General features: G+C 35.9%; 3 protein-coding genes across 8 annotated transcripts; 2 read left to right on the forward strand and 1 right to left on the reverse strand.

Annotated features, from left to right (window-relative positions):
* The first annotated feature begins 26481 nt into the window (after positions 1–26481).
* On the forward strand, positions 26482–30529 carry LOC121294438 (GDP-fucose transporter 1-like). 3 transcript variants are annotated; one of them, XM_041218122.1, is made up of 4 exons: positions 26482–26935; positions 27139–27169; positions 28354–29034; positions 29747–30529. In XM_041218122.1, the coding sequence occupies exons 3-4, from the start codon at positions 28509–28511 to the stop codon at positions 30307–30309; spliced, it is 1089 nt and encodes a 362-aa protein (XP_041074056.1). In that variant the 5' UTR covers positions 26482–26935; positions 27139–27169; positions 28354–28508; the 3' UTR covers positions 30310–30529. The 3 variants fall into 3 exon arrangements, with proteins under 3 accessions (XP_041074056.1, XP_041074054.1, XP_041074055.1); XM_041218120.1 differs by lacking the exon at positions 26482–26935 and having other exon boundaries at positions 26942–27169; XM_041218121.1 differs by lacking the exons at positions 26482–26935; positions 27139–27169 and having other exon boundaries at positions 27898–29034.
* A 13046-nt stretch (positions 30530–43575) lies between these two features.
* LOC121295130 (C-Jun-amino-terminal kinase-interacting protein 1-like) lies at positions 43576–82575 on the forward strand. 4 transcript variants are annotated; one of them, XM_041219547.1, is made up of 13 exons: positions 43576–43690; positions 61242–61356; positions 70264–70506; positions 74339–74420; positions 75501–76352; positions 77631–77706; positions 77960–78132; positions 78345–78454; positions 78836–78955; positions 79300–79353; positions 79711–79781; positions 80374–80472; positions 80876–82575. In XM_041219547.1, the coding sequence occupies exons 1-13, from the start codon at positions 43608–43610 to the stop codon at positions 80946–80948; spliced, it is 2151 nt and encodes a 716-aa protein (XP_041075481.1). In that variant the 5' UTR covers positions 43576–43607; the 3' UTR covers positions 80949–82575. The 4 variants fall into 4 exon arrangements, with proteins under 4 accessions (XP_041075481.1, XP_041075484.1, XP_041075482.1 ...); XM_041219548.1 differs by lacking the exon at positions 43576–43690 and adding an exon at positions 58971–59105; XM_041219550.1 differs by lacking the exon at positions 61242–61356 and having other exon boundaries at positions 43610–43690.
* Positions 82576–84725: 2150 nt separating this feature from the next.
* On the reverse strand, positions 84726–121660 carry c19h11orf49 (chromosome 19 C11orf49 homolog). Its single transcript, XM_041217855.1, has 9 exons — positions 121453–121660; positions 115809–115911; positions 110434–110564; positions 97186–97270; positions 93854–93939; positions 91536–91731; positions 90421–90530; positions 86034–86097; positions 84726–85854 (listed from the first exon to the last, which is right to left on the reverse strand). Exons 1-9 carry the CDS (start codon positions 121493–121495, stop codon positions 85689–85691), a joined length of 984 nt encoding a protein of 327 aa, XP_041073789.1. The 5' UTR covers positions 121496–121660; the 3' UTR covers positions 84726–85688.
* Positions 121661–135294: the final 13634 nt, after the last annotated feature.

Genomic DNA, 135294 nt, shown 5'->3' on the forward strand with positions numbered 1-135294 from the left:
AAGCAAAAAAAAGAAAAAAATGTTAGTCTTATATTGTTTTAAGATTATTAAAAAAAAATCTATGTAGGTAATGTGATTATGTTCAGCCATAACTACCCAAATGAAATTAGCTAAGAGAAAAAAAGAAAACCACCTGATCACATTTAAAGCGATTCAGCTTTAATTCAAATGCTCCTGATAGGAAAATAAAGTAGGTCTTCTATTTTCAGAACCTAATCTTTCTTGAAAAGAAAAAAGAATATCTATGTTGAGTATTTGTTACATTACTGGGCTAATCTTTTTCGAGAGAAGCTTTAAGTACTGTCATGAATCTTACTGTTTCCCATGGGATGGGGGTGTTGGGAGGGGTGTCATAGCACAATGGATTAATGTACTGATTTCTGGCACCAGACCGTCTTCTGTGTGACTTGGGCTTCCATTCAGCCCAGACTAATGTGCCCAAATTAATTTTATTCTGACAGTAATAGAGCATTTGAAATGAGTTTTGGGTATCTTAGCTGTTTCCCAGTTCCCTTACATATTTCTATAACAACTTGTGTAGCAACATTTTGATTATAAAAAAGATTGTCTCCATATTACTCAGTACAGGAGTTCCAACTTTCTTCCCCCTTGGGCATTAGTTACTAGATTAAGCTTCCCTTACCATTTCTTATGATGTTTAAATATCTGAAGGCACGGCCCAGTTTTGGTTTTATAAAAAAAAAATATATATATATATATATATATATATATATATATATATATATATATATATATATATATATATATATATATATATATGCTGGATATGCTGGTGATAATATCAATAAGACCTGCCGCCTCTAGACAAGGCCACAACACCTTCAAGGTCAGGCCAGACTTCCAATCTCAAATTCGAACACTCTGTGAAGAAAAATGTGGCATTATTTGGTGTTGGCTTATTGTAAATTGGTAGATGAGATGGGTGTACAAGAAAAATAATGCCTTTTATTGAGATAATTATATAATACATCATTACTGCTTCTGTTTTTAGGGTTTTATTCATTTCATTTTTCAGTGCTTATTTGCAGCTATTTGCGAGATTATTTTTCTGTCACAATATGTGTAGTAACTCGTCTGTACCTTCTTTCCTTTGCTGTCTTCCTCAATGAAATCCTTACGGTCATGGGCACATTCTTCTGGGTGTTTATGTTTGTCAAGGCATACATTTACATTTTGCCACAATTTGCAGTTTTATTTTAAATTCTCCCTATGTAACTGTAATATAGCTTTAAATCCCAGAACAAGTCTTTGTTCTGAAATGTAATCTCGTTTTAAATCTTGTAAACGGACATTACCTACACAAAGCAGTTTTTTTTTGTTTGTTTTTTTTTAAATGGGAAAGAGGTAAAGTCAATGTGAATTGAGCAACCGTTTCCAGTGTTTTTCCTGAGTTTGTTGGCTATACACCTATTTTATTTTATTTGTATTGGGGGTGTTTTATCGGTTCTTATCGGTTAAAACCGAAAATCAGAAGCCCTAGATATAATGTACTATAATACAATAGTATTCAATGCTGTCAAAATGACTCTGCACAATGCTGATTTTGAAACACGTTTACAAGCAAATAAAGGTAATGCTTTTCCAGACACATACTACACATCTGAAAATATCTCAGTTTTAATCAAGTGTTTATGTGAATATATATGTTAAAAATAATAATCTCTACCCTACCTCAACATTCCCCTGTACAGATAACTTTAAATATCAGTAACAAAGCAATTCTAACACTGAAAATTCCAGTGAAAAGATTTATTAATAAGGTACAAACTTGTTTATGTTATGAATTATAAGGGAACTAATTAAAATTTTCGGATTAATTAAGGGTCATGGTGATTTTTGCAAGTCTAAATACCATACATTCATATTTCCTGAGCATTCTTTGAATTTGTGTTCATTCCCATTCTCATACAAGAACCTTGCACATAACTGGTGTTTACCAAATTGTTTTGTGCACTGCCCTAAATGTAATGGTAAAAAGAGTGCTGTCCTTTCATAGGCAGCAGTGTCTAACAACATTCTAGCCCATTTATTATGGGCTGTGAAATGCAACAGCTGATGCATAAAATTTAACCGAATAGCTGGCTCCAGCTATAATGCCTGATTTCCTTATTCCACATTCTACATTAATTATAATTCCACACAAGTTTCCAGGACATTCATCAATGTGGATATTTTGCTAAGTGTCAGAAAGCTTGTTGCTGTAAGGCAGTATGATGGAAGAAGGCATACTCCAGTATGAATCAGCAATACGACTTATCAGACAGCCCTGCCCTTGCAAAACAGCTTGAGACACTTGGCTCTCATGTATCCCCTTAGTCGTTCACGTAGGAGTTTTGTGAATCAAAGGGCAAGTTCGAGAGATTTGTATAGACGGGCTTCTTTAACAAGCAGTCTGAGGGTCTAGTAACACATTGTTGTGTATTTAGAAAAAGCTTGGGCTGCAGCAGTGTTAAATCATTGCTGGTTTGTTTGTTCGTTTGTTTGCGTCATCCTAAGAAATACATGAACCTCTTACACTAAATGCTGTGCCAAGCATTGTGAAGTGTGGACCTGATTTGTAGGGTAGTTGTTGTTGTCATTCAGACCAGTTGGAATTCTGAAGTGCAACTTCTGAATCCCAGTCACCTATTTGCCATTTCAGATGAGTGATCGTCATGCATGACATGACCCGCTGACTTTAGTCACAATTACTGCAGCTCCTGCAGAGAGAGAGAGAGAGAGAGAGAGAGAGAGAGAGAGAGAGAGAGAGAGAGAGAGAGACATCATACAGCAGAGTTTTAGCCACACCGATGGAATAATTCAGAGTTTAAATAGGAGGCTGTGTGGTTCAAAGTCTGCCCTTCGCTAATCATCTGGGTTCTTTAATCAGACTCCAGGGTCAGGAATAACTTTCTGGGCTCTTTAGTGGCGACCCAGGTCTGCTACATGCTAAAGTATACTGTGTAATTTACTTACAGTTGCTCTGCAGAGTGGTTGTCATAATACCATACAGTGTATTGTCCTGAAGAAGTGTGCAGAGCTATTTCCAGTTACACATTTTTGGGGACTATTGAATTTATCTAACCTGTAGTGGATCTAAACAGCGCTATTGTTGAAATCAATAACAGAAGGTGACATTATGTAAACTAACATCTATAACAGTGTGTGTTTCTTTAGTGCATTTTTCCCTTTGGAAGTTATTAAAATGACAGGTTTGGAACATTTAAACAATAGCTATATGTAGATCTGTTTAGATCAATTGAATAAACTCCCTTATGTCTAAATAATAGTCATCCATTTTATGAAATTAGTTTGCATGCCTGCTTACACTGAGACATTAGCTTTTATAGAGAATATTGTACAAAAGAAAATGCCACAAAAAGGTTTTAATATATTCAATTTGAGAAGGTTAGCTAACAGTTACCGGTATGTGTGTGCAGCATGTGTTTTTGTGGTATTTTACTTATTAATGTGTTCCAGATCAGATAAGGCTGATTTATTATTCTACCAAAAGCATTTTAATCATGTTGTTTTATTTCATAATTTTCTTTTTCATTTTTCTTCAGAAATGACCAACTAAATTAATTTGTTTTCAATTAGCATCAGGATCTTAAAGAGAATTATAGATTACCAAAATACAAAATAAAGTATACCGTGTAGCCAGAACTTTTACCTTAGTTTCTGGTGAAAAAATGATTGATGTTTCATATACTGAAATATTTAACTATGTTCCGCACAGCTAACCACCAGTGTAACATCCCAAAAGCTGGATAAACATACCACTAAGCACACGGTAAAATGCATCGAAAAATCCTCAAATTCATCTTTGTTGCAGAATATCTTTTTAATATCCATCTGGGAAAAAAGAAAAAAAAAAAAAAAAACAACCGCTTGGTATAATACATATAGATAAGCCAGTACCTTCATTCAAACATCAAACAGACTGAGCAGTGCAGATATGGATGGCATAAAGTATTCATTTTAAACAGGCTAGGCTAGCTGTAAGTATTGTTAAAAATAATAATGTATCTGTAACTACTACACACATTTGTAGCAAAATAAAATAGTCTTATTGCATGCAGCTAAGCTTATTCGCCTGCTTTCGGCAGTACAGTAAAACATATTCCACTCACAATTTCATAAACACTGTAGTTTCTAATCTCTTGCATGAGTTAGCACTTGGGACAATCATACAAAGTCAAATAATATGGGCCACTGCTCTTTAAACAAATGTGCTGCATTAGCATTAGAATATGTATTGTGCTCTAATCTCCTTTCACCCTGGCATATTTATATTTGAATATAAACCAATTTCTCTCCTGCTTTTTTATGAGTCACTTTGCATTTCATGAAGGTTTCTTTAATATTTAATGCTGGGTATTTATGTCTTACCAAGCCACCAAGGTTATTTTAGAGAATTACACTATAATACCATTTCACTGAATTAGCAAATAGATTACACTACGGGATTACACAGAATTTCTCTATCTCATCCAAATGCAAATTTAAGAAAATTGAAAGAGTCCCAGAACTCCCAAATTTTGTTTTTAATTTAACCCCTGTACCGCTGGTATCATCCATTTTGTACTGTTTTACAAATCCCTCAACAGCACTCAAAGGCCTATTAATATATTGTTACGAAAGCATCTGATCTTTGGTATGGCATGTTAAAGATATTCTGTAGTTATTTTTCGAACAAGTTTCTAAAAGTTAAAGTGTTAGATAAAAATTCTGCAGGAGACTCCTGGCTGTTAACAGGCACGAAAAGTGAATTAACGTCACAGTTGGGGTGGCCTACAGGGCTGATGTGTATCAGTGGGTAGATCAGTTACTTTTGTATTGGGGCTGCAAAAAACTTGCCTCTGTACACCCTGTGCTCATAAATCATGGAACACCTCCCCATTGTGTGAAATATGAGGCTCAATGTGGGATATGACCTTGCTTGGCAGCAATACTGCCACGTGCCTGGGCGTGCTGTCAATCGAGGTTGTATACAGTAGTTGTAAGAAATTATATTCCTTCCCATTGTTTATACAGCAAGTGAAGTATACACACGTGGCTGTGGATTTTAACTGACAAACATCTCCTGATGCCCAGCAGAATCAAATCCCTTAGTTGTCTATAAGTCCAAGAGGTTGGATGTTGGAGGTGTTGTAGATCCTATTACTGGATGGCATCCATTGAATGACACTCAAGGTCGTACTCTTAGGTTTGCATATGCATATCACAACAAGGGCTGTACATTTACTGACGCATTAACATTCTGTGAATACAACTCTGAGCTGTATCTAGGTGAATCTAGGGATGACCAAACCACATACATGCAGGTTTTTACAGAAAAAAAATGTTGTCTATCTTCCTTTGTTCTATCTTTGTTTTCCTTTCACACCTACTTATAAAGCTGCTGTCAGCAATTGACTGTAGTTTCCTTTTACGGTTAAAAGACTTGATATGCCTGGATCTAGTCATTGGTGGAAATGTACTTATGCATCTCACTTACTTACAATTTTGAACTTGAATGTTACGGTTGGTTGGCAACTTTCCTAGAAGATGTGATAGATATTGACAATGATGAACAAGGTTTTATTAACAATGAAGATATGTCAACTATTAACAAGTAGGAATGTTGCTTATTATTTTCAATAATGTTCTACCTGGAACTCTATGATGCAGTGTAGGGTTTCTGAATTATGAGCAGTGCTTTAGTTCAATCTCATTGCAAAAGCCAAAGACTCAAGAATATACAGACTAATATAGAGCATGTTACTATATATAAAAATATGCTTTTTTTTGGTTTGTTTTTATCTTAAGGCTGAATACCATCTGAGGTTATTGCAACACGACAGTTTTGCGAAATAAATCATTCTTATTTGTTAATATCACCAGAAAATACCCCAATAATTTATCTTTTTCTCCCACATAGAGACACCTGGTACCCCAGACAGCAGTAATTCCAAGTTGCACTGTCACTATAGCTGTAGTTAACACAAACTGTCACTTCAGTGTTAACGCAAGGGCCCTATTTCACGCTGCACTACCATGCTGCTGTGCCGGGACATTCCTGTAATGACCACCAGAACATTGCGTGAAGATAAAAAAAAAAAAGTAATAACACTGCCACTTGAACTTGTATTGTTGAAATACCAGTTATCAAAAAGGGACGATACAACCATTTAAATACTTAAAAGACAGTTCACTTTTGCCTCAGGATCCCACTGGAATTTCCCCAGAGACACCTCAGCCTGAAGGCATTCTGTAAATGTTTTTTTTTTTTTTGCCACACGATTAATATGCAACAAGCAGCAGATTGTGCTAGAAGATGAGCAAGGTTACACTCATTAGCCTGTTGTACCAGCAGAATTAATGACCCTAAACTACTGCATTCTTCCATCTTTGTTTAAATTACTTTGCAAATTGCCTACGCTGATGTGTTCCAGGCAATTCCTCTGTTTGTGAAAACTGCACAGCATACCCATCTGAAATTAAACTACTGGTTTCAATGAACTTTTCCAGGTTTTCTTTTGTGGTCTAATTTACATTTTCCTAACTGCCCTTTACTTGTAATTACTGCATGCTTCTAACAATGATAGTAATGACAATAATTAGAATGTAGAAATAATGCAGTTAATTATAATTGCAGGGCAATATCCAATTTCCAAACTTTTAAAATACTTTGAAAGTTTGTGACAGTGCTCCATGCTCCATATATACATATATATTCTATATATATATATATATATAAATGTACACACATGTTGTATGACTGTAAAAAAGGCAAACCAGGTTGGCTACAACATCTTTCGAGCTCCATTTAAAGATTGAATATATTTTTGGGGGGATTAGGGATTTCATATTTTTAAGATCGCATGTCACAGATTTGATAACTGGCAGTGGTCTGTTGGTTTGCATGAATTATGAATCTATTAAAAAAGATAAACTACACAAATCGCTCATTGATATAATTTGCTTGGAAGGATTCCTGGAAGAAGACATGGCATTTCTAGTACTGATTGGCACCATGGCACGGCAACATATTGTATCATATCATTTTTATTCCATTTATATGAGGAAATAAAGCATTCTTTGTGGCAGTTCAACCAATGGTAATCACTGTGCAATCCCTGTGTATTGTGTATGGTGTTACCTATGCTTATGTATTCTGGTTTGAAAGGCTTTCAGAGATTGTTCACTTTATAATTTGGTATATATTTTGTTCCCGGGAAACAGGTTGTCTGATTAAACTGATAGTTTTACTTTGTTGGAATTTTTTCCTGAGAAATGTTTTTTGGTTTTATTGTTATTAAAAATCGGCTTTGAAATAAAATACCTTTCAAAATGATTCATGCCTGAATCAAACTGCACAAGCAATGCTGTATTTTTTAAGTCTGGACTTCTGGCAAGAATATTATAAAAGTTTTTTTTTTGTTGTTGTTGTTTTTAATCAATTACATAATCTATTGCACTTCCCTGATGTTCAGAACTTATGAATAGATTAGTACTGTCCTGTACTGTATCATAAGAGAATTGCTTTGTGTTACAACTTTGCTGCCTTCTAAATGCTTAAACCTGGTCAACATATTTTAGAAAACAAATAATTTTCTATGGACCTTTTTTGTTTCACTTTCCAAAGCACTATTGACCAGTTTTTATTTTATTTTATTTTTTATTAATGACTTGTTTAGAATCATTACTGATATATTCCCATGCAAATATAGCTAGATTACAGGTCATTCTCTACACAACAGAACAACAAAGAAATAACCAAACAAACAAAAACTCATAAAAAATAAATCCAATCTATAAAGTACTATTACTGTACTATTATTGTATTTAAAGAATAAATAGATAACTAGATACAGGGTTTAATTTTTCACTGCCATTTGATAAACTGTGAGCTTTGTACTCTGCATGCTGTGCCTTTGTTTCACAGGAATCAAAATGAATTCAAAATGAAAAATTACTAGCCTTTTACAAATAGAGACCTTACCGACTTACAGAGAATTTTTCTCAATGAAAAATCTGGACACGGCAGTGAGAGATACAGTTGAATTTAACGTCATGCACACATGTATATTGCCAGCATAATACAGGCTCTGGATCAGAGAAAAGCAATGAAGAACATTTGTTTCAGCAAACCTTTCAAATGCCATTACAGCGAGATTATCTGTTGACACTCAGTGTTTAGATAAAATAGAAAAGAAAAGATCTGAGCCCAATTTATGAAAGCATATTGTCAGGTCACAGAGCCTTCCTTTACAAGGGGATCAAGAGGACACACTGTTGCACTGCTTCAACAGTAATATAATTAGTATTGCTGCAATTTCACACAATAACCACTAGTGACATTTGATGATGTGAATAACTGAAATTATATTACTATTTAATTAATGATTTCCAATTGGATTTATTTTAAATTCAACTGACATAAGCACCTATTAATGTTATAATCCACAACCATATGACACTGGTACATGTTGTCTTGATTAATACTATGTTAAAGTGCAACAAGAAATTGTATTTTAGTTATTGCAATTGAATTTGATTAGCAAATGTATTTTGTAAAGTGACTCCTTTATTTAAATAGGTAAACTTAAATAACACCATGTCGCAGGACAGAAAATGAAAAAATTACCACAAAATATTCTTTGTCTTATCCTTTCTTAATTAAAAATTATATATTTAATAACTGAATAAATTTCCAGTCAACCTGACGCAACATACTTCATTATGATATAAGTTTGAAATGTAATGTTCTAATAATGAAAACAGGTATTTTGTTTCTAATTAGTTATTGTTACAGTGTACAGCTATGGCTAAAAGTTTTGCATCACCCTATAGAATAAACTAATTTTGCTTCATAAAGTCCAGTGAAACCTGCTGAATAATTGTATGTTAACATATTGAATTACATACCGCTTTGTAGTTTTCCATTACTTCAGAAAAAAAAATCTGTAAAAAATTAAAAAATGTGACTGTGACAGATTAAGAATGAATCTTGGTTATAAATCTCCCTCCTGACCTGTGAGGGCGCTGTGTAAAGGGAACAGAGTGCCCTGGAATGGATGGCCTGACAATTCATTCACAGGGTTAGGTGGAAGTTAGCTATCTAGAAAGGGGGCGGAGCTATGGTACACCAAGTCATCGCCGCAGAAGGGAAGCGATGTAGTAACCGCGGACTGGAGGAGAAACGGTTGCACTCGGTAACCAAGGGGGTGTGACTGACGGTATATAAGCGGACGTAGCAAGAAGATCTGTTCCTTTGTTTATGGTTAAGGTGCACTGGAAGGAGTACTGTGAATTACCGTGAGTGTTTTGTTTGTCTTGTCATGTCTAAAAATCTACTTGTTTGTTCTTATTGGATGGCTAACATGATCCGGAGCTGTCACTTAAAGCCAGTACTAAACCAGGACAACACTTCACAACTGTGCACGAATAAATGTTATTTCACCAAGAGCACTTTAGCAGTCATTGTGAACGTATGTCTTTGTGTGTGTTCCACTGTGTTTATTCTCTGGAACTGTGTTTATTACTTGGGACTGTAAACCCTTAGTTTGCAACAGTGCAATACACATTGCTGTGTATTGCCTGAGATTATTCTTTGCGGTCACCAGACCAGGATTATAAAAATAAACGGCATTGGATTTTGAACTTTGTTGTCTGTTGTTTCGTAATCACATCACCTCTACCCCTGTGCATTGCAAACCACTTTGCCTCAGTGACATTTCAAAATCTAACATGAGATACTGTACTACTACCATGGCTTCCAGTAGACTTTTGCAATATCATTTTGTAGTTTATTTGATTACATGGTGTTAAATAAAAGATTCTTTTTTTTTCTTATGTCTCAATCCTAAAATTCTAGGTGATGCTAAACTTTTGTCCATAACTGCAGAGCTTTGTGTTTACCCAGTAGCTCAGATTAACTGATCTTGGGTAATAACTGACTGTGCAGTGTATTAATACAAATTCTAATCATGTCCCTTCCTGCTGGATTTGGTGCTTTTCTTAGAATTAAAGCCTAGTTAAAGTTCTCAAGTGCACATTCCTCATGCACGTAAAGGCAGCATGACTGTTGAGATACAGGGACATAATGAGTGACTTAGGAGGTTATTATTAATGGGAAGGCCTGTGTAAAAGATCTTGAGATGTCATGATATGAATAAAATTAATGATAATTGATATAAATGGGATGATTAGTTAACTGTATGAGTTTTTATACAAAGGCAGCTTAGGCTAGATCCATCTGCAATGTGAAGTACTGTATCCCCAGCGAATGTGAAACATCATTTTGTTTCTTTGAACACGTTACAAGCCTTTATGACTTGCTCTGATAATGATTCACTGCCAGTTTTCAGGGTGGATTAATCAGTTTATACCGTACCTTTAGTATAAACCTAAAAAAAAAACACATGACTTCTAGGAAAGTTGCCAACCAACCTTAACAGTCAAGTTCAAAATCGTAAGTAAGTGAGAAGCATAAGTACTGTATGTTGACATTGATTTAGGATTCTGACCTCTATGCATAAAATGTGTGAGAAATGTGTTCTTAATTTGATACTGAAACTGGGTATTGAGTGGGTTAACAAAGTGTACAGTCTTTCATGCCACCAGTTCTTGTAGCTGCATTTGAATGCTGAGTGGCACAGTAGGAAAGGTTCCACACCTTTTGCCAGTGTATGCAAGGCACATTAACTTTCACTTTCGAGTTCCCTTTATAATCCAAGGACTGTTTAGTTTGGCAACACATCCAGTAATGCACTGATTTCCATATACACTATTAAACATTTTCTTGCACCATCTATTTTCTCCACAGTCTACAGCATCTATCCTCCAAGTTTAGCGGGTAAGCCCTGTCTTGCATATTAAGAGCTAACTATCATTATTCAGTACAGTGCATCCTCTTTGTTTGATGCCTCCTTCTACCAACCAAAAGATGCATTTGCTGTTGCACCACTACCAGTATTTCCATAACCTCATAAACCGCCTCACTGAATGATGGTACTGTATGTTAAAACAGTTCACCAACTGTGGCCTTGAATATTGCCTATAAGCGCATATCCCTGCTGTATCCAGTCATTTGATTTGGATTTTTAATTGCATATTCAATCTACAACTGTTGTTAACTTTGACATAGCAAATGTCCTGCTAAGAATGGGTAGGTGTTCATGTAAAGATTTGCAACTAACATTATTGAATGTTTTTTTTTTTTTTTTTTTTTATGACATATATAGAAAATGGCTGGACGCAGTCTTGATAAATACAGTAGATTTATGTAATTAAAAAGAAAGCTAAAGATTGACAAAGGCAGTTTACAGAAGGACAGTCTGGAGAAAGCAGATGAAAACAAGGCAGGACAGGAGAGAAATATGTCTTCAGCGATCAATTTCCCATGGATTACCTTTTCCTTATGGATTACCTTGCAATAAACTAGCTTGTACTATAACAACACAGCTGCAATGAGGCTTGTAAATTAGGTGTGAATAGTTGAAGCAGGTCTGGATTTCACATCTGCTTCATTTGAGAGGCTGCCTCGTATTCCCTTAATTGATGAAATGGATTGCTGCAGGCAACAAGAACCTTCTGAAAGTTTTAGAGATCAATAGACTTTACAAAGCTTTTGCCTACAAGAAATGTAAGCATGTCTAGACTTCATTTCTATTGAAATCAGATCCAAAATTTAAACAATTCAACAGTCTTTCAGATATAACATTTAGACATTTTTCTAAATGTGTTTTTTTAAATTTCTAAAAAAAATAGATACACTCATGTCTATCTTTATTCCTAAACACAGTTTATTGGTAGTAACAGTAATAGCAATAACAAGGTAGTAACTGGGTAACTAACCATGGTCCCAACTCTTACATGGCAGCTTATGATGGAATAAATGTGTAATTACATAGAAATGGCCTCTACCATGGTGTTATGTAATTATATCAGAGAACACTATGTTGCTTACAAGACCATTTACATATAATTGCACAGTATAATTGCTTGGTTATCGCAATGTAATTAGCTGACTACTTCTGCAGTATTTTTTTTGCAGTATAAACATTATTTTCTTTTTCCTTTGAACTGTGAAAAAAAAAAACATCCTATGTTAATTCAACATGGATTTTAGGACCTTAAAAATCTGAATGCCTGAATCCTCATTAGCCTGGTCAAATAATGCATCAAAAAGAGTGTCCCCTTAACAAGAATGCGTAACTGCAATTACATTGCTCATCCTAAGGGCAGGCCCTTTTTTGTACCAGTAAGCCAAAATTGATAACAACTCATTTCTCCTTCCCTCCTCCTCGGCTGCACTGAACACGCTGGTATGACTTCAAAGTGGGGAGCCATCATTATTTAATATGCCCCGCTTTCAACTTCAAATGTTAAATACGGCTGGGCTGTGAAACCAACCAGGGCCTTTTCCATCTACCGCTGAATGTGCAAATGAATGGGCAGAGGCAGTTTTCAAGAGACTGCTGCAGGACAATCACACTAAGGTTTAGAGTACAAGCAGAACATCTCAAGAGTGTATGAAATTCACACAATAGTATGTGAGATACACACACACATATATATTTTTATATATATATATTCAACATACTTTAATTATACTGTTTATGTCATTACATGTAATTCCATATGCATGCTTTCAAGTTAACCCTAGGTATTAAATGCCTACAATAGCAACCTTACATGTGTTCTGAGAATGCTAACCAATTTTTAACTGTATGATAGCTAATTTAACAGCCACTCTTTTCAATGATTACTCTTGCACATTACTCTTAATGTGCTTTTAATAATGTAACAAGACACTTTAATAATGCAACAAAACATGTTCGTCAATCGTTTCTTAAAGCAATCTTCTTCTTTGCAAAGTCAAGATTAAAATGTCATGTGTCAGAGTATTTTGTATTACAGATGCTGTAGGAGGACGCGTTGGCCAATGTCTACAATTAACAAAACAACACAAAACACGTTGATAAAGACTTCTTTAGTCCTCTTGCATATCTTATATCTTGTTTTTGTCTCTGTAATATTGTGGATAAACATCTACAAGTAGAACTCAAGACCCTAGAAGTGAGATTTGGTCTCTAAATGATGCCAAAGTAAACCAAGTGTAATTGTTTGGGAGATATTTCTTTGTAAGGCATTAATGAATTGGAGACTAATTGTTCTGGGAGAATTTTTTTTTTTTTTAATGTGATCATGGTTTGAAGCACATGAATGTATTCATACACACAAAAAAAGCTATTTATTATAACAATAACCATGCTCATTTATCTAAAGTTGAGGAAACACAAAGACATGTGTGGCTTGGAAGGTGGTTTCAAGAGATTAGGCTTCAGGCCACTGCATGACACACTAGGGGAGACTTGGGGTTTGATACAGCAAAGTTGCCTCAAACTAGGTCTCCCGGTCCTGTGGAAACAGGTTTCAAGTCACCGTTCCTGAAAAAGTGGCTTTGTGTTCCCTCAGCTTAATACTCACTGCGTCAGGTATTATCAATATTTCAGGCACTTGGTAACTTAAAGACTACCATAGGACCACAAATTAAATAGTTACTGTGTTTTACACTAAATAAACAAATAAATAAAAATCTATTGCAAGGTGCTGAAAGAGTGAATTTGCATGTACCATATATATATGGTATATATATATATATATATATATATATATATATATATATATATATATGTGTGTGTGTGTGTGTGTGTGTGTGTGTGTGTGTGTGTGTGTGTGTGTGTGTATGATCATATTACATATTTATGACTTCTGTCACTTGTATTTACCACCAAGCTGTGCTCATTGAAAATTAATTAATCTCATTCTGATTTTTTTTTTTTCATATTTTATATCAGTACCTGGTAGGTGTGCGTTATACCTTATCAGCAGAGCCTGGGAAGACGTGCTGCTCTTCCAGATTCAGTTTTTGTGTGGCCTTGTAGGGTCTGGATCAATCTACAATGCCTCAAATCCAAGACTTTAGCCTGCAAGACAAAAAAACTTGAATTTGATTTCAGTAACAATCAGTTATAGGCAATATATTCATAACATTTCACAAATCCCTTTGCATATGATGTGGTACGGCATGTATTGTTCACTGAACTCTATTATTACAGTTTTATGAATATAATATACCTCACTGTCTTTTACATAATAATTGCAGATACATGACTGGAGAATGTAGCAATAATATTAAATAATCACTTTAAAAAAAGCCTTTAAACATTCTATTTTCAGCCATGTTAATTACATGGTAATTATACATGTAACTAACAGTGTATAACAACATACACTATAAGACTTTTTTATTATTTTGGTAACCAAACAACTATCATTACAATACAGTCAGTCACCTTAAAGAGATAACATTAACTATATAACTTGCGGTAATGTAAACATTATGTATTGGAAATCTCTTTGAGTAATAGAATACTCCGCACAGTTCTAAAGTTCTGAATAATGCACTGTGATGGATGGACACTTAAACTTCGAAGTTCACCCAGACTAAAACCCAGACTGATTGGTTTGAGATAGCCAATAGATGAAATGCCAACACTGATTACACAATTGGTAAGTGAAATTGAGTTCTAGTAGCTATCAGCCCTTCTTCGTACAGGCAGTGAGACAAAACCTCAAATTGGAAACAGGTAGAAAATAAGAGAAGTAAACAACTAATATCACTCTTCAATTGAACTGCATTCCAGGTACTAATAAATGAGCCCTGGCTTTTGAAGGAAGAGATCATTATGAATCCTAGCACACACATTTCACCTTTCTTGTAACTGGAGGCCAGGAGTAGTGGACAATGGACAGTTTCATTCATTCTAAATCATTCTAAACGCAATTTTAAAAGCGCCACCTGTATTCTGTATGTGTATGTTATTATTCCTTTTTGACACGCTGAACATCTCCTCATATACATGCCTTCACATGCAAAAACAAAGGTTCATTATCTCAATGTTTAATTCTGTGGAAGGTTACCTGTTGCTGCTTTCAACTGTCTAATGATTTACAACAGAATGTGTTGTTACTAAATCATTGAATATTATTTCATTTCTATTTTTGCACATAGTAGGATTTAATGATGATTTATGCTGTAGCAGCTAGACTACTTCTTTAAAACTTTGCAATGCCACCCTCGCTCTTTTCAGCAGCTGTGGTGATTCAATAACTGGAAAGGGCTCCTTTAATTGTCTCTCTGTTTTACTAGCAACAGGGTGAAGGCTCTGTGTCTTTTATGCATTCCCCGGTCTAACCAAGAAAGAAAAAAAAGACCCAATAGTTACACTGATCATAACACACCATTTAATTAGGTATGCCATAAAATATATGAAGGAGTGTATTATATTTGCTTTGCTGATAGCAATAAGGTAATGCATGGCTGAAAAAGTCCTTCGAGTAGCTGTTGTTCCCTTTAGGGAAAAGCATTTCAATTACATCTGAGCACCAAGGGGGAAATATCTCAGCAGCTTTCACTGTTGCCAAGTCTCTACAATTTCTGTAGATTCAATACCTGTCCAGGCTGGTAATTTAATCTTCTGAAATGGCCATGCCTCGAACAGCCAGGAACAAAAGAAAATAAAATTTAAAAAAGTATCAATTGATAATTTTAATTTAATTATGTCAGGGGCGATTAATCTAGCAGGTTCTGGAGTCCAATTTCCAGGATCAATCACCAGGGGCTGACTGCAGAAAATTACTTTTTTAATGCTGTCAAAAAAACAGGGTTAATAGAAAGTGATATTGTATTGTGATAAATAGGACATTTGAAATAGCCAAGAGGTCATTTGGATGATTGATCTTATCAAATGAGCTAATATCATAAATATTATATTATGCATACACTGGAAAAGCTGAGAAGCTGTGTACCCTATTACTTTTTTTTTACCTTCCTAAAATGCATTATGTGTTTAAAGCTTGATGTGAAAATTTATTAACACATTTCATTCACTTAAATATGACATGGAGGAAGGTTACAAGAAATAATTATTATACTGACACAGCAATATATTTTTTTTAACCAAAAGCCATACTGAAAATATGGCATTTCATTGAAGTTGAAATCTATACTTTTTTTTCAGGCTTCAGGTCATATATTTACTTTTAAATTAAAGTTAGCTGTTCAGACACTAAGCCAAGGAAACACTGTTTCATAAATGTTTCAGGATTCATGACATTTTAGAATAGATAGGCAGTGATACATCTTTTACCATTGTGCTAGTCTTGTTAATTTGATAAAAACCTGGATTTGTACAATGATGTGTTAGAGAAGATAGGCGGCAGCCATTTTATTGTATTGTTCAGATTTGATGCTTTTTGAAGGTTTGAGTTAAATCATAGCAATAGGTATATAATTGGTTGATTTAGTGACTCCAATACCAATGCTTTTTCTATTTTTAAAAAAAAAGATTTAGGATTTTGAGAAAATGACTTCTCTAACTGAAAAGTGATTTGCTGAGGCAATATGTTCGGTTGAATAATGGCATTGCATCAAAGGTCTTTTTGAAATATTAGTTAAAGGAACTTCTTCAATAAGTAATATTTATTGCTGCCGTAAAAATGAGGTTAGCAGAGATTGTTTTACACTGATGCTTTACATTTTATTCCAATACATTCTGTACTTACTGTTCTGTCTTGAGACCCACTGTCAATCATGCTGTTCTTAAGGAGAATTGACCAGGACTGGACTGTCCTGTTAAAGTCCTAGCACAAGCACCCAGGCGTAAGTTCCACAGCTACAATCAAAGGGTGCCAATCAGGGGGTCAGCAAGCTTGTGTGGGGCTGATAAGACTATAAGTGGTATTCTGTTAATGCAAGCCCCTACGCTATGGGCTCAATCTCTTCATTAAAAGTGAGATAGGTGCAGAATATGACTGCAAAGTCCTGTAAGCCCAATTCTGACGCATGTTAGCAACTGGATGAATTCGCTAAGAATGTGATAGAATTTCGTCACTTCTGAATAATAATAATAAAAAAAGATAGCTTTTTATCAATAACTGTACAAGAGCACAAACAACATGCTTACAAAAAAATAATAATAATGAAATACGATTGCAGTGTGGCCCAGCAGTTCCACTGTCTGATAATTCCCCTTCTCCTAGTTCTGTTTTAGACAATAATCGCTCTTAAACACACTTTTCCAGTCATCTAATGGGTCTGGGGCAGAAAGCTCTGCAAAGCAAGCACAATAAATCAAAAATTTCTCGCTATATTTCAAGCTGTACTGTCTTAACACAATACAATAAGAGAACTGGCACCCTGAGGATGCTGGCAACACACCATCTGCTCTGGTGCAATTTTTTAGCTGGGAGTTTTAACATGTGGACTTGGATCATTTGTCTCTAGAAGAACTACTGTCATCACAGTCATCATATCAGTTAAAATGGATCATATATTGCCTGCTTCTTTGTCAAGACATAAGGGAGAATGTAATACTATTTATTAACCAACTCAAAGCTTAAGAGAATCCGTTTTGAAGCAGCATTGCAATATTTTTACAATAAACTGGTGCCTTTTAGATGTCTAAACTCACTGCAGCTGATGTCTCCCACATCATTTACTAGTCCTGTCCATAGTCAGATCCATATTTTCTAACTAACAGCTTGTTGGGCTCCTTTTCTCTATAACAATTTGTATCCTGCATTTACAAAACAATGGAATTGGACTGAATGGAGAGCTTTTTAAAACAATGATCAGGCGCACTGTGTCCTCATTCACATTATAAAATGCAATGCTATATAAATGTATTTAGCACACCTCATGTCAGACATTCTCGAGCCCTGAAGCGATTCAATCTGAAAACAAGTAGGGTTCTCGAGTGGTGCTAAATTGGGTCACCCCAAATTTGTGGAAGATTAGTATGAACTCACTGTGTAATCCCACTGGCAAAAAACAAGAAGGAATCTGTCATCAGGCTACTGTATATCACCGTCTAACCTCTAGTTTGTAAATAATTAAAATCTTGGCATCTTGCAATATACATAACATCCAGTTTAGATCAAACCAGCCACCTGCTTCAGTCTTTTTGCATGAGGCACATGTAGGACAAGATGATGGGATGAGATCCAAGCTGCATATTGTGGTTGCATCTGACAGCTGGTATTAGGTCAGTGGCCAAGCGTAAGAAAGCAATCTGTCCACATTTATGCATCAGAAAAACACTTTAAAAATTGGGAAAAGGTTGCCTCAAATGGAGGTAGCTAAATTAAGTTAGTCTGCTTATATGCACCACAGTGGTTTAAAGCTAATAAAATGATGATCAAATCTAATAGGTATAAATAATAAATAATGTGCTGTCAGAATTATTGCAAGAAAAATGAATAAGTAAAAAAAAAAAAAAAGGTCAAATTTACCAAAGATTGGTTTGTGTTATAAATACATTCAAATACGGTTTCACAGTCCCTAATTACCAGTAATTTTAGGACTACATTAATTTAGGCGAGGTGGTCCACGGTTAGGTGCCAATCAGTTTCTTTTGAACTAGCCACAATTCACATAGTTTAGTTTTTTTTATTCAAAGATATTAGACTTGATGATATAGTTATATGAAAGGTTCAGAAGAGGCCAGAAGGACATTGAATTTTACAACCAGCTCTGCTTTGAAATAGTGACAAGTGATCCATAATATACACCATAAGCACCGTGCCTCCTAAAACAAATGAATGGGTTTATATATCTTATTAAAAAAAGTAGTTGATTAAGAGAACAAAAATGGCCTATAAAGACAACGATTAAACGCATCATAAGATTTTACTGGTCAGCTACACCTCTTGATTGCAGACAATTGCCATATAACTTTGCATATGTGATAACCCTTTTAATTTCACAGGCTTTAAATCTCATCCACTACCTCAGTGCCTCTCAATTCAACCCAATTTAAATTTCAAAATCCACATGTACTTGTTTTAAGAAACAGGATGATTATTAACAGTAAATAAGAGCAGAAGCCAATAAACAGAGCTTACCAAAACTGGACTTGTTGAATTTGATCCACCGCTGATGATCACACAATTTATATCAGGTTTACCATTGTTATTTACCTTTCAAATTTTAAAAAGCTGTCATGGAAAATACTCACTCCCAACACCTTTCTTGAAACCCAAAACTTGACATGGGGTGAAATTCTCAAAGCTTTATTAAATTCAATTTTTTTTTTTTTTTTTTTTTTTTTTTTTTTAGAAAGGGCATTTTCACCCCAACCAAGTGTAACAGCCTTGTTTTAATTAACTGATCAAAATCCAATTAAATGTTAGAACGTGATTGTAACAAAAGTTGATAAACCAAAAATAAACAACTGAGACTTTTAATTTATAAGTTTGTAAACAGTCTTTAGTTGCTCTCAAACAGAAACAGGAGTAAACAGCTTGCAGAATCTATCATACGATATAGCTATAGCCAAGTGATCAATGAGTGATATTTTGATAAAATACTAGATCATCAATGAGTAAGCATTTGATAAACAATAGCCTTATCCTGTTAAAATAAATGTGTATGAGAAAAGCTTTCGTTATTTCAAAAAAGAAACAGCTTGTCTGATCAATATAATATATGATAGAGGATGTGTTATCACTCAAGATAATGTATATAGGCAGTCAGTATATTAAAACTAATGTTCCGTGGGGCACAAACCTGCTTTCCACACAGTGACTGCTTTAAGTTTGTAGTGGCTGCTTTAAGTTTGTAATTGCTTATAGTGGATAGTTTGGATTATTATACAATGCATAATTAACAAAGCTTTTACAGCCTTCTAATCCCTAAAATTGGCGTTCCATTTATAATCCTGCCGTAGTCCAGAACAACAACAAAAGGATCTTCATTGCTGAGTAAACATCATCCAAGCAGAGTGTGTAAACCGTAGGTGTAAAACCATAACCCATCAAAACACCAGCCTTGTATTTGTGTTGGTTTAAAGAGCAAAAAAGGCACTGCCATAGTTGAAATGTATGAAAATTACAGTGCATTATAATAAATCACAAAGTCCAATTATAGTCATTTTGCCATTGCCATAACTACATACAATTTTTACAGCAGTTGTAACACTACAATACTTATGAAATACAGTAAAATTCATAATTGTAAATGTGTTCCAAATCCCAAGTTTATTTTCCTGCTTGTTTTCTACAGTTCAAATGATTTTTTTTTTTAATTACTTTAAAAAGACACCTGAATGACAAAGTGTATTTTTTCTAATCACTGATAAATTAGCATAACCCCAAGGCTTTCGTGGAGAAGACTTTCATCTGAAAATGTGCAACTTTGGCTCAATCAATCTATTCCTGCAAACTTAAACCATTTACTGTATCTAAAATTCCAATCATTTTACTGAATGTCCTTGTTCGTAGCCTTATGGTACATTAGAGGCACCCTGCCAGATTGCAGTTCTGCTAGTACAAAGCTTGTCGATTGAAAGCACTACAAAACTATTAATAACAATAAAAAGAATAGTAATGCACTTCCTCACTGCAACAATAAATGCATGTCATGGCTTAAAGCAAATCAATAATAAAATTAACAAATGTGCCACACAGTACATGATGCAAATGCTTTACCCGTTTAAGTTAAGACACAGTGCCACCCAAAGGACCAATTATTTCTGTAACTTTTTTTTTTTTTAATTTAATAGACTTTCTAACAGAGCAGATGCCACCTATTAGATAAAAGTTGTAATTGAAGGTTATTTTTCTTTGGAAACGTAGTTATTTTTTTGAAAGGCGAATCCACATCCTAATCAAATATATAATGATCTAACCAGATAGATAGATAGATAGATAGATAGATAGATAGATAGATAGATAGATAGATAGATAGATAGATAGATAGATAGATAGATAGATAGATAGATAGATAGATAGATAGATAGATAGATAGATAGATAGATAGATAGATAGATAGATAGATAGATAGATAGATAGATGCCAACTTTATCTATGGCCTTTATCAACTGTTGTTTGTTTGGTCCCCCTCCTCTCCTGCCTCCAGGAGGAAGTTGCACTTGTCCTGCCCACTGGCTAGTTTTCATCTAATTCATATTGTTAGTTGCTTATAGTTTTACCAGTGTAGGGGTGGCTATCGAGCTCCAGTGTGCAAGGTATTGGGCCAAATCCAAATAATGAATAATTTACGGGCATGTTTATCTGTAATTCAATAAATCATTCAATGTATTGAATGTCTCCTTTCTGAATTATGGATATAAGTATTCACTGAACTACACTAAATAAAAACACAGGTAAAGCTTTTGACTTTAATAACCATGGGACACAAAGGGTCCAATGATAATTATGAGAACAGAGGCTGTAATTAGATTTTTTCATTTTGATATACTAGTACTACTTTCTGTCTGTATTTTTCTTTATTATAGCTTTACAGACAATTGATTTTTCTCTTTGAAGGAGCCAAACACCAACTTACCTTGTATCATTTTTTTTTTAAATGAAAGTACATGCTGCTTGCTTCATTTATTAATAATTGCTAGCAATGTGTACTTTAATCTGTCTGCAGTATGTACAAATTGAGCCACGTTCCTATATATCCTAGTCTATGCTTATGCCCCTGCAGTGCAAAATGAAGAGATTACATGTTGTGTTAAGGCATTAAAATGTTATCCACCACATTTCCATTTCAAAACCTCTTTTTGAATGTTTCACTTTGGAGTTTTGTAAAAATGTACTCAAGGTTATTGAAGTTTTTACTGATGTTCCAGGCTGCAACATGAAAGCCAATAATATCAGAAACAGAATGCCCAGGGGACAGCAAGTGGAAATAATTGTGAGATTTCATTTAACAGCTCCACAGATAAGGGAAGTTTTCTGTTTCTGCTATACTTCTTTGATTTCTGGTTTTTAAGCATTACATTAGCTACAGTACATGACATATCACATTATAATTATGTGCAATAGCTCTGAATGCTTTATATTTCAAACTGAATTTTCAAGATATGACCAACATACCTACAGTATGTGTACAAATAATTACACATCCCTACTTTGAAATGACCAAGTTTAAAAAGTCAACCCAACACTACTTTTAATATAAAATTTTAATTAATGGCTCTGAAGAGATCGAGGAACTCACCTGCATAATTAATTAAAATGAGTTTTCTTTTTAAATCTCATTGAGGAGCTAAATCTCTACTGTTAAACTACTAGGTCTCAGGTTCGTCTGTATCAGATTACAGTTGAAAATGTTAATTTGTGGTTCATTAAAAGCACGACTTGGCTCGGTAAACAAAAATAACCCACCAAGCCCTTTATTGCAAACGTGATGTGTTGGTCAATTGATATGTACATTTTTCCTCAAACAGAATCAGTTAGTTGTCTCCGTAAGTTTATGATTATATTGCTTTCTGAAAACCCCTCATTGTTTAAAGCAAACAAGCAGACATATCTCACACAGGATTGCTATTTTTAAACACAAAAACTGATTTAAAAAATAAATAAATAAAAATAAAAAAATTAGGCCCAATTCAAACCACAACTGCAATGAGAATTATTTTTATGTAAGTAAATATCCCCATGGAAAGAAAAAAAAAAACGAAAACAATTTGTACTGTATACAATACTTTAATTACTGTGAGAGTGATTTATAATTCCTAAATCGGTAAATACTAAATTTTAAAGGTGCTGTTAATTTAAAAAATAAAAAAAAAACATGAGTAGAGTCATTCGCAAAGCACACTTGCTCTCAATTGAAACAAAGCACCTCAGAGCATTCCAGTCAAGATTAAGAATGATTCCACTTGGGCAAAGCCAAGCGGAATGAGCAGGAGAAAATAGAGATGTCATCTAAAGTGCTGTGTCTTCTATTCTGAAATTTGTTAAAATAGAAATTCCTTTAAAGTGAAATGGGCCATACTGTTTTTGTAGTCAGCCCTTTTCAGAGGTTCTGCTTCTGTTATATAGCTTCGTTGTGCAAACATATAAAATTGGATGGTAAAACTCCCTGAAGCAAGGACCAATAGCATACGAGAATGCATTTGCCTTCGCAGTTTGTAGCAATAGTAATTTTTTTTTTGTGTGTGTTTCTTTTATTTGCTGGAAAGGTAAGCCTTCTGACTCATTAAACATCAAAAGCCTGGCAAATTTAATCTCTGGGAAGAGGGCTTTTAATTAGGCCCTAACCACGTAAAAGGTTAAGGTAAACACTATTACATGTTATGTGTTGCTGAAATAAATCTTCATTTTTCATTTCTCTGGTGACACATACATAGAAACTTTAGAAAAATGGGAAATTGTACTAACCCAATAGGAATTATTGTACCGAATGAGAGCAGCGCTGTGGTCGTCACAGCCTGGGTCTCAAGGGCGCTGGAACTAGGGGTGCTGGGGGTGTGGCAGCACCTCCTTGGCTTTGCATGGCTTCCATCATATACAGGGGTTACAGTTTTGTTCAATGGCTTTCAGCAACCCCACTTTAAAAATCGTTCCAGTGCCACTGTTGGGTCTTGCTAAACTTTGTTAATCCCAGTGTTTTTACTGCAGTGTTGTTTTTCAGTTTGCTCCAGTTCTTTTGTTGGGGGAGTCTGGAGGTATTCATGGGTTCTGTGACTTGAAGAGTCACAAAACACAACAGAGCCACTGCCTTCATCGTCATGTGTGATGCTCAGTTATAATATGTCAGTAGTTTTCTTAAACTGTATTGTGCTTTAGGCTGAACATGTAAGCAATTAGCCTTTAAAACAAGGGAAACGAGCAAATATCTCTCACTATATTGTCACCAGAATCTAGATTAATAGAAGACAGTAGTTAGGGATCTGAATTGGTTTGTCCATAAAAAGCATTAGCTTTTTCCATCAGTCATCTCAAAACTGGTATGTCACACACAGGACCCCGTAACACAGTTTAAAATGTATTATTAAAATACACCTAATCATATTTAGATTTTCCGATTAATGCTGTTGTTATTCAATTTAAAATGTGTGTTAATACTGATTGCATTGTGATTTGCACAAAGATGATCTTTGAACTTTAAGTGACCCAAATCGACTTTTCATCACCTAAATCAAAGACAGGCAATTCCAGTCTTGGAATCTCACATATTGTAAGAGGTTTAATTAAACAACAAAGAAAGTGGTTGCCACTCATATCTGGTCCAGAAGAGCAAGAGTTTACCACCCTTGATACACCAGTGTGCAAGTCTGCTTCAGTAGAAAGTGACACACTAAGCCATTATTGAAGGTCTTTGGGATAACCCACAGCCCTCAGTTATCCCAAGACCTCGTTTTCTGAGATACTACATATTTCTTTCATGTAATTTGATAAGTCAGACTGATGTTGAACAAATGGCTTTGCTTTTGTGTTCATTTTTGGAAAGCAAACCAGCCTTTTTTGTGAAGCAACACTGCCGTCCAGTGGACAATTAATATATGACACTCAAATAAACTCAGGTACAGTAACTGGACCTACATAGTTTACAAGAAACACACACATATATGTACTGAAATAAATATACTGTTTTACACCATTCTAAATGCACAGTTTTCATTACCACAACATTAATGTGCTTAAATGTGACTTTCCTCATAATTTACAATTATAAAAAAGAAAACTTGATTCTAAGAAGAACTTCAGAACACTGTAAAATACATCATTAGTGATGATATGCCATTCCCATTGTATACTGAATTACTGGTTTGATTGCAGGATGCAAAGGACTTCAACTTAGAGACGTGACAATATCAAAACAGTTGTCTACTAAACTCAGGTACAAAGGGAACACGTCACCTGCATTTGTAATACCTCTTTGTTTGGTTCCATTAGGAAATATGCTGTCTAATATCTGATTGACTGGATCTTCAGAAAATGTTTTCAAGGTTACAGTAATGGAGTATATATTTTAAAGCTGTAAAAACGTAACATTGAGGACTAGAGGTGCAGCTAAATTATACAAGATACTGGCAAGTGAATGTAATATTAATGCTTATACATGGAAGGACATTATTTAAATGTCTTCAATAGATGGTTTCCCATCTCCCTACCAATTTGACAAACAGAACTTAACAGAAAGGTAACACTAGTCACATTTGCAAATGATTGTAGCAACGTTTAGAACCATAGCTTTTTTGTTTTGTCTGATAATGCAGTGTGTTCTTACCAGTCCACTGGTGTTCATACCACTGAGTTAGCTACATCAGTTCACAGGACAGTCCAGGCCCTTGTACGACACTGAGGTCCATTTTAAGATGTGCCATCTACAACACAAATCAGTACACCATAAAAACAACATAGCAAGGATCCATAGCATAAAGGCAATGCATAGCTTTAAGAAACTTTGCAGTTAAACAGATAATGAATATGGTCTTGAGTATCCAAAGGGTACCAATTGCTCTACCTGGGATTCCCTTGTTCATTTCTGAGGTTGCCTCATTGAGTTAAACTCTGCACTGTTAGACATCTTGAGGTGCAAGTCATTCGTTGTGTGTCCTATGACATTCCTTTTGCTATCCAGCTTGAGGAACCTGGGAACTGGCACACAGAACTGCACATCTTCTGTAAATTCAAAATGGAATGGGTTTTCTAAAGGCTGTGTAAATGGAAGTCACTTAGACACCGACAGCTAAGAGAAAAACACAGCGGCTGGGAGGCAAGCCCTTCCACTTGCATAAACAATACAGATACAGGGACAACAACACATTGCAAAACGTTTGCGCTCCTGAATGAGAAAATGCTTTTGTTTAGTGTTTTGTATGTCAGTTCTAAACTTTTACTGAATGTACTGCACATTTACATCTTTGCCTTGTTCCGTGAAGCAGTTCATTATCTGAGTGATTGAGTAGCTGTTCCAGAGCCTGCTCTGTACGTTGCTGCCTGCTAGCCGTGTATCTCCTCACATCTTCCACGTCTCTCAGTAAGACACATGCATATAAAATCTCTGTAGGTTGTCTTCACTCTTATCCTAGTCAGATGAGAGATTAAATTCCCTCTGCCCAGTTCGGGAATTGAGATGCTTATTGAATAGAATGAGAGTGCTGTGTGAGTCTGACCAGCTCTTCATTTATCGTGATGAACGGACCTGAGGTCAAGCCCTCTCTAAGCAGCGACTGTCCCATTGGGTTGTGGACATGGTTTCAACTACGTATACTAATTCTGGCCTACCCCCACCCGGGAGGGAGGAGGTGCATTCAACCAGAGGTGTGGCTACGTCATGGGCCCTCTTCAGAGGTGCCTCGCTGACAGATATATTTACTGTGGCTAGTTGTACTACCCCACATACATTTACTAGGTTCTACCGACTTAATGTGGTGGATCCCTCTATGCCTTTAATAGGCACCAGGTCCCTGAGGTTGCACACTCACACCACCAACACTAGATGGCGGTAGCGTCCGTCAGATGCTGTCTGCTCATTCTCCCTCACGACGGCTATGGTATGCTTTCCGAAAAGTATAATTGGCGGTCATCTTCGAATTGAAAGAGAACGATAGGTTATGTAACCCAGTTCCCTGAAAGAGAAGATGGCCGTCAACCTTGTGAGGTTCACTCGCGTTCGCAGGTTCAATGCAAACGAGACTGACGTCTCCGCGCAGTGATTTATTACCTCGGTGAGGCGGGACCGAGGATGTCACTCCGCGGAGGGGGTCTATCAGCAGCTTTGACATAAAATGCTCGGGAATACCCGACAACAGGCATATTCCAAAAGTATAATTGGCAGTCATCTTCTCTTTCACTTAACAGGGGTTACATCCGTAACCTATAGTTTTCATCAGATTTGCAAAAACAAACACATAAATCAAATCAATTACCAGTCAAACAGGTCTGTCTGGTGTTTCAGCAAGTAATTTGCAGCCAAGTAAACACATTCTGCAGAACATGCAAAAGTTTGTGGCGCACGCTTAGAGAAAGGCACCGATTGGATATCGGGTCGCCTGGAGACCAGTTGGAGAGCTAACACAATCGAGTGCTTTGTCTGTACATCCTGAAACATAGGATACACAGGTTTCCGTCTCAGGTGGGTGAGTGGGTCACAAGTTTATTTTTCTTAATGTCACGATGAACAAGTAAATAGTGGTAAGTATATTTATTCTAATCACAATAGGTAGCCAAACTACACCATCTGGTGAAAGGTAAGGGCACCAGGTCCATTAATTTTTGTATACTCTGATACTCTGGAATCGAATACTTGGTAACACTTATTCTAATTCCTCATTGCAGGTTCTCTTTGACCCTAGGACCACAACACAAGGTAATTACAAATAGATTTTATTTGGTACACAAGTTTCTTTAAAAGATGGAATTCCATAGGTCACAACGTACAATATCGTTTATTTTGTTTCTCTGGTTAACACGAACAATTTAATCTGGTAAACAGATTGAATATCTTAAGATTATATAGAATCATTTTAAAACACATTATAATACACTTGAAATTTATTATATTAATCATCATATTTATATATATATATATATATATATATATATATATATATATATATATATATATATATATATATATATATATATATATAAATAAAAAGGAAGAAGTAAAATATTCAGTGCACACAATAATTAAAAAAAACGAATTGAAATATGACCCTCGTCCCACCCTCATTATTAACAAACTGGTCATTCATGATATTAGCATTAATCAAAGTGCAGGACTGCCTTGAATTAGGCCACTATGGCGAAATACTCTGAAGTTGCAATGCACATACTAAAGTAATCACACAAAGTGTTTTACAGTATTTAATCACATTAGTACCGCGTTTATCACGATTTAACGTGTTTTAAATGTGTATGATCACGATGCTGATGTGGCTTTTGAATTGATCAGAAACGGCGTCAGGCGCATATGAAATGTTTACTATATTAAATTGTAAACGAGTGCAAAGCAAGCTTTTAAAATGTACAAGCAATATTAGCGCTAGCCCCGCTTTGCTTCCTTGTTCAGTTTAGAATATGCAAATGCAATGACTGAATGCAGCTCTTTATCTTTAGAGTTGTATTACAAATATTTGTATAGCCTGAATTAATGTAAGAGAACAAAGGAAGAACCAGAATATTATAGCTGGTGACAGGTATTGTTTTATTTTGCAAAACATCTTTATTATGTCAGAAAAGTAATTATATTAACATTATCACAGCTTAGTAAATTACAGAAATGCAAACGGATAGACATTACACAAACATTGCATACTGTAGTTCAGTAGAAATTTTATGTATTACACATGTTCTCTAAGAATTAGGAATACAAATGAAATCAGTGACATAACTTTTCCTGTTATGTTTTGATACTTTTGATGTGGGTATTTCTGTAATAGATGTGACATTGGGCATCCTAATGCTAATTTTGCGTTTGTCCCATCAATTACAAAAGGATACTGTCGCTTTAAGAAAACAGAGTCTTGGTGCTACGTCTTTCTCTTGCAGGAAGAGGATCCAGGAAGTGGGATTGGACAAGGTAGCCCTCATTTGTTTACGTACTGTACGCGGGGACGTGTAATTGAAGGAACTCTTTCAAAACTGGTACCCTGAAACTTGCTTATTTCAAGTCTATTCATATTATCTATTATTTCCTTTTAAAAATGAACAGGACTCAGCTCAAACGCTCCAGAATTTTGAAAATGGCCCTTATGGGTTCGGATTCCATGGAGCATGGGGGAAAGTTCGAGTCTTTCTTAATGAAAGCAATCAAAATAACAGTCGTGGTGGCGCTTTATTGGTTTATTTCAATCACCATGGTCTTTCTCAATAAATACCTGCTGGACAGCCCTGCCTTAAAGCTGGATGCACCTCTTTTTGTGACATTTTACCAGTGCTTTGTGACTGTGATTCTGTGCTGGTGCATAAGCGTGTTCGCCAGGTTGTGTCCGGATTATGTGCAATTCCCATCGGTCAGGTTTGACCCCAAGATTTCGAGGGGGGTGCTACCTTTGTCCATTGTTTTCATCGGCATGATCACGTTCAACAACCTCTGCCTGAAATATGTTGGGGTGGCTTTTTACAACGTCGGAAGGTCCCTGACCACTGTCTTTAATGTCTTGATGTCCTACCTGGTTTTAAAGCAGACTACTTCGTTCCACGCCTTGCTGTGCTGTGGGGTGATTGTAGGTAAGTTATTTGTGTGTGTGCCAGTTTATGCAAAATGCTTTCTCTTAACCGTTATCACTGTAGTGGATTGGGCGATGCATATCGTAGTAGTTGGCGACTAAGTGAAAAAATCCCAGCTGAGCGTTGTGTCAAGTTTTAAGAGTTAAAGTTTGCGAGTTTTCACTCTTGTCAGAAAAAAAACAGTTCTTTCAACTAGAATAATAATAATAATAATAAATAATAATATAAATAATATAATAATAAATCAGTAGAAATAAAGATATATCGCGGAAAATATCACCTGGTGGTAGTGTTTCGCGTAAATGTTCTATACTCCCACACACTTGATACGTAGTCAGACGTCTCACCCGAAAGAATGCACGGGTGCCCCCTCGATAAATTTTTTTACAGATAAATTTTGTAAAGCATTCTCGTACATTGTTTTACAAAATTCCAGAAGAACCTTGGTCTCTTTGACTTTTTTTTTTGTGGTGGGGGTGGGGGTGGGGTGGGGGGGGGGGGGGTATTTTTTAGTTTGAGGAAAACATGAAGCAAATGTTAAGACCATAATATAGTTTGAGTTTTATTATTAAACAAACACCTCATTTTGGGCCCGTTCATTGTCACTTTAATAAACTTTAATTTTCCCTAGATGTAGTCATCCCCCATGCATGACTGCAATGGATTGTTGTTCTGTCACTTTATTGTTAATATTTATTTTATTTTCTTACAGGAGGCTTTTGGCTGGGAGTGGATCAAGAAGGGGCTGAGGGATCGCTGTCCTGGTCTGGGATACTGTTTGGTGTACTAGCTAGTCTGTGTGTGTCACTCAATGCTATCTTTACCAAGAAAGTAATACCTGTTGTGGATGGCAGTATATGGAAGCTGACCTACTATAACAACATCAATGCTTGTGTCCTCTTTATCCCTCTCATCGCCATTCTCGGAGAATTCCAAACAGTCTTCTATTTCGACAAGCTGGACAGCTTGCACTTCTGGGGTATGATGACATTGGGAGGGGTCTTTGGGTTCGCTATAGGATACGTCACTGGTCTTCAGATCAAGTTCACAAGCCCTCTGACCCATAACGTTTCAGGCACTGCCAAAGCCTGTGTTCAGACAGTCCTTGCTCTGAGCTACTATGACAGTATCAAGAGCGTTTTGTGGTGGACAAGTAACTTGATGGTGCTGGGCGGCTCTTCCGCTTACACCTGGGTTAAAGGAATGGAGATGAAGAAGTCCCAGGAAGAACCACAGATCAAAACCGTAACAGCTAAAAACGACTCTGGTGTATAGAGGGGGACCCTTGTTAAATACTGGGGACCTCAGATAATGCCATGAGCCTGTAAGCCCCCTCCATTGTCTTTTCAGTGGGGTATTTTAATGACACGGTGTACTGCAAAGAGACATGGCATGATATGTCTGCCGTTCTTATGAGTTGATGCTTTAAGTACGTTTTATTTTTTTCTCATGTCTGAAGTCAATAATGTGGGTAGAGGGTCTGGCAGGGTTTTTTTTTTTTGGGGGGGGGGGGGGGTGCAATACCTGAGACCGAAATTGAATGTGACTTTAACTTACACTGCCTCTTGAATACTTCGGAGAAGATCAGAAGGCTTCCGTGTTTTGGCAAAATATAGCGCTATATATATATATATATATATATATATATATATATATATATATATATATATACACACACACACCACACACACACACACACATACAGAGTGAGAAATTACCTCTCTTAATATCCTCTCATAAACCTGCTTATTGTCATGCTTTGTGCAGCCTGTCACATGCTGCGTGGGCAGGCTTTATGTAACTACAGGATAGAATTAATTTCCAACCCAGCTAACCAATAATCATCTCGTCTGATAAACTGACATTTTGTGCAGCCTGTCAAATGCTGCGTGGGCAGTCTTAACGCAATACAGTTCAGTTACAAAACACCAACTTTGCCAAATTTTAATGAGTCAGTCTTATACAAATGCACACAAAAAAACACCAAGTGCAATGCCTAATTAATAGCTCTCATCAGTTGACAATTATTGTATTCCAGTTAAATGATACAAAACGTGTTTGACCTGTAGTTAAACCATATCCGTTTGTTTAAATGTAAAGAGCGACTAAATTTATAGTATTGAAACACTGCTCTTTAATTCACCGTTAGTTTTCTTTTTTTTCTCGCACACGTAATGTGCCGTCATTGGCCAACATGAAACCTGTTTTATCATGACCCGCTATAAATCATGGATTATGCCTGCAAAGCAGTCATGGTGTAAAGCAGGTTCGTCTGTGTCTGTCTGTCTGTCTATCTATCTATCTATCTGTATTGTTTTTCTTGAATAATAAACAAATGTCCACATCAAAATGTAATTGATTTAGCATTTAGATATTTCGATATTTCTTAAAATGGAAGATCTACAGTACTTGGTAATATATTTATATAATGTATAAATGCATCCATAAACATAATAATACGTCAAAATTAAAGCAGGTCTGAATATTCTGTTAGAATTGAGCTAGGGGAAAAAGAAAAACTGCTACTGCCATCCTAATGGTGATACTAATGAAAAACTTTCAAAATGAAATATATTATATATATATATATATATATATATATATATATATATATATATATATATATATATATATGTAGCATGCATGGGGGAAGGTAGCAGCAGGGCTGGTAGGTGATGTAGTCACATACAAAGACATAAGCCTGATATACACTCCTTGCAAAGGAGCCGGCTCTTTTGTACAGCGGTATCGACGCTATGCTTTTAATGCGAGAGGTCCTAGGTTCGCGCCTGCCTTCCGCCTGTGCATGGATTGCCTCGCCCTGTGTGATGCGGGAGCCGAGATCGCTATATTAGTCCTGGGACGAGTATTTAAACGAATATATTTTTATTTGTATTCAGATATAAACATCATGTTCGTATTCACTAGAAGTGACAAAAATAACTTGCACTTATTTACCGCCTCACCAGAGGTGGCATGACGGTTTCAAAAGCGTCATGTTATTACTTTATGAAAATGTGTCGATGGCCACTGTTTACTGTGAAGCAATGGCAAGGAATGAAAAGAATAACTAAAATGAAAAAATAAACTTCTATTTAGCATCCTTTGTTTTGTATAATCTACTGGGAATAATTGGGACAGTTTATTCATTACTCCTGGGATATTTTTCTACTTTAATGTGTTACATATTGTAACGTCTTGCTGTAAAATAAAGGCACACACACAGGCCCCCTACCCCTGCTGCTATGCTGGCTGCCTGCTTTGTGAGCAATATAATGGCTTTTATTACTTTAAAAAAAAAAAACATGAACATAAAAATCCTGTGTTCATCCCAGTTCAGCTCAGAGCTCCTTCAAAAACGAGAGAGGTGTTCCAATGTTTTGAAGTCTGTAGTCTTATTATTATTATTATTATTATTATTATTATTATTATTATTTTTTTTTTTTTTTTTTTTTTTTTTACAAAAATGGAAGCTGTTGGAAGCTGTAGGGTGGTTTTGTTTATAGTCTGGTTTTCAGTATGTTACTGAAAACAACATATAGTTGTAAGTGTTGAAATTTTAAAAATTCCCATGGTTTGGGGGAAGGAATAAAGATTCATATTTGCTATACTAGAGCACAGCAAATTGAACTAGAATAGATGTTGCTGCATGGGCAGTAATGGCCAGCTGCTCTTGTTTTTGTTGAATTGTTTGCAGTACATCTTGTAGAATTTGGACTCCATTGGGACTTCAATACTTCTTTCTAATCAAAATGTGAATTAAGTAAACCCTGAAACAAAGCAAAGCTACTTTGCCTGAGTAAATACCATTATGCAAAAGTTAGCATGTTCTTGATTGTTTTAAATGCCTTAAAAAGATAAATACATTCCAGGATTTTAATTTGCAGATTCATTTCTCTGTTTAATTTTACTTTACAGAAACGTGGCTAGGGTTCTAATATACTTTTTGGTTTGAATTATAATGTAATAATGGTAATAGGTTTCTGCCATCCTACTTCAGAACCCTAAGTTTGTCTTCAGTAAATTTGTTCTTTATAGCAACCGGTCTGGTCTATATGAATACAGTTATAACGGGAACTTTTCTGTGTACTGCAAATGCTTGGGTTACAAGATATTCAAGTTTTAGGGAATGTCTGTTGGTAAAATTAGTTAGACGGGTTTAAATTCAGTTTTTGTTCCTTGGATCACCTATTCAACTTTGTTCAGTTACATGTCCCAGATTTTGTTTATTGTTATATTTCACAGATTATTTTGCATGAGTGATCATCATAAATAATTTAAAAAATATTTTTTATGGGTGTGTTTTGGAGGTGAGAGGGGTACATGAAGTAACCCAGTTCAACACCTGCATCGTTGGAGGGAATAGTGTGCCATTTCCTTCATTGCTCCCATCCAGCTAAAAGATGTATATTCAAATATTTTGAAGAATTAATATAATTGCATCTAAACAAATGCACGTTAGATTTTAGTAACTGTGAGTTATGTAATTACTTTACAAGTTTTAATAATTTAGTACTGGTCATTTATGAGAATTATGACATCAAATTTGTTTAGGTAACTTATTCCTATTTGTTTATTTATTTACCTAATACCAGTAAAACATTTAATTAAAGTAAATTAAAGTCACATTAATTATTTTTTAAAGTCCTTTTTAAATAACTGTTAGTTAGCAGCACACAGTCACACTGCCAGTTCAATTGGGAGACATTTCATCACAATGCATCTGCAATCCTAATTTGTATTGCACACCGCAAAGTGGTGATACCCAAGTGATAAATTGTATAGAAAAGACAAGTAATTCTGTGAAGTTTTGTTGAAGGAAAATTATGATGTTCCAATAAATGTAAGAATAAGGTAAAGTAAAGGTAACAAGTGTTTTTTCTATCAGAAATAACGTAAATGTAACCTTTTATTTTAATCTGAGGACATTCATTTCTTTACCAATGAAAACAATGACAGTACTGTTGTATATTTTATGCACAGGTGTTTGGAAAACTGTACTATAGTAAAACTTTCAAAACAATGTCCAATTAAATTATGTTTTGCTATTGAACGCTGTGTATTTTGTTTGCTGATCAAGATTGGTGCAGTGCTGTGCACTTTACAGTTCAAGTCCTGTCTACATCTCATGCTTTAAAGGTTTGGCTTCATTGATTCACCAATTTTGATATGATTCCACATTCTCTGTATTCTAAGTGCCTCTCTTTTCTATCTCCTGCTAAGTACAAGTATACAATCTCATTAGTGATAACCACTTATTTGTATTACAGAACTCTTATTTGTGCTTTGCATCCAAGAACAGAAACATTTTGGTTTTATTTGACATTTTAGGAAAGTATACAACTACTGTACATGTGTCTATGTACAGTAAACATGCAGTATATGGTTGTACTGTTTCAAGGACCAACACAAGATTGCTTTCAATGGGGTTTCAGCAAGTACCAATACAACCCACTAGGCGGAGTATTTTACCAATACATTGAAAAGTATACTGCTAAACTATGAATTTGAGCAACAAGGTTAGTCCTTTCATTTAAGAACTACAAAAATTAAGTTTAGAAAGTAAAACACACACACACACACACACACACACACATATATATATATATATATATATATATATATATATATATATATATATATATATATATATACACACATATATACATATATATATATATATATATATATATATATATATACATACATACATACATACATACTACAGAACCCTAAGTTTGTCTTCAGTAAATTTGTTCTTTATAGCAACTGGTCTGGACTATATGAATACAGTTAAAATGGGAACTTTTCTGTGTACTGGAAATGCTTGGGTTTCAAGATATTCAAGTTTTAGGGGTAAAATTAGTTAGACTGGGTCAAATTCAGTTTTTCTTCCTTGTATCACCTATTCAGCTTTGTTCGGTTACACGTCCCAGGTTTTGTTTATTGTCATTACACAGATAGATTTGCATGAGTGATCATAAATTTACATTATCTGTTATAAAAACTTCCTAGCTAGTTATTGAGAGTTATCAGAATCTGTGTCACAATTACTTTTCTTAACTAAAGACCTGCTTGGATGTAAGTCATGTGGTTCTACTAACATGTTACTTTTTATATTTGACGTACTCTGTGCTAGCATACGAATTATTCACTGGCTTCAGTATTTTAAACATACGTTCCTAATATAAGAAGTAGAATGTAGTGGGAGAGCAGATTAACTGACTGTTCTCCTGATTCATTTCTAACCTTATAAAAGCAAACCCTCATCTTCTGTTCCTCTTAAATGTGCCAGAGCTGGTTGCCTAAATACTTTTATTTATTTGTTTCATGTATTTTGTCTTCTAGGCATGGAATGTGACACGTTTGATGTTTTGAGTATGATTCGGAACCCTTTGGAAAAGAAAAAGATGCATCCATCATTAAGAAGGCACAAGAGTTAGGGGTGGAAGTTGGTGTAAAGAACTCACACACACTTTACTTGCAGGCTAGTTTTTGGATTTGTTTTCTTTAGTGTAACGTTCTCAGTTGTTTGTTAGACACTATTTAATGTTTAAAAAAAAAAACTAAAAGAAATAAAGGCGTTATTTTATCAGACTGGACTGGACAGACCTGAACAATCTTATTTTGCAAACCGTTCCACCATCAGTTCCTGTTGCATGTTGCATGTTCCTCTGGTCCGGCTAAACAACCCAGTCTGTAGTTTATAGAGCTGCTAATCTGCCAATCATAACAGAAAGTGATTTGGATTCTGCTGAATGCAAACTCAAGTTCTACAAGCATGCATAATTAGTACAGGCTGTCATAGTGGAAGGAAAATAGGATGGAAGAATATTGTAAGCAGATAGCAAGGCGTTTTATTTTGTTGTAAAATGTACATGTAAAAAAGTATATTTTCATCAACATTCTAGTGTGTAAATGAAAGCTAGATCCATGCTGTTCCTTTTTTGATATACAGGTCATGATGCTGCAGTGAGTGTTTCTCTTGAAAACCGAGGATCCTGCCGTCTAGTGTAGAATGCAGTGATGGTCACACTGTGAAACATGTGCAGACAGTGGGTGGGCGGGAGAGCTTGGCTGTTCAGTCACCATTACCAACATGTGCAATAGCTAGTACACCGTTCCAATAGGCATGTGAGGGCCATCTGATACCAATGGTGTTCCAGCAGGAAATGACCAAATGGGAATGGTTAACTAGATACCGATCTAGACACAGTTGCATATGTTGTTGAAATGAAGGGAAAACGTCAAGAGCGCTATTGATTGGTTGTCTCTGACTTGTTTATTGAGAATTCTGGTTTGGTGAACTAGATTATTTCAGCCTTGTGTGTGTATAATATATATATATATATAAATACAATACATCATAGCACAGATCCAAGCCTAAATCGGTTATAATAGGTGCATCATGTGTGTGACTGGATGTCTGTTACTGATGAATCTCTAATCTTGAAAATAATATATAAAAAATAAAAATAAAAAAAAAAAAATAAAAATAACAAAAGATAATACATTAACACCCCATTAACTGTAATTATATATACATATATATATATATATATATATATATATATATATATATATATATATATATATATATATATATATATATATACACACACACACACACACTGTTTATCTATTGTATGCAGTTAGTGGCTTCCTTAAGCGCATTCAGTTTTAGCCTATTTCTTTTGCACTATTTCCATCAGAAAGCTCTGTGATCGATCTGGGTTCAGGGTTACTTTAGCAAAGAGTTATTGTAATTCAGTACTTTTTTTTTTTCTACAACTTCTCGTTCTAATTTATTGTTTAGATTTTTTTCCTTTTTTTTTTCATAATAATAGAACTAAGCAGCAATAGTCCTCCACTCACATACAAAAGATTTCAAGCAATTATCAATCGCCTGGAGCTTTAAAAAAAAAAACAGTGGGCACAGTCGCAAAAGAGCAGATGGAAAGATGCAGGACCCCGAAAAGCACGATGAGCACTAGGGAGCACCATCTCTAGAGGAGCTAGGTAAGTGACCTGAAACCAGTACATGTTGATTTACTAAGCTTTTATTGCAGTTGATACAAAAATTGCACCATGTTTTCTCGAAGGAAATACAAAACTGATATTATAAAACTAGTCCCCTTTTCTACACATACTGTTGATTCACCTGGGAATCTGGATCAGCTGGGAGAGTGGCACTGTACTTTTACCATCAACATTTGATCAGACGTTCCAAAGTTGAGTGACATCCCCCCCTGTAGTTTATCAGAGTTACTGCGGGAAATATAAACCAGCATGTGCTTTGAGGGCAGCTGTGTAATTGCTGATTTGCATTCTAGTTTCCAAATTTCAAAGTCAGTTTTGTTTTGCTGGCAGTGCTTTTTTTTGTTTGTTTTGTTTTGTTTTTTTGTATTTATTTTTGTGTGGCATTTAAATTTAATAAGTTTCAATTTCAATAAGTTTCATACATTTCACTGTCAAAACAATTGCAACGTAGTGCTGATGTGCCAACAGAATGCATGTTAAAATAAACAAATTAGTCATAGAGAGAGGTTTATGTAAGCTAAGTACTGGGAACCAGGAATGACCCTATGACCCTGAATAAAGTCCATTGACATTCTTAAAATCTTAGTATAGCCCAGTAGTAAGTAGAAGTAAGGCTCAATTAAAAGCAGCAAGCTGCCTCCAAGTTAAGATGCTTTGAGTTTCCCTGTATTTGTATTTTTGAAACACAAACTTTAAGACCCCATTTGTAACACAGTGCTTAGAGTTGCTTGAGTTTGATTTCTTTTATTTCTTTTGATTTATTTTTTTCACTGCTTGTTCTCAGTGCAGGTATTTGAGGATCTGCTGCTGGATGCAGATATCGGTGTGAATGCAGGAAGCTGGGTGTAGTTATCATGTAGTGCCTTTTTCCAGCAGTTCTTTCATTCCTATTGTCCTGTGGGCTTTGGAAAGAGAAAAAGGTCCGAGTGGTGACTACATAAGGTGAAGAGGAATGGAAACACAGTCATTAATAAAAACATCCAAACACATTACTGAAAGATTTAGGAGTTGATAATCTGTATATAATGTTCAAAACCATATCCCTAAAAACCTAATTTTAGTAGCAGTATACTAAAGGGAGGTTGCTTTATTATTTTTGGGCATACAGCCCATTCAATGTAATGGAAAACATGTACCCATATTTAATAATAAAGGGTTTTACAAAATAAGTGATATTTTTATCCTAACTGGGCTGCGTAGTGAAACTTGAGAGCAAAGTTCAGTTTGCATGCAAAATAAACAGGACAAATATGCAAGAGTTTCAGGTAGATTTTGTGTAACTTTGGGTCAGATTCACAATGATGTACAGTATGGATGGCAAAGTACAACTGGAGGGTTTCTTCTTCCATTAGTTCATGTTGATAAAGCCATTGTTTCAAACTAAAAAGAAAGTACTGATATTTTTATTTTGCCTCTAGATCATGGCATAGTGTTAATGTCCTTGGTAGACAAGCAACACTTGTTTTATGTAACCGCTATTGTGAATCTGACCATTTGCAATGAACAAAGTTGTCGCTGACCTTTTTTTTTTTTTTTTTTTTTTGAGTTAGTTAATAAAGTTGTATTGTCAAGTGTCTACATTAAATGTTGAAATGAATCTATTGTACTATACATCTTTGGCTTCTTGGTTTGTTTAATATAATTTGTAAAGTGTAAAATGCATTTTTGTTTTTCAGATTAATTCTATTATGTATGACATTTGTACATGATGGTTCAAGCATCAATTGACCAGTTAACAGATATGTAGGGATATTTGTTACAAGAGCATATTACACGTGCATTACTTTTGCTTGGTACAAGCTGTACCAGTGGAAGACAGGTACAGTGTATTTTGGCCACCATTTGCCCAAAATTGACCAGACTGGTTTGGTTTGATCTAAAAAATGTAACTCATTAGTCAAGCTGTCAAGACTCAAGTGTCGAAAGCCTATGGAAAATAATTGAAAAACTAGGCTTTCATACAAAACACATTATAAAAACCATATCCTGTATTGGAAGGGTATTTTCTTTTATTTCACGCCCGGCTGAATTCAGATACCGATTACGAGAATGGAGACTAGGGTTTAACTGATTTTCTTTTTTAATCTTATTTTTTTCATATACAGTAATAAGGTAAGCAAAGCGAAGTAAGGATAAGCAGGTGAGGCACACAGCAATTGGCAACAATATTTTAGACTTTGCATCTGCTAAATAATTTAGTTGTCATTCATCAGCTATGTCACTGGAGGCCCTTATCCCCTTGAGAACAAATGCTGCTGTATTGCAGTTTTAATAATGTGTTCACTGATTTAGAAAGTCACATTTAAAATCTCAGTTGGAAAACTTGCTGTATAGAGTTGAAGTTAACCGTCAAGATTATCTCACATAAAGTGTTCTGTAGGATTCAATGTACCATTTATAGACTATTCATATTCAATTGGGTTTCTTTCATTTTTGAATCCAAGAGTTCTTAATATTAATATGCATATATAAATTTGGCATAACATTTAGTGTAATAAAGCTTCCAGAATGTGAATGTTGAATTTATATTTCTATGTCATTAGAAAGAGCAGTACCATTGCTCACCCCCCCTTTTTTTGATGTGGCTGTTTGGGGATTGTTATCTGTTTTCTTTTGCTTTCTTTACTCTCACTTTCTATAGTATTTTCACACATGTTAGATGAATGTTGTGAACCCTCCATTTATTATACAGTGTGTATATATATATATATATATATATATATATATATATAGAGAGAGAGAGAGGTAGCAGAAAATGGGTAGCAGGGAGAGAAACAGATTTCTTACAGGTAAACAGCTTAGCTGTCCTGTTTTATAGTTTAGGTTCCTGTTTATGTTTAGTTAGGGCTCTAGAAAGAGCTAGGTGTTTATTTTGTGTTTTGTTTATTTTGTTATTAAAAATAGCACGCCAGCGAATAAACTGCAACTCTGTGTCCTTACAAAATGAGTCAACATGTAATTTTTACTTCGTTACGTCTTAGAATCTTTGTCTTATATGTATAGATATAATATATATATTATATATATATATATAGAATATATTATATATATATTACACACACTGCAGCAATTCCAATGGAGAAATGAGGACATGTGACTGCTTTTTGGTTAAGAAAGTCTTAACTACTGTACAGGGACGGAAAGCTAAAGAGCACCCTTCAGACTTATGAAGAACCGTCGATAATCGATTTCTCGTGATTTTTATATTTCCTGTTTGATGGAAATTTCAATATAAGGAAAACGAATAAAAAAATAAAGCTACATTTTAATATATATATATATATATATATATATATATATATATATATATATATATATATATATATATATATATATATATATATATATATATATATATTGTGATGAGTCAAATATTTCGGTCTGTGATTCAGCCTCCCGACAGTAGGTGGCATCAAACCAACTCGGGACTTCCCTTACCAAGATCTCGTGACCATGGCAAAAGTCATCTTTTGAGGGGCGGCACCTTGGTGAGGGGCGGAAGTACGAGTATGTAACTTCCAGCCACTGGAGTCAAGTGAAGGAGAAGGACACGTGTCGGTTGGGGATTGGTGTTCCACTGACTACAGAGGCGGGACATTACATACTAAAGGGAACGTACTACTGTGTTCGGGGTTGGTCCGAAAGTAAAGTAGGAGGAGTAACGGGTGGAGGGAGAGTCTGGTTTTGTGCAGCGGGATTTTTTGAAACACTAACATTTCTTTTGTCTTTTTTTTGTTTATGTATGGTCACCACGAAGACAAATTAAAGACGAGTCATCACAGTTTGTTTTGGATTCCACCCCTGCACTCCTTCCCTCACACCATTTTGTTTTTCGTTTGTTATTTAATCCTTTTGTTGTGTATAGAAAATAAAAATAAATTATTTTATTTCTGTACACATAAATTACTGTCTGGACATTCCATTTAATACACTCTCGCCTCACATATATATATATATATATATATATATATATATAGTGTTTAATTAAAACCAACAGCTGTGTTGTCTGTGCTGATTTGGGAATAATTAAGTCTCTGTTTTTCTAAATCATTTATCAACAAACGCCAGTGGGAAATTGAATTGATATAGAGGGTGGAGCAGTCTTAATGATTAACTGTTCACCTGAAAAAGAAAGGATTAGAACTGCATCGTCAGATTTATTTTTGGTATATTAATTTGTAACAGTTTAGAAAACAGGATTTATCATCCAAGGCAATCACTGTACTCTTTCACATTATGGTACATGACACAGTGTATTTGAGAACACAACAGGTTGAAAGATGTGATCATTTTACTTTAATCCTAAATGTTAACCTCTTTTTGCCAGGGACTTTATTTGATTCTTACAGTATGCTTGTCTGGAAAAGGCAGACTTTGGACCTGTGCAGAAATGAAGGATTCTGTTCAAAGTTTTAAAAAAGTGCATGGAATGAAACAGTATAATATGCCCCACTCTCCCAATCAACTTGAATTCCAAGACCTTCCATGGTTTCCCAGGAACTCTTATACATTAATTCTGTAGCCTTTACGCTTACCAGAGGGAGGGGCTGGCAATCGTTGGAACAGCATGTGTCTTGCAGAACTGTTTTCAAAGCCTTCATCAAGCAGGTTTCATATATACATAGAATTCAAAACATAGTGAAACAGAATAAATGAAACAATAGCTGAAGCACATGTTATTGTCATGAACAATGTGTTAAGTGAATCGTGCCCAGTGTGCCGTACCCACTGGAACATGTTGGTTTTTTTTTTTTTTCTGAAAATATTATCATTGTGCAACTCCACATTCTTTTAAGAGTATACTATACTGTTGTACACATTCAAATATATCTAGAATGGCATTTGCCAGCACATGTCATTATATTGGTATTCCCCTGAAAACTGAAGGCATATTGTACCACTCATACCAAATGCATTTGCATTACAACAGATTGCAAATTCAGTTTCCGACAGTAAGATCTCATTAACACTTCTATCTCAAGTGATAAAGAAAAGCACATCCTGTCAAATACAGCAGGTCCATTCCCATTCATTGACCACACCTAGACTGATTGTAATATGCTTGTGCATTGGAAAATAGTCAATAATAGATATGCCACTGCTAGTTAGAATCCATGCGGTGTACATCCTATTGTGTGAGCACTACTAGCAGTGCTAAGAGCTCATTTACTACTGAGTGGAATTGATATACAGATATCTGTTAATAATGGGTGATTTTCAGATGCATGATGCCATTATAAACCCTTGGGAAGCAAGTGGATAATTGCTTTTGATAAACGTTGACTGAGCTTGCTCATAGAATACATTATGAAGCTTATTGCATTCAGGGATGAACAAAAAAACAAATCAAGCACAGATAGCAGAGGTCAGCATTACTTCTCCTAAGTTTCATTGTCCCTGTTTTCAACTGGTGACCTGAAATTTGCCTGTGTGTTTTGGGGACATCACTCTTGACATCTGGTATAATAAATTATTATTTGAATGTATATATAGCATTTTGTTTAATTATCCTTATTATTGTCCCATATTCTTATTCAAATTCTGCTGCTCTTTTTTAAAGGAACTCTTAAAATAGTCCACTTGTTTAAACAAACTTGTATTATATATATTATATATCTATATATATAATCTATATATAACAAGGTATATCATTAGTATAATTATAAATGTAGATCCTATTGTAAATCCAGTAATGGTATTTTGAAAAGTAAACGCTGTTGTAATCACATGTTGTGCAGCTTGTTTTAAGGGTCAGCAGTCACACCGGCACAGGGATGTACTAAAGATGCTTAGATGTCTTCATCTTTCTGGTGCTGTTTCCTTGGTTACCAAACAGAGTGGAGAGGTAAATAGTCCAATCAGTGTAGGTAGCTGAGGAAATAGCATTTGAAATTATAACTAGCTGTACAAATGCCTCTAAGATACAATCTTTGCCTGTTTGACCTTAGTGAAATAATTATCAGATTTAAGAGTTTAAGGTCATTTTCAGTAATACAAATAATGTTATAAATATATAGGTTTAATAAATGATAAAAAGCCTAAATAATTTGGTGAACTTTGTTTTACTATTTTGCAGTAGGTTAGAAGTACTTTTTATTAAGTTGACCAACTTTCAAAGGAACTAACATTGAATTGAATGACAAAACGCTTAACGTCAATACAAATTCTCTGAATAAAGTGATGTCAAGAAAGGCACATTAAGGTGGCTCGTCTCCACGAGCCTCACCTTAATTGAGCACCAGTTTAGTATGTGAATAACATTGTGTTAATATTATTGGTAGGGCACAATATATCGGTGAGACACATTTCATTTCCCTGGCTTCTTTTGAATGGGTTGGTATTCATTCTTTTTGTAGGTGAACCATGGTTTTGAAATAAATCTACAATTGACGTCGTCTGCCAGGGATTCCGAATTCAGCAGCGTGCACCTCTTGGCTCTTAGTCTCTCTGTCTCTCCTCCCTCCACCTAGCTGTGCTTCGATCTCAGCATTAGTCTCTCCTGGAGGTAACGCATAGATGTGTAAGGAAAGAGAATGGCGGATAGAGAAAAAATAAACCCTTCTCCATCTGGATCCCCTTTCTTGGGACTGGAGATTGCATCGCCTCTTAATCTCAGGTACCTGGTTCTGGAAATCCCTACGCAGATATTATTGTGACAAAGAGCGTTATCTGGTTGTGAATTGCAGATGACATTAAAACTGATATGCAACAGCAATCTGCTGCTGCAGAAAGAGATGCTGATGGATACTGGTGGCAAGATAGAAATTATAGCATTGTTTTCATTCATTCATTTATTGGGAATGTTTGTGAGTTATTCCAAGGTTGTCATTACAGGAAAACATCCATTATTTGTATTGTATTGTATACGCGTGTAGCAGTAGGAAGTCGTAGTCAGTTTTTTTTTTTTTTTTTTTTTTTTCAGGTAGCTTGAATGGTGCTTTGTTACAGACAGTGTTGTTTTCAATAATTTGCCGTCATTAAAAAAAAAAATAATAATAATAAAAAAAAAAATACCGGGGTTTTTCTGAATGTTTAGGGAGCGAAATCTTCACATTGTTCTCATGACAAAACGAGAATATACCTCGAGGTCAGTATAATTGCGTCATTTATTCTTGGTGAGGAGGAAACGACTTTTACATATAGCTAAATACTATCGATTATTAAATAAATAAAGCCGTGTTTTTTAAAAGACGAAAGTAATCCATCACTTATTTTAAAAAGGCATGTCAAATATATGGTAGAAGAACAATCTATAATGATAAATGTATGCAACTGGTTGTATGAAACAAAACAATGCTCAGGTGTAAAGCAAATGCATTTTAAACAATATACTATTTAGAGTAAAGATATTAACATGATTAGTCCCTATGTTGAATAATGTAATTAAATCATGTTTTTGTTGTTGTTGTTGTTGTTTTAAATTTTGACATTTGCAGAAATGCAGTCTAAAGCTGTAAATATTTTTCCCGCTACTGCTCTGTATCAGCAATCGTTTCTTTCCAGGCAACCAATTACAGCCTTAGAACTCTGATAAGAAACTATTTTTCAGTACAAGACCGCTGTTCAACTTTGGTCCCCAATATAAGCAATGCTTTCATCTGGCTGGCACAGACGCTATTTAAAATATCAGTTTGTTCTTTGATAAGACAACACCATGTATAGAATGCAAAAACAAACAAACAAAAAAAAAAACCTCACTGTTCAAAGGATGGTTTGAGCATTGGAGAGGATGTGAAAGGGAAGGGGTTTCATTGTACTGAACTGGAGGGATACTTTAAATCCTTTCTGTTTTCTCAGGTTTTCAATCTGATTTCAATTTGAATTGTTCATTGCTGTGGTGGCTGGGATATACAGTAGGTATGCAATGTATGTCACACTTTATAGTTTTGGTTCTATCTAGAACTGCTTATATGGGTGGGTTTTTATTGACAGGTGTACGTTTTAGTGGTTGAATTGTAGTAAGAGTACAGCTCTTATTGCACAGTAATTCTGTTCTGTCTTCCATACAGCATGCTTGTTTTCATGTATTTAAAAGTTTCCCTGCTTCTTGTGTTTAAACCCGACTTGTCACCTCACAGATGATTTCCCTGTTGAGGACTGAAGCCATCCCCACGTAGACTCCATTTATAGTACATCTTGGATTTACAAGAGCAAGATTGATTTAGAAGAGTAAGATAGATCAATAACACTACTGAACGGTGTCTTGGCCTTTGTAAGCTATTGAGTTTAGAATCCCAGGCATCTCCACTCTTTTTAGTCATGCATTTGTTTTGTAACACAAGGCAATGAGATCATGTAAATTGCTGCTTAGCTGCTGTAGTAAAGTCTACAGAGCATGCATGTTTTATTTGCTGCTGGGAGAATGGTGCTAAACCAGTGAATTGAGCACACTTTACCAACAAACGATCTGTGAATACAGCAATAGATGAAACAATAAATCCTCCAACAAATAATTAAAAATAAGATATCTTTTTAGGGCCACCAGCTGAATCACTCTTCTTATGTTGATTGGATACTTACAGAAACCTGAGTGATAGAATTGCCTAATAAGCCACATTGATAAATTTCACTGTCTTAAGCCTATTTTTACAAAAAATATTTTAATAACCCTCTTACTGAGAGTTCTACCATTTGTACCACCTAAGTTAATCTCAGTGAATGTTGTGTTGTATTTAATGGGAACATTATACTAAACCTGATGGTGATTTGTATAGGCTTTGGCTAGCTCCCTCAGTCCGAGTCAATATTTCACTAAACCCAGTGGTCATTTTACACATTTGTATGGTTATAGACAAGTGTACAATCTAGTCATGAAGTCTTCATTTGCTTTCCAGGCAGGTACACTGTCCTCAACAATGTAAATGTGAGACTGTTTAATCAGAATCTGTTCATGTGGTCTGATTTACACTTTGGTTTTTAACATTATCATAGTTAACAGCTGGATATTTCTTATCATTTTGGTCACATTAGTAGGTTTTCTTTTCTCTATACTTTGCACTTCAGCACCAGCTTTGTATGTTGGATCCTAAACCCTTTTTGTGGCATCTGGTAGAAATATGGCACCGATCTTGCTGTTTATCATGTTTTAGAGATGAATTAATTAAAAGTTGTCACGTATTTGCCTGTTGAAATAGAAACTTTTAAAGCATGGTTGTAAAAGTCAGTGCATTCACTACCTTTATGAATTGTTGAAAGTTTGTTTCAAATGGGAATCCCTAAAATGGGTACACATGCCTGCTGTATGGGATGCTTAAAAGCATTCAGCCAACACTGATATTGTGTCAGATCATGTGGGCTGGATATTAAATGCGCCAGCAGATTCTCACAGGCAGGGATGATTGAATATCAGTTCAATATGCCCTTTTCAAATAACGTGGAGAGTTGAATCTTAATGCGGATGCTTTCCAGTTTCCAGTTTTATGAAACTGTGATTAATTGGACAATTGATTGTTAAATGGGAACATCAGCCATTAGGAGATTCACATCTGTGCTTAGCTGTAAATCAAGTCTCTGATGTTGACAGCTCTGTACAGCTTATTAAAAGTAATGCTCCTAAAGTCAAACCTTTGCAAAGAACCATATAAGAGATTATGATTCTGACATACTTATAAGGTCTGGTAGAAATAGAGATGGACATTCATTAAAATTAACCTTATATAATAAACTTTCACTTTTTAATATATAAACTTCCTAAGACAATAAAAGCTTCCTAAGACAAAACGATTTATTATCGTGTATAACAAGCCATGTAAGCCTAGCATGAACCTGACTAATGCTTAGCCAGATGTTTTTACTGTACAATTTCTATTTCAGTGATTTATATCATGAGAAAATCCCTGTTATAAAATCAGATGTCATGATTTAGGATGTTAATTTAGAAAGCAGATGACTGTGGGTGAGAACACAAACTGGTATCCTAAATATTGTTTCATAACTATGCCAGACCCCTGACATAATAATTGAAATCCATTTTATTAGTTTATGGTCTTCTCTGAGAAACTGGGAACGCATTAAGCAGCAATGCTTACATTATAATAATAATGTAATAGTAACTATGATGTAAGTACCGTGGTTTGGACACAGTTTATTTCACATAGTGACTATTGACCCTCAGAACATTATATAATGTACTGTCATAAGGACTATTTTTTCCAGCAGCTCTGAATTGTTTACTCTCAGCCATAACACCTCAAAAAGGGAATGACAAATGAAGTGAATTGGTTTAGCAGTATAGAATGGCGACTGTATTTTTATTTTTCATTTTAATATTAATGGGGCTGTGTATTAAAATTAAGTTAATAATATATGAGGCATATTTCATATTCTACTGAGGTGCAAATACCTGCTTTTCTACAGCTGCATTACTGCATCTCAAAATAGAAGAAGTGCAATTTATTCAGTGCCAATTGCACACTTGCAGGTGGGGGTGATACTGATGGTATTGCTTGTTGCCAGTTCCATATGGAAATTGACAGCGTTGTTGTGGAATAGTTTTATTCCGTCAGAGACTGAATTAATATATTTCCAAAAATGTTTTTGAAAAACTAATGCATTCTGGAATTTTCAGCTGGATGTTTTAGCAAGCCAGTAACGCTTACTGTATTATGATTAGATGAAATGACTGTGAAAAGCAGAGGTGAATGCTGAATTAGTAGTATCATTAGAGACAGTTTCACTGCAGCTCAAGCAGAAACAGAGAGGGGAGACAATGCCCACTTATATATAACATACTTGTGCAAAAACAAAATATGTACGAGGCTGTTGTTTAGAAATATGTTCTTGCAGTCTCCAGCTTGATTGAGATAAAAACAATATCTAGCGTCCAGTGGGGGCGTGAGCTAAACTAGCCACATTTCATTTAGGTAATGGTCAGAAAGCAATGCCAGATAATGGACTGCGTGGATAATTGTGCTCTATGCTTCTGGGAGCCATGGTTGTTAACAGTGAATTGTCCTTCTGCTTCGCTGTCTGGAAGAAATGAGCCGAGCACTGGTAAACACTCCTAAAAACAAATGAACCAGGAAAAAAAGTTTTTGGTACATATTCGTACAGTAAGCAAATAGACACCTCATTGTATTAACTTACAACAATTGCCTGTTTACTTGTGACTGTACCATACTAATATTGGTAAAGAAAGAAATGCTTGGATATGTAGATGCAAGAATGAATCCCATGTGAGTTTGTGGGTGTTACCATCAAATATGGCCTGTTCTGGGTAAGTAATTTCTAAATAAAGAAAATCTTATGGGATCCAGCATCCTTGTTAGAAATGCCATTGGTAGACACCCAGAGCCATTCATTATTAGGCAATTAAAAGGTATCTGTAGTCCTTAAGGGGTTATTAAAACCTAGTAGTAAATTTGTAGCCATATTGCATTGCAGTTTTTTTTTTTTATAGAAGAGTTAAAGGAAATCAAACAAGTTTCCTGTTGTCATAAATCAAGATGTTAGAACTATGAAGTAAATTTGCATATGCAGTTTTTACCAATTTACAACAGTGATGTACGTTGAGACTATAGTATTAATAAATGTTAGTTATATAATCATGCATAATCATGCCAATAAGCTGTAGAAGCTGGGAGGGTGCATTACATAGAGATTGTCTCTTCAGGTTACACTGGCAAAGCAATGGTGATTCAACAAGGGCATACAGAGCAGAGTAATCAACATTATAATGGTCAGATAACCAAAATTCGTAGCCACTCCTAACAAAAACAATTTCAAGAAAAACTACTAAGAAACAATTTTCCTTTGAAATGACACTGAAACAATCTAGCCAGTCTTTAGCTGTGCTGAATGATACTTCCGCTGGGATTGCTAATGGCTGCCCTGAGCGTGGTATTGAATTTTCTTTCTGGCAGCAACTGATATTAAGAGTTCTGTGAGGTGTGTAACCATTTACTCTTCTGGTTGCATAGATCTCAGTCAGTGGTGGGCATTAAAAAAGCTAAGAAAAAGAACAAGGCGAGAAATGATGCAGTATTTGGGCACAGTCATTGTGTTCATTCTGAAACTTCTTGGTATTTTACCTTCCCATGTAGGAAGCAGCCTGCCATCTCTCAAAAGATTTTACAAGGGGAGTATATAGAGGTTGGTTTTCCCCCTGGTGGAATCAAAGGGTATAATCACTAAAGCGACTGAAATGATCATGATCTTAACCCTCCATAGGTCATAAATTGGAACAATCACACCAGCCGATGTAAGGCTTAGTTCCAAAAGGAATTTAGTGAAAGTATATTACAGTGAAAGAGGAGCCTGATTGTGACATATGACCGGATTTTACTAATAACCTCTACTGGTTCTCATTATGAAAATAACAGCAGGCAAAAAAAAAGGAAGACTTGATTTCACATGGTGAATTCCGTGGCAGAGAAGAACACTATAGGGGGATTTCAAAACCTTCAGCCATTCTGCCAAGCTGTGTGACACAGAAAAGGCTGTGTGTTTTGTAGTACGAGTCGTTTATTTTCGTGTTGTCTTCCAGTTTTTTTTTTATGCCTCTGCCATTTAGAATTTTTAATGTTTGAATGTTGAAGGTACAAAATGAAGACATGCTTATTGAGTGTCCTTTAAAAGATTGGGAAAGTTCTGTTTCAAATGTCCCTTTAGAGCTCTCAACCTCAGGAGATTATGCAAACAAAATAGCCATGTCCAAAAAGGTAAGTTCATTACTGAGTTATTAATTCTTGAGCTTCATATTGTCATCGATACTATACTTGGTCTAGAAACTTTTTAGAGTGTGAGATGTCATGGCTAGAATGATTAGCTTTCACTTAAAATAATGACACTGGTTGTGGAGATACAATATTCATTTGTGTTGGCTGGCGTACAGTACTGTGAAGGATCGTATTTTATATGAGGAAACTAAGCTTTTGTCCTCTGGTGTTTAAAACCAATTGCAACTTTTAACTCTAGTTAAAGCAAGACAAGATGCCAACACAAAAATGTTACATTTATTCAAGCATAAAGAATGTCTGAATGTGACAAGTGATCTTTTAGACCTAGTGTCTAATTACAATGCCCTAATTAGGGATCATAATCCATGAAAAGTTTCTCCCTTTCACCATCACATAAATCACAACGATGTCCCTCTCATAATTAGGGCAGATGATTTAGCCCCTGTGATCTCCTAGATTACATTTAAAATACATTTTCTGACTGGTCTCAGGGGAGGTTCAAGCTGTTTATCTGCTAATATCTCATGGAGTGGCTAATAGCATATTATTACACTATTAGCAGTAGATGCATGTACGTGCATGCATTGCTTATGAGAATTTATATTTTGTATGCTTAACATTTTAAAAGAAGCACTTTTTTTGACCACCAGGTGGTGCCAAACCCTGGTTCTGCGGACCCCCTGTGTCTGTTGGTTTTCATTCCTAACTGAGCTCTCAATTACTTAACTAAACCCTTAACTGAACTCGTAATTTGCTTAATTAGACCTTTTTAATTATTTTCTCTTAAACAGTTGCAGAGTTCGTTACTTATAAGAGGTTATAGCTAACTTGATTAGCTAGCTAATTAAATCCACCCCTGTTTGTTTCACAGGCAGAAATTGGCTGGTTGAATTGCGTGGTCCATGAGGGGAGTTGAGGGGAGTGCACCTTGTTGCAGAGCAACAGGGAAAAGTGCACGTCATGAATGTTAATTTAGATTAGATGCCTTTGGCATGCCTGATGATCACTTGGTAGCATTTTCATTGTGCATCCTGAGTTAATCTGGGCACTGCCTGAAATGCATGCTGCACACTGGGAAGGGTTTTCCCACTTATAAAACCCATTTTATAGCTGCTGATATTACTGACTATGGACGCTCTTGAAGTTTTTTTAAATAACTTTAGTTTTCCTATTTTGTAATATCTTTAACTTCTTTACCTGCCATCTTCTATTTCTGATACCAGTGTGCCCCTGCATTAGAAATAGACTTGTTTTGAAACTGCTGTAGGCAGTTCATCTGTGCATGTTACTGGTGTTTCTTTGTCTTGCACTGAAAACCCTGTCAAAGAAAACATGAGTCCTGTCCTCAGCTATACTGTGTGACCTTGGGATAGACCACTTTATCTCCCTGTTCTTGAAAAACAAGATGGGAGGAACCTTTCAGTAATGTGATGCTGGGCTGTCCTGGGGAAATTACATTCAAATACAAGAGCTTGCATTTCCACTCAGCCACAGGGGATATGTCATCTGTGTGCCATCTTAATTAATTCTGATAAACTAGGCTAATCCATTTTTTCTGGGGTATGAGATTTAGATAGCTCATTAATTATCTCTGGTAGAAAAACATAAACAGATTTTTTTTTTTTTTTATCAAATCGATTTCAGGCGACACTGCTGTACATTCATAAAGTGGTATCCCTCTGGAAGAAAATATTTTAACAGGCTAAGATGGGGGGGAATACTTGTTATTTTCTGTGGCCTTAAAAAATATTGATTTCTTTTCAGCTTTTTCAAAAAACCCATTGCTGTATTGAGCTGGAGCTTTCTAACCTTAATGCCAAGCCAGTAGAAGTTAACAGCTCAGGAATCTTTCCATTAAGAGTTAGACAGGGAATCTGATAATAAGTTGAATGTATTGCTTTTTGGTATATTTTGATATCTATGTGGCATGACATCACTTTCAGCATTTACTGTCTGTCCTGGAACCACTTTTCTCCTCAGCCTGCCTATCTTCCTTATATAACTGAATGACAAACTCATTCTGTTAATTCTCAACTCAGAAACTGTATACTCATAACCAATTTGCCCTTCAAAAAAAAAAAAAAAAACTGAACTTAGAGGCTTATCAAAACAACAGGTAAAGAGTGGTATTTTATAAGATCGCTAACCTGTGCTCTGTTTTATTATCTTATTAGTTTTATCTTTGTTAACATGAGAATCGTTTGGCCCTTCACGTTTGCTTATGTTAAAATATTTCAGATACAACACAGCTGCATCCTGGAAGCTTTGCAGAAGGTCACATGGTTTGAAAGCAAGTAGGCTAGATTAGGTACTAGAAAGCCACCACAATTTGTATCTGTTTTGTTGTCTTTCAAACGGTAAGGCATATTCCAAGTTGAACTGTAAAATAAAAACACCTTCAACAGAAGGCCCTCTATAACACTGATAGTGCTAGTCATTTTAAGACCTTGGTTGGTAGTGATTTTGGTAACGTCACAGTTGCAAACCCATCTGATAAACCCATTGATTAAATCTGATGCTTTTGATATCAGCCCTTTCTTGTGCAGTGTTACACATGAGAAGGGAACATGGAGAGAGGAAGAACCATCTAACAAATTGTATTGTGGTTTCAGAAATGATTGTAGTGTGAAGGTACTATACTAATGAGGTGTATATTATCTACCTGAAGCTAATTCATTGTGGTACTATTTAATAAATTTAACAGCTAGCTTATTTTTTGCAATACCATATTTAAGAAAATACTACACGGCATACACATGCTTGATTTAAGGTGACATTTGTGATTTATTGGCTGTATTTCAAAGAACATAATTGCATTTTGTGTATTTCTCAAGCAGCTTTATTTGCATTCAACAAAGACATCACATAATACAGCCATAAATCAACTGCAAACAGCCTGCAATAAAGAAATGAAGATGATCATACTTCAACTTTATGTCTGATAAATAGTTTTATACAATGCATATACATATGTGCAACTGTCTCTGCCTTGATTAATGTGCTATGCCTTGTGCTAATTAGTTGTAAAAAAAATAAATAAAACTCCACATTTTGGCCAGTTATTCCTCATTTGTAGATCAAACATTTCCATTTAATTGAAATTGTTAGTAATTTAGAGTCTTCCTAAAACAACTAAGGTAATAAAACATGTTTTTTTTTTTTTTAACATATTTGTCATTTAAAGCTTTATATTACAGTTTGCAGAGCAAACTAAATTAATAAGAAATATGTCCACCATTTTTTTCCCCCTAGATTAAATGGCTGTTGATGAATAAAAATATTCTAAAAGCTGAATCCAAAATACTGTACCTGCCATGAACAGATGTTTTCTGTCTTCAGTTGCATAAAATTATCATATAAAGAAAGGGAAACACATGACAATTATCCATCGCGAAAATGCTGGGAAGTAAAGCATTAGTTGGTAGCACTTATTGTACTTTGTTCTTTAATTACTTTTCCAATTCAGCTGAAAGAATGGATTCATCTAGATATTAAAACAATGTAAACCATGATAATCCATTGTAATTCACGTTCCTGCTATACAAGCTGCACAGTGCAGCCATCAATTATGAGTCTACAGTGTAGAATGGGGCAGTAAAAGAAAATGCACCAGCTGTTTGTGATCAGATCTCTTATTTACAGATCCATATTTTACATCTGTACAAAACACATTTGAACATATTTTGTCCACAAAATATCATTGCAAATATCCAATATCCATTTCTAGCTATTGTTTAAGACATTTAGATTTGTTTAATGACTGACTGGACAGCATTAATTGAGCTCTTGGGCTTTTAATTTATATACAGGTGTATATATTAAAAGCCAGAGAGCTCATTCAGTGCTGTCCAGTATACCATAATGCATATATATTGCTTATATAGCTCAATGAAGAGTCCAAAGTTACACATATGTAAAATATCAGCATCGTGTTTCAGTGGTTAGCAAGCAGAATTATCCATGACCTCTAGATAAGCAGTTTTAATCCAGTTCATGTCTTTCCCAGTGGCCTTATTTTAGTCTTATATCAGCTGAGTCTGTTTCTGCTGGAGATCAGACCCTCGGACCGCGGATCCGGGAGCAGTCATGCTTCCTACAGCACTGTCGTCGTGCCCCTTGGATGGTCACAGCTGGAGCTTCTAGGGTGCAGCAGATATTTTAAAAAATCATCTGTTTTTTAAGCTGGATCCTGGATGAAGTTTTCCTTTTCTGCAACCCGGGACCCAGAAAGAGCTTCTGCTGAGTTTGTTTTTACAAGGATTTCCGGTGCTCAAGGGTATAGAAAGAACATGCTTTGAACGCCACCCCTTCATCACAGGACAGGGACAGGAATTTACCTGGATACCGTGTCAGTGAGATACAGCGGCGAGGTGATCGGAAATAATCTTTTAACGCTGTAATGATCCCCCAAATTAAAGAAAGCCCGTGTAGTAAAGCTGAGTTAGATGTGGCAGGAGACAGAATGAAAGGGGTTGAATTGTGAATTATTTTGTAGCTTGAAGTAGCAGCTTAAAGCAGCCTAGCAAAGAAGGATTTGCAAAACACATAAACCAAACATGGAATGAGAAACAGCAGAAGCACAGCAAGCCAAGTTTTGCACTAGAGCAATTATGCATTGTATACTTCACGCTCCAGCTTTTGATTGGCAATGCTTTCTCAGTATGGTGGCCAAACTGAAGCTGGTCGTCAGTCTTTGTCTGAATCATCTCCTAATGTGCAGTGTCACCCTTGACTACTTCATTATTCGGTGTCAATCAAAGCCTTCTCAATTGGACTGCTTTGAACCAATTGCGGAAGTGAGGCTGTATCAATCAGGTAGTTAAACCACAAGCCATCAACCTGACAGCCTGCTGCCCGATTGCTATTACTAAGAAAGCAATGGAATGTACACCTATTGACGTTATGGTCAGTGAGTTGATGTTGTTCAGTGTGCTTATAGCATATTGATAATATATTTTAAAAGTGATTTTCATTTCATGTAAAAGGTTATAACCATCTGGTCTGGCATGCAGTTATAAGTTACCTTGAGCTAGTTTTGAGGTACTTTGGCACCAAAAATGTAAGAAAAAAACTAGATTTGTATGCAAATTGTTCCAAATAGAAAACTACTATATACTTTAAATGTAATTCTTAAATGGGAGGACCAATGAAAATCTTACTAGTTCCAATAACACCCATTCACTTCTTCAGTGTATCTGTTATTTTATTGATAGTATTGGCAGTGCAGGTCAGAACTGAAGGCCTTTAAACTGAAATAAAAGAGTCTTCTGGTTCCAGTGAGATTCTATTCTATGAGAATTTGTTTCAATTGGGACTCTGTCAGCCAAAGAAACTCAACCCTAAAGTGAACCCTGGCAGTGTAGTGAACATGATCAGTGTCGACACTGAGATAGCGCTCTCTTATCTCAGTAATACTGTAGTATTGAGATTGCATCGAGCAATCATCATTGGATGTTGATTGAAACCTACTTCCTTCTCCACATCACAGAAACAACAAGGTACTGTAATCATGTTGCATGGATGTTTGTTGAAAAATCCTTGTTTCTGTCTCAGGCAAATTCGACCTTGTTTAATCCATTTTAATAAAATGTAATAGCTTGAGCCCTCAAGCAATGCCTATGTTGTATTCTTTAATCTTTAACTCTAAGAGATCAAACATTTTGAAAGTCACGATAGGCAACATACCAGGTATGAATTTTAGATAGGGGTGAAAAAAAGATAGTTGGCACTCAATTGACAAGTGTTTGTGTCCTGTGATAAATGTATCTGGAGAACAGATATTGCTTTAGATTTCCCCTTTCAATTTACCATGTGGTATGCACTGAAGTTCACAATGAACCATTGTTGTCGTGCCTGCCCACGGTGGCTCTGTTTCCTGTTGACAGTATTTTGGCAGGTTTTTTTTAATATGATAAAATGTCTTCGAGGTGATACAGAGGCTGCCCATCATTAGGCTTTCAGAATGCAGAATCCTCAGTAATGAAGTTCTGATGCAACTACAGATTGTGCAGTCCCCCTGGTGACCGTCCAGGTGCCTAATGAGCTAGGCTTCTAGGACAGCTTGGCTTTCGTTAGCCTGTGCAAATTTATTTCGACTGATTCAGCTGAATATTTAGGTGGTATGAGATGAAAGAGTTGGTTGTTAATGTCTTTATAATGAGGACTGAGTTATAAAGGCAGGAAAAGTATATTTATAGCAAGTATTGCAGTCCATTAAGAATTTCATTTACCATTTCCCCCCAGAAAACCTCTTATATAGCAGGCTTATTGTAATTGTGAATGATAATGACTGTAGCTGTATAGGATTATGGTTGGTACATATTGTACTATTATACTCTCAAAATAGCAATTAAGTACTGTCTGAAATGTCTGTGTTAAAAGAGTGCAGGTCTGAAATGCATTATTGAGCTTCTGCTGGAAAACTGACTTGCACTGGAACAGTTATTCATTTAAGCAATCTTACTAACTAGAGAAAAATCTAATATAAATGCTTAATTTATTAATGCACTTCAGTTAGGAGTTCACAAACGATCAGGGAATTGGTACAATTATCACAAAGAAGAAAAAAGTATACTATAGAATGTATTGGTTGCCAGCTATTATAATTAGTTTCATCTGAAAGCGCAAAACTATTTAATTGAGTCCCAGCATTATTATACTACAAGTGATTAATGTAAATATAACGTAACACAAACATGTCTTAGACTGTTGTATTTTGCAAGTGTGAAATGGAGGTTAATGAACTGGGGAAGATCGAGAAGGAGTGATTTGTTGTATGTAGTTCAGCAAGCTGAAATGCTAATGAACCAAGCATTTCTATTTGCTATTTTAACAATGCGTAATGGTGAGGTAGACATTCTTTTTAAGAGAGAATACAAATTTGAATGACAAAATATCAAATACAATAATGTGTGTGCCACTATGAAGAGTCTTATACTTGAACAATTTTTTTTTATTGAGTGGATGTGGCAAATTGGCAATGTTGTGGCTTGTAGGGCAAGTCTTTTTGTAGTCCACTGTATGGAAGGTTGTATTTCTGACATCGACCACTAGAAGGAGATAACTGCACCATTCTCATCATAGCAATCAGTTGACTATATTGACATTCCCGCACCACTTGGTACAGCAAGAGCAACTCATTTGTGATGCAGGTTTGAATTGTGGCCAAAGAGTACAAATGAGTTTGCTTTAGACATACCTCTGCTCACAATAGAAATCTCACAACGTCTGCTATAATTTAAAACTGTTGAAAGTTAGCATCACCAGAAAAGCAAAACCTGCATTATCAATCAGTTGATTCTTTCATAGCTCTCTAAATTATTAGAACTATAAAGTTAACTGTTGTTGGTTCTCCAGTGGTATTAGCTCAACATGAGTATCAAGGATGCAATATTCATAAAGGTGAATGGGCAATGCAGTTGTTTCTCAGTGTTCTCGATTCCACTCACATAGAAAGCACAAGGAATGCTGTCTTGCTTTTCAGTGCTGATTACTGCATGGAATGGCAGGTTAGCTTGGTAGAAAATTCTGCACAGAAGTAGGCAATTATGTGGTCTGATCCACTGTGATGATCTCTACATTTGTAAACAAGCTGATCTGTGGGTTTTTTTCTATGCGTCATAGTATCTGTACTCCACTAGATGAGTGAGAAAGACTATGCATAACCAGAGCTGCAGTCAATCTAGATTGTTACAAATTGTGCCAAATTCCAGGATGGGTTTTGTGATGTAGTCTGGTGTCTGCTTTCTGGGGACAATCTATCAAATTTATTTGGAATGTATCCTAAATCTGAAAGATTAAGGATTAGTACTCATGCCGGTACAGCTCACAGTGTCATCTAGCGACAGAATGAGAAGCAGAGAAACAGGCTCTTAGACGAGTTCCTCCAGCAACAAAATGCATCCTAGTGGAGTGCCTGCTGGCAATGGTTTTCAGCATCTCTACCCACGACTTGAACTGGTGTGGCTTAATGCCAGAAGGGGCCTTGTTCTGTTGCACATCTCTGCCATGGCACTGCAGGAACTGCCGATGGCCCTTAATTTGCACAGCAAGCATTAACTGATCGTTTGGAAACATCACTCCCGCGGGATTCTTAGCATGTTGAATAAGCCTGGAAATCAGTCCTCAGACCAGGAAATGTGACCTGGAATAAATATTCGGAACCAGACACATGAGCAGTAAAAAGCCAGACAGCACAATACTTGAGCTGAACTTGAGATCATTTTTCTTTTTTCATCAAACATATCAATCAAATGTAGCTCATTGAGACCTGTGTAATTCTTAAGGAGGGCTGTGCAAAAAATCTGAATGCAATGGCTGATATATATTTCCATGTAACGTTAAAACCGTGGGACTTTTGCTTGACATCCAGCGCCCCCACTGTGATTTTAACAATGTACAGAGTATGCAGATGACAGAAATGTTGCAGTCTTAGTGGCTAAAGTGGGATTTAAAAAAATGGTTTCGCTTTTGCTTCCAGTTCTGTTTGCACTAACCAATAAGCCACAATGCCTCCAATAAATATGCCTCCAGTAAGTATACAGTTTGGCCAGATGGATTTAAGATATAATTAGTGGTTTTGCAGTAAGTGTTGCTGCTGCTGAACCATTTTCTTTTTAGAGCTTCTATACCCTGGAGCCTGACTACATTAAATCTACTAAAAAATGACCTTCAATAGGCTGCACATCGTTACAAGATGCAAATAGTTTGACTTTCAAGTTCAGTGCTATAAATAGTCTCACAGTCTCCTACTGGTTGGATAAGCATCCCTGCATCAGTACAAAAAAAATTTAATTGAGTAAAAGCTATCGGCTTTGGTTCATGCAGAGCTGAAAAAGTTAAACTGTATTTTGTTTCTGAAATCCTGTGTTCAGCTTCCTTTAGGATGAAGAGGCAGATTTTAGGCAGCGCTTATCCCATTGATCACAGCAACACTATCCCCCTATCTGCAGAAATCAAAAGTGGAGGTGGCAACATGAGCTTTATTGATCGGATCCATTAATTATAGAGGAGCTGTGCTTTTTAGAGAAGCAGCACCGGCCAAAGCCCAGTGCATGCTGTCATATTTCTGTAGAGCACAGCAGATTGCCCTTTGCAACAGTGGATGCTATTTTTGCAAAGAGTAAATAAAAAATAAATTAAAAACACAGCGGCAGCGAGAGATGCAGAGGCTCCTGACTACACAGGCAAAGAGTTGACCAGAGAGAGGAATCTGAATAGGAAGTAGCACCAGGGAAACTGCAGTTGCTTTTCAAATTGATCTTGTAGAAATTATTCTGCCAGGTAAATGGTACTCGCCTTTGCAATGGAGTCTAACGAAGAAGAGAGCTGGATGGAGGATCAGTGGGAAAAATGGTAGGTGAGCTTTTTTTTTATTATTATTATTTTTTTAATTTGTGGGTGCTGCTTTTCTGTTTATCTGGTGCTGGATGAAATGTTCTTACTGTTTGTGGATGCGGACTGTGCTTGAAAATTAGGTGTTGGATTTCAAAGGGCTAAGCTTTTGGTGTAACAGAAATACAAATTAGAAATAGAAAATAAGTAACCACTTAATGTTGTATTAAACCAGAATTATACGTATTTTAAAGCCTGCACAGAAATGCCTGTTAAAGACGAATTAATATTGAAAAAAGGTTATTTTTATACAGGTGAAACGTCTCAGCAATATTTTGCATAATGTTTGCCTAATGTGAATAGGAAATAGTGTGTTTGTTCTTATAATTACATTTGTATAAGCGCATTATTATAATGTTTTTCTGTGATTTGTTCAAGGTGTGGACCATATGGTTTAAGAAATAGTTCTTACATATTTTAGAAGTTTGTTGCTTTTGAATCCCCTGGTGATTTTTTTTTTTTTCACTGTATTATCCTCATGCTTTTGTGGGTATAAGCAGCAGTGTGTCTATTTGGCTTACAAGTTGCTTGACAAAGTTGCAGTAGCATGTTTCAAGGTGCCCCTGCAGCCGAAGCTACCTTTGTGAAACGTTACCTTTGTGGCCTACTTTTTGACAACTATACGGATGAAGAAACGATGGATGTGCATGTTATACTTTCTGCTTCACCTTTTTTAAGATACCAGTAATCAAATTGGTGCACTTATGCAAATGTGTCCCCATAATATTTTAATATTTTAGTCTATTTATAGCAGGGTTATGATCTTATGATAGAGTGTTATTGCAGAACTAATATTTGCTGCATCAGTAATCTGGAAATGGTATAAACCACAGACGTACGACAATACGTTTTTTTTTTGTTTTTTTTTGGAACTTTGAGAGAAATCAGCTAGCTAAGCTGTAACATGAAGTTCAACAAAGACAGTTGCTGTTGTTCTATATAATCAAGGCTGGGTTTTTCATCTCATAAAACCTCGAGTGAGGCATCTGATGGCTGAGTCAACCAACATACAGCAGGAGTGGGAATTGTTCTTGAAACCAAGTCCCTAGCCTCTCCAAACTGTTGGATAACGGCAGTGCCATCCACCGACATGTCCTTAAGGAAAAAAACGATGCATTGCAGAGCTGTACTTGGTACAACTGCAGCAGAACATTGCAGTACATTGGCTGTTAGCTCTGAGAATAGTGACCCCAATCTTCATCCCTGTTACAAAAGACTAACAGTAGTAAATATTAACCTGAGGGGTGCTTAAAATTAGTAAGTATTAGGATGTATCCATGCTGTGTCTTCCGGAATCGTGGGAGAATCATGTGACTTAATAGAGGTCACAGCAAGCAAAAGTCATGACTGCTGTTAAAACAAGAGGTGGACAACAGGATCTTCTTATTATGTGTCATCATGCAGATGTAGGTTCTGTCCTTTATGGACTGCATTTGTTTCCTTTTCATGATGCACGTCACAATATCCACGCCATCACTGTTGGGTTGTCACGTAAATCCCAAAATTACATTAGATATCTGTAGTCTTTTATTATGTTTTTTCACAGGAAAATGCAAATAAACTTCCAAACACAAACTTCCAAATGTCTTCAAGTCCCCTTTTTTGAATGCAAATACTGTAACACTTGTACTTCTTTTGAGTGTAACTTCTGCTGATTGTGGATGAGCCACAATGAAAGCTTTCATACATTAGAACATATTAAACTAAAAGTTGGTTCTTAGTCTAAGTTTTTGTCAGTGAAAGTATGTCTAGTTCTGTATTTTAAAGTAACATTCTTGAGGACAGGAGCATTTTTGGTGCTGGGTTGCAGAATCACCCTGAACCCATCAAACATTATACAAGTATAGTACATGACTTTTCCTAAATATTTTTTTTTAAGGCAGCAGATACATTTGTTTTAATTAAGTTTTTTTGTTTTTTTTTACCGTGAAGCACTTTTGTGTAAAGCAAGGATTTCTCTCTTGAAAAGCATTTACACAAGTGCAGTGCACGAATTTCGAGAATTTGATTGCATTCGTGGGTTTGATTGGCTCAAGAGAAGCATACAGTACATTGTTGGGTACTGGAATTGAAATGCTTTGTGTTCGTTTTCCACAGGCTGACCCATGATATCAGTCTGGAGGAGTTTGAAGATGAGGATCTCTCTGAGATAACAGAGATCACAGATGAATGTGGAATGAGCCTGAATTGCAATGGCAGCCTGGACATTATGGTAAGGGTCGACAGAAGCGATGTGCAGGGAATCTGGATTAGACTGTGTAAAGCCTAGTAACTGAAACATAAAAGCACTGGAAAGGCTAAATTACTATGCAGATTTCCAAGGTAAAAAGGGCAAGCCTTTCTGCCTGGATAAAAGCTTCAATTTCAAGGCTTAATGGCTGTCAGAGCAGCGTATATGCTAGGGATGTGGTTTGCCAGCAATGACCGATACGTCAGTTGGAGATGGAACTGTGTGTGTGCGTGAGGAGGGGGAGAGCACTTGAGACATCAGCTATTGCATTTCCAACCTCTTGTGTAAGTGAGCTGCATGGATTTTCATCAGGGAGAATGCTGTGGTTTACGATAACGGTGGGACACAGATCATTGGCACTCCAGCTCTGTTAATATTGATGATTTTTTAAATAGATACCTCTGTGTCTCCCTCTGCGTCTGTAATCTGTTTCCAGTCCTGCATACAGGTCCCTTTAAAACCGTCTGAACTAATGCTTTGTTATTTGGATGTGCCCAAAGGCAGCCAGAGATGTTGTGTAATCGTGGGGCAAGGCACTCTTTAAAAGTGAATTATTTCAGGGATATCATTTGGTAGTATAATGAGTTTAAAACATGCTATTCAATGTATCTAGGGAGCTAATTAGAAAAACTTGGGATGAAAACTGATTTGAGTAGTACTAGGCTATAACATTGACATAAAACCGAAAATAAAAAAGAAATTTATTCAAATTAAGCTTAATGCTATTCAGTTATCTTCCAAAAAAGCTAATGAAATGTAGTAGGATTTAATCGATTTTAATTGGAAAATATATAATCTGCATTCTCACTGTCATCACTGCTCAGGTTTTGGACTGTAACATGTCTTGAGGTAGTGAGTATTTACAGAACTGTTTCTCAGGGGCACACTGTGAATTACACAGCTTTGAATTCAGACCCTGCCAGACCTCATATAATTTGAAAACTGTATCGGCTTTCACTTGCTGCAAGCATTGTGTAGATGGTTGCTTTATAACTGCACTGTCAGAGGAGGTGAGGAGAGAGCAAGCAGCAGTGGGAATTTCTGAGCTCTCTAACATAATCTTTAAAAAATAATTATGGATTCAAGGAGGTCGGAGCCCAAATATATCTGAACAAAAAGTATTTGGCTTATTGTATGTACTTTCAGGTTCTTATTCCAGTGTGGTTTAGTTCATGGAAATCTGTGGATGGAGGAGGATTCAAAAGAGCTGCTTGTGCAGTAGCTGTCAGCAGCCATTTTGTAAGGTTTAGGAATGCCTTCAAATCAGCAGGTGTGTCCCTGTACCAAAATAATGTAATGGTACAACTGTACACAGTTTGATTGGTTGAAAATGATGTGATTTTACACCTGTGCACAGTCTGATTGGTTGAAAATGGTGTGATTTTACACCTCTAAGCAATTTGATTGGTTGAAAATGATGTAATGATTTCTAATACAGAATCATTCAGAATAAATCACGGTGTCACTGGAAACATAGGATCCTTACCAGATGTAAAAAACGCGATCAGATCACCCCCCCCCCCCCCCCCCCCCCCCCCCCCCCCCCGTCTTGCCCAACTGCACGCTCTCCAACCTGCTGACCCGCTATGTCCCTGCCCGCAAGCTGAGGTCCTCTGACTCTGGCCTGCTTGTTATACCCAAGCAAAAGTGCACCACACTCGGAGAGCGCTCTCTTAGCTTCATGGCTCCGACTCTCTGGAACTCTCTCCCAGCTATAGTGCATGAAGTTCCCACAGTCGCTTGTTTCAAATCAACTCTCAAGACCCACTTGTTCTCTCTTGCTTCCCATGCTCTTTAAGCCTGATATCAGTTATTAGCTGTTGTCTAACTTGCTATTTCAGATTGTTCACTGTATCTTTATGTTATGATTCTGTATGACAAACACATCCACAATGTGTAGAACTCACATCCTAGCCTTGCATTTAATGTACTATGCCTTGTATCTCATTGTATTTAATGTACTGCATTGTTTTCACTGTTTAATGTATTATGTATTGTTTCTCACTATCTTGTAAAGCACTTTGTGATGGTGGTCCACTATGAAAGGCACTATATTGATTGTTTGATTGATTGATATTTAGAATTAAAGGGGAATTATTCGTTCATCTTCATACATGTGTATATAAATAGTGGAATAACATTGTTTACTCCCTTTGTGTAGTTATGTTGCCAAGGAAAATGAGATTAGATGTGTTTGTTCATATCTTTGACAGGTTCAATGGTGTTCGCATGAGAGCGTGACTCATATTTCTGAATGCTAGGAATTGGTAGCCCAGTGTTTCTTAGAGCATAATACAAGGCTATTACCGGATGTTTGTCTGCTGTACTTGTACTGGTATTGTGGTGACTAGCAGAGTTTCTATGGGAATACCATTTAATATCTCATGATAAAAAGCTACCAGTCTCTTATAAAATGTACCATGTCTGTAGTATATAATGAACATTTTACTACAATATGTACTGCATCCTTTACTCCAGTATTATTGCAGTGAATTACAGGTGTTATAAATTATGTTTTACTACTGTATCCCTCACAGAACGTATCCATAGAATGCACATTAGTAAGTTTTATCTTAGACGTTTGGATGGGAGCCTGAGGTCACCCCATAAATATAAGACCAATTGCTACTTATACCACAGGAAGCATCCTTTATTTAGGCTGTGGTACCTTTTATTTGAAATATAGATTTTTTTTTTTGGTAATAGTTACCAGTATTGTAGTCATTTCACCTATTGTTGAATAGTGAATGCAAATTCATGAAAATCATGACGGTTTCCTGATGAATGGATACCTGCAAAAATGACAAGCTGGAGTGTAACTCAATAAATAGACAGCAATTTGTTTTTTAAATTCTATCATAATTTGCAAATTAACTGATTAATGTTCCATCCTGATAAAATGGTGTACAGTCAAAGATTTCTAACTCAAATTAGAAGTCCAATTGGATGGGTATTTTTGTCTCATCACAATAGCATTCTCCAAATCTCTCTACTGGTGGATGCAAGTACTGGAATGCCCCACAGTGCAATACAGCCTCTAGTTATTGATGAGGTCAACCTTGCTCTCCAGAGATAGTGATGTCAGGGATGAGGTAATCCCCCCATTGGATGAGGTAACGAGTATACATGAACCTATGGATTCATCTCTCTCTCTCTCTCTCTCTCTCTCTCTCTCTCTCTCTCTCTCTCTCTCTCTCTCTCTCTCTCTCTGTGTCTCTGTCTCTCTCTCCCTGCTCAGTGAAGGCTATGGGCTGACTATAGTATACAGACTGTGTTTCCCCTCATAAAATAATTTCATCAGCTGTCTATTTCTGGTGGCTAATGTAATTTTTTTAATGGATTATTATAAGCACTTAAAAACAATGGACTCTGGAAAGAAGGTAGGCCACCTTCTTTTAAACCTAATAGGTTTCTGGATTTGTTTTTGTACAATGTACTGTAGACATAATGTTCAGTGATAAATGCACTGATTTTAAAACCAAGTTTCTTCCAATAATTTTTTGTATATGTATAGTACACTATTGCACCATGAGAGCCAGGCTGACACATTTTATATATATTAATGTGTCTGGAGGTGCAATGTGCAAGGCAATATATATATATATATATATATATATATATATATATATATATATATATATATATATATATATATATATATATATATATAATATATATCACTGTTTTTGGTGTGTCTTAATAAACAATAGAGGACAAATCCTGAAGACTGAGTCAGTGAAGCAGAAAGAGACGGGAATGTTCTCCAGTAGCTGCAACACTTGATTTCTAAACACTTGATTTGTAGTAGCTTGTAAATAGTAGCTTGTAGTAGCTGCAAGCCTTGATTTCTAAACACTTTTCCTGGGGGGGTTAGGCTGTATTATCATGTAACAGCTTCTGTGCACTGTAAGCAGAAATTACAGAGCTGCAGGCACCTGATGGAATAAGGCTGACCTTAATGCTGACCTTATGGGTTTTTTTTTTTTCAAACATGCAAACCATGAAATCAGTAGTCCTGCTCCCACATGCTGATTAGACCGTCATGCGCAGTCATGCTTAGCTGCTGTGTTGATTCATTTCTTGTCCAGCATTAGCATTGCATTTCTGCTGTGGATTGCGTGGTAAAGGGTTTTGTTTTTTCCAGCAGCCTCTGACTCACAAAGCCCCTCCAGCTACTGGCTTCTCTCTGCTGTATCACACCGCAGTGGTCTCTCATACTGGGAAGATAGAAACTCTGGCAGCTCAGCAGCGCGTATCTGTACCTTGCAGCTGTTAAAGGGTACATCAGCACAACATGAAAGATAAAACATAAACTATCCCACCTTGCTGTTCCAAATGTATTTTGTCATTGTATAATAATTTGTATGCACCCAACCATCTGTATAATGCCACACTGCTATGTCCAGAATCACTGTTCTTGAGCATTTCTTCTGAGCCAAAAAACATGACTTCCACATGTACCCTCACATGTACTCTGAACGTACCGGCACATGCCCAATCAAGCTATTAGCTATATTACCTTTGTGTGGAAACACACTAATCTGTGTGATAAACATGGTCTACTTTTCCATAAGGCATGAACTTGTACATGCTTTTGTGTAGTAGTGATCTTTCACATTGTACATGTTTCCTTCGGATGTTGCATTTTGAAGGAAATAATGACATTATTTCGGATGTTCCCTGTGTACAGTCACACTATGTTGTTGTAAATATGAATTTAAACTCAGCAACATAGTGTGACTGTATACAACAGTACATTTCGACTTTCCCACTCAGCGGTTTGTAGACGATTGTGTGTGTGTTTTGTCAGGAAATGCCAATGAAATCTAAATACGAAGGATGAAAAAATGCAACATTTATTTTTTTAGGTCCATTCTGCAAACATTCCGAATCAGCTGGAGCTATATCTAAGACTTTGGGGACGTATATTGTAATAACACAGTGCTGCTGTAATTGTGGTTAGATCCCTTCATTAGTTGGAAATGAGAACAACTCTGTCTTGGTTTTCTTTTTCCTGCAACCACTTACACAACACAGATTTTTTGTTTGTTTGTTTTTTTTAATGAATGCAACATTAATCATAATAATACATCAAAATACAACATGCAAAGGAAACATGTACAATGTGAAAGATATCTGCTACACAAAACAAAAGCAGGTACAAGTTCCTTCCTTCCTTTTGTCACACAGACTAGTGTGTTTCCACGCGGAGGTAATATAGCTAATACAGCGCTTCACTGGGCATGAGCCGGTACGTTCAGAGCACATGTGAGGGTACATACGGAAGTCATGTTTTTTGGCTCAGAAGAGATGCTCAAAAACAGCGATTTTGGACATAGCAGTGTGGCATTATACAGATGTTTGGGTGCATACGGATTATTATACAATGACCAAATACATTCAGAACAGCAAGGGAGGATAATTTATGCTTTATCTTTCATGTTGTGCTGATGTACACTTTAACTGTCTATCTTGACATGTTCTGAGCTGCCTTTCCATTTAAAATGTACAGTCATTTCTAAGTGTGCAGCCCGGGTTATTTTGTGACAGGTTTTATGACACTTCCACAATTCCAGACAAGATGTGTCCTTTTTTTTAAATGTCATAGCAGAGAAACCACAGGGTACATTCACAGCTCATTTCCAAGCTAAGTCCCCTCTATAATGGGAGGCTTGTCGTTAGATCGAGGCTACAGGCCTTCCCTGCAACTTGAAAATCTCAACTTGTCTTGGTGTTTTCTTACCCATATTACCCACTGGCACCAAGCTGGTGCAGGGAGTCAGTGGTTCCCCTCACCCACACAGCCTGGGTTGACCTCTGACTGCTTGCAGAAGTCTCACCTCAACTGAGGACAACTCCCTTCCACCCTGACCTGAACCACATTATTGTAATGATTGTATTAGTTTAATAAGGATTATTTTGCTTTAATGTGATTATATTACTTTAATAATGTATATGCCTTTAATAAGCCAATGCATCCCAGTGAACTAAAATGGATACTAAATTGGAAATCTGTGGGCTCCTACTAGCTACAAAAATTAGCGTTAGTTAGTGTTAACCTACTAATTCTTTATGTGGGTTATACTGGAGATAGAATAGTAGTACTGGTTTACTAGATCTGTTGGAAACAGTATGAGGAAAATTCAAGAAACAACCTTTGTTGCTTTGTATTTTCCTTTCAGACACTTTGGTGCTGTGTGAGTAACACACTCAAGCCTGCAGTAAACACGTCACACTGGGGGCGCTTTATGGGACACAAATAGAAAGAATGAGCATCTAATCCTCAAGCAGTGTCTCCTAGCAACCGGGCAATGGCTCTTAAAGAGCGCAAGCATAATTTCAAACTAAATGAATAAATATATATATAAACAGTTGATGGAAAACCTGCCAGTTCTTCAATGAAGCGTTATTGATTTTATTTTTCTCACATAAAGAGTTGAAACTGTTTAATAAAAAATCTTTTCAGCTAGGTACAGTATAGAGCAGTTTGGATTAGGAATGGTTAAAAATTGTACAGGTTCTTAATCAAGTACAAAATGGCCTTCTGTATATATGAACATGAATATGTTTTTATTGCACTGTTTCTTTGTAGTGTCTGTTTTTTTCTAACTATACCTACAAGTTCATTTCAATTTGCACTTTTCATGTGCCTTGTTACGTATTAAGTAGAAGTGTGTTTTTGTGGTCTAATAAAAATTGTAATGAATTCCATTCCTGCTGCAAACAAAAAGTGAGCTAATGATTGCTTTTATTCACACACTTCCACAAAAAATGACAGGACCCTATTTCCTTTTTTAAATGAATACACAAAAACTGTTTCTAAAAGAAAATGTACCCAAGTTGACAATGCTGGCTAACCAATCGATTTTTACCCTGGCTTGGAGCTTCATATTTATACAGCATTTGATCCATTGCCTGATGCTCTTGTGTAGTTTAAAAGATTGAATTAGTTAAATAATAGCAATAATTATTAATAATATAATATCATCAAGTCAAGTGTGCCTTGATGTATAGTACCAATCTTTTTTCCAAGGGTAATTTGGTAAGATGGCAGCAGATTATAAGTAATTCATGCATATACTATGAATTGGTTAATCTCAAAATTAACTTCATTCATTCACAAGTGTGAAGTAGCGGTATAGGTGTGCTAGAGTGTTTGCTTCTGTTGTGCTCCTTTACTCGTTTTTAAATGTTCAACCATAAAATAAACAAAGGAAATTGAATTAACCCCTTACAATGTAGTGCCTTCTGTCGCAGAGAGTAAACATTAGTGACAATTAGATAAAGTGGTATTAAAGGGAAAAGTGTGAGCTGGAAACTGATTCTTCCAGATGCAGGGGGGCACACAGGGGAAATATCAAGAGATTAAAAGGGGGAAGCTGTCAACTTTACTTTGAAAAGTAAAACGTCACCTTTCCACGCCTACACTCCACGGGGATCCTTGTGCAGCCCGGGTCTCACACATAAGGTTGAGAATCCTGCAAAAGGAAGTGTTCTGTGATACGAAACCTTGTGGCACTTCATGTATATCGGTATCAACGGCAATTCCTCCAAGCTTTGTGCTTCTAGAGTGCCGTACAAAACACTGCCAAAAACATTACACTGCAGGCAAAGTTGACTCACTGAGCCTAAGGAAAAAGGTACTGTAATTGACACAGATACAGATTTCCATCAGCGTAAGAAGGCACACCTAACAGAGCTACAGTAGTATATTGAAATGTATATTATAAATTAATCTAGCACTTTTGTATACGCTTTTCTGTAATTGATGATTCTGTTTTAAAATATGACACACAGTAATAAAGTATTCGCTGGTATATAATGTGTGTGTACTTTCAATACCAAAAGACGCATACACTGTCATACATTTCTAGCATTCCAAGATTTAGGAGGGTTATTTAATTGATGCCGTGGGATTACCATTGGTGATATTCACTTAGGATGATTTACCAGTCTTTATCTAGGCTGAGCCTAGAAATAAACCTGTTCGTACACAGCTGCAATAAGAACGTCATTGCTACTGCATAGAGAAGGTGATATGATATTTCAAAGGCAGGCTGTGCTTATTGCTGGGTTTATATTTGAAGATGTACTGTACTGCATTCCATTTGCTAATCCAGTGCTTCATGAATATTATTGAAAGTATGCTAACTGCAGGCTGCAATAAACATACACTTGCTTTTGGAAATAGATCCAGCTTTTGTGTGTTGTTTTTCTCACTATGTCACTATTTGTTGAGGTGGTTAGACCACTACGTCTGGATATGTGGAATAAGCCAAAATTGCTTAGGAGCTTAAACAAGGCATTGTCGCTAGTGATACTGGCTCACTAAAACAGACTTGATGTGTGTCTCTTTCACAAATACACACACAGTAGGGATGTCCCCACAACGTTGTTTTTTTCAGGAGTTACTATCTCTGTGGGGGCATTTTCTCAAATTCTGTCCGCACATTGATAATAATACCTGCCCACACACACACACACACACATACACACACGCACACACAAACTGTATTACTGGAGTTGTAACTTTACATTAGCAGAGAAACCAGTGTTGAGTCACCAGTCAGTGGGCTTTTATTAGTAGCTTTTTAAGTATTTAAATTTGGGTTTTAAATAAAGTATCCTGATGACAAATTTATAGGATGATATGATTATATGGTTTAAATAATTGAGTTTAGTCAATTATAGATCTGTTAGCAATTAGTAGGGTTAAAATCATCACAAAATCAAAAAAGAAAAGCCATCTTACAGGTACTCAACATTTGGAGCACTCAAAGGGTTACTCCCAGAGTGACGTCAGGAATGCGTTTAACTGGGCTTCTCTGCCCCCCTGTTGACACAGCCCCTGACTGATCTTTGTCATCCAATCTTGTTCTGCCTTTCCAGAGCCATGTGAACCAGGAGACCAATAGCGTGGCAGGGAAAGCAAGTGGGAGTGAGGCCAGCAAGCTGCAGGCAGAGATGCTTCAGTTGGATTTGATTGATGCCGTGGGTGATATAGAGGACGAGGAAGCTGAACTGCCCATCAAGGAGCCTCTGGTGAAGGAACCTGCTCCAGTTACCATGGATACCTACAGGCCCAAGAGACCAACCACCCTTAACCTCTTCCCACAGGTGCCTCGGACTCAGGTAAAGGAGCATCCTCACAATTATTATTTATTTATTTATTTATTTATTTATTTTTTTTACAGTACTATATAGTATGTTGGAGCAATATTTACTGCATAATGGATTAGTGGGCTGCGCAATCTGACTGCTCGTCTATAATATATTTTAATACTATTAATTGTGTTCCTTTTATCTGTCTAATCCATTTGATATGTGTATGTATGTCCCTCTACGTAGTCTGTACGACACTGTGTGCATGTCTCTCTCTCTCTCTCTCTCTCTCTCTCTCTCTCTCTCTCTCTCTCTCTCTCTCTCTCTCTCTATATATATATATATATATATATATATATATATATATATATATAAGTTACATATGTATGTATTTATTGCTATCATCTTTATATATTACCCTCAAATTAATTGATGATCTTTAAACAAAAAAGGGCTTTCTTGAGGAAGACACTGTATATGTTGTTGTCTTGCAAGCTTTCAGCACACACCCTGATCTGATCTGGACATTAATGCAAGGGAGGGGCACACAGATGATGGTTCGCATGGTTCATTAATGGAAGGTCATTTTTGGAAGCAAATAGGGTAGATAATTTGTTATTATTTGTTGAACAGAAGGGAGTCCATTGAAACTATTGCAGTTGGTAAAGCAGTATTAATAAAAATAAAAACAAAAAATTGCAGAGCCTGTGCTTGCTATCTTTCAGGGTTGTTTTATTGTATGCCAGTTATTGACAGCATTTATGAAAGGTTTGAATTAATGATAGCACAGTGTGTATTCAAGGACAAAGTTCATGGGCACTTTTCTTGTGTGTTATATGTGCTTTTTTAACAGTGATGTCCAAGACTGATTCAAGTAAGTCTATTCATGAATGACTGCTCCAATTATAATCTGCAGGGCAAAACACAACATATTTCTCTTTAGAAATAATAACGCAATTACAATATTCAGCCACCAGGTGGAGCTATGGTCTATGTAAATTTCTATTTAAAGCCAAGAGAAAAAATTGCAGAGCTGGACTAAATCATTTTTCAAAACATGAGGGCAAGCTCAGGTGTATGACATTTTTATTAGAAATGAGTTACATTTACAACATGTACCCCAAAAATAAGCGCTATTAGTAGTGGCAGTGTGGTAACCATGACAATGACATTTAGCTGCATCTAATAAGGTAAAGTTGATGTTTATTGACACACCATTCCAAACAGGATTCCCACAGTGCTCCAGTTTCACAGACACTGTCTGACTAGGCGGTATTTCTGATGGAGCGTAGAAAGTCTAGATGTGCACAAAAAGCAGGAGAAAGACCACAGGAGCGACTGTGGGATTAGCATAATAAATGACATAGTGACTGAGATGGATGACAATGCCAGCCGTTTTCTAAATTGCTGGATCTCAGCAATGTACAAAAAGAGGTTGAGCAAAAAGGAGAATTGCATGTCTGCTTCATATCAGTGAATATCTAATATTAAAGAAGCGAGAAGTCTTAAATCCACAAGGTTTCAAATGTAACAGGTGAAAACTGAACCAGCAACCCCACACACTGCAAGCAAGCATCTTAACCCCCAGTGGAAAAGAGCCGGGCTCTTCTGCATTCTTGGTTATAGAGCTTTTAACCTCATCTCATCTCACCGGCAGGGGACAGAATCTAAGGGAGTGCATCACACAACACTGCCTTTCCACTGTTACTTCACATTAACCTCAGTGATATGCTGCAGCCAACCAATGAGATCATATGCACCAGTGGTTACTGCCTGCTTCAAAGTATACAAATAGCATGTTCAGTATGTCCATTCACTAATAACACACACGCATACAGATTATGGACGGTTTTTGGCAGTAATTATTTGCCAAGCCTGTCCATAATCTCAGGTGCTACTGCCTAATTAAATTAAAGAACTGAAAACCCATATCTCCCAGCTTATGGACCTATAAACTCACAGCCACACTTCCTGTTTAAAGGCATCTAGTAAATGACATTAGTAACCTCGGTTGGGTCCTGAAATGCGTCAAGACTCTTTGACACACCCATGTGTAACTGACGCTTGTGGTGTAGAAATTGATTAAGCACATTTTTCTGAACGGCACCTGTTTCACATCATCTCTCCTCCAGCATCATCGATGCAGTAGTGGTTGCCAGAGCAACACACTGCATCTGACAGCTGCACCATCTCAGTGAGTCAGCGAACAGAACAATATGTTGCATTCACAAAGCAAATAGTGTCACAGCCTCCTTGTGCCACAAGCACCTTTATGAATTCATTAAAGAACCAGTGTCTACTTATGGAAGCCTAATGTAATCCCTCTTAGTAGCACAAACACTTATCTCTTATGAGGACCCTTTGACTTATAATGCTGGTATTTAAAGAAAGAAAAGGTCGGTCTATCAAAGAAATTATTCCTTTTCCTTAACAAGGCAGAACGCAGATTTAAATATGCTTGTTGAATGGCTTGATTGTGTAAAAGAAACACAGCAAGGTGACATGGCAGATTTACATTTGAATGCATGTGGAATTTGCTGTTCAAGGTGTGTATGTGTCTGTCAGCAATGTGTGTGGCACAACGATTACAAATGTTAGTCTAATCTGTCACAACAAAGCACTGAAATAGCTACTTTAGAGTTTGCTAAATTCAACCCACTTCCTTATCATAAAAGAAAAGAATCATAATCATGTAGTAAATATCACTGTTAAAATATTCTGAACAGCCAAGCCATGACATTTTGTTGCTGTGTCTGCTGTTATCGAGATAGGAGAAGAAAAGGGCAACATATGCAGAGCTTAGTACCAGGCTGGCATATGTCAAAGTGCATGGTGACGTCTTGCGCGGATTAGTGCCAGATTCGATTGCTTGACATTTTGCCAGGAGCCGATGCAGACATCATTCAGTTTCTGCAGATTGCCAGGGTGGGACCTCCTGCATTGAGTAGATGATCCTGTGCATGTTCTGTGGGGTTCTTGCCCAGGCTCTGGAACTAGAGCAGACGTTTTAGTCAGTTCTGTGCCTTCATCATTATTCTGCAAGCATCATAGAATAAAGTGTGCATTATGCAGAACTGCTTACAATTCCGTGGTGAGTGGATCTGAGCGACGTGGGCGATTACACATTACTACACATTGAATAAACTTGCATTGTCGACACATAACTGATGTTTTGTTTAGCTGGCTGTGGCTTGTTTGCATTACGGGATATTGTGTTGCCTGAGAGAACGAAAGCTGCGAGGTCCTTTCCAGAAACACTCATAATTGTTCAGACTATTGAAATCAATGCTGGTTCAGTTCATTTTTACAGCATAGTCTGTTGTACAAGACCATAGAGTGCAGACACATGCACAGTTTACCTGGGGGCACATTCAGCCCTTGTCCTGTTGTTCATACCCCAGTTTAGCTGTTTCACTTCAAGCTTCTGATGTGTATAGCTAGCCTGATATCCACAGAATAGTATAGAGGATGAAAATTGGTTGTGAGCACTGCATTAGAAACACAAGATAGCGATGGAAAGCATAGGAAATTAAAATGCTAATAAAACCTGGACTAGAATGGCCCTCTTTGAATTCAGTATAAGGTAATAAGCAGTATTTCTTTTTTAAAACTGATGTGGGGTTAAACAAGTGCATCTAGTCAGTGCTTGGTTATGTTTAGTTAATAAATAGTTTAAAAAAACAAACATATGTCTGGGCTTTTAGTGCAGAAGCCAGCTCACAAGTAAACATTTCTATATTTTATTTGGGTGTAAAATGGACTCCCATCCCTTTAAATGAATCCTGAAGCTGAGAACAAAGAGGCATTCTCTTTTATATTCAGCAGGATAAAAGCTGTGTTGTTTTTTTTTATTGGATCACAGGACACGCTAAACAACAACTCGTTTGGTAAGAAGTACAGCTGGCAGGAAAAGGTCTCTCGTTCATCTTCCCCCTTAAAAACAGGTGAGTCTTGTCAAAGTTTCCTGGTTTCAAAACTTTATCAGATTACACCACTGCTGTGTGTTTGTAGAGCTTCTGTGTAGCTTTGCATTAGTGATGTCAAGTCCTCAATAGCCGCAGGGGCCCCCACTGCTGCATGTTCACTGGGTGGAACTGAAATGTACTGGAACCGTCTCCCATGGATTGTGCCGCAAAAGACATTCACTCCTGGCAGTATCTGCAGCTGTTAACAGGTACCCAGCATAACATTGACCGTAATTAGGACTGCTTTGTTGAGGCCAGGTGATTCAGAGGATGTTGTTCTTGTGTAACGTGTTTTGCATTTTTTAAAAGGATACTTAAACAACAAGAAGCTGTCAGCCATGTTAGGCAGCCATATTGGACCATTTATCTGGTTTCTGAATGATTGATTGATTATGGTAATTAACAAATGTCAAATCTGTACAATCCCCTATGATTTAAAAATATAAATAAGGTGTTTTATGTAAAGTGTCTGTAATGGGTTTATGACTTTTAAAACATAAAGCAGAATATGTACAAAACAATTGGTGTTTATTTTTTTTTTTTAATTTGCAATTGGCAATTATTTTGTCCCCAATTGGGTAAGCCAAATTATTTTTTATTTCAACCCCACCCAACAGTGCCACCCCCTTGGGAGGGACAAAGACGGAAAGCTGTGACCTGTGCTGGGCCGTCAGCCATCTACTTCTTTTCACTCGGCAGGTGCAGTGTCAGAGGACCACGCAGCTCTGGGCAGCTTACAGGCAGGCCCGCAGTTGCCCAGCCAGTCTACAGGGGTTGCTGGTGCTCAGTGAGCTGAGGACACCCTGGCCAACCTAAGTCCCCCTGGACGTGTGCATTGGCACTGGGAACACCCACCCACGGCAGTGGAATAGCCTATACTTGAACAGGCGACCTCCAGGCTGTAGTGCATGTCCCACACTCCATGTAGAGCACCTTTACTGGATGCGCCACTCGGAAGCACCTGGTGTTTTTAATTTCAATAGGCCACATTTTGTTTTCATCAACTTTTGCTTCAGCACGGTTTATATTCAGTAGTAATGCTTTCTTTCTTTGTGGCAGGAGAGCTGACACCGACCCATGAACACATCTGCCTAAGTGACGAGGATAAAGTCCAACACAGCACAACCCAGACCAAAGACAGAGGCACCTCTACAGACACCCCGTGCCGCCGCACCTCCTCCACCCAAAGCAGCGGGGGAACGCGGTCCAAACTGCACGACAAACCCACAGCCACAGGGGGACTGCAACTGCAACAGCACAGCAAGGGCCAGCCTGAGGGCCACAGGGACCGCATCCGCTACCACACCGATGTGCGGCTCGAAGCCACAGAGGAAATCTACTTGACCCCGGTGCAGAAAAACTCAGACTCTTTAGAGCATGACAAGCCTTTCCTGTCCCAGTCCAGTGAAAACCGAATGTCCATAAGCTCTGATATAGACACGACTCATTACCAGTCCCTGCCCAACCGGACAAACCCTTCCATTAGTGAGGAGGATGAGGTTTACACCACAACCTCAGCCTTAGACAAGATGAGTGCAGCTCGAAACACGGACCACGGGGGCAGTGCTTTTCAAACAGCCTCCGGCATCCCGCGGACTTCTGTTAGCTCTGAGGCTAGCGGCCTCTCGTACGATTCCGTCAAATACACCTTGGTGGTGGATGAGAACGTGCAGCTTGAGCTGGTCAGTTTGAAGCAGTGCTATTCCGGATACAGCGAGGACAGCGACTCAGCCACTGTCTATGACAACTGTGTCTCCTCGCCCTACGAGTCAGCCATTGGCGAAGACTATGAGGAGGACGCGATGAAGCGAGACTCTGTGTGCATCTCTGAGGACTCCACCCCAGAAACGGACATCCCCTTCTCACGGAAGTTCCTCAACGTGTTCATGCATGGCAGGTCCAGCTCCTCAAGTAAGTGAATGCGTAACCTGTATTAAAGTGTCTACATGTTAAAGTCTGGTCTTCATGCAGAGCTGCTAAATGTTGTTCTTATGCAAAGCTGTACACCACTTGTTTGAATCCCTATCTTTGCATAATCCCGGTAATATTGTTCCATGCAAAAATCCTGCAAAGGATTGCAATCATTGCAAAGAGAAAAGTTGTATTTATTGAAGTTGTAAATGGATGGCTGTTTGAGCAAGGTGGCATTTCCTGAGCAGCCCTGACCCCATGCCAGAGAGAAGGAGTGTCATGTCAGAGGAAGATTTGTCCCGGGTGCCGGGGTTAACTCTACTGCAGTTTGTGACAAGTGCCATGGGGATTTTATGTATTTCTTATCTGACATGTCTAACAGCATGTAGGCTGTTGTGGTAATGAGCTGTGTATCTGGTTTGTTTGATGAATGTGTCTGTGTGTGCAGTACGCTATAACCCATAATGTTTGCTGTACTCTAACCTGCATCTTTCAAGCAGTGAATGGGTGGCTGGATCCTTAATTCTTTGGCCATGCTCTTCTTGGTCTGGATTTGATCTAATTCTTAACAAAGGAAACATGCATGCTAAATATTTCTTCACAACAATGCCCTCCCCACACTGAAGGAACTTGACCCAGCCTGTTCCAACACAACAGTGCACCTTACAAAAGTGGTGCAGGACTGTTTCCGTGTCATTCCCGGACATGCTAATGCTCTGGTTTGAACTCTATCCTCTCCAGGATGTGTTGTGTGCCTGTAGATCACCATACCTATTACCACAGAATCCCTAAGAAGTGCATGTTCTGAAAGATCTTTTTGTTTTATAAGCATAATGTTCAAAGCCACCAGCAATGTGTTCAGTAAATCCGACAATGTCTTTATGTGAACAGGTGCCAGTCGGCAGTGTTCGGTTAGCTGCCAGCAGGACTGGCATACAGCACTGCTGATTTATTATAGTGTAAAAGCTGTTCTTTGGCAGGGAAATACTGTATGACATCTGTCAATGAGCCCATATAAAGTGATGCAGAAATATAAATATATCTTTGGATCTTTAAAAATATAAATGTAATTAATGCATGGGAAATGTGTATATATATATATATATATATATATATATATATATATATATATATATATATATATATATATATATATATGTGTGTGTGTGTGTGTGTGTGTGTGCGTGTGTGTGTGTGTGATACTGTGGATATTGTTTTTAACCTCTTAGAACCGCCAATGTTATTTATATTTTGAAAAAAAGACTTGTATGTGTTTAGGTGCTGAATCATTTGGATTGTTCTCCTGTGTAATTAATGGAAAGGAGAGGGAGCAGACTCATCGGGCAGTGTTCAGGTAGATCAAAGGAAATGCACTTATTATTGCCTGGAGAATTGCTTTTCATTGAAACTTTGTTCATCTAAGTACTGTACAGATGGGTATATTCTGTATGTTGTAATGGATGTGAAGATATATGGTGGCTGTAAATTATATAATTTAACACCTGATGCTATTTGAACATGTCCATTGTGCGTGCATGTGTGTGTCTGTCTCTCTCCCCTGTGCATACATATATATATATATAACTCGTAATGTGCTCACTGGTCAGGTTTGTCCCACGGCATGATGATGAGTTGGAGCTGGAAGTGGACGACCCTCTCCTGGTGGAGGTGCAGGCTGATGATTATTGGTATGAGGCCTACAACATGAGGACAGGGCTGAGGGGTGTCTTCCCTGCCTATTACGCCATCGAGGGCACTAAGGAGCCAGAGCGCTTTAAAGGTACCCCAGCCAGAGAATAGGGGTGGGGGGGGGGGCAGTTTTTCTGTTTGCTTATTTTCAAATCAAGGAACCTTTCATACTGTAAGAATTTGTAAAAGCGCTTCTTATCCCTCCCTGGCAAATTGTGAGGGAGTCTAATTGTTAGATATTGTCTATGCTTGCTGTTTAGGTTTTATAGGTTGGCTTAAGGGACTTTCTCTTTCTTTTAACAGAAACAGAGAAGAGTAGCGAATGGGTGGACAAATTCCGGGTAAAATTCCTTGGTTCAGTGCAAGTTCCGTATCACAAAGGGAATGACGTGCTCTGCGCGGCTATGCAAAAGGTAATCCCAATCCCAGGAGTGCAAGAAACAGGGAGTGAACCAGGCAGGCAGGCTTTTCGTGTAGCATTTATACCACTGTTATATGTTGTCTGTGTTTCAGTCAGTCATCACATAGTGATAGATATACCTCTGGGAAAAATATTTAAAGGTGTTTGAGTCTTGGTTGCAAATACAGCCCAAAACAAGATGAGCAGAAACATTGCTATATTGATATGATTTGGGTTAAGGTGCTTCAGCTCTGCATTATTCTAAGCAGCATGGTCATCCATTACCTACTGGTAGGTACTGTGCCTTATCTATAAGCAGTGTATTCTGTGCTGTGCATGTCATATACTTGCAGCTAAACAAAGACATTTTCTTTTCTTCACTGCTTCATTTCAGATTGCTACCAACAGGAGGGCGACTGTGCGATTGAACCCCACTTCCAGCTGTATTTTAGAGATTAATATGAAGGGAATTAAAATATTGGTGCAACCAGATGATTACAGTGAATATGAAAAGGTAGGTTACCCCTAAACTATCTGTCTATCAATCTGTCTATCTACTTTAAATGTAACTATCTATCTCTTATGTTTTTACGTGTGATTTTTAATGCACTTTACCTACTTCAATATTTATAAAGTATAGCAAACAAATACCCCAAAAGGAATGGTCTTTTAAAATCAGTAACAGCTGTACAATGTAACAGACAATCAGACTGCATATACCAATGCTCAGCGCTGCTGCTTTGATGTGATAAGTTGTTGTATAGCACACAACGACTTTCAAAGGTATTTATGCAATGACTGGTCTGCTAGGTGCTGTACATTTCTTATTTGCTATTTAATATTTCTGTCTTATCCTAGAAGTTTGCTTGTTCTGGGAGAAAGCTAGGAAGAATGTTTGCCTTAGAATCTGGGGTGAGTTGCAATGCCATTCAATATAAAGTCTGGTGAAATGAATGTAGTGGTCTCACCTCCCAGTGGACAGTCTAGTCTATCTCCTAAAATCAACACATAATTCAGCATGTAGAATTACTTGTGCACATCTTTCGGGTGAGATGTTGTAAGTGGCTCTGCACCTGATGCACGGTTCACACAACCTAGTCTCTCTCTTGGATAAAGGCGTCTGCTAAATAAACAACTAGTAATAACAATAATTAACGAGTGTTAAGCTCTGTGCCAGTGCCTTTTGCCCCTTCTCCTTTCATGAGCACTATATATAAAATGAAAAGGTAAAATGGTATTACTTATTTTCCTTTTTTCTTTTTTCAATAGGGTAACCAGTGTAGTCACTTCTTTCAGCTGAAGAATATCTCCTTCTGTGGATATCATCCGAAGAACCACAAGTGAGTGATGTGAGCCTACCTTGGTTGTATACTGTGCTACTGGCCTCCTAACCCAGAGTTCCACCATGCTTCCCCAAACCAACCCAGTCCTTGCTGCTCTGTGCCAGGCTATCGGTAGAAGCTAAGACCAACAGGAACTATCGTTTTCTGACAACACCAATGTGAAAAACAGCAACCAGATCTAGATCCTGGGAATGCTTGCATGAGTTTGAAGACACTTTGCATTGACCTTTATTACAAGGAATTGTTTCACATACCATATTTAGGTCTATGATCTACTTTTTTTTTTCACTTGGCTAAGATATTGAGAAACGTTTCTACAGATTGTATAAAACATTTGACGTAAGTGTACTGATGTACATAAATGCAGTGCTAGTTTTTAGTATCTACACATTTCTAGTTATGTTAACCCTATAATCTTTTTGGGGTCCCCGAGTGGTTCATCTGTTAGAAGCGCAGCCGCGTGGCGGGCAGTCATACAGCACAGCTCCCAGTCCTGGCTGTGTGAAGTAGGCCAGTCTTCACTGGGAACTCCAAAGGGAGTGCCTCTCCCCTGTGTATAAAAATGATAATCTTTGGGTTTTTTTTCTAGATACTTTGGATTTATAACCAAACATCCAGCCGATCACAGATTTGCCTGTCATGTTTTTGTCTCTGAAGACTCAACTAAACCGATAGCAAAGTCAGTAGGGTATGTATTGGTGAAGGAGTGACTACATTCTCTTCTGTTTCAGTGGTTCTGACCCATCGCAGGACATATTCCTGACATACAGTGTATCATCTCACAGATTACTGTACACCCTACCGAATTGCATCTAACTTTGCTTCATAAAGTCAAGTGAAACCTGCTGAATAATGTTAACATATTGAATTACACAGCGCTTTGTAGTTTTCCATATACTTAACGTTAAACTACCAAACATTGACATTTCAAAATCTAACATGTACTAAGTACTACTATTTTGACTTCCGGTAGACTTTTGCGATATATATATATATTTTTTTTAAATTATGTCTGAATTCTAAAATTCTAGGGTCATAGCTGTATGTTCCATTTAATCTTATTAAATATGTCTTCGTTTTATTTTCCACAGGAGAGCATTCCAGCAGTTCTACAAGGAATATGTGGAGTACACATGCCCAACAGAAGACATTTACTTGGAATAGACAGTCCTGCCTGGAAACTTTTACAATATTTATGTATCATAACATGTTGCATGACGGAGAAAAAAAAAAATTATATTTAACACATACAAAAATAAAGACATCTGTTTTTTCTTGAAGAAATGTTCTTAATAAAAATAAAAATAAAAATGCAGTAATTAGTAAATGATTATTCCCATATCAGATATGTAACTGTTCCTTTTAAAGAGTACAGAATGCTTTAGATGCCAAAGCAGAACATTTGATACAAATCAGACTGACCTACTGTAATTCTTTCCATAGATTTATAATAATAGAAAATACATTTAAAGGCAGTACAGACTTCTATTTTTTAGTTTACCTTAATAAATGGGCTATCACCCGTTTTTCTGGATGCATTAAGGTTGCAAACAGTTTTGTTTGTGAAATTTAAAATATTCACTGGATAGATTTTAGGAAAATTTTCAAAAAAATGACAGATGTCTGCCCATGATGTAACAGCCTGTTTTTATTGAACGTTTTGGTGAAAGAAAATAACATTGTAATTGTGTCACCCGGAGCATGGTACAGAGTGAAGGGACCAGAAAGAGCGTCAGATTGCACTTCAGTTTCAAAATAAATACAAAGAGAATTGAAAGAAAGAAAGTCTGTTCACTTATTTTCCTTTTGAACGATATAGGTCTGGATTGACACAAACTATTTTATGACCCTCTTTATTTCAGTTGGTGGCATTTAATTAAATTTCGGGAGGGGGGAGGGGGAGATTATATATTTGAATTCAATCAAGGGCTTAACAGTTTTGCATATTCAGGGCCTGTCTTTCTGTTTCAGAAGTTAGATTGAATAACTCCTTGGGAAAAGGTAAATAGCACAGGCTATAAGTGAATCCATCCCTTAGTCATGTTAACGTAGGAAGGGGAAGTCCCTTCTATGTCCACCCTGCTCAGCTGTTTAATCAACTGACTGCGCTCTTCATATACATTTCAAGGATTACAAGTAAAGGCTATAATTGGCATTTGTTTATAGTATCATGCAAGTGGTTTCTGTAGACATTCAAACAAGCCTGAGTAGATCAGTTAACAGGAGTAGGGATTGTTTGAAACGTACCTTAAAACTCTGGATCTGTACCACGTTCTGTACCATAGTCAGGTATTAAATAAAAATCCCTGTTTCGGCCCTGCCATCGCTTTAACATGTGAAATAAGCACAAGGTGATTTCAACGCAGTGACCCCTGTCAATGCTCCTTGCATTTGATGAAACAGGTTGAGGTTCTGCAGATGTTTAAATCCTTTCTGTCTGCTGTGCTTCCGGTGTATCCCTGCAGCTCCTCAGTAAATCTGTTCTACGATTACTACATGGGTCAACAGTGAGCCACAAAGCATGTGTGTGCCAATAGAAGCTTTTCAGATGTAATTTTATCAACTCAACTAGACTTTCAAACCAATCATAGAAATGATCTGTACCCATTGTTAGCAGTATGTTTTACTCTTTTATAACACAGCCTTGATTAAAGTGGAGTTAAATGTGATTTTTCGGGAGGATTATAAAGATGACCTTGTACAAAAATGAAAGAGTGTAAAGTATTTTTTTTTAATGCATTATGTTTACTTTTAAAACTACAGAACGAGTGAAGATACCAGATACAAATAGCACATGTTACGAGCATTTCTATACGGTTATATATATATATATTATATTATAATATATATATATATATATATATATAATTATTACAATTACAATGTTACATGACTAACTATGATATCACACTATAACTTTTTTTTTTTTTTTTTAGTTTTTGAAGTGTGCAATTTTGCTTTCTTTAAAAATTTCGAAAGCAGCAATTATTTTGTACTGTCTTGATTTCAGTGAAACAGTTTTTGTGAGCTTAGCTGTTTGAAGCAAGCCCAGTGTGTGTGTGTGTGGGGGGGGGGGTCAGGTAGGTTGAAACGAATCACACGGTCAAACAGGTGTTAAGGGGAGTCAAATTGAGCAATTAAGAATGCTGAAGAAAAATGAACAAAAGATAAGTTAACATGTCAAAACTAGAAAACAAAAGGAAACATTTTTGGGACCTTTGAAAGGTTTAGTTTATGAAAAGGGTGGTTTCTGGAACCAGATATCCATATTGAACTTTACCAATCTGCATGTACAGTTTGTTATTCTGCAGCATGTCCTTGTCTGCATGAGTCTGTGACATGTCCAATAATCACGTATCTTTCTTGCCCTCTGGTGGTCAAACTACACATGGCACCTGCATGAAAATACTGCTGTTTTGTTGGGAATCCAGCACATTTCTGAAATTCTAAAACATGCTGTTGCCACGCACCATAGAATCAGAAGTCTGTCCTAGAACATTTTTGTATAAACAGATGATGAACAAGATTTAAAACATTAAATTAACTTTAATCCCAGTACGACCAACCAGATCAAAGTCTTCAATTTTTGTCAGTTTATTTATAATCATTTTGAATATAGGAACACTGTCAACATAATAACAGAAATGTGTAGTACTGTTATTTAAAAAAATAAATATACCCTGGCAGTATAATAGTCTTGACTCTTCATCTAAAGATGTCGTTGTAATAGTCGTCAAAGTCTGATTCGTCCCTTTTGCTCAGGCCAGCATTTTGGAGATTCAGATTTTTCTTGTGTGTTACTGGTGTGTTTAGTCTGGGTGGTATGGGTGTTACACCATAATCTAAAATACATTTGAAAAAAATAAATAAATACAATTGCTATTGTAACATCACATTATAAAAATAGCTATGTTATTTTGTAACATAGATGTAAATATATTAATATACACGTTTTAAATATAAAATACGATTACAATGATTATCAATTTGAAAAAAAAGACTGACTGCTTAGTTATTGCTTGTTCTTGTTTAGTTTGCCTTCTGCTGACTCCTTTATGACTGATAAAATAGGACATTAATTGTACACAGGTCTACAGTACTTCATGTGTGTTTTTCAATGCCATCTATTAAAAGGTAATTAACATAATTTCTTTACCATCAAACAGTGCAATATGCTTCTTAGGAAGTTGAATGGTTACTAAGGTTTCTACTGTGACATCCCTTGATATTCTTGAAGAAAAACAACAAGATTGGAATGGTAAAACAGGTGAATTTTCAATAGCCAGAGCAACTCAAATAATCTAAACGATTATTACCCTATTACCTTTTCAGAGGAAGTGTATGTGTGCTTCCAATCAGGATGGAGATCAACAGACTTGATAGTAGGAACATCTTCATATTAAATATTAAAGTTTTAAAAGTTTTACCAAATAATCTGCTGGACAATCTCACTGGTTGTGCAGATATCACTGATACAGAATGTGGATGATTCTAAGTAAAGCTCTGCTGTTCTGCACGATCAATGCTGTCACAATGATGTCTATGAAGTCATAATTTGTGTAGAGCTTTCCTAGATAAAGGTATGTATGTACTGTAATTCAGAATGTCTACCATTTATTTTCCTGCACTACTCACTTTTCACCACTGTGTGGCAGCAAATCATATTTTTTTGTTATGTTTATGAATATTGGTCTATACAAGCTATGAAGTCCGTTGTTATATACCCTGGATGCACACAATCCTGATGCTGCAATTGCAAATGATTAGTCACAATGACTTGCATAGAATGATTAACCTTATGCTTAGAATACTTCCATACTCTGCTATAGCTGCGCAGCCTTTTAAAACATGATCTTAGTAAAATGATTGAACTACCTTGGGCATTTTTTTTCTTTTTTAAAGGAAAATAAAAAGTCAAAACACAGCAAGTGTTAAGAGTTGTAGTTTTATTTTCTTAATCTTTGATTAAGTACTTTTAGATTATTTAACATCTGCCAGTCTCGAAACATGTTGCATATTCAGTACTTAAAATTGAGATACAGATGTTGTGTCCCTCAACCCTTCATAATTAAAAGCAATACAAGCAAAGTTTATCATTTTGAGGAACCATAAAAATAGTTATTGAACATCAAGACAATTGTAATGAATTATAATTGTTCTTTAAGTGAATTAGTTTAAACAGTTAAAATAATTTAAAAGGTGAATTTCATTTGTAATACTTCATGCTGGTCACGAGAGGTGCATTAAAAAAAAAAAAAATCAGTCTAAAATAGGTCTGAAACTAATGAAAACAGGTTAACCACATAGACGCACACGACACTGTGGCATTGTGTCACGTCTGCTCTAGATTACAGACATGAATGGGATGTGATGCTCTTGTAAAGCACGACCATGTATAAATATTGGGAAAACAGCAACAGAAAAGTCTCAGGGTAATAATGTATGTATGTAAGAACACAGTTTTTGCTGTCTTCATACATGCATTCTTACCCTGAGATGCATGCTTCTTACTCTATACTGGCAGAAAAAAAGCAGCTGGAAAAAATCTTTTAAATCTTAGCCCATGTTATTTCTCATTTTTGTTTTTACAAGTCTCTAAAAGATCTAAGCTAAAATGTAATCTTTATTCCTTAACATGCAAGTATAAAAGTATCCTACGCCTCCTCTCCAGGATCAGATCATATCCTCTTGTTATCTTAACTCTGTCTCTGACAGAATGCACATAGCATGCTGACTATGTTGGTGTTGAATTGCTTGACACTTACACAAGTTTCATGATCAAAGGCTACCAAATACTGACGTTCACTTGTCCTGTGTCCAGACGTGAAAGGCTGTGGGTTGGTCCACCAGCTCACCGAGCATGCATATCTGAAAGGTGCCCTTTGCTGATGGAGGTGCAAGCTTCTAGTTCTCTGAAGAGTCTGTCTCTTCGTTGGAGCCGTCACTTTCAATGTCGATTCTCCTGCGGTGATGGAGAGATTTCCGCGGAGAGGCTTTTCGGACCGGCTCCTTGTGTCCCACTGTACTGCTGCTGCTGTTGGAGGTAGGGCTCACCGAAATCTGTGCAATTCTTAAAAATGAGAAATCAGGTTCTAAACTGCCGTGTGTAACAAACAGCTCAGATGCCCTGTCAAACATTGACATGAATATCACTACAACAGGGTAGCACATTCTTATTCACAGCAGACGATTTTAAACAGGAAGGTTTTTAAAGCCTCGTTAAATTTGTGAAACATTTATAATACTTACAGTTTCTCCAGCTCTCTGTCCATTTCAGGATCTATGAGCAGGTCTGCCTTGCTTGGCAGGGAACCTGGACAGAAGAGAAAAGTGAGAAACTTCTTGTTTTTCTGTTTATAGTTAAAACTATTGGTTGTTTCCATAACCCTTGTATCAACCCTGGATATTAAAGCATTCAGAGTTCTATAAGGATCACAGGGACCCCATTTCCCCGACACTACATGTTGATTTCCTGCTGGAAACTCCAAACAAACCACAGGAAAATCACTTTGAAAAATATGACTTCATTCTTTTGTTGGTCATGTTTTTTATGATTAATGCCCAATAACATGCCAGGATCTTTTCCAATCCAAATCAAGAACAAAGACCTGCTGTTAGGGTGTAACAACATGCAGCTTTTTAATGGAAACTTATTATGATCCTGGCCAGGGAGACTGTAACTGTTTTATTCTGCTTTGCTGTGATGAGAAAGCCTTTTACAACTTTCAAAAAAATAACTCACCTGAAGACTTAACAGTAGCGTCATTCATTTTTACTGTTAATTGAATCATATTTGTTTATGGGAAAAATAATGTGACATGATTTTGCAATAATAACTAAAAATACCAGCCATACGTATTCTTCATTATGTTCTCAGTAGTATAGTATAAATAGGCTACTATTTTTTATTTATTTTTTTGCCAAATCGACGATTAATATCGAAGTTTATTTTTGAAAGCATTTACCGTTTTTTCGAGCATTAGTGAAATTGACCTTTATGCTTAAAAAAAACCAAAACCGACTTTTTCTGCCATTGAGAAACGTCTCATTTAGAGAAACCCCTTTATCATATTCAACATGCAACAAAACCATGGTTACCAACATTCTAATTGAAATAACGCTTGGTCACAGCTGAGCTATACCTTGTAAAGCTAAAGTTCCTACACAAATTAAAACAACTGTCAAATAAACTGTAGAAAATGCACCATATAAAGTGTATTACATAGACTTTTTTAATAGCATACATTTACAAGTAAAAATAACATGCACAGTACAAAACAATAGATAGTGGAACAGAACTAACTTACACTTATTATTCTGAGCTCCGCCCCTCTCCTGCTTCAGCACAGCTGGACTCGCTAGAGGCAAGGCAGACTGGCCTGCATCATCCTGCCACGGAGACTTCAGCCCTCGATCAGGGTATTGTGCACAGAGCTCATTAAGTGTTTTCCTCTGCGCCCCATTTTCAAACTAATAACTGTCACCGTATATACCTATAATAGCAACAGCTTACCCATACCTTAACCCGCTAATTTCAAAGTAGGCGATTTGAATGACAGGTGAAAGTGCACAGTAGGTCTTGATGACTGACAGTCTGCTTCAGCCAATGAGATCTGTCAGAACAGGATGAAACGACTGACAGTGAAACTACACTAGGCTATTAAGGGACCACTGAGTTGACTGACAGAGACCCTTAGCCACTCAGAGCAGAGTGGAGGCAGGACAGACAGCAAATACAAAAACTACACAGACTAGAGATGATTTCAAAATTATTATTTTTAGTAAGGTAAAAAAAAAAAAATATCCTGTGGTTTTACCGACGTTTAGCAAGCCTAAATATAAATAATTAAGGTTCATTTTGAATTCAGCTAAAGGTCATCAGCTATGAAAGATACCCTAATATAAAGATTAAGTATTTGCAAAATAATGTGTCATTATGAATTATATTGCATGTTTCATAGCTGTTATTTATTAATGCAAATTTTCTTTGAAACCAGATTAATTACGACTAATAACAAATTACAAATGTTTCCTTTTTATTCTTTATCACACACTGGGAAAGGTTGCTGCACAGTTATTTGACCCCAACATCACAAAAGCCCCATCTAAGTACCTGGCCTCTTTAAATGTCAATGTAAGAACAACATGCCACAAATGTACGGCCTCAAGTTTCAGAGAGAAAAAACTTTCTTTCAGCAAGCCCTTAAGTTTGCAACAGATTACTACTTTGTAAATCTGTCAGATAAGAACTAAATCAATATATGTTACAGCTCAGGAAAGTGACAGATTCTAAAAATAGAAATGGGACTACAAGGGCTTTAATTTAAAACATAAGAAATTGATATGCCGTGTTTAAGCAAGTATTTTACAGCTGCCTTGAACTTAGTAAAGTTCCTGCATAGGTCAAGGTTAGAAGATTGTTATCTTTATCACATCCATCAGGATATTATAGTGCATTTCTCTATTAAACATATCTGGCTGCAGCTACTGGAAAAAACATTTCCGATTGTAACTTACCAATTCTGTTTCGACTGAATACATTTCTTTGCTATTTAAATGTAGGAAGTACTTATCTTTTGAACATTTCGATGTTTTTTTTTCTAGGTGGCACAGCTGTTTCATAGGCCTGTTAACAGAGTTCATCTCATAAAACAAGTTTTAAACTTGAATGCTATTTTCAAATCTTCAGCAAGTTATGATGTATGCATTCATAAACTAACAAATCTAATAAAAAATTATTATATGATGTTTCAACTTCCGTAAACCAATTCTTCTTGACCAAGTCTTATGAATCCAATAGGATGATGGTAATAACTAGCATATTTCTACTGGTTATTTTAAAAAGGTCTTCTACATCACGCTCCTGTTATCCACAATTACAAGCACATTTAGATGTTCCTAGTAAACTACCTTTTGAGAACTTTAAAACACTAATACCTTTCACCTGCCTTTTTAGCTTTGCTTGCAGGTAAGTGAGTAAAAAGGACCTGTCTAAATTTTACACAGAATTAAATCTCATTAATCCCCCTTTTCCATGATGCATGTAAATCAATGAAGACTGTTATCAAAAGCCATTCACCTACAATATTTGAGAAATACCACATGAATGTAGCCAGATTGATGTTGGTTGTACTAACAAACAATACAACTTATTTTCTAACAAATTAAGCTATTGGATTTCCTTCTCAAGAACTTCTGTGTGTGTTATTTGGCACACTGCAAATACCTAGTGAAACAAAAACTATACTGTGTATTTAAACTTCTTTTGAAGTCTTTATAGGATAACAAACTATACAAAAAGAAAATGGGTTCTTACTATTATACTGTCTACTACAAAATTCACAACCAAATTTATAAATAAAAAAATAATATAAATCAGGAATTAAATTATATTATTATACCATTGCAGCAGTTTAGAAGACAGAACCATAAAGTTCAAGAGGTCAGAGAGGGACTTAATTGTGAATTAGTGCTGTGTAAACAGTGAGATACTTCACACTTGGCAAGACAGGACACCTGTGGTAGCTAACTCAGTGTCTTTACATACTAAAATGCCTATTTGGTCTCAAACACCATGCAGGGTTCCCAGCAGGGCTGAGCGAAACATGCTGATCTGAAGGTCACTTCTTTCAGTGATGGCAGGAAAGACTGCTTCCTAGTGCATCCCCACGTGTGTCTGTGTGGGAACAGGACAGTGGGATCTGTGGCGGCGTGAGAAACCATAACGTGACATGCAAAACATGCTTGTCTACTGGGAGCAGGAATTAACAGGCATTAGCTGTGGTGTGTAAAGTGGCAATTACCCCAGTTCAGTCTCTCCCAGCTGGAGTTGGCAATGGTGTATGAGAAGTCCAAGAGTTGGCACATTTTGAAGCACTAACCACATGAACACATTCACAAACGGTTTTGTCAAAAGATTTGTGTTTTCCCTAGTCATTGACAAACTTGAGTGTTAGTGGTCACTTAAGGGTGTTTTTTCAATATCAGCAACAATTAACTTGGCACACTAAAGTGAACACTCAGATGTTGTTTCTGAATAGTCATAAGCATTTTTTCTTGCCTTTTTTTTTTTTTTTTTTTTTTACATACTTCCACATCTCTCCCTTTAAAATATTTCTAAAATTTTGTAAAACACAAACATTTCGCTAGCAAGAAATGTTTGCTAATGTCACGATAATAAAAAATCTGCAAAATTAATGTGCCGTGAAATATATTATTCATACATGTGCCGTACATTAAAAGAAAAAGAAGCGCAATCATTTAATGCAGCAAAAATTGACCTTGAAGGCCATTAGCGAAATTAAGTTGCCACAAAAAAATCCTGTTTTACAGTACCATGATCATATCTAAACGTGTACAGGTTTGCAACACCAAGTACAGTTATTATTAAAAATTATAATGATCAGAACTTGAGAAAAAATAAAAAATAAAAAACAACAACTTGCCAATTGATAGTTGTTAAATGGAGGAGCTGTCTTTTAAGACAGAACAAACGGGGTTTACAGATTTAACTAAATACATCGTCAAGAGCTCATCACACCCACTGCAGCCTGTTTGGTGTATTACAACCTATAAACACATTAGTAAATAAATAAAAGGATAAAATGTATTGCATTTCTAGTTAAAGCTTACTTACCAATTTCACTGTTGATCCCCTCGTGCTTTGCAAGTGCCATCAAGAATCCGTAGAAGGATACACGCTGTACTTGGCACAGAATCTCTTTAATGGATGACAGTGGGGGGTGACTGTGGAAATACAACTCAGAATTAAAAGAAGCAATTAGAAGAAATTTGTTTGTTTACCATATATTTCAACTTTAGAATCGTGACATATGCAAAATCTTCACATCCCTCATATTTAAGCTTTTATCTTTTTTTTTTTTTTTAATCGCTATAATTTTTCACTAAAGGGGTATTTTCACTTTTGCTTAAGGTTGCACCAGTTTAATCTTCAACGAGGATAAGCCTGATTGAGCTTGGACATGTTTAAAAAGATTATACTGCTCTACTTTGAAGTCTCAATACCTGTGTTAAGGACCATTCTTTATCTAATCTCTGCACCTATCATTTCACTTATGGGAAATGACAGAAACGTGAAAACAAAAATATTGTAATAGATCATCTCGTAAATTCCAGGTTGAAGGCAATACAAAAGATTTTTTTGTACAGCAGGGCTACATCTGCTTCGTAAGTGAACAAAAGACAAACCCTTGGCAGTTCAAGGATTAATGAATGCAGTCCATTCACGGTGTACAGTTTTATGGGCTGGGAAGTTTAGAATAACTTTTATAGAGATGCCTTAGGGAAAGTAAACAAAAGCTACTATTACAGTTAGAACACACCTATAAAGTCACCATAGACTTCAAAAGAATCTGCATTGTTTTCATACATGTGGTCTGTTTCAAGTACTCCTGTCGTGAACAGGTATGAGGAGTGCTATAAAAAGGCACAGGTGTGTGTGCCTAACTTCACTCACAACAATTGTGTCCTCTTCTAGCAATTTCGAACATATTTATTCAATTAAAACTCAGAAGTTTCCCACAAACACATTTTCAAAACTCCAGTTAAAATTACAGCAAACATTTTCTATATTGTACCTTAACAAAATTCATATAAAACACAAATCTCTAAGGAGTTAGGAGATTACCAAAACACAGAGACATTAACCTTGTGTAAAAAAACAACAGAGCAGTGGTTAAACTTGTTTAAAAAAAAAAAGGCAAGATCCATTTAATTTGCATATTAAATTACCTGTATTTGTATCTCTCACACAGTGCTTCAATGCAACCACAGAACAGAGGAGAGTCCACCCCCTCCTGAGCCTCAGTATCACTGTTGGTCGGACGGGCGTCCTGTTCTACTGAGAACGAAGTCGGGACTATCACAGTGTTGGGGCTTTTTCCAGAAAGCAGGTCCTGATAAATCACAGCAATGCTTTCCAAAAACTCTGGAAGAAAACAAACCGTTGATGTTCACAGAAAAAAACAAGAAAAAATTATAATAATAATTTTATTATATAATATATATATATTTTTTTTAGGCCTACATAACTAAAGGTGGCCTTCTTCCTGCAAAGTAAATTGACACAGAATGTTGCAGATACCATTTCTGTTTTGGTAAGGTTCAAGACAAATGTTGTTTAGAATCTGCATTTGGCTTGGAATCTAATGCCTCGTTTCCACTAGCCACGTTTAGGTAGCTGAGGTGTACCTAAAAATGTCTGCCTGCATTTTCACTACATTTTCTCAGGTACAGCTAACCTAGGAAGTATTCGCGCAACACCAGAGGTCAAATGGCTTTCTGTGACGCACAGGATGCTGGGATTCTGTGTCTGTGTTTTCATTTTCATTGTCCACACTGTAATTGACAGCCGCCATTGTTGTAGTAAAATCCAAAAACATACTGACGTTGTGTAACATGGTAGATAATGATACTTCCGCCTGGACCAGCTGGGACTCGCCAGGTATGAGATACGAAACTGCACCTTCTCAGAGCGGACTGGGACACGCCGAGGTGCACCTCAGTGTAAGAGGAAACGAGGCATAAGTAAATATACAGGCACACAAGTGGCACACTCCAGTGTTGGCCGAGACAAACACAAACCAAAGAGAAACCATTAGATGGCAAAGTGGAACTGTAAATGTGAAGGACTCGTAGCAATGATTTTCTTGGTTGCAAATTAGCACAGATATGCAAGAAAAAAAAGTCAGTATACGAAGCACTGTAATCAGAGACAGAGGGCAACTAAGGCTCTATGAAAATACTTCCCAAAGACACATCATAGCTATTTACTTTGTTAGACGACATCAAGTAATGAAGTTAGGTAAATTAGGTTAAATTAAAAATAATAATCTAATTAAAAATTGAGGAAGCTAACATTGTTACCTACGCACTGTGATTTTATTTTAACTGTACTGACGTTTATAAACCCTTGCTCCTCTGACGCTGATGAGTTTATGATAGCCAGGCCACTTTGGCTCCTCTATATGTGTCCTCAGTAAACATAAATCCTGTGGGGGTTGTTAATAATTACACTATAAAACCAACAGCAGTCAATCAAGTTGATTAGATGTGGTAGCTTAAGAATACGTACAACGAAGAATAAATAAACAGAAACCCATGTCCTGCAGACATCTCACTGAAGTGCAGGACACAGACCTAACATGATGATGCATGTGGCTTTATGAACACGTCTGTATTTACTTTATTAGTCTATTTTTTAACCAGTTGGTTTATTGACACAGCCAGCTGGTTTATTACAAATGGAATTGCTCAGTTTCATCTTCAGAAGCACGTATGATGATGTCATCTCTAATGTAACTGTTTACTGTAAAAGAAGAGTCCTGGGTTCGATAGCCAGTTACATTTTGCTTTTTTTTTTATTGCTGAAAGACAAATAATGCCAACTGTTTCAATTAATATTAATATTCTGTTTTCCACATGGGTATGATTGACTGTACGTACATACAGCATCATAGCACCAACAGTATTCAACTTAAAAGGCTCCCTTATGACACAGACAAGCTCATTAAAATTACAAGTGAGCCTTCAAGATCACTGAATATGACCAAAGACTGTACAACAACCATGGGTTCCACTAATTGGCCCTTAGATTGTCACTAGTGAATTACAGAAATGAAGACCACCCCACCCCACAAAATAGACATAATGTTGTCTGAATGTGTTTCTTTATGTCATGAGGACCATTTTAATGGTGATGACCACAGGAGTATTACAATAAGGTATTACATAACACGCAAAAGCTGTAAAACTGTAGCTACGCAAATTAGCTGCCAGAAATGTACGAGATTCCACATCAATTTTTTACAGACATTCTGGTACAATTGAGAATATATATGCAAGAGGAATGGCATTCAGCTTCAACCCGTTTTAGGATTTTAACCTAGTTTTTCTCAGGTATGGAAAACATGATTAAGTGATTAATGATGCTTTATTTTTTTTTTAAATACCTTATTTGTTTTTCTAACTTCAAAATTAAAATAACATATTATGCATGCTTAAAATCCAAATAAAAAAGCTATAATACATAAAGTACCTTGTGCACTCACCCTCATAGTAAAATTGAATCTGGAATGCATAGAGAAAATCAGAAAATGACATCAGACAGTCCGTAGCATCATCCATCAGCACAATCCTACAGACAAACCAATAATAACCAGTTACATCAATGGCCACTGCTAACAAGATCAATAATATAACAACATAGATAAACAGCTGTACCTTCAGGATTTTTACAATATTGACCTTTATCTGAATTAAGAGATAGCTGGAAGATTCAGTGAAACACTATTTAAAAAAATATATAGACAGTGTATAGGGTAGAAAACTGTAGGGGGAATACATCTTAAGTAAATGTTTAGTCTTTACAATATGCTCTATAGTAAAAGACAAAAATAAACTATAACATAAACACATTATTATGATCTCTAGAGATACAGATCTAACCCATTTACAGGATTTATTATTGTTTAATGAAGTGCTTGCTAACTACAGGGACTGAAAGACATATATTGCACTTCTTTGCATGACAAAAGGAAATCAGACACTATTAAGCCCCTTTTAAAACAGTGATTGGGAAAACAATTATCTTGATCTATAAAGGCAGCTAATGACACTGGAATGAACCATAAATTAAAAAAGGGGGGGGGGGGGCAGAGGAACGGGTAAAGCACACTGTAAAAAGCCAATTAATAGTCAAAGGGCCATAGAGATAAAAAAAATAAATAAATACAAATTTAAAAGTTGTGCATTTGCAACTATATATTCCTGCTTTAAATAAAAAAAAAAAAAAAAAAATGAATATATGAATACTTAGTTATAAACAGTATGCATTAGCGATATTAATAAAGGCCTTTGTTTTGGTTCATTTTTCCTTTCATTATTTTGGCTCATTTTAGCATATCTTGTGTGTATGGAATGCAGAAGCTGGCTACTTCATAATTAATTTGTAGATGTACAGTTGGATTGGGAAAAAAAAATATTACTTGAAGATTTATATATAAAGAGTACAAGGATGAAGCACATTTTGGTGTACAACACAGCTAAATTAAAATTACCTCTACATTTTAAAGCATGTTATAACTTCACATCTGGCTGAATAAAGGTCAGACTTCCTACATCTGGAAAGTTTTCAATTATGCTACTGTGATATCCCACACAGGACACTCAGAGTTGTACACACAGCTGTGGCCAAAAGTTTGACATCACCTAGAATTTTAGGATTGAGATAATTTACAAAAAAATATAACAATAATTAATTAATGTATATATTATATATACATACACACACACACACACACACTGTAGTAGTACCGTATTTCATGTTAGATTTCAAGTTTTTTGTTAAGTATATGGAAAACTACAAAGCGGTATGTAATTCAATATATTAACTTAACACTATTCAGCAGGTTTCATTTGACATTAAGAAGCAAAATTAGTTAATTCTACAGGGTGATGCAAAACCTTTGGTCATAGCTGTATACAGTACAACAACCTGTCACTTCCACATGGTGAAAGTGCTCACAACACACCGAAACTGTATTACTTTGGCTTTTGTAACACAATACTTTGCCAATAGAGCATCTGCATCATTTTAACTGTATTTAACAGTTATTGCAAAACTTTTAAACAGTATTGAAAATACAGAATAAAATATGTCGTGCTAATACTTGGATTACACATAAGCAGACATACCCTGTGCCTTTTTCATTTTGTGTGAAAAAACTGTTGTTACAATTTGGTGGAAAGATGCTCCATTATCTCTCAAAGCTCACTGAATCCACACCACATTGTTTCAAAGCAGGAATTTATAAAATGTCAACAGAAATAAAAGTACTCAATTGAAAAGAACAATAATGTCTGTTTGTATTTCAGAAAACCCCCAAAACATGAAATTCTAAATATACACTAATTTCTTTTATAGCACTCTGTATAGATGTATAGATCTATAGATGCAACTCTGCTTTTGGTTAACAATAAAGATAACCTTTTGACAATACGACTAAATCATAACAGTATTTTAGTTTGGTAAACTGCTATTAAATTACCTAACACTATATTTAGAATAAGTGTTTATAGCAAACAGGAGAGCAGTGCTGGCAGCATGTACAGACAGACACTAGCAGAGTTTCACTGCAATGCAACTGAAATCATTTTAAAAGGTGTGGGTATACTTTTTCTGGTATTTTCTTACTTAATCTTTTACCTTCCAGCACTGAGTAAAATTGTTTAAAACGTACTTCTGTGTGACCTGTTCTTTATTGATAACAGCCACCAAAAAAATTGTATCAGATTTACAAAACGGGTCAAAGGATTTCCAGAAAGGTGGAATGAAACTCACGGTTGAAATGGAACATTTTCTATTTAATTAACTTTGAGAGGTAAAATATAATGCTTAAGTTCAGTCTGTGTCCATCCCTAGAGGTTTTGTATAGGAAAGAAAACAAAAAATTAGATGGTGGAGAAATTGTTGCAACACTACTTTAGTAATCTCCAGTGAGGACCCTCATTAGTAAAACCATTACAAAATATCTGCTTCTGCTCTCATTCGTTAAGCATTTCAGTACTACAGTATGGTGCAACAATAACATGTCACCTTTTTAATCACTGCCCTGGGGAAAGTTGTGTGCTCACACCCATATGAATGATGATGATCAGAAATATAAAACTTGTATCTTGTCAATTACGCACACATTTTGCACAAATTTCATTTTAGTTGTCAGAACCATGTCATAACAATTCAACTTAAATATTTGTTGTTTTTAAAAAGACGCCCCTAGAAATGTGCAGTCCCATGAGAAATGAGATGAGGAGTCAGACAGTCTGCCGTATTGGCTTGTGTTTCTAACACGGTTGCTAGGCTGCGCATTGGAGAACACATTCATTCTATCATCACACTTCAAAATTGCAGTGAGGGTTGGTGACAAGTTAGCATGCAAGAATGTTACCTCTCTGTTGCTAACAGGATAACTAAATACATTCATTATGGATGGGATGAAGACATCTCACTCATGATGGAAAGAACTACCAAGTCATTTTTTTAGTTAACAACGAGCTGTTACAATTTAATAAACCACGAAACATATATTTAAAATCATAAAACCCACAAGCAGTTCCACGGAAGTGAAAGAATATTTTCCCATCCATGGTCCCTATCTGTGTAGCACAGTAGTTGTCAGATCTGTTCTTGCATCTACATTATGGCCTAGGTTGCCGTACCTTAACAACAGTCTACAGCAGTTCTTGAAAATCAAACTTAATGGAATTAGTCATAAGAGTACTGAGAATAAGGCCTGTAGTTAATATGTATCCCCTGCAGACAGTGATTGATTTCTGTATATAATGCTTGGGTATACATTCATAAAGTACATTTTTGTTTTACCTTGCTGCCTTTTGCACAAGTTCCACAGGAAAATCAGGACAGAGAAGCTGAAGAAGAGACCTGTACTCCATCGCTGTTAGAAGATCTGAAAGAGAAAAATCAGAAACAAAACACTGCTGTAATTATTTATATTGGTTTTATAAATGTATTTTATCCCTGAAGATTTTTCAAACTATCAACCTTGTGACCTGTGCCCAGAGACATGAAAGCCACAGATTGCAGTTTATATCTTGTATACTGCTGTGACTGTTTCCAGCTGTAAATAAGGCAGATGTTTTTATTGAGAACACATTAAAAAATCAACACCCACACATAAAACTCAAATTTCCCTCTAAAAAAACATTTAAATGAAATATTTACTATAAATCCACGTGTGTAATCAGTACTGATAAATATCATTAATATTATATAAATAATAGCTGATTTAGCTCCCATATCATGTTTACCTTTGCATACTTAAACTCTGACATATTTGCAAACATAAAACGTATTTTACAAACATTTATAAACACCATGAATTATTAAGAAAATGTCATCCTTGTAATTTTTTTTTTTTTTTCATTGGTCACATACAATATAGCCCTTCTTCTTAGATTAGATATGTTATGTTATGATATGCTACACAGCTTTATAGCACAAATTACCATACTGTCTGAAAAACAGATAATTGGCCATTGTGGTCAAGTGGTCTTTCTGGTCTAATGCAGTGGTCTAACATTGTAAATTCTGTATAAGTAGCTATCCATCCTACACTATACACTAGTAGTATTCACCCTTCTAAAAACTGGAATTCTGCCATAAATCTACGCTTAACAAAATGCCGGGCAACCATCCAAAAACAGCACCCAAAGAATTGCTTGGATGGATTGCTTTAAGAACCCACATGGAGTTATTTCAGTGTAGCCCATTTGTACTTCCATAGAGTGCTCCTATTGCTCTGGTTTCCTAAATCCAATTTCCCATTCGGAATGAACAATGCCCAGTGGAATGCATTCTATTCCTAACTTTAATTAATGGGTGGTTGGGAAGTCAGGAGAACTCAAGACAACTATACAGTTTAAATCTAATTTTTTAAGAAAAAAGAAGAAGCCTGTATTTAGACTTCACTTGTCTATGACCTGATTGATTTTGGGTATGCTAGAAAGTAGACAGAATAACAAACATATCCCTCTAATTTCCAGAAAAAAAAAAAAAATCTAGAAAATACCCTACATTTTATTACCATCTGTTTGTGAGCAGAGCCTCATTTTTCTAGTTAACCAAAATTATAGTGTAGAAAACAGTCAGACTTAATTGCATATCGTAATGGAATAACAAAACTTGTCATTCAGTGGCTTAAGCTTAACTGTTTTGACAACATTATATATAATACATAGGGCTTCCTTAACACTAATGAATACCTTAAGCATTAAAACACCAATCTGTCAATTTCCTTAATGATGTTCCTTAAAAAAAAAAAAAAACTGGTAGGAAGGTGTGGTCACAACTCCAAAATGACAGTATTTCAAATCCCTTAATAACCCAGTTATTATCACGCAACATAACTTTCAAATTGCTATCACAGCAACTTCACAGTATCTTCCTGCTCTACGGTAATTACACCTGTAAATTGCAAGGACTGGGCACTTTGTTTACTGTAAAGTAACTTCACTTTCCAACCACTTCGATTCAAGTAGTGGTACCTACATAAATGATTAAAATCTTGGCTAATTCCCCCCCCCCCCCCCCCCCGATTTAAGATACCAATAACAAATTATTGCTAATCAGTTTTGAACCACTAACAAAAAATAAAATGAATAATAACAAAACAATTATGGAAATAATTTTGTGACAAAGTTAATTGCAAATTGTACTTTTTCAAAACATAATGCTACTGCAATAACATGCCGCTGTGTCCTGCTGCAGGTATTCGATTCAAATGCAAGTTCTGTGGTAACAAAGAGATCTATCATTACTTTACAACCTGCGAAATGAAACTGGGAAGAATTTGATGTATATTTTTTATTTATTTATTTTAATAAAAATAAATAACTAAATCCTAAATAATCATTCAAATACTAAATCAAACGATGTGGGTCTTGTACATTTATCAGCAATAACGTGTTATTTTCTTTTCTTCAGGCATTTCATTTCCCAGCTACTGTAATCACTGCATACAGGGCAGCTTACTGCCGGATAACCTGACTGACAGTTATGTTGTTCTTGCACTGATGTTTAAAGAACGAGAACTTTCTTACAACTGTAGCTTGAATAACATCACCCTATTAAAATAAAACAAGAGTAAGCTGAATCTCATTATGAAGTAAATTAAAATCAGCAGTACACGGGTCAGGAACATGTAATTGGATACAGAACTGGTTAAAAACAGAAAGCAGACAGTATTGTGAGAGGTGTGAAATCAGATTGGGGGGGTGGGGGGGGGGTGGTGGTGCTGTACTTAGTGGAGTACCACAAGATTCTGTACTTGGACCCTCACTGTTCCTCATTTATATAAATGACTTGGACAAAGATACACATTACAAGTTTGTCAGATTTGCAGATGATACCAAACTTGGGGGAGAAGTGGACTCTAAATCCACAGCCCAGCTAATTCAAAGGGACTTGGACCTGCTCTGCTACTGGACAGACTTGTGGCAAATTCATTTTAATGTTAAGAAACGTAAATTATTGCATATTGGGTATACAAATCCAGGTTACATGTATAACATTAACAGGGTGGAAACAGAGGATGGGGACTTTGAGAAGGATCCCTAAAGTAGTTTTATTGCTTTATGAAAATGTGGCTTTGCCTCCAAAACAGAGTCCAGGTAAACACTTTGTCAGTATACAGTAGCATTCTTGGACCTTTTTTTTTTTTAAGTTTCAGTCTTATTATTTATGATGAGCTTTTACTGTTTCTGGCGCAATGACTTGTTGATACCAAGAAAACAAAATCTAAACATCCCCATCAAAAAGGGTAATCAGCACACTGATTGGCCTCTTAAGTATATAGAACACAATCTGTGGATTCTAAACAATTTAGTTCAAGCACTGTACTGTAAGATTTGTGGTCCGCACATTCCCAACACAGTGTAAATATTAAGAAATGTTATATTAGCACTTCTAGTAAGAGGAATTTCTAACCCAATATGTTTTGCAACTAAAAAAACAACATTAGAGTTGAGTCTTTTAAAAGGTGAAGTTTCAAAATCCTAAAATAAAGAGTATTCAACTCCACCTAGTCTACTGGTAATAAATGCATAAATACAACAAAATATCACTACCATTTTAAGATGTCTAGGCTTCATATATTATAAACTGTAGAGGAGCCATGTCCTTTGCAGTCCTACATTATAAATTTGCCCTTTCCTGTCCAACATCATCAAAAAGACATCATGCACAGATCTCTAGTCGTTTTTTCTCCGGAAAAAGCCAAGAAAGCCTTTCAATGGCCTAGTGAGACCAATAGGAGCCGAAAAGAAAAAAAAAAAAAAAGATTGATGACAGAATTGATGAAACATGTTAGTTCTATGATATTCAGCACCTATGGTTTATTCCAGCGATACTGAGAAAATGTACGTTTCAAATATCATGAACAACCACAGCAATAAATATTAAAGTTTCTGAAAATACTGAGTGCAGGCTGAAGAAAGCAACCCCTATTTTACCATTTTCCTTATCCTTTAGAAGGCATTTAGTTTTTACTCCATTCCTAAGGAGATTTACATAAAATCCTTTCAGTGAGTAGTTTGGGCTGAAAGGTGACGCAGATTGTCAACTGTACTGTTCCAATATGTGCTGCAGGGTTTGGAAATCTCCAAGTGTGCTCTGTTAGTAAAGACCTTTATTGAATAGCAGATGGGCTCCAATATCAACCCTCACTTACTTCACTGAATCAGCTGTAATACACAAATGGCTAAATTAGGCATCCCTGCATGCTTTAAGCTCAATTGTTAATTAGAAACAGACCATTTTTGTTTTAGTGCCATCAATTTTTCTTTTTTCATCAATTTCTGATACATTAGTCTACCTAGCTTTCCCACCAATTAAAAAGTTGCTTTACTGCCGCAACCCACTTGATGATCGGGAGAAGCAAAATACACTGGAATACAGTACAGTTTACGTTTTGTCTATAGTTCATGATTATGAGAATAACCTTTCAATTAAGTCACACATGAAATAATTATTTTTTTTGATCAATAAAAGCAATAACTTAATATTAATAATGTTTGAAGAAAAAAAGCATTCAACTAAAACCAATTTTTTAAATATATTTTACACCTCGATTATTATGTGTTGATTTTACATTGTTAGTTAACATTAATGCTGAAACAAGCTTATAGTTTTGCCCAGACTAAAGGCATTCATTTCACATCTATTGTTGGTTAATGGTTGTGAAGCTAAATTACACATTTCTTCTGCTGGGCTGCATCCAGATCCATACTATTATGAGGAAAAATTGATCGCTTTATTTTCCATGTGTTAAGTGGTAAAATTATTCTTTCAATTGTTGTATTTTATAGTTCCTAAAGTGCGTACTGAAGCTGTTAAAGCTGCCTTAAGCCATACAACGAATTTGTAAATATTGCAATCAGACCAAATCAATCTTAGATTATTATATAAACACATAAAACAAAACAGTCATCTCAAAAAGATCAGTTTAGCATAAACTGTAGGTTATATCCTAAACGCAGGCTTTATTACTGGAATTCCTAGAGATATCGCCAGCCTCCACTCCTGGACCAATCGAGGAGTGCTAGTAGAGTGATGTGAATCCTCTGGAGATTTCCAACTTTTCTTCAGATATCTTAAAAGATTAATCAGATAAGTACTAGCTACAACAAAATGATACACACTGAGTCAATTATAACTTCTGTGTAGGAAACTATGACGTAAATCCAAGGCTGAGCCCTCAGATAACATCTTTGCAAATAAAAAATTAAATTAGAAAGGGTGTTATTATATTGTCTCACCTTGGCAGCTGCCGCACACGCGTTACTTACTTCAAGCCTTGCCAACGGCCCTTTGGCAAATTTGTAATAGTTTGCACTTATTTTCAAAAGCCCTGGGTTGTTTGGACGCACACCAAACATTGAACACTAGACTAAAGCCTTAGTGTTCTCTGTATTAGCCTTGTTCTTGTGTTGTTGATTTTTTTTTTCAGCCTGTTTAGAGGAAAAATGCAGTATGCTCCTCTCAATTTACTTCAATACACTCACTATGTACAACAGTAACAACATTCATTAAATGATTTCTTAAAGGACAGCAAAGCAGCATAAAAAGAGATCTGCAGGGCCGGTGTACTAAATAGAGATGATACAGTACCGTGTTGTTCACCAGCTGACCCGCTGAAATCAGTGTGACATTTGCATTTTGCTAATATCCCAGTTGTGAAATCTCACTCAAACCAGAGATGTTCTTCACAAAAAGAAGGCAGTCTGTACTCCTACGCCAGTAAGTACCAAGTATTTTTGTGCATCTGATTTTCATTTCACCAAAGCAGTGATCTTGTAATATTAGTACTCTGGAACGAGTTTAACCCTTCTAAAGTAATTTGATTACTGACAAAGTTTGTCTTAGGTTTCCCAGCACATGTTTCTTGGGTGAGAGAAGCTTTTTCATGAATGCTTTATTTTAAATCAATTTTACAACTCATTTCCAACACTGGTTACAAAAAATACAACAAGCATACATCACAATAAACAGGAACCGTGATTTCGCCCTCTGAACACAGTTTAGTGAAATAATTAACATTTTCAAGATTTACGAATAAACCCCCAGTCCAATTTAATACCTAAACTAAGAAGAGTTAGGCTAAGTATCAAAATACACATTTAGCAAAACTGATTTTACAGTATAGCTAGTCTAATAGACACGCTTTCGAGGACTGCATTTTTAGTTTTGATGCACTTATAATTTCTTTAATTTCCCTTAGTATGATGGAAAGACACAGATATTTCAATTTAGCAACATTGATCCACTTATCAAAAAATAGTTTGCACTTGGCTGCTATACATATTTCAGTTATAGGCAGGTTTATGTGATGTGTATGCATGATGGAAACTTGGTTGTAACAAGCAAAGATTAACTGTAAACACAAAGCACAAAAAAAGTTTTTAGCTGTGAATCACGGTGGTCCCTCTTATGAAGCAAACTTACAATAACCTCAGACTGCACTGTTGAAAACGATAATTCTACTGCCTAACTGTAAAGTTTAATCAATCTATTTTGCAGAGCTCCAAGATGGTTCTGTCCTTATAATTCAACATTGACTGAGTCATATGCAGTATTCAATGTCAGGTTATTCAAAATAAGAAACAAACAAATTGAGAGAGCGTTATAGAATTGGAATTTAGTTATTAACACCAGAGTTGTGGTCAAGTTAATTTAAAGATCCTTCTGTTTATAAAAGAGGAAATGTGCATCATTACTGGAGCAATTACAAACATAATGGCAAAGTATTTCAACAATGATCATAGGGTTAATTTCCAAACTAGGCATTGGCTCAATAAAACGACTGCTGTCATCACACTAAACTGGTCTTTTCAAACTGAATGCAGTAAGCTGTTCCAATGAGGTAATTAATCAAGCTGGAAACACACACAAAGTGGAATCAGACTTACATTTTACACCATTGACCTCCATAACCAAACAAGAAATACGTGTTCAAATAATGCAGTACACTGTCAAGTGTCATCTGTCAAAAACCACAGAGAATAACTTTTCCATATTTTTTTTATCCAGGAGTTCCTAAGGTTTGCACTATGCCAATTTATAATCATTTATAATAATGGTTTAAACTACCTTAAAACATCAGTACAATGTATCAAAAATATTTAACGGCTGAATTCAGGGAAGTTCTTCCCTTCTTGTATATGAAGCTCTGACAGTGCTTACGTACAGTATGGTGCAACTTAGAATAGGGAGATTCTCCAAGTAATTCCATAGTTGGGGTTGAATGTTTCCAAGATAAATTCCAAAACTAGATCAGTTAAAATGTATTAAGAATATAGCATTGAATACAAAAAACATAAATCCTCAAAACTTGTTGCAAAAAAGACAAGTCAGGGAAAAAAAAAAAAAACTTTAAACCCCCCCCCCCATATATTCTAGTATACTAAGGGTTATAAAAAGAACACACAACTAGAGATACTCCATAAACTGCAATGACATAATTATTAAGTTATGTATTAGTATACTAGAAAACTTTTACTTGCTGAACCTCCTTTAATATATTAGCATTCTGCACTGGACACCATACAAGACTCCTCCACCCATGAAAAGGCATGGTTTTCACAGCAAAACAATTGATTTTAATAAGAAACCCTCACAAAAAAACAAACAAATAATAAACCTGCAGACAAATTCCTTTTTTTTTTTTTTTTTTTTTTTTTGTAAGAGAATAATTTCAATTTGCGTCAGTCTCTAATGCCAAAAAAGCCAACACTTTTTACACTTGTATTTATTTTTCTTTAAGCAACTCTGACGGTGGTCTAAACGTTCCATAAATCACTTACTGTAGTGCATTTAACATATCTATAAAGACCTATGCCATGAAGACCATATCAATCAGGATGTATGTTTAATTTGAAGATTCTTGGGTATGGAAAAGAAGAAAGTATGGTAGGGCTCAAAGGTCAACCCCACCTGAATAAAAATGAATAAACCAAATGTATGCCACATTTACACAGCAACATGTTGGAAAGATTGTAGTAGATTTAGTAAGAGTTTCTTTTTTAAAATTACACTCAGGGTATGGTGTGAACTTTGCAGTTCAGAGCTGTATGCCTTCATAATTGAATAGGACACCTCTGTTAACTGTACTACCGTAGGTCTGCTAGCCATAGGCATATCAATTATAGTGGATGGTGGGGTGGTTGTAAATGTTAATTCAGATTTGAGGGAATTTCAGCAAAAAAAGATGAACCAAACGTATTACAGGATCTTCTTTTTTTTTCCCCATGTGCATTGATCCAATTCTTTAATCCATCTCCAGTTTTCTGTGGATGAACCATTTTAATAGAAATTATTAACAGCTGTATATTACTAAATAATGAAAACAAAAACAGAATCATCCTGAAAAAGCCAAACCCCAACCCAAAACCAAAAATATGAGGTCTAAAAAAAAATAAAAAATAGCTTAGAAAGGAGTTCTCAGTGTACAGCCACTACGTCATTAGTAGCTTTGTTTACAGAGTGTTTGATGGAAAATATGCTCAGTGGATGATCTACATCAGATGTAGAAAACCCTATATAAGAGTAAACGCCAAGAAAACATTTCCAGTTTAGCTAAGGAGAGGCAGATTCACAGAGTTAGACAGTACCTTTGCAATACCACTGAACACGAGACTGGGTGTATTTATTTATTTATTTAAAAAGTTCAGCCAAGAAAAGCATTTTGAATTCCACATATATTTTACTGAGGAATTTAGGCTAAACCAAATTGTAATAAATAACACTTAAAAAAATCACAGAACACGATTGGCATGCCAATGTTTACAGTATACTCTATTAAATAAAACCTTCATACTGAAGTACAAAATACAAACAGGGATGTATATACTACACATTGCCACTATTTAAAATGCAAACATTTTTTGAAAATGTTAACTGAAAAGAAATTCTGTTAACGATTTAACTAGTTAAAGAGGCCACACTGAAATCCTCTAACATGTATTACTCACATACTCTCAAAAGTATGCTAAATATGTGCAATCTTTCCATTTGTGGTAACATTTTAAGCTACAACAAACAACCCCAAAGATAGCGTGTTTTGTATCGCTTTTAACATAAAACATGTCTAGAAAGCCTAGAAACGGCAGCAACAAAAAAAACTTTTGTTCTGAGGGTAAGGTAGATTAAGGGAAGGAAGCACTGAATTCCCCTTATCACCTGTATGTATTATTTTATAGCATGTCTTATATGTCCACTCTTTGTCAACATTTAACAAATTAAGTTATTTACAATAAAGTACTGTCTGGCAATTGTTTGATATGCACGCGGTCCTGCAGAAGTAAATCACAGAATGTTGATTGTTCATGAAGATGTTGCTTTTAGTAACTTTCTTAATACTACAGACCTATAAATGAGGCCGTGTGGCAGTGTTGCCGGGCGAGAGCACGGCCGAGGCGCGGGGTTGTATATGTGGGGAGTATTGGGTGGCAAGGACGGAGATAAAATCCTCCCTACAACACACACTTGGGATTGTGGCTGGAGCCGTCAATTGAATAAATGATTAATTAAGGCCTTACTACAGGCCGTAAAACAATAAAACCATTTCATTAGTTATTGCAGGTTTGCAAAGGTTTTCTAATGCTGCAGTGGAGTTAAATCCAATTTAGAATGTTCTTTCCTATGGGACACAAAATTAAAAAAATCAACACACCCAACAATGTTACCACCAGTTATACTTTTTGTAAGAATCAGGATGATTGACACTAAACCTTGGTTTAAGTAAGATTTGGAGCTCGGCAGGCTTACCATACAATATTGACAAATGGAATTGTAATGTTATTGTATTTTATAATCAATGAACTTGTGCATATGTAATATACATTTATTTTTATATGTTTATTTTATGCAAAGTATAAAGATTTTTTTTTTAAACTACTACAATTCTAATGCCAATGTTATAGCAATATTGCATTCTGATAGACACTCTGTGGTGAACACGCTTTGGTTGCCAGTCAGTAGATGATTCTGAATGTTTACAATAAGGCATCCGAGATAAAGATTATTGAACTAAAAGCTAATGCAGGATTTGTTTGGGCAACCAAAAACATATTCCTACAGCAATTACCATAAACACTCATAAAGTGCCTTGGTTGTTGCATTAAATCATAACTGAAGTAATCTCAGTAAATGATCTTAGACCTCTGCAGTTTTTCAATGACACATATGTCTTTATTTTATGCTGTATACATTGCTGATGCTGCACGTCTCCCAGTAAACGCATGCTAACTGCGTATTTAGTTCTCTATGCTATTTAACCTTCCTTGCAGGGGATGGCAGATATATTTTTAAGCTAAGTATGCAGCCATCAAATACATTGTCTCAACCTCCTGTCTAGCCTGCAATGACAGATTTTTTTCACAATGAGGCATTGTTCATGGAACAGGTACCAAAGTGGCTAGCACAGACATCTTGTGAAATGGGTAATCTTCATGGAAAATATTACTGTGGAGCAGGAAAGCAGATCATTCTGCTTAGACCACACTTGTCAGTGGAGAATCCGGACATCCTGTTCAACAGCACTTCCAGCAGTTTTAATAGACTGGAACTCAGAACGATGGACAAAATTAACAAAAATATGATGCTTCTTATAGGTGGGTTTTACTTTCCAGCAGATGGTCTGATTGCTATTTGCAGTTCTTTTGCAGACAAGGTCTCAAAATTCATGCTTCCTTGTAGCCAAATAAGGCTCAATGCACAGGATAAACTAGAAGCCTCAGATATTTTTTTAATGCCCCAATTTATTGGTCTCCTAAAGAAGCTTTTGGGGTGGGGGCTCTACATTATACCGTTTAATTGCCTTGTTTTTATCGTTCACTTTTTTTAAACTTCATACATTTACCAGCCCCTCATCTGAGAAACTGTGAAATGTATGGCTATTTGGATAAATCCAGGCGGTAGAAAACCGATTTAGATGGCAAAGCCAGACTACATTTGTTGGTTAATTAAAGACTGAAAGGGCTACATATCTCAATACCACAAAAACATTATACAGTACAGTAGTCTCCGGCTAAGAGAACACTCCTCAGGAAGCAAGCGAAGTGTTCTGCTAGATGAAGTGTTCTCTTGATGGAGTTGAGCACCAGACACAATATCAATAAATAAATTAATATTTATTACTTCTCATAACGCACGTGCCTCAACATATGAAATTAACTGAATAAGAGAAAAGCAACATGTTAATAAACTATAATAATAAAGTAACAGACAAACTAATGTTAATAAACTGTCAAAATAAATGAACACAGCACCCCTACAGATGTTAAAAAATGCAGTTACAGCTCTAGATTAATTATGAATACAGGATCAATAGTGAAGACATGCACACATTAACAGAATGGTGAAGCAACTCACCAGAATGGGAAACACAAATTGCTCTGAGACAGGTTTTTTTTTCCCCTCCAAGAGCTCGAACAACGTACAACTTTTTGAAGCAAGAGAAACAGCAGCGCATTTTGAAAAGACTGAATACACCATTTTAATTTAAGTTTGATGATAAGAAGGAGTTATCAGGTTACAAAACAGTACTGTATAAGTGAACGGATCTCTAATCAGTGACAAGAAGGAGTTCTCTTAACCAAAGTTCCCGTTCCTTTAACCGGAGGATTTAAAATGGGAAAAATCTGTTTCACAACAAGGGTGTTCTCTTAGTCAAAGAGTTCTCTTAAGAAGTGTTCCTATACGCAGAGACTACTGTACTATGATTACACAATGCTTTGCATCTGTGTCTGTAATTACATCTTTAGATTAATTGTATTCTTGTTACAGCAAGCAGAGTTCACAGGGCCATGCCTCTGCAAGCCTCTTTGGGTGACTTCTTTCAGTTATCATTGGAAACCAATGACAGGCTTTCACCTTTCAATGCAAGGTTTGTTAGATCTTGTTTCATGTTCTTTTACTGAATATTGAGAATGCTTTTTAATCACCAAGACAAAAGGCTTGTACTAAACTGATATAAAGATGATGAACTGATCTGGAAATTAAAATAGTTTTGTTTTGGTGGTATTGTAGCATCCATATCCTAGCCGGTAAAAGACAATTATTACTACAGTCTGTCATACAGTTAATTCAATGAAAATGTACAGATGAATCAGACACATGACACAGTACTGGTTTATAATGAAAACCATTACCTTACAATAGCTTTTTAATTATCTGTATGTACTGTACATTACCCTCCCCTTTCTATCCCAGTACAAATCTGCATCAGATGTTTAATGCTTTCTACTAAATGTCTTGACAAATCCTATTATTATAGCTTTTCAATGAATAATCATTTTGGTATTTTAATTTGAACTCTTCCTGGCTCAACAGAAGGTGAGCTACTGTAGTACTGCCAAAATTATGAATGGTATACTGAAAGGGTAAATAAATGTGATGTACTAATGGAAGTGCACTAACAGGTAACATGTAGGGAATTGTTTCATAAGCTACTACATGACAGGTAAATAACTGGATTTACCATACTACTATTTTATTTTTTTATTTTAAGGTCGGCTGGTAATTTGCCACACAGTTAGAAAACAAACAAAAAAAAAAAAAAAAAAACTAAAACAAAAAGTACACTAAACAACTTAACCCATGAAATGTTATTTGCAGAGGTATTTACTATCAAAACAGACCAGTATTTACTTTTCAAACAGACCAGTATTTATCTAAAACACAGTTGTCCTATATACACTGAATCATAAACATTAGAAGGCAGTAACAACAAATATTGTTGTGTGTTATGAAAGAAGTGAGTGTTTGATAAGCATGGCTTTGGTGTACAGTTCTGACAAAACACCTTTGAAAGTTTTAACTTGCAATTTCACCTTCTGGCATAACTGCAGCAATTAAAAGCTTAACAAATACCAAGCAAACATAAGGGTTTAGAAATATCAGTTTTATTGATTAGTTAACTGATCGTAACTTTAACACCATAATATAAATATACCAACGCATTATGGATAAAAAAAATAACCTTTTTTACATTTAGTTTTGTATTTCAACATATCTTATGATCAAGTGTTTTGTATTTATAGATAGAAACTGAGGATACTGTACTATATAGCCCAGTCTTAAAATATCTGTCTGCAATCAGGACACAAGTCTAGCGATTTGCAACTCCAGCAGATCATTAGCCCACACACCACAAGCATTATAAGCAGCTCCCACACGATGCCCTGCAGCAATCAATATTTTCCCTAAACATCCAGGAGAAAAGCTGAAAAGTAATTTTATCCGTGACAGCAAATGGTGGGTGCCATCATGTGTCATATGGTAATTGGCAATTCAGAAAAATAGACCTCTACCCAAAATGCATCACTCTCTCAAGACTTGCTGTCCATGAGTGTCAAACTGTACCGTTGAGACAAAATTTAATTCTAAATTGGCTGCTGCAACTGCCAGGGTGCTGGGGAATGGCTGAGGGAACATGACATGTATTTTGTCCTCAGGCGATAAGCACTGCCTGTCAGACTTTTATGAGTTGAAGTGACAGAACTGGGCTGCTTTAACATGACGTTCATCCACTCTGCATTAAATTGAAGTGCTTACCTCCATTCTTTCCAATCTGTCTGAAACATCTCCAGAATGTGCGCAGGAAGGAGGATCGGTTGTGTGGAGTGGCTTTGACAAAGTTGAATTCTCGAAATAGGATGTGACTTCCATTTCGCACACTATTAAAACTGTACAGGGAAAAAATAGAAAGAAATGCTAGGGGTATTATAATACAATTAACAAAAATCACAAAACATTGGACACACAAAAATTCTGTAAGCTGAAAAATCTACAATCGTCATATGACTAATCGCACAAGTTAGCTTTAGTTTATTATTTTGTATTTGTTTAGCGACTACCTGAACCAATCGACCAGCTGCAAGTTTGGACTCATATCATAATTCATATAGCATAAACCCAAAGACTGAGCTTATTTGTTACACTGTAGTCTCAACACCTTAAAAAAAAAAGCACATTTATAGCTTTTTACAGTATTCTGATATTTCTGCTTTTAAAATGCAGTTTCCTGTAGAAAAAGCAATCTTATATATATACCAGTCATAGATAAGATATATATATATATATATATATATATATATATTGGCATTTGGGTACTTAATACATACACAAACCAGTCATCATACAAAGGACACATATGTACATTTAGCGAATTATATTATGAATTGGCATTTGGGTACTCACTCAAAAATACAGGGAACATATATGTTTGCAGTTTAATATTTAGACAGTTGTAAAAGCACTACCCTAGATCAGTTTCTTACAAAATGCACTGTCCAAACATGTACAAAATATGATTTAGTGTAAACTATACTTTAGGGAAAAAAAGCAGTGTTAATATAATCAGTTTAATCTATTTTGTTTTTTATGTCTTAAGCCAGCTTTAAAAGGCTAGAGAATAACATGACTTCATTAAAAGCTTATACATTAATATTCCTTGGTATTACTGCAAACAGTTAAAAGGTTTCCAAATGAGCAGCACCTAAAACTCAAACCCAGTAATCCAACTCTTTTGTTCCACTACTTTCTTCGCCTGTAATGATCCTGATTTTTCTGCATTATCAGGTCACAATTACAAAGCTGGGCACCCCTACCCCTTTGATGTAACAGTGTTCAGCAGTGTGCAGTAACCTAATCCCCATTATAATATAAATGTAAGGAATAAATTCCATGTTAAATAACACTCTTCTGCACTCATGTTGTTAAAATGATTGAGGAGAGATTTGGCACCATTAAAAATGCAGTATAGTAAATTGTTTAAATTACTCCTCTTTTTTTCCTCACCCATTTCTCTTTGTCAAATAACTGTCTCGAATGATTTTATATTGTAATCTATCTGACCCATGCTGTTCACTGTTTTGTGATACAATTCAAATCAAACACAGTGCTGCCTTAGCAGGCCCTTATAAAACATTTTATATATTTCCTCTGGAATACTTCACTGGATGTCAGCATAGAACTGGAAAATAATGTGGCAGCTGTACAGTTTTTGTTTGTTTTGATTGTGCCCACCCAGTTTCAAACTAACAGTCCCAGGAATAATAATCTTTCTTACTTTTTTTCTCTTTAGGTTTTGTGTTTTTTTTTTTTTTTTTTTTCACAAATAGCTGGATTGAAGTTTTGTGAATTTAGTCCAAAATTTTAAATGTTTCAATTACTAATGAAAGTAGGTCATTAATTCTAATAAAATTAGCACAAAAAATAATTTAAAAAGTACATGACCTCACTGAGCATTTGCCTTGGGCCTTAGGGGATAATATTGATCAAATTACATTATTAATGAATACATTTAACATGGCAATTAAAACACTGAAAAAGTATCTGATGTACAGTGAAAACAGTGTTTCTGGAACCTTACATGCAGGCACAAACTCAATGTTCTGGATCTCTCAGCTGTCAACATGAACTGAAAAATGCATCATCACTTTCTTCTATCAATCACTGTTGTTTAAAAGAGGGTATGGGATTATCAAAGTCATAAGCAGTATATAGCCTTTTCTTCTGCATACAGGTAAAACACAAAGAAAATAAATTATATTATACAGTTAGCAGAAAGCAAACTGCTTATAGAGAAATCCTCTACAGGTGTTGCAGGCACATCCAAACCAGCAAAAATTTCTTGGGTAAGCTTTGTGTTTTTGATCAGACAATAGAGAGGTCGGGGCAGTTTGATCCTAGTCAGTTTCATTGTGAATGTGCACCTTTCAGCATTGCGCATGTAAAGTACACTTGCAATGACTTCAGCTCCAATATTTAGATTTTATGTTAGCCTAATATGTAATATTTGCAAACGTGTGTTTGCTTTGCATTCATTGTATAAAAACCTAAATTTGCTCATCTGGGGCTTGATAACTTCTTAAACAAAGCTTTGTTTATCTGGCTACAAGTATTGACTTTATATTGTTGTGAACAAACTGAGCTTTCAGTGCTTGATAAAAGGAAAAGGAAAACCACAGCTCTCAAATACATATCATATAAATTATTTAAAAAAAAGAAAACTCCCCTTAGAGATCAGAATATTATCATATTCTGTAATCAAAAACTGTGTTTGATTTTAGTGAACTTTTCACCTTGGTAAAGCTACAGTACATTGATATCGATATTATATAGTTGAATACATTAGCTGTAATGTATTAATTAATTTAAACTAAGTACTTTTTATTGAATTGAATTGTTAGTTATTTTACTGAATGAAATTATTATTGTAAAATCATGTAATTGTGTTTTTCCACCACAGGGTAGGTACTGATGCTGTAAGTAAACAGTCAGTCACTCTACCTCAAAGCACAGAAACCCTGCTTCACTGGATATACTCAAAATTGGAACCCATGGTCTTCTGGATAAGGAGTAGTTTGCATTCAGAGAATTTTTTTTTTTTTTTTTTTAATTGCTGTCATCAGAAAGCCTAGAGCTAGGAAAAACAGAAACAGAATGTACAGTACAATGTGTAGGTACTGTAGATCTATAGATCTCAATGCCATACTGTACCTCAGGAAAGCAGGTCAAACTAATTTTGTTATGCCCTTTGGGCATTTTGTTAAAACACGATTTCTTGTTGACACATTTGGTAACAACTTGTACTCAGTTCAGCCATCTTTCTGGACACCAGTTCAAGTAGTGAGACTGGCACAGCAAACAGCTCTGATCACTGAATATCCTTCATCAGAAATAAAGAGGCACCCTACAGTCTAACTTTCTGAACCACTTTTAATTATACTTCTGGCTAGATTTATCAATCAGAACAGTTCTCTGCCTGGAATAAAAAGCATCTGTTTACGTACTGTACTTTTTATATTAAATATGTATCTGAATTAATACTATAAAACATATTCTCAATTGACACTCAATTGGAAGTCAACCAAACTGATGGCTACATAAAAAAAAAAAAAAAAGGCAAAGATTAAAACCCATATTATATCAAAGCACGGACTGAATATCTTAAAGTAATCTACCGTACCAATGACCACAAACCAAATCAACAGTGTTAAAGTTCTTACAGATAACTTACAAAACAATGTATGCAACATTAAGATTCAAAATTAACAACCTAGTTCTCATGCATTATGCATGAGAAAAGTACAACTGATTATCTTTCTACTAACCAGCACTGCATGTAAACACTGCTTAATTATTATTAAATAGTTACTTATTACCGTAGATGGTTTCCAAAATCAGTTTAATCATCTGTGGCAGGGAGGACCCTATCGCTGGTTCTTGCGCGGATGTGTGCATCTGGAACGCGTTGCTAGGCAGCCAGCTGAGCAGGAAGGCTCGCCTGGTACAGAAACGTTCAGGAGGTCCTCACTGGCTGGGGGGCGTGCCCAGGGAGGCTGCGCGCATCTCAAAAAGCATCTGCGCCACAGCTCGAAGCGACTGCACCGCCATGCTACACAGACGGGAGCTTCATTTACATACAGGAGGAGACCGTCCAATTAGACAGGAGAACTACTACGGAACCCTTCAACTGCAAGATGATGCCTATGAAGTAACATTTACCCCCATTACATCATCTGAAGCTAATTTTTCTTTTCCTTTTTTTTTCTTTTTTATTTTTTAGCTTTAGCTTTTTAAGTTAGAAAGACAAAAGCTAATCACACATTCACACTATCAGACACTTCCCAAAATAATTTGATTTTGTAGCAATAGCTAGGTGCTAGTTGCTATGGGGATTTTATCATGCTTCAATCATGATGTCAACACAAACATAGCAGAGCTATAAGCGTTCAAACCTGCTGACAGTTTAATTTAAATGAAAAAAAAAATGACAGCAAAATGAAGGCATGATAACTAAAGGTTATACATTTTTTGACAAAGAATCACACTAAGTCAAGATAACTTTTTCAGTAACTTGCTGTCTACAGATGTCTACAACGGCTGTTATTTTTTAAAATCGAAATTGGTTTTGATTTTTATTTCCTTGCCTGGTCTATATGACTATTAATTTGTATAGAAGTATGTTTGACCAATCTAACTCTGTTCCCCAAGTTTAATAGTGTACCAACTACAGTACATAAACCAAACAAAATTGTAGCTGTACCATAGACAAGCAGGTATAGCAAAAATAAAAAAAAATAAAAACTTTAACCTACTACTATTTCCATCTAACCTTCTACTCAATATACAGTACAATCTAATCTTACAAAATTAAGTGCTTATCCAACATAGACATTAAGATAGCATGGATCAGCAACCTTACCGCAAAGTCTGCTTACCTTACTAGATAAAATTGTTTCCTACATTTAAAACATGCTTTGTTTTAACAAATCCCACAAATTGTATATTTACTATTTTTCAGTTTTTAGAAAAGTAGACTCAAACAAAGATTTCTTATGTAAAAAAAAAAAAAAAAAAAACATATATTAATGGTGTAATTCTTGTACATGTCATCATATCTCACTTTTAAAAAAAGATATAAAAGGAATTATTCACTGCAAATTATTTTTTGGATAATAAGGCTAACAATTAATAGCAGCCATGGCCCACTACACATCCTCTATGTTTGTGCAGTATGCATATACTATACTCACATGTCAATATTTTAAATGAATACTGCAACTTCCGTCTCCACCTATGACCCTGTATTGAATATGAGGACTGTCATCAACAGGCCGGTTTACATGCGTGATTATTTCAGGTGAATGGACAATACACGTGAAACTTGACAGGAAAAGCACATGAAAGTGTCCCAAAAAACGGTCTCAGTATTTTACTGGGAAAGTCTCAATTTCTTGTGAGATTCCCGGAAATGCTTGTGAAATTGTCTTGTCCAAGTCCTTCTCTAAAGCTGCTATAAAAGTCACATGGGAATACATAAGTTATTTAAGTTATTTGACATGTATGACCAGCGACTGTGATCTTCTGAATTTAATATCTGTTGAAATCCTTGAGTGAAAAGTCTTAATGGTCATACTTACTAATCTGCAAAAAATCTTACAATGCCAAATTGGGTGTACTCTTCTTTGTGCTCCAACAGCTGGCTCAGTGCATCTTCAATGTAGAAGGGTACATGTTCTAGAGCTGAAACAGACAACCACAAGACAGCTACAGTGTGGCAAGTTCTTGGAGGCATTCCATGAAGGACCACAAAAAAGAGCAACATTCTAAACGTGCTAACACTTGCATTTATATTACAAAGCTATATTATCTGTTCATTTAAACTGTGTTAGATTACTCAAGTTCATTTGTTAAAAAGGCAAAACATATTGTATTTAACTTCACCTTTACTGACAATTATTCAGCTATGGAAATGTTATTTCAAATCTTGCAATCTACTTATTCTGCTATTGATGAACTACAGTATCAGTATGTTTATATGCAGGCTAATATTCCTCTATTACACAGAAATACTCAGTATTCAGGATAAGTATTCCACTCCCGAAAACGGCATATTCAGTATAAGGTAAGCAGTATTCCGAATAAGACATGTGGAATATTGAGTTACCTTGTGGAATATTAGTGGAATGTTCATTCTTGTAAACAGTGTTGTCTTTCTCTATCCCTGTGTATATGTGTGAGACAACCTGTGATTGGTAATTGTTAAACTGGATCAGTACTACAATAATGTGGATGAGGCACACAGCAAGTTTAAAACTTTATCATCCAGATTATAATGTAAGAAATACATAGACACATAGGTGATACACAGCTAATATTACATTATCTTTATGATTATTGTGAATGCTACAAGACAACAGTAGTTATCTAAGCCAATGCTAAATAATGTTTATTCAAATCAGACACAATAATGAATGCGTATTCTTATCCCAAATAAAGTTACAAAATGTTTTAAGCAGTTATTTTCACTTTTAGAAAACGTTTTTAATCTTTCATAGATCAAACGTAAAATACACCTGCATCCCCAGGGGGATATCAGTGATATATATATATATATATATATTATATATATATATATAGATATATATCATATATATATATATTATATATAGTATATATATATATAGATAGATATATAAATCAGACAATATAGATATATAAATGACATACAACATAAAGTAGTAGCTACCGGTATATAAAATGTACAACAAATACATAGATACTTTGATATGCACATGCACGTACACTTATGACTTGATAATGAGTTTATAGCCAAGTACAGACAGGACTAGTATTCAAAACTATGTGAGATGTGCTATGATAAAAAAAGCAGATCTTACATCACAAGTGGTTCTTAATTCTCTAACACACTACTTTTTCCAACTCTCGTCATAACATACAACAGTACATAGTTACAGTATTATTATCCATGCAAGTGACACTGCTGTCCCTGTGCACCTGTTACACCTGATCTGTTTGCTGCTTAAAGTGTAGGTCATTATTCCCTGACTTACCTGTGATTTACTGACAAATGAATGCAAACAGCGGGTTCTTTTTTAAGTTACCGTGGGGGCTATTCACTTGCATTCAGTAGCAGATCTATTGTAAGCAATGGCATAATTTAGAACATTAAAATATGTTTTTTTTTTTTTTTTTTTTTTGTACCAAGGTGAAAATGCACATTATCTTCTGCTTACATTTGAATAAACTGAATAGTGTGTTATGCATATTAAACTGCATGAAAAATGATATCTACCTTTTGTTAAATAGTAAATAAAAGGGAATGCACTTTCAAGGTTGTGAGTGCACATCTGGATTGTCCTCCTTGCCCTAATACATTTGATAAATGTAACACTAATTCCTTTCACATTACTTGCTTGAAGCTATAATCCTGGAAGGTCCTACCATTTAAAATAATCCACTATATAGAGTTCCTTCCTGACCATTACCCACTTGCTGTAGAAATATCACTGAGGAATATTGTCTGTTTAGTAAAAAGGAGAATTCAGATGGGAATAAAAGGATGGCCGTGATAATAATAATAATTTTATATAGTGCCTTTCATAGTGGACCACCATCACAATGCGCTTTACAAGATAAAAGACCACGGTGTGTGAACTATGCAACAGTTGCACAGTAACTTACAGCAATGTCTCACCCAAGAGACAGAGCACAAGGAGTTTAAATTACTTGGTAAGCTGGGACTTCAACCAGGGACCTCCCGGTTACAAACCCATTTCTTTAACCACTGGACCACACAGCCTTCCCTAGATGTAGTATTAGTATATTTTACCCTCCTAATATACTGTCCTATAAATCCCTGGGAACTACTGTAGTAGTCAAACATTATTCTTACCTCACCAAGAGGAAAATACTAGACAGATCTATTTGACTAATCTGTGCTGTATTCACGTATGCATGTACTATACGCAAAATCAACCTACATTTAATAAACCCTTGACAAGGTATGGAAATTAGTGCACTTCTGTATTTACTTAGCTATAAATCTACAGTATAAAGTATGACTTATTAAAATGCAGCTTTTTGCGAGTGGCAATTTAATACTATGCGGTAACCTGAATGACAAAAAGACAGATCTTAAAAGTTGCATTTCATTCAGTACCCTACTTTTCTCTAACACAAACGTACATGCTATCTAACAAAGTAGGCCAAGTCCTTAGGCTCCATTTAAAGGATGTTTTATAAGCTACTTTAACTTGGTTTTACAAAAAATAAGCTCAGAACAAATCACACTCCAAGAAAACTAAGTAAATTATATTGTTATATAAACTAATACATACCTTGCATTATGTTTGTGTACAATACTATAAACTGCTTTCTTAAACAGAGAAACGGCAGGACGTGTATTGCCAAGTGCCAGGTATTAGTTCTTATAATATATAATATAATAATTAACTGCACTCCTACCAGATAACTCAACAGTCTGTTTAATCAACTACACAATAATAATCACTTTGATCAATGTTTCTCAGCCCTGGTCCTGGGAACCCATTGTGTCTGCTGGTTTTCATTCCAACGCTCTCAGTTACTTAACTAGACCCTTAATTGTTCTGATAATTAGCTTAATATACCTATTTTCAGCTCAAACATATTTCAAGTTAGCTATAACATTTTATAAGTAACTCGAACTGTGCAACAGTTTAAGAGCTGACAATAATTACAAAGGTCTAATTAAGCCAATTATCATATCAATTAAGGGTCTAGTAGTTAAGTAATTGAGAGCTCAGTTGGAATGAAAAACAGCAGACACAGCTGGCCCCCAGGACCGGGGGCTGAAAACCACTAATCTAGATGACTCATAAAAATGAATTTTTCTGACATTTACTGGTTGTGGTACACACGTCAACCCCTGCCAGAACCTTTCAGTTACTGTGCTTTCAGCCTTCAGCAATTAGCCTAAGCAGTGTCACTTTCCTATTACTGTACCAAGAGTACTGATTTGAACATTAGTGTCCTCTCTGATTGTCCAGACAAAGCCCAAATACACATCTTGGGACATATTATGATAACTCAGTACTGAAGCGCCAGAACCAGAATGTAAATTATCGGAAACACCAGAAAAAAGTTAAGTAAATATGTATTCTGCTTGTGTCTTTCTTGTAATTGTATTCTGCCATGTGACTGGCACATGGCAGCAGGAAGTGTACCCCCCAGCACATCTCTGTAAAAACAGAGTCAGTAGGCTGGACTTTGCAAGTATATGTCTAGTTGCATTATGTTACATGCAGAATTTTTCTTATTTCAATAGAAATTTCTAGAGGGATATGTGCTTCCACCCTAGGCTGAGATCAAGGCAGGTGGAGTCCTTACATTCACATGGGGGGGATTCCAAAATGCCACGCTTCGATCAGATGTAAATATATCCCGATTACCAGTAATGTTATTGTGGTGTTGTAATTTGAATCCATAATACTGGGGCAAGATGGTAGCCACCTGGAAGGGGTAGACAAAGAAACTGCTCGGCTGATCAGAACTTGCCACTTGGTCCCATTAACCCTGCAGGGAAGATTAGCGATTCCAGAAATAATAACGACTAGGAGGCACTGCTGCTCAAGTCCTAACGTGCAATGCTAAGCTGTACAAAAGTGAGAGAAAAAGGAATGACGTACAGTTACACTGAAAAACTTTCACACTATTTGTTCTCCTTGAATAAAAAGGATCAAAACATTATGTCATGTGAAAGCTTTTAAAGGCAAGAGCGTAGCACACTACAGAAACAATGACTGAAGCTCATCCAGATGAAAGCTACTGTTTCAATAAATCTTTCCACACTTAGCTTAAGGGGTGACATGTTCGGTACTCTACAATTATGAAGTTGGCAGACATTATTTATTTTAAAAAAATGTCTTTCCACAAGAAGCTACACAAAACATTCTTAGGCAATTTTACAAAAAAGATAAATCTTCAGTTGTTTTGTTAATTTCCAATCATACAATGCCACGTAGAATAATTCACCAGACAGCTATTTACATTTACTTAAACTTTTACAGCTTGATATTAGATCCTTGGCATCCAGTGCTTCTGCCTTAAGGGTTTCATGTCTTATGTCTTTTTTTTTTTTCTTCAAGCTCGCAAGAGAAAATTTAATCCACTCCTAGGGCGAAGCCAGGGCATCTAAACAAACTTGAGATATGTTACAGCATCAGAAAACAGACATTAACTTTGAAAGAGATCCACCCAAGCTCTGAAAGTCGTTCTACTGTGTAGTTCATCATGTGTCTTTTGAAGACAGGTCTGTCATGGGGGGGGCCTGTAAAACTTTCTTGATCCAGATATCAACTTTCTGGTTGTTTTAAAGGGGCATAGTCATTTTAAAAAGCTTCAAATAACTTTGGCATTTCCTTGCTCTAACTGAAATATACAAGCATACATTTCAGGGAAAGCCATTATTTTTGGAAAGTATGCATTCTCTGCATTTTTGTAGAACATGACTGTGCAGAAACAACTTCAACAACAAAACTATAAACTGAAGAAGGGCGTTTTTATTGGTACTGTTTTGCATCAGATAAAGACTAATTATATATATATATATATATATATATATATATATATATATATATATATATATATATATATATATATATATATATATATATATATATATATACACACAAACCCTTAGTTTGAGTTATGTATGTACCTGTGCTCTGTACAGGTATACAATAAATGTTTTAATGTTTAGAGAAATAATTATTAAATGCTTGCATGACGTGCTTTGAATAACAGAGATTGTCTTTGTCAAATAAGATTACAACACAAAAACGCTGTATAAAATAGCAGACAACAGACATATTAATTAAAAAAAAAAAAGTACCTAATAATTTCTGTTTAGTAGTCTCTGTGTGAGATACAGCAATATGCTGTTTAAAATGTCTCTTACACAGTGCATCTAAGTTTTCCTCTATGCACTTCATGGCCGCAGCATTCGTGGTGCCTGGAGAAGTGCTCCAGACCTAGTAGGATGCTGTAAAAATGCATTGGGTGAACTGTGTAGTCTTTTTGCAATCTATATATCTGCAACTCAAAAATACATTTAATCAAATTAAAAAATACATCCCAACGCCTTGCATTGGATAAAGGCGTCTGCCAGATAAACAAATGATAATAATAAAAAACATCTACTCTGTTTAAACGCACAGTAACTTAATATTTAGGAACGTTTTCAAGATTAAATACTGGACGATTTAAAAACCAACCACTTACCCAAATATTCATCCACAGGCAATGTAAAGCGTTCGGAATTCATTTTTGTAACTCCCCAAGTTAATGCGTTTTATTTGTTTGTTACTGTTTTCAGTTATTACTTGGGGAGGAAAAAAACAAACAAAAACCTATATGTATCCCGTAATCTGCATCAGCTGTCAGTTTGTTTCCATAACAGCACAAAAACAGCAGCAGGTGTTACAGATAAAAGAATCTCTTCGTCGCACGCACATCTGAAAAAGAGTTCCTACATGAAAAATGTCATGGCAGAATTATATATATATATATATATATACACACACACACACACACACACACGCCAACAGCACTATGTTTTTTTGGTTCCTCTGTATAAACTAGCGCTTCTTATAATATCAAGATGTATTTATGCATTCATGAAAATATGAATGTAAAATTATGTCAATATACGGGATCATGCAGATTAATGTATTGTATTTAATGCTCAAATATTATTTAGTGAGGGGACCGGTATTTTATTAGGACTAGTAAACATGTTTTACTATAACAAGACCACTTATGAATTTACAGTAACATACAATGCAATCAATGTTCTGATATGTATTATGTTGTATTTCAAAATTGCACTCGGTTACTACTGTATATGCCTTTAAATGGTGCATACTATATTCCAAATATACCACAATGCATTTATGAATGTGATGTGTGTGTGTGTGTGTGTGTGTATATATATATATATATATATATATATATATATATATTATATATATAATATAATATATATATTATATTATATATATATATATATATATAATATATATAATTTTATTATAAAATATATAATATATTCTCAGAATATATATGTACTAACATAAAATACAAATAAAAAATCCTTAGCAAGTATTTGTCAATATAGTGAAAGTGCCATTTTTTACATCTGCATTATATATTTTGAAATATGTGTTTTGTACAGAATTTCATTATTTCTTGTCCATGTGGAAACTTAATTTGCAATGTTTTGCAACCAAAGCCATTTAGCCTCCAAAGATAGCACACCTCAATCATGAAGGACTCATACAGAACAGAATTTGAGCTACAACATTTTTACAAAGCAATTGGGATGGTGTTATTAACATAGTGGCAGCCAGAAGTGCAGAGTAGAATAAGCAGGCAATTACAAGTGTAATATTTATTTACCCGTTAGAGACTAGGGTTCAGCACCAACTTCCTGTGGCAGATAGGAAATTAAATTAAAAAATACATTTGCAATGAAACTGAATACACTACAAACATGCTAAAGACATTAAGGTAATGAAAGTATCCTTATTAGACTTAAAGCAATTATTTACCATCGTCAGCCTGTGAGATTGAAAGGAAATTGACTAAGAAGGGTAAAGTATTTCCAGATTTCCTCCTGGCCCTGCCTTCAGTATTGATTTCAATGGCTGCTTGGGATTCATATGAATGGCAATTTAGCAGACAGATCTAGTATATTTTATAAAAGAATCACAATATTTTTTTTTTCCATTGTTTTATTTAGAAATGGTGCTGCATAAACCATTCAGGTATTGAGTGCACAGTTTATGACAGCAGCACCAATGCAATGAATTCAGCCCCGGGATAATTTGGGCATATGTCAGTCTGAGTACTTCAGCTTCCCACAAATGCTAACGAAATACCAGAAAAGGGTAACTTAAACTTTATGTGGGGTCAAAGTGGAACACAGAATAGAATGTTGCAGGTCATCCTTTATCTGGCCAAATTTAACTTAATAAATTGCCTCCCCCATTCGAGTCCAGTATTTCTCACCCCAAAAGAACCCTACCTACCCAGTCATGCTACAGTACAAATGTGAATCACTGTTTTCTGTGTGTAGTGGGCTAGATGGAATCTTCAAACCCATTTCACAACCATTAAACCCATTTCACATGTAACCAGAAAGATAGGAGTCCACTACCTCGCCCCACTGCCATTCTCTTGTTATCTTTACATGACTTGAGGATTTTCAGCTACCATATATATATATATATATATATATATATATATATATATATATATATATATATATATATATATATATATATATATATATATCCTCCTGAAAATTTTAAATTGGCTAGTATTATTTATACAATAAAAACAAACATACTTTCAATAAGCAATCATTTAAAAAAATGGAAATAAAAGTGTCAGTCAAGCAGATTGATTTAATAAAAAGTGAGACTCTGGAGACTCAAGTGGAAATCATTGCTGTACTCTTGTCTTGTTCTGACTCTGTTAGTGTAACGGACAGTGTTGCCCTGTTGTTACTGATTGTTGGTGAGATGAGTTGAGGTTAAAAAAAAAGACGAGCCCGGCTCTTTTGCATTGTGGTTAAGACGCTCGCTTGCCATAGTACGGAGTCCCCGGTTCGCACACACCCTCCAGGGTTGAGTTTAGTTCCCATAAGAGGAATGGACCCAGGGGAAAGACAACTGTGTGGTACTGCAGTGATACCCGTATTTACAGGAAACATGGTAGGGTTTACTAATTGTGAGTCTTAACACATATAATAGTATAAACTAGTATCCCTTTAGGGTGTTATAGTTTTCCCTGTGCTGCTGCTAGAACACTGTAGGCGTGACCATCTTTTCTGCCTCTATACTTGTGTTCCCAGGCAGATGCACTAGGTTTGGGCCACAAAATGAGCCAGCCTAGCTGCCCATCATAGCTCTACACTGTATTGACAGTGTTACGACAGGTGCTTTTAATTTTATATCCACCCCCTGTTGGCAAACCATTAAGCAAAAGCAAATACATTTTTTACGTGATACAACGCATCCATTGTTATGCATATTAAACAAATTAAAAAAAAAATGCTTTTGGTCCACACTGCGTCTGTGTGGTTGAAATAATTACAAGTTTCACCAGTGATGGCGCCAGACGGTTACTAAACTAAAACACAGCTCTGCCAAAACTTATCATCATGGGATTGCACATGCAGGCAGTGTACAGTGTTCAAAAAGAATAATGTTATGAAACGGGATGCTATGAGACACGATTTAAACAAGTGTTTTTTTTTTTCTTGCTAATTATTCTTTCCTTCTGGGAAATATGTGCAGATTTATTGTAGTACTTTATAGGAGAACATAAAACTATCATTAAAAAAGCTTACAAATGTTTACAAAGATATGAATCGGGAAACCAAGACCTTATGCTTTCTTTTGTGTTTACCTATAAATATTTCAGATCTAAAATTCCACCAGTAAATGGTTTTATTTACAATAGTTTGCATTAAAAAGTTTCTTTTTTTTTTTCTTTAACTGATGGAATGAGCCATGAAATGGACTTTCTTGACAACAGCTGAGGCAGCTGTATTTCTATCATTACCTCATAATACAGTTATGGAACTGGAGCCAAATCACCTATTTGTTCTGGGAAAACCCAACATAGTTTCCAGGTGTCTACTGAAAACCTTGGACACTGTTGGCAGAATGAAACCTATGCGTTCAGGCAAGGGATTCTACTTGCAGAAAACTGGTTGAGATGCAGGATTTGCATATTTTCAAGTCTAGTTTCAAATAAATTCCACATTATTCCAATGAGAAACAAACTACTTAACTTATTTCTACCTAACAAAATGATTCCATGGATCTAAGTGTTATAGCAAACGTGTTTTCTGTTTAAAACATGATATCTGGTCCTACCTTAGGTGAAGGAAAGTCCCTAATTTCAGTGCTATTTTCTCAGGTCATCTGTTACACTTGTACTTCCTGGGTCATTTCACCTCAGCAGTGTATTCTGGGTCAAAGCATGTTACTGGTTGAAAGCATGTCAATCATTAGGGGACCAGCTGGTTGGTTAATGACAGGAAAGAAGCCATCGAACTGATAGGGACACTTTCACCCTCCTGGTGAATTTATCAAACATCTGCAACAATAACTGAAAGCATGGGTTGTAAACAGAGATTTATTTTTGAAAAATCAAAAAGCTTGACTACATGAGAAATACTATAATATTGTTCCAACTACTTACAACTCACAATACTCACAATAGAATGTATACTATAAGACATGTTTTTTTTTTCATTTAAGTGTGCAATCAACTGCAGGGAGCAACAAGCTTTCAGGTCATTTCTATCCCGAAATAGCTATAAATGACTTGACGACAACACACTTATATATAAATGACTTGACGCTCTATAAAAGTGGGCTGAGTGTCCTTGGCTCACCGCGCACCAGCGACACCTGTAGACTGGCTGGGCACCTGTTACACATTATTCTGTCACATCTTTGAAATCATAAAGCATCATAAACCACACTTGCATGTGCCAATATCATACATTAAAAAAAGTGTTCAAAGAGTTTAAAGGGAATTCCACTGTGCACATGCTGACACAGCTGTTTCGTTAAATGTATCAACCTCTATTTTATATAAGTTAGCCTGACAAGAAGCAATTGGGTGTTGGATGGTATACCCATAACTATTTAGAGACAGTTAAAATCACCACATTTATTGTATATGGTTAGCACCAGTGCTGCAGGAAGCAATTGATGTAACTGTTAATTAACCTTGTGATAAATTAGAGGATTCTCAGAGAAACCCCTTGTATATTGCTTTCTAGCAGAACAAGCTAATTTTATTAAATCGGAAGTAACTTGAAATGTTATTTAATTTGATTTCCCTTACAATGTTTATAAATGCAAAAACCATACATTGTAGGGGAAACATAAAAACAAAATATTAAAACTAAAATTAAAATGACAGGGGCTCTCGAGTGGCGGATTTGGTAAAGGCACTCTGTGTGGAGTGCAGGATGCGTTCTATAGCCTGGAGGTCGCTGGTTCGAGCCCAGGCTATTCCACTACTGACCCTGGACGGGAGATCTCAGGGGGCAGCGTACTATTCACTATTGTCCTCAGCTCACCACACACCAAAGACCTTGCCTGTAAGCTGCCCAGAGCTGCATTGTCCTCCGGCGCTGTAGCTCTCGGTTGGCTGCATGGTGGACCTGCAGAGTGACAGTACACGCTTCGGAGGACATCGTGTGTTCATCTTTGCCACTCCAGAGTCAGCATAAGGGTGGTAGCAGTGAGCTGAGCCTAAAATACAATTGGACATTTCAAATTGGAAGAAAAAATAATAATAAAATTAAAATGCCATTTGAAGTAACTCATTCTTTAAGGTGAACAAAAGACAAACAGAATAGAGCATTGAATTGACTTATTGAGTAGACACAATCGTTACTTTAGAAGAGAAATAGATGTGTAACTACTGTCACTGACAAAATACACTCTTAAACTGAGGGAACACATAACCACTTTGTGGCTTGGACCTTAGTTTCAGAAGACTAGTTTTAAGGCCACTGCATGGCACATCTCTACTGCTATAGCCATAGCTGTTTAACTAGGTTGGTCTTCAGTTTGGTCTCCGTAGAATCTCTTTGTTCCTAAATCTGCCAATCCAACTTCAGATTGTATGTCATCTCAAACCCTTGGAAATTATTGTACATATCATTTGCAATGATGCAATACAATATCTCTGAAGAGCACTTGAGAGCTCTTTATGAAAACCCAGTTGGGGTTCCGCTATGGCAGTATAGTGTGGACCCAGAGTAAATCTGACACCTTCTAAATAAACATCCTGAGCAATTTATGTAAAACCAAGGAATAAAAGCCACAGACCACCAAGGAAAATATGCTGCTCAGAGAGTGATCATATAATATCAAACACATGAGCCTTATTCATAAAGCTGTAGGATCTATAGTTATGAGCATATTGTGGCTTATGGATACAAAATGTGTTCTTATGAAAACGTATAACTTTTTGACATCATTTGAGTTATTTTACCAGGTTCACAAGCTGATTGATCCCACCACCTGCAACTGTATATGATGACTGACACAAGTCTGCCAATGGGGTACCAGCAGTATTGACAGGTTGTGATAAATTACTAGCTTGTACATTTATTGAAGTTGGGTGACAGCTGCCTCCTGACCTCATACTTAAAGTAGAGTATCTAAAAATAGTAAGGTGGCTTGTTTTTTTCCAGCTAAAATCCTTATGCGTTGTTGTTTTGCTTGTTTTTGAATAACAAAAAAATCATGTTTGTTAAAAAAACTAGAATTAAAACAACTTGAACATCAGTCAAAGCTTCGCTCTTCTAATGGAAATTTCCACACAATATTTTATAATATGAAGTATAAGACATTCATCACTCCATTATCACATTGAAGTCGTTCCAGCAACCTTGAATGTTAAACCTGTCCGCATTTATTTGTATATATACCATCATGACAGAAGCGACATAAGGACTCAGCATAACTACCCAAATCTGTTGAGACAGAGGATAAGCAGATATGATCAGTATACCTTCACATGTCACGCATACCAGGCTGGGGTGCAACTGATAACGCCAGGTAATTAAACTCTAAATATGTTAAAGTCAAAAAATGTAAAAGGTACTGTAACACAGGAAAGTATGTTAGAAAGTATAACTCAGTTAAGAGAAGACAAATAAAACGTACCGTAATGCAAACGCATTATGCGTGTGTTGTTTTTAAGACATTTTGTTTGGCAGTGTGACAAGAACTTTGGCACCATTTCCATTGTACTTAAAAGTCAGGCACTGGCAACTCTATAGCTCACAGGCTCATTTGCATTTAGAGTAGCCAGAGTCGTTTAATTTATACAGGAAGGTAACGGGAAATGCAAACTTTTATTCATCAGGATTTTTCCGAGGACGAAATAATGGGAGGGCTAAGGTCCAATTTTGAAGAGAGTAAAAAGTTTGCACCTATTTTTTTCTGAAAGAATAAAGCCATTCCAATGGTAGAAACATTTGGGAGCATTTTACCACACAACCTGGGATTACCCTATAGTAGTTAATGCAATCCAGGTGGATTCCTTGGCACTGTAAAATGCTCTAAAAAGCCAGTTGTGATTTATCCCAGAGCTAAAAGTCAATCAAATCAAACCTCTTAATCTGCTTAATATTGAATGTTGACAAAGAGACAGTATTATATTTTCAATACAATTCAAGACAATGTATTCTCTTTGAAAGAAAAACTACAGAATTAAAAAAAAAAAAAAAAAAACTTTATTAACAATTGAAGCACAGGAAATGGCACGTAATTACGATTTTTTTTTTAGAAGACAGTTTATTCTTATAGTAGTTATAGTAGTTCAAAGACTTCAGAGATAGAAATGGCGGTTTTTTTTTTATAAACAAAAAAATTAAACGGGAAATGTGATCGTCAATAACTATCGGTAAATTTTGGATCAGTTTACCTCTAGATGTAACTACAATTGCTCACCTTCTGAGTCAAAGTTTTTTTTTTTTTTTTTTCTTTTTAAAGGCCAAGGTACAGGTGTAAAGATGAATTACTACCTGAAAAAACGACATTTGTACTGCTATTTCCCTTAAAGTGCTGGAAAGGTGTAATAATAAAATACATCATTGTACCTCTAACCTTCCTTCGGAGAAACAGCAGAGACCAAGTACTACTGGATATGTGTTGTTTCAGCCTTGTTACTTGCTATAAATAGGTATGAGTAGATTAAACTGACAATTAACAGTGATAGGTGATTCACCCTGTTACCTATGTTCTCTGATTTTAATGCCTTTTCCACAGCTGTTAGTCTGACAACACTCTCACCTCTCAGGTTTAGCCTCTTTATATATCATCATATGTTTGCAAACATGCTTATGCTTCACTTAGAAGTCTGAGCAGTCATAATGCCCCTTAATAATAGTATTTTGAATTACAAAGTAAACCAGTTCCTAATCATATGCTGTTTTTATTCATGACAGAAAACAGAGGCTTTGTATTACTGAAGTTTCAGAAAATTCCGCCATTTGCAGTTTTCTTTTATTGTAAATTAACAGAGCAATGTGTGACCAAAAGTCATCTGAATCTCATTTGTTTTGATGGCCCAATAAATATCATATCATACTTCTTACTTTTTAAAACACATCCTTAGCAAAATGTGTATCTATGGCTAGTCTGTTTACTTTCAATGTATTTATCTCAATAATAATAATACTAATAAAACTAGTACTACTATGACTATAGGAGGCTGTGAGGTCCAGTGGTTAGAGAAACGGGCTCATAACCAGGATGTTATCTGGTTCAAATTCCAACTCAGCCACTGACTCACTGCATGACCCTGAGCAAGTCACTTAACCTCCTAGTGCTTTGTCTTTTGGGTGAGACGTTGTTGTAATTGACTCTGCAGCTGATGCAGAGTTCACACACTGCAGTCTCTGTAAGTTGCCTTGGATAAAGACATGTGCTAAATAAGCAAATGATACTGTTACTAATTGTTCACAGTTCATATTTTCAATTACAGCTACATTCTATTTTGCAATTTGGAGACTGATTAAAGTTAAACACTTTTGTAGCTAATTCAAGAGATTAAGCTTTCCTCATTGTATTATGTTGTTATTCATTTATGCTGATCTATGCAGCCAAGCTGTAGAACAGAATGTTCAGCAATTTAAAAAATAAAATTATTTTCCTTCTGTCTTGTGGTTTTTATATGTTGCAAGCCAATTTTGAGTAACAGCCAACTAAAATTCTTTGATTTCTTTGTCTGTTTGTGGATAGTTATTGAAAATCAAGCTTTTTGTAAGTTTACTTGGACTAATCTTGTTTCTGCATTTGAGTGCACACCATGAATTAAACATCATCTTTGTAAGATGGTAAAATCTGTACAGTATTGTAATTACTAACTGAAAATTCAAAGGAACTCATCCCAAATGTGAATAATCAATATATGCATAATCTTTTTTCTAATTCAAGTTTTTTTTCTAATTCATATAGTGAAATAATGAAGAATAAAAATGTGATTTGATTAAACATTTACTGAAATTTAACTTAGCGTACTATACACATGAGATGCTGTTTGTCTTGCAGAGGATTGATGGTGGAGACCCACCCATGGACAGTTGTTGAGTGGTAAAGCCCTTCCACTGTGTGTAAAAAGGTTTGTTTTTGTTTTCTATGATAAAAACTAGAACAGCAAGAACACAGGCTTCCAAGGCTTGTTTGTCTCTCCGCACTTTCCCATTCAATTACAATCGCTACAATTACCTTTAAATAGCTCACTCTTGCACAATAAAATACCTCAAAGTGTTTACAGAACAGTGAGTGGCACCACTCAGGCCCAGGCTGAGACCACCACCAGCACTTTGTTTACTGAGGCCTGAGCTGGAGTAAAAGTTCACACAGGTTATTGAGGGGAAGGCCAGCTGTCCTCAGCAAGGACGTTTTCACAGCACCACCCAGGTTTATGTGGTTTAGAAAAGATGGCTCTGTGGTGGGCAAGACCTTGATTGTTTAAGATTTCCTCCAAGCCACAGCTGATGAGGTCACTCTCCTCAGGCACAGCCTAAAGCTCCATTTGCTTCAGGCACCTTCTGGGTGAGTCTGGGTGGAGTACTAGAAGATGTCAGGAGGTTTAGTGTGAAGCGCTCAGCTTGATTTCACGCTGGCCATATTTGGCCAGCACTGAATTATCGATAAAGGCTTTCAGGCGCTTTTTGCTTTGGTTCAAAGTGAGAGGCTAAGTGCACTGGATATACTCTAAAGCTCTTCAGGGTGACAAAGTCAAGCTTACATTACTTACTCAGTCTATTGTGTTATGGTTTGTTGATAGCAAAGATAACTCATTGGACAGAGTCAAACACACGTTTTGTTAGCCCAAAGCCTCTCTCTTTAGACTTCCCTACTAAAGACCAGCTGTTCATCTCTGCCAGTCATTACAGCTCATTAAGAGAAAGTGTCCAGCTCAAGTAAAGCAGGGTCTTAAACCTAGCTGCAGAATGCTTTTTCAGCTCCCTTGGTTTATATATTCATTGTGCTGTTATTGCATAAACTAAGAAGAAAATTAAAACTCCAATAAAGCAATCCCAAGGCAATTCAGCAGTAAAGCTGTGCAGTATTGCAGTTTAAAAAAGGTACATATGCAGAGTAGGTATAGTCCTACATATAACATATCTGTCAACCACAAAATATATATATATATATATATATATATATATATATATATATATATATATATATATATATATATATATATACAATTATTTATGATTAGCATAATATTATAATATGTGTAATATTATTATTATTTGTATTTTTATTATTATTAATTCCAAATGTTCCCATACAGATATGTAATAGAACATTAATTACCTTGTACATCATATTCAGTATTCTGTATTTCATTATGTAACATGGAGTGATCCGAAAAAAAAACAAAAACAAACAATGATTGCATTGCTATTAATTGAATCTAGATCATGAGCATTAATTTAGCAGAAGCGTCCCGCGATTAATAACAGAAACCAACTGAAATGAGACCCAGCATCCCTGTAATATTCTTATATATCATATAAACCAAATGCAAATCTAAAGCATAAGCCATTCAAGCGTTTTCTTTCCGATTCCCCCCCGATCCTCCTCTATTCTCCTGTGATTAACAGCCACTAAAAAAAACACACATTCAATAACTTTATGAAATGACACAGTGAACAGTCCAGGACTCGACAAACTCAGAAACACCACCGGGGGAGTTCAGCTAATTAAAATAAATAAATAACATCTATAAAGTCAATACGTTTCTCAATAAAATAATTATCTCAACTATAAGATGTAATAAGATTTTTAGTAACAATATATGTTCACGTTAAGTTTTGTAAACTGAGTTATTTTATTGTCTTCCTACTGCTGTCACCCCCCCCCCGTGATAAAAGTGGTACATTCCAATGCGCTTTATGATCACTCCAGCATTGGAAGAAAAGCGCAACACGTTTGGAGCATCCCTAGTGGTAGCAGTATTGAAAACATCACCAAGCACAGCGAAACTTCACAAACTTCAGTACAGGACTTTAAAAAAAAAACCTGAAGGAAGGAACTAAACGCACAGACTAAACCGAATAATTATTACAATCATGGTTTGAACACCCTGTACCGATTATAATTACATACTGTTAAATCGTTTTGCAAGGATCTAATTGTCAAAATAGCAATAATAAACACGCTTTAGGTCTTGTGGCGGTGGGTCAAGATCGTAAAATGCAGCTCTCTGCGGTTTGGGGCACTCTGATAGCGTCTGTGCTTTTAATTCAAGGTAAGTGTAAATCTGTTGACTGTGCATTGTCTGCATTGTTATTGGTACTGACTTATAAGTAAAGGGAAATTGTTAACCCGTATATTAAAACGATCGCCTTCGCTTAAATGCGCGGGTTGAGTGTATTTTTTCTGCATGTGTGATTGATTCCTACGATGCACGTTATGAAGCATTAGGAGCCCACAATTAATTTCGCCTATTTCTTTTTTTAATAGATCGCTAATGAACTGTTTCCAACTGATTTTTTTGTGTATCAGTAACAGCTCTTGTGGGGGGAAAAAGAAAGAGAAATGTACTTAGTTGGTTATGTTACTTTTTCTGCACCCTACAATACATTATTACTTTTAATAATATTGTTATACGTATCCGATATCCACCAGAGAAGTGTCAAACAATTTACTGTTTACTTTTTGGATTCCGGTACAATATTTGAGGAGAAAACTGCTTTACCTCGATGCTATCACGATGTAACCTATACATGCACAACAAAATGACCGTACTGGTATCTGTAATAATGTGATAGCACAGTTTATTTAATTTGTTTAACACATGATGTTTTAAAGTGTGTTCGTGTATTCGTGCATTCTATGTGCACGAATTCAGCAGGCTTGTGATCGCTTTGTTTGTTCCTGTCATTGTTGTGTCTTCAGACAGGTTTAGCTTATTTTCCAAAACCTGATTCACACATGCTACAAGAGACTTATTAACTCGAGTATGGTCATTTGTGTGTGTGTGTGTGTGTGTGTGTTTGCCATATTTTACCAGTACTGTTCAGCCCGCTGGACTCACCTGTGCTGTGAACACTTCAGATAACTTGCTATACAGTAGCTAAGCGTGTTGGGACAGCAGCCCGATTGGGACTGGAATGTAGAAACTCGAGTACAGTCTGCCAAACAATCTGTGCAGACAACCTTTTAAAGAGACCGCGCTGTAAAAATGTTTAGCGCATTCCAATTTGGAACCCGTCAAATCATAAAAGGGATTCGATTACTTGACTTCGAAGCCTTTTAATAGCACACAAAATAGGATTTACAACAAAGGTCATTTTATTATGTCAGGTGTGTGATTCTGATATGATTGCTGCAGGCAGCTGTCTGTCATTATACATTCACTTTTTTTCATATGTGTTGTAACACAGTAGTACCATTGAGCGCAGATTGTGGAATTCAAATATAATTCTGTAATATGAAAGTGATTTATAGCATTATTATACATAATGTATAAAAGCAGCCATGTATCTTAGTTGAGGTTGCCTATAGCACATAAAACAAATAACGTTACTTTAAAAAAAAAACGACACTTATGCATGTACTTAATGAACGATATGAATGACTTAAAAATAATTGAAGATAAATACATTAATAAAACATAGGAATCAGCAGTCTCTTTTTAGAAAATAAATAAAAATAAATAAATAAGTACAATTATGCTGTCATCGTTACTGTGAATACACGAGGTGCGACATAGGAGGTGGTGCGCTTTAGTGGTTAAAGAAAAGGGCTTGCAACCAGGATGGTCCCCGGTTGAAATCCCGGCTCAGCCACTGACCCTTGAGCAAGTCACTTGCGCTCCGTCTTTCGGGTGAGATGTTGTTGTGAGTGACTCTGCAGCTGATGCATGGCTCACACACCCTAGTCTCTGTAAATCGCCTTGGAGAAAGTAAATAAACAAATGATAATAATAGTTGACAAAGTGTTACACAGAGACTCCCTTGTAAAGTCATTTAATATATTGGTGAATAGTACACACGTTTTCTTTAGCATTTATTTTTCTTGTTTTGTCTTGTGTGTATCACTTCTGTCCCTTTTCTTTATAGGACCGTTTGCCTTAATTAGGTTGTAACCCCTTGTTTTTTTTTTTTTTTTTGGCTCTAATATATATATATATATATATATATATATATATATATATATATATATATATATATATATATATATATATATAAATACAAAGTTTCGTGCTTTTGAGACCATTTTTAAGACAGAACATGTATTTGAATTACAGTAGTACTGTATCACTTTTGGTAGCTTGATTATGGCAGTGAAATACAGGTTCAATACAGTTTTGTCATGCAATTCTCCAGATGCAACAATACAATAATTATACTGATAAATTATCAGGAATATGCAAATGTATGCAACTTTGATTGAGTTAAGACTTCCCTACAGTTTTCTTCAATATGACCTGTTGAAGAAGAATACTTTAAAAATATTAATAAATATTAGGTATTAAAAAAGAAAGGTAAGTATACGTTTATTTGGATAACAATAGTTCTCTTCTGGTTGTTGATCCTAAACCGTTGCTTGGGCTTTGAGTTTCCCTATTAGTGGTTACTATGCCAGGAGTTTTCCTTTATTGCTGATTAAAGCAGCTCAGATATATCTTTGATCATTGGTAGCTCAAGGATGTTATATAGCTGTGTGGCAGGAGCTGTAATAGCATGTGTGAGTTAATGGTCCACTGAAAGATAGGTGGACTAAGTTTTAAAATTTAGTGGCCAAGAGCATGTTGTTTTGGAAATTCAGACTGATTACTGTCCCACTAGTTTCTAAGAAGCACAGTGGGTTATTAAAAATATAATGGATATATGAAACATTAACAGTAGGCTCATCTAGTACTATATAATATAGTATTTAATTACAGTAATGAATCAGCAGAATACACCAGAGTTTCCTGTATTTGGAGAAGCCAGGAGAAAAAAAAAAAAAAAAAAGTTTTCAAAGTGTTTAGGTGTAGATCTGGTATGAC

The sequence above is a fragment of the Polyodon spathula genome, chromosome 19, assembly GCF_017654505.1.
Source record: "Polyodon spathula isolate WHYD16114869_AA chromosome 19, ASM1765450v1, whole genome shotgun sequence".
Lineage (NCBI taxonomy): Eukaryota > Metazoa > Chordata > Actinopteri > Acipenseriformes > Polyodontidae > Polyodon > Polyodon spathula.

Excerpts from the sequence above, each read along its gene's own strand:
- LOC121295130 (XM_041219547.1), top strand. The coding sequence starts at position 43,608 with ATGGCGGATAGAGAAAAAATAAACCCTTCTCCATCTGGATCCCCTTTC. Across the intron at positions 74,421-75,500 it reads ATCTTCCCCCTTAAAAACAG|GAGAGCTGACACCGACCCAT; the intron begins GTGAGTCTTGTC and ends TCTTTGTGGCAG. Across the intron at positions 79,354-79,710 it reads TGTTTGCCTTAGAATCTGGG|GGTAACCAGTGTAGTCACTT; the intron begins GTGAGTTGCAAT and ends TTTTTTCAATAG.
- LOC121294438 (XM_041218122.1), top strand. The coding sequence starts at position 28,509 with ATGAACAGGACTCAGCTCAAACGCTCCAGAATTTTGAAAATGGCCCTT. Across the intron at positions 29,035-29,746 it reads GTGCTGTGGGGTGATTGTAG|GAGGCTTTTGGCTGGGAGTG; the intron begins GTAAGTTATTTG and ends ATTTTCTTACAG.
- c19h11orf49 (XM_041217855.1), bottom strand. The coding sequence starts at position 121,495 with ATGAATTCCGAACGCTTTACATTGCCTGTGGATGAATATTTGG. Across the intron at positions 115,912-121,452 it reads GCCTGTGGATGAATATTTGG|CTCTAGAACATGTACCCTTC; the intron begins GTAAGTGGTTGG and ends TGTCTGTTTCAG. Across the intron at positions 97,271-110,433 it reads ACAGATTGGAAAGAATGGAG|ATCTTCTAACAGCGATGGAG; the intron begins GTAAGCACTTCA and ends TTTCTCTTTCAG.